Source organism: Cnephaeus nilssonii (genome assembly GCF_951640355.1).
Source record: "Cnephaeus nilssonii genome assembly, chromosome: 7".
NCBI classification, from domain to species: Eukaryota; Metazoa; Chordata; class Mammalia; order Chiroptera; family Vespertilionidae; genus Cnephaeus; species Cnephaeus nilssonii.
The window spans coordinates 70,761,259-70,905,437 of NC_137078.1; the positions used below are offsets into that span (position 1 = coordinate 70,761,259).

Consider the following 144,179-nt stretch of genomic DNA (forward strand, 5'->3'; position numbering starts at 1 on the left):
CAAGGTTGCAGGTTTGATCCCTGATCAGGGCACATACAAGAAGCAACCAACAAATGCATAAATAAGTGGAACAACAAAATGATATTTCTCTCTCTCTCTCTCTCCCTTCTTCTCTCTCTCTAAAACCAATCAATAAATTAAAAAAATGAAGATAGAGCCAACAAGATTTCCTAAAAGATAGGATATGGGATATAAGAATAATAGAGGAGTTAAAAATTATTTCCAAGTTTTTGTTATAAGCAACTGAAATGAAGGAGTTGCCATATACTGAATTGGGAAAGACTGGTAGGAAAAGCAGTTTGAGGGGAGACTATTAGGAGCCTACTTTTGGATTCATTAAGACCATTTAGATAACCAGGTGGGCATGTTGAGTCTACAGCTGTATATATGAGTCTGACGTTTAAAAGTGAGTTACCAGCTACACATATAAAATAGGGATACACGAGCACATAGACTGCTTTTAAAGTTATGCAACTAGATTCAAGCACCACAAGTAGAAGAGAATGGATAGAGAAGAGATACACAAGTACTGAGTCCTGGTTACTCAGATTTAGAAGTCCAGGTGATGAGGCATCAAGAGAATGAGAAGGAGCAGTTGATGAGGTAGGAGGAGAAGAGAAAGAACAAAGAGGAAGGGGTAGGGAGTAGGAGGTGAAGATGTGTCCTGGATGCTAAATGAAGAAAGAATTTTAAGGAAGAAATGATTGTTTGGGTCAAATGCTGCTGAGCAGTCAAATAAGATGAAGAATGAGAACTGACCAGTGAATTTAGCAACTTGGGAGCTGTTGACAAGAATGGTTTAGTGGGCCGAAACCGGTTTGGCTCAGTGGATAGAGCATCGGCCTGCGGACTGAAAGGTCCCAGGTTCGATTCCGGTCAAGGGCATGTACCTTGGTTGCGGGCACATCCCCAGTAGGGGGTGTGCAGGAGGCAGCTGGTCGATGTTTCTCTATCATCAATGTTTCTAACTCTCTATCCCTCTCTCTTCCTCTCTGTAAAAAATTAATAAAATATATTAAAAAAAAAAAAGAATGGTTTAGTGGAATGGCAGGGGTGAAAGAAATTGGTAGGAGGAAAATTGGAGACAGCAAGTAGAGACCATATTTTTGAGATTTGCTGTAATAGGTGGAAGAGATATGGGGGCAAGACCTGAATAGAGAAATTAGATAAAAAGAAATCTTTTGTTCTTTAATTATGGAAAAAAATCAGCTTGTTTATATGCTGGTAGCAATAATCCAAAAAGAGGGAAAAGATGATAATGCAGGGGGAAAAGGATATTGCTGGATGATATCTTTGAATAAACAGGAGGAGGTGTGATTTAGTGCACAAGTCCAGGGGTTGGTTTTAGAAAAGAGTATAAATTCTTCATAGTAACAGGAGAGAATGCAAGACAAAGAGCCTCTACTGGAGGGTAGATGTGATAGTGGGAGGTGGGGGTGTTCTTTTTTTTTTTTATTATTGGCTTTCTTCCTCTCTCTTTTTCATACTTCAAAAATTTGCGTGTTTTCTCCCAATTTTTATATACGTGCCGCCAAAGCAAGCACAATAGCTTTTCTTTTTTTCCAGTGGAAGAAGCTGAGCGTTTGGTGGCAGAGAGGGGATATTGGAAGTTTGAAGACAGAGGAGAAGTTATTAAATAGTCGATTTAAAAAAAGAATATTGCCTGGCTGGTGTGGGTCAGTAGTTGAGCGTGGAACTATGAACCAGGAGATCAGGGTTCCATTTAGGTCAGGGCACATGCCCGGGTTTCGGGCTCCATCCTCCTAAGGGGCTTGCACGAGGCAGCCAATCAATGATTCTCTCTCATCATTGACGTTTCTGTATTTTCCTCTCCCTTCCTCTCTGAAATGAATTAAACAAATTTTTTTAAAAGAATATTGATTTGGACTGGAATTAGAAAACTCGATTTTGACTTCCAGATTTTTCACTCATCAGGTGGGGTAACATTTGTCTGAACCTCTCAGGTGTTCAGTTTCTCTATGGGTAAAATGGCGATACCTACTGCTCAGAATTTCTTTGTTTTGTTTGAAGATTAAATAAAAGAATAAATGTGAAGAAAGGCATTTGGCAAAGTTATTAGTACTTGAAAGATAATTTTAACATTTGAATCCATTCCTCAAGGACTTGCTTTGTAAGCATTGTCAAGTACTTTACACACATTGTCTTATTTAATCCTCACATTGACCCCGGGAGGCGTTCTCACCCTGTTTTACTGTTGGGAAGTTGAGCTTCTGAGGTATCAAGAATCTTGCCCCAGGTTCAGAGTTGGTGGAAGGTGGAGCGGCATTCCAATCAAGAATTTAACTCCAAGGCGCAGACTCTTTAAGAACCACCCCTTCCAAAACATGTTTTCTCTCTGATTACCTAAAGTGTAACTTACTGCTCTCTTGGAACAGAGTATAAGGGTCTTCTTGGTACCTTTTAGGGAACAAGAAAGCTGAGTAATTTAAAAATATTTTTATTGATTTCAGAGAGGAAGAGAGATATAAACATCAATGATGAGAGAGAATCATGGATCAGCTGCCTCCTGCACTCGGGCACTGGGGATGGAGCCCACAACCCAGGCACCTGCCCTGACCACAACAGAACCGTGACTTTCTCCTTCATTTGTCCACGCTCAGCCACTGAGCCACGCTGGCCGGGCCTGGGTAGTTCATTTTGTAATTCATCCAATGTCTGCAGTTCAAACAGAGAGGACTGATCCGACGAGAGGTGCTGTTGCCAGATTTTTATTTTTATTTATTTATTTATTTATAATATATTTTATTGATTTTTTACAGAGAGGAAGAGAGAGGGATAGAGAGTCAGAAACATCGATGAGAGAGAAACATCGATCAGCTGCCTCCTGCACACCCCCTACTGGGGATGTGCCCACAACCAAGGTACATGCCCTTGACCGGAATCGAACCTGGGACCCTTCAGTCCGCAGGCCGAAGCTCTATCCACTGAGCCAAACCGGTTTCGGTTGTTGCCAGATTTTTAGGAGAAAGGTCTTCAAAAAATATGTTTTCAAGAGTTAAATAAAATGACATATTCCATTTCCCAACTCTATCAGCTGGCCCGCACGCCTCTGCGGGAGGACAGCAGCGGTGTCAGTCCTGAGGGTGGGACGAGGGACGTTGGTCTCCCAGGGCCGAGTAGGTTGCGGGAGCTCGGGGGCAGCCGTAGGTCTCCCGGGCGAAGGGGTGGAGGAGGGGGGACGGTTGGGCCCCGATAGGGTGGAGCAGTGGTCGGCGGGGCGGGGTGGGGAGGACCCCGCTGGGGGCGGGCCTGCGGCGGGCGCGGGGGAGGCTCAGTGGCCGCGTGCGCGTGCGCGCCGCCGCGCCGGGCGTTTCAAAAGCTCTGCTGCCCGGACCTGCAGCCTCCGGGGCAGTCGGCTCCACTTCTTGCGGGATTCTGGCCCCAGCTCGACGCCCGCTCTCTCTTCACGCCCCGCCGGCGGGGGTTGCCATGGTTCACTTCTTGCACCCGGACCTCTCGCCCCGGACCATCGTCCCTCCGGACGCGCGGAAGGATGCCCTGGGCTACTGCGTGGTGCAGGTGAGCGCGGCCAGGAACCTCGGCGGGGCGCGGTGCGGGTGCGGCTCCGGAGAGCGCGGCGAGTCGTCGGGGGCCGTGCGGAGGCATCTGGTGGTTCGTTTGGCGCACGCAGGGGTCAGGGCTCAAGGGGCGGCGCTCCTGCCCGACGCCCGCCGTCGCTGGGGAAGCGCAGGGGGAAGGGAGTGGTCGATCCGCAGGTCGGTCCGCCGCTCCCAGCCCGGGCGGAGCGCGGCGACCTTGCGCAGCTGAGCCGAGTTGCCGGGAGAGCCAGCCCCACCCCCGCGTGACCTTGGGCGGGTCCCCCCTCGGGCCTCTGACTCACCTTGCGGTTGCAGCTGTTGGACCGGGTTGTGTAAGCCTAGACGTGAGTGCTGGGCGCAGCACTGGGCCTGGCCCGGTGTGCACGGCGGTGCTTATTGTCTCATGAACCCAGACGCCCCAAACCTCGACGGTTTCCCCGCGTGCGTCGTGGAAGCCGTGCTCCCCGGAGGCTGTGACCCCGCGGTCCCTGCTACCCGAGCCTTGACCTTCCTGAGCCCGGCTTCCACGTGTTTTATAAACCTGGAGGGCCTTTTACACGAACTCTGAGCAAACTGCAAACCCAGATTATTTGGCGCCTGCTGGTGTGTCAGTTGTATCGCATTTCTAAAGTAAATCCGATTATGCTTTCTTTGGGAGGGTGTGGGGGGCGGTAAGCATTATAGTCTCCGTGTTACTGGTGTGTAGGGGAGTTGAGAATCCTGAAAGTTGATTCGCCTTTGAACTTGATATCAGGTGTTCTATCAGACCCCGGATTCCACAACAGACACCCCAGGGACCACCCTCTGAGAACTCCGAGCGTAGGCGCAACCCAAAATTAGTACAGAAAGAAGGAAATATATTTAAAAAAATAGTTTTATTGATTTAAGAGAGGAAGGGAAAGGGAGAGAATTATAAACATCAGTGATGAGAGAGAATCATTGATTGGCTGATGCCTGCATGCCCCACAAAGGGGATGGAGCCCGCAACTTGGGCATGTGCCCTGACTGGGAATCCAACCGTGAACCAGTTGAACTGTGCGATCCCTTGGTTCATAGGTCAATGCTCAACCCCGGCTGGGCTGAAGGAAATTATATATATATATATATATATATATATATATATTTAAATATATTTTATTGATTTTTTACAGAGAGGAAGAGAGAGAGGGATAGTTAGAAACATCGATGAGAGAGAAACATCGATCAGCTGCCTCTTGCACACCCCCTACTTGGGATGTGCCTGCAACCAAGGTACATGCCCTTGACCGGAATCGAACCTGGGACCCTTCAGTCCGCAGGCCGATGCTCTATCCACTGAGCCAAACCGGTTTCGGCTAAAATATATATTTTTATTGACTTCAGAGAGGAAGGGAGAGGAAGAGTTAGAAACATCAATGTGAAAGAGAATCATTGATCAGCTGACTCCTGCACGCCCCCTACTGGGGATCGGGCAACCCAGACATGTGCCCTTGACCGGAATAGAACCCTGGACCCTTCAGTCTGCAGGCTGATGCTCTACCCACTGAGCCAAACCAGCTAGGACCTGAAGAAAATGTTTTGATTGATGTACTTTACCTACTTAGTGCCTTGTGGGAGGGCTTTGTGCCCTGCAAAGGAAGTCCTGGCACCGTGTCACAAGCACATTTCCTGTTGTTGCCGGTTGGAATAGAAACACAAGGATTTCTTTAGAAAAGAGAGCAATCCATTTTCTCCATCAGGTTCCATGTATGCTCGTTTTCTTTGTAAGATTTTATATTTAATTTTAAAATTTACACAATGCATGCATACATTTTCACCTGATATATATATTTCTCCATGTATTTATGTCACCTTTAAATTTATTTAACAGTGTTTTCTAGTTTTGGTGTAAAGGTCTTTTCATTACATATTTTATTAATTCTACCTCTGGTTTTGATACTACTGTAAATATATATATTTTTAAGTTTATAAAACTTTAGCCCTGGCCGGTATGGCTCAGTTGGTTGAGCATCATTCATCCCTTGCACTACAGGTTCAATTTCCTGTCAGGGCACATGCCCAGGTTATGGGCTGGATCCTCAGCAGGGGACCTGCAGGAGGCAGCTGATGTTTCTCTCTCATCAGTGTTTCTATCTCTCCCCCTTCCTTTCTTTCTAATATCAATAAAAAAACCTTAAAAAGTTTTATAAACTTTTTATATTGATCTTATATACTACAACCTTACTAAAGTCACTTTCTCTCGTTGTGTTTTTGTAAGATTTCTTAGGATTTTCTTAAAATTGTGTCATCCATAAATAAAGATAGCTTTACTTATTCCCTTTCAGTCTGTGCTTTTTATATCCATTTTCTAGGTCCTTTTGTAGAGTGTTAGAGAAGTGGTGAGGGTAGACATCTTTGTATTGTTCTAGATCTTTTCACCTTTAAGCATGATACTTGCTGTAGGTTTTTCCATAGATGCTCTTTGTCAAAGAAGTTTTCTTCTATTCTTAGTTAGCTGAGTTTTTTAAAAAATTGACTTTAGAGAGAGAGGAAAGGTGTGTGTGTGAGAGAGAGAAAGAAACATCAATTTATTATTTGACTTATTTATGCATTCATTGGTTAATTCTTGTACTAGTATGTGCCCTGATCGGGGATTAAACCCACAACCTTGGGATACTGGGACAATGCTCTAACCAATTAAGCAACTGGCCAGAGTGAGGTAGCTTATTTTTCAAGATATAACAGAAGCTACACAGATGAAATCTTCTATTCAGGTAACAATTGGAATAAGATAGTTTCATTACTTATAAATTATTATTAGAGTAAGGAGAGTGCACTTTTAGATATACTCATCAAGTAGTTTGATGTAGGGCAGACTACTTTTATGTTGAGTTTTTGTATATGTATTCTAACAAAATTTGTTTGGGGGTTTGTTTGCTAGGAGGAGGCATCTCCCTACTCTTTGGTCAACATCTGCCTGAATGTCCTGGTTACTAACCTGGAGAAACTGTGTTCTGAAAGATCTGATGGAACACTGTGCCTTCCTGAGCATTGGCGATTCCCTCAGGAATTAGCTGACCGATTCCTGGGGGTGATGACTTGGCAAGGTAATGATAAGGTCCCTTTGTCATGTATTACAGCACTCTTTACAAGCTGGGAAGCCCTTTCACATGCAATTCCTATTTTGTTCCACAATAATCTGGTAGGAAATAGATTATTCCCATTTTATTTGTGTGGAGGCCGAGTCTGAGTATCTCTGGGATCCCTTGGTGGAAATTGTCTTGTTTTTCTAGGTTTGCTCCCTACTATTGGCTTAGCTGAGTGAAGATAGTGGAGAACTCAGTCAAGTTACCGCTCTGCTATCCGCTCTGTAGCTGCTGAAATGCAGTTGCTATAGTCTTGTCTCATTCTGTTGATTGTGAGTATGAGCCTTTAAATAATTTCCCTTTACCTCCCATTATAGTGGGGTGTTCAAAGGGCTATGTTTAATTTGCCATGTTACAATTTTTCCTTAATGAAAAAAAATTTTAGTGAATTATTTAGATGTAATTCATGTTTACAGTTCAGTGATTTTTTTAGTGTATTCACAGATTTGTGCAGCCATCATTACAATTTTAGAACCTTGTCATTACTTCAAAAACCTTTTATTTTATTTATTTATTTTTATTGTTTAAAGTATTACATGTAGTAGTACATATATCTCCTTTTCTTCCCCCATTGACCTTCCCCCAGCCTCCCCTAACCCTTGTATTTTATTTTTAAAAAAATATATTTTATTGATTTTTTTTTTTTTTTTTTTTTTTTTTACAGAGAGGAAGGGAGAGGGAGAGAGAGTTAGAAACATCCATCAGCTACCTCCTGCACGCCCCCCATTGGGGTTGTGCCCACAACCAAGGTATATGCCCTTAACCGGAATCGAACCTGGGACCCTTGAGTCCGCAGGCCGACACTATCCACTGAGCCAAACCGGTTAGGGCTGAAAAACCTTTTAAACCCATTCCTCCAACCATAAACCGCCACTAATCTTTCTACCTCCATGGATTTGCCTATTCTGTGCATTTAATATAAATGGAATCATGGAATAGGTGGCCTTTTGCATCTGGCTTCTTTCACGCGGCTTAATATTGTCAAGGTTTATCAATGTTGTAGCATCGGTCATTACTTCATTCATTTTTATGGCTGTGTAATACATGCATACCTTGGAGATATTGCAGGTTCTGTTCCAGACCATCATCATGAAGTGGATATCTCAGTAAAGCCAGTCACACCAATATTTTGGTTTCCCAGTGCATACTAAAGTTATGTTTACACTATAATGTAGTATATTAAGTGTGCAATAGTATTATATCTAAAGAAAAACAATTGTACACCTTAATTAAAAATACTTTATTGCTAAAAAATGCCATCATCTTTGCTTGTGGAGGGTCTTGCCTCCATGTTGATGGTTGCTGACTGATCTGGTTGGTGTTTGCTAAGGGTTGGGTCGCTGTTGCAGTTTCTTAAAGTAAAACAATAGTGAAATTTGTTGCATTGATTGACTCTTCCTTTCAAGAACAATTTCTGTATAGCCTGTGATTTTGTTTGGTAGTATTTTACCCAAAATAGAACTTATTTCAAAATTGGAGTCAATCCTGCCACTGCTTATCAACTAAGTTTATATACTAAGTCCTTTGTTTTCATTTCGCTATTCTTCATAGCATCTTCACCAGAAGTAGATTCCATCTCGAGAAAAGCACTTTCTTTGCTCATCCATAAGAAGCAACTCCTCACCCATTAAAGTTATATCATGAGATTGCAGCAGTTCAGTCACACCTTCAGGTGCCACTTCTAATGCTAGGCGTCTTGCTATTTTCACCACATCAGTGGTTACTTCCTCCTGGAGCCAAGTCTGTCCTGTTCACCGTTCTTGCATCTGGCATAGGGCTTTGCATACAGTGAGCACGCTGTTTGTTGAATAACCGTGTGAGTAAAAGGACTGAGTTGCTCCTCAAAGCCTCAAGTATAGGAACTTCCTTCCTCCTATCTTGGTAGCACAGCCCACCTCACACAGGAACCTGGGAACCCGCTCACCTGCCTTTTCCTCAGTCCTTTCTCCCAGTCCATTCACTCACCATGTTCTGCCTAGTTTAATTTTTCCTCTCTCATGATCAAAGTTATTAATAATCTCTTGTTCATCTCATTCTCATCAAACACCATCCTAATTCCGTTACACTGTCACATAATTGGTCTTTCTAAAAATAGAATTATGACCATTTTTCTGCTTAAAATTTTTGAGTTGTTCCTAAAGTCTGAATATTCTAGCTTTGTGTATAGGCCCCATCTACCTTTTACCTTCTCTCGACTCTCATTTCCAGCAATGACATCCCTTGGACACGGTGTTCCAGTAGTGTTGATTTACTTTCGGGTCATTCCGGATAATCTGCTCGTCTATGCCTCCATGTCTACTTTGACATGTTCTTCCAGCTTTCACCTTACCCCTGGCAACGTGATATTTAGTCTTCAAACTTTACCCCAAAATAAGCCCTGACCAGGTAGCTCAGTTGTTTAGAGCATCGTCCTGATATGCAAGGTAATGGGTTCAATCCCTGGCCAGGGCACATACGAGCATCAGCCAATGAATGTATAAATCGATGTTTCTCTTTCTCCCTTCCTCTAAAACCTTTAGGTTATTTAAAAAATTTACCCAAAGTGAATATCATCTTGGTTATAAATATTTGGTATGAATCACTATGGCATATATACACTATTACAATAATTTATGTATTTTTTGTGCATTCCTTGACTGAATTCCTTAAAATAGATTTCTAATTACCTTGTGTGTCCATTATTTAACATGGGATCTCACACAAAGAAGATGCTTAGTAAATCTTTTCTAAATGAAATGTAGTACAACCCACTTATTTTATAGATGAGGAAAATGAGGCCCCGAGATGTAAGTGACTTGCTAAAGGCTATCCACTAATTTGGTTTAAAATAATTATTAATAATGTTATTTGCATAGCATATATTTTATACTTGCTATTTTGTTTTGTTCTTTTTTTCTGTGGACAAGGTTGTTATGGATAAAACTGGGCTCTGGAGTCCAACTGGCTTTGATTCTTGATTCTTCCACCTATTTGGGCCTTGAGCAAGTTATTTAAATTCTTTAAGCTTTAGTTTGCTTAGTTATAAGATGGTAATACTAATAGTTTTTATAGTATTGTTGCAAAGAGTAAATTATATAATCTGAGTAAAGGGTTTAGAACAATGTTTGGCCCAGAATACGTGGTCATTTTTTGTTGTGATTAGCATCTGTCATAGTTCATTGGCCATAATGCCTCCTGGAAAAGGCCTGAGATTTAGTTATTATTACAAAATGGTTCTGGTTCTTTTGCAGGCAAGCTGACTGATAGAACAGCGAGCATTTTCCGAGGCAACCAAATGAAACTGAAGCTGGTCAATATTAAAAAAGCTAATATCTCTACAGCTGCATTCATAAAAGCTTTCTGCCATCACAAACTCATCCAACTGGATGCTACTGCAGTGGACCCTGACCTCCCAATATCAGACATCATTCATGGACTCTGCAGAAACAGCTGGCTCCAGCAAAACCTCCAATGTCTGCTATTGGACTCAACAACAAGCATCCGTCAAGATTCAAGACTGCTATTATTTGGTCAGCTCACTGGTCTTCGAGTTTTAAGTGTTTACAATGTTTGTTTTCATAGTGAAGACCTAGCTCATGTTTCTCAGTTACCAAAACTGGAAAGCTTGGATATCTCCAATACTCTGGTCACTGACATCTCTGCACTCCTTACCTGTAAGGATCGACTCAAATCTCTCAAAATGCACTATCTGAAATGTCTAACCATGACCAAACCACAGATTCTCGCAGTCATTAAAGAACTTAAATGCCTGTTTCACCTTGATATTTCCAATCACAGGCAACTCCAATCAGATCTAGCATTTCATTTGCTGCAGCAGAAGGATATTCTGCCTAATGTTGTGTCACTGGATATTTCGGGGGGCAGTTGCATCACCGATGGAGCCGTGGAACTGTTTATACGGCAGCGGCCTGCGATGCAGTTTGTGGGACTCTTGGCTACAGATGCTGGTTATTCCGACTTCTTTACACAGCAAGGCTTGAGGGTTTGTTCTTATCTGAAATAAGTTTGTTTCCTTTGTTCAGAACATTGTTAAACTTTTGTTGTATATGTGAATCGAGGTGTTAGGGTTATAGAGACAGATAAAAAAAAATCCATAAGGAAAAAAAAAAAATCCATAAGGAGCTTAACAATTATTTAGCTACTATGTGGTAGGCTGTAGAAATGTAATCTTAAACAATATATAGTCCTGGCCTCCATGTATGGTAGTCTAGCTTCTTGGTGATGAGTGCAGTCATTTATGCATCACCTCCTATTTGCCAGATGTCACGTGGTGCACCTTGTTTTCTACTTTAGTGACCCGGTGCACGAAATTCGTGCACATTAAAAGGGGATTAATTAGAGAAAATAATTTAATATTGCTATTTTCCCTTTCTCTATAATAGAAGTGTCAGAGATGAAAGAAAATTAGTAAAATGTATATGAAAACCTTCCTCCTGTCAGAGCCTGGGGCTCACCATGGGACCCAGAGTCAAGTCCCCGCCCACCCACATGCACCTCAAAATCGCGTGAGACCCAGACCCAGCTGGCACCCCCCATTGGGCTAGATCCAGACCCTTGTCAAGCCCTGCCAGGCAGGGGGGCGTAGCCTCAGGACCCCTGGCCCAGTGCCAGGATGGGGGGGCGTGGCCTGAGGTCCTCTGTCAAGCCCTGCTGGGGCTGGGTGGGGTCGTGGCCTGAGGTCCCCTGGCCTGGTACTCCAGGCGGGAGGGCACGGCTTGAGGTCCCCTGTCAAGCCCTGCTGGGTCATGAGCGTGGCCTGAGGTCCCCTGTCAAGCCCCACGGGGCGGGGGAGTGCGTAGCCTCAGGTTCCTGCTGATTGCTCATTAAGGCTCCTTATGGGAACTTGGCCTCAGCTGTGGGGCCAATTAGCATATTCCTCTTTATTAGCTAGGATTCTCCCATTTTACATGAATGGAAGCATAGCATAGGGAGGTAAAGCTACTTAGCCACAATCATAGAACTAACTATTAAATAGTATAGCTAGAGCCCTAGCTGGTTTGGCTCAGTGGATAGAGCATTGGCCTGAGGACTCAAGGGTCCCGGGTTCGATTCCGGTCAAGGGCATGTACCTTGGTTGCAGGCTCGATCCCTGGCCTTGGTCTGGGCTTGTTTGATGTGTCTTTCTCCCATTGATGTTTCTGGTATATCTAGGACTTGTATGCAAGTCTTTGTGACTCTAAAATTTGTGTTCTTCACCTCTATTAATAGCTAAATATAATTAACAGGTGATCAACATGGTTAACACCATTTTTGGTTCAGTTTTGACACAAAGCAATTTTAAAATAGTCTTAAAAATTTTGAATGTTGCTGGAATAAGTTTATAGCCTCTCATGGTGCTATTTAAAAAATATTTTTTATTGCTTTAAGAGAGAGAAAAACATTGATTTGTACCACTTATTTATGCAATCATTGGTGAATTCTTTTTTATAAAGGTAATTTTTAAAAATCCTCACCCGAGGACATGTTTTAGTTTTAGTTATATTGATTTGAGAGAGAGAGAGAAACATCAATGTGAGAGAAACATCAATCAGTTGCCTCCCCTAAGCACCCACACTAGGACCCAACCTGAAACCTGAAACCTTGGCATACCTGGACGATTCTCTAACTGAGCTACCTGGTCAGGGACTCATGGTGCTATTTTTATTTATTTTATTTTAAAAAAATATATTTTTATTGATTTTTAGAGGAAGGGAAAGGGATAGAGAGCTAGAAACATCGATGAGAGAGAAGCATTCGATCAGCTGCCTCCTTCACTACCCCCACTGGGGATTGAGCCCACAACCCAGGCATGTGCCCTTGGCCAGAACTGAACCCAGGACCTTTCAGTTAGCAGGCCGACACTCTATCCACTGAGCCTAACCAGCTAGGACTAAAAGGTGTGTTTCAGAAAATCTTTTACTTAATAGAAATGCATATCTTCTTTTAAGTTAGATGCAAAATAAGTATTCTTGTTTGGGTTGATAAAACACTTGCTTACATTAAAATGGATAAGAAATTAAATGTTAGTGAAAACCTTCAAACAGAACAAGTATGTTAATTCATGTACCCAGAATTAGAATGTACTTAATTCCTTTAAAATGGATGAATAAGAGACAAATTTCCAGTTATAAAATAAATAAGTCACGGGGATGTAATGTACAGCATAGAGAATCCTATATAATAATCCTATATAAAAAAAGGGTAATATGCAAATCGACCGAACGGTGGAACAACTAGTCACTATGATGCACACTGACCACCAGGGGGCAGATGTTCAATGCAGGAGCTGCTCCCTGGTGGTCAGTGTGCTCCCACAGGGTGAGCACCACTCAGCCACAAGCCTGGCTGACCAGGCTGATGGCTGGTGAGCACAGCAGTGGTGGCGGGAGTGGGCCTAAGCCACAGTTGGACATCCCCTGAGTGCTTCCAGACTGCTAAAGGGCCCAGGGCAGGCTGAGGGACCCCATGCCCCCGCCCTCCAATGCATGAATGTTGTGCACCAGGCCTCTAGAATAGTCAATAATAGGGTAATAGCTTTGTACCTGTCAAGTGGTTTATCATGATCACTTCATTAGGTATATAAATATTGAATAACTATTATACACCTGAAACAATATAATATTGTATGTTAACTATATTTTGATATATATATTTTTTTAATGGGCAGAAGCCCAGTGGGTGTGGCTTGGTGGTTGAGCATTGGCCCATGAACCAGGAGGTCATGGTTTGATTCCTGGTCAGGTCACATGCCCGGGTTGTGGACTCAATCCCCAGTAGGAGGCATGCAGGAAGCAGCCAATTGATTTTTCTCTCTCATCTATGTTTCTATCTTTCTTGTTCTCTCCCTTCCTCTTTCTAAAATAAAAAAAAATACATATTTTAAAAAAAGGGGTCAGAAAGGGCACCCACCATTACTATTAAAAGCCATGCAACATTTTCACTTCCTAGAAAATTCTCATTGGCCCACTATAGTGTGTAGCACAAATCCATTAGGAGGATTGTTTTGTAATGGCATTTTCAGGAACCCAAGGAGAGAGGATGATACAACAGCTGTCTTCTGTTTGGTCTTGCTGTGCCTTATCTTTTGTTTCACCTCATATCTGGATGATTTCAAAACTTTTTTTAAAACTTTAGAATATATCCCTTGTTTAGATTCTTAATAATGTGTAGGTCCTTGGACAGTGGTTGTATGTATAATTTTTAACTTGCAGATTACTAGTTTAAACATTTTGCCACCTTTGTTTTATCATGTAGGTTATACATCATGCTCCTCTACCCCTTAATACTTAAGTTTGTATTTCATTTCCTAAGAGCAAGGATATTCTCCTTAATGACTATAATGTAGTTACCAAATTTTAAGGACTTTAACATTGATGCAATACTTTATATAATACTAGAGGCCTGATGCATGACATTTGTGCAAGAGATGGCCTTCGCGCCTCGGCCCTCACAGCCCTGGCTTCGTCTGGAAGGTCATCTGTTTGGTCGATTTGCATATTATGCTTTTATTATTATAGATAATCTACTGTATATATTTCCAGTGTTGATTATCCCAATAATGCCTTCTATAAAATACTTGTCCATTTAGCATAGGATCATTTTTCCACTCAATTGTCATCCTATATACTAAAAGGTTAATATGCAAATAGACTGTTCAGTGGAACGACCAGTCACTGACGCACACTGACCACCAGAGGGAAGACACTCAATGCAGGAGCTGCCCCCTGGTGGTCAGTGCACCAGAAGCTGGGTTTACGGCTGGTGAGTGCAGAGGTGATGGCGGGAGCCACTCCTGCCTCTGCAGCAGCGCTAAGGATGTCTGTGGGGAGCGGGCCTAAGCTGTCAGTCGGACATCCCCCAAGGGCTCCTGTATTACAAGAGGGCACATGCACCGGGCCTCTAGTATCTCTATAATCTGGAAGAGTTTTTTGTTTTTTTTAAATATATTTTTATTGATTTCAGAGAGGAAGGAAGAGGGAGAGGGAGATAGAAACATCCATGATGAGAGAGAATCATGGATTGGCTGCCTCCTGCAAGTCCCCCACTGGGGATCAAGCCCACAACCCAGGCATGTGGCCTTGACCAGAATCGAACTTGGGACCTTTCAGTTTGCAGGCCGACACTGTCCACTTAGCCAAAGCAGCTAGGGCTGGAAGAGTTTCTTAGTCCTTCCTGTCCTTTGTGACATTGATGTTTTTGAAGAATACAGACAAGCTTTGTTTTGTTAGCATTTTTTTTCTTCTTTTAGATATATATTTTTATTGATTGGTTAAGTTTAGAGAGAAAGGGAGAGAAAGAGTGAAACATTGATTGGTTCCACTTTTGTATGCATTCACTGGTTGTTTCTTTTATGTGCCCTGACTGGGGATCGAACCCACACCGTGGCATATGAGGATGACACTGTAACCAACTGAGCTACCTGGCTGGGCCAATTGTTGGCATTTTTGAAGAACGTTCCTCATTTTGGCTTTAATGTTTCAAACACTTGAGGCCCCTAAAAGCCGATACTCGAACAGTGAAACCTATTGGTAACATCTTTGTGTTTTAGGTTGCTGGAGGAGCCAATGTGATTCAGATTTCAGAAGCGTTGAGCCAGTACAGGAACAGGTCATGTTTTATGAAGGAAGCCCTCTACAGACTTTTTACAGAGACCTTTTCAACGCAGGTAACCATGCCTGCTATTTTAAAAGTAAGTATATCTCAGAAAGGTAGTTTTTGTTGGTTTGAAAAATAGAGCCATTATTTGTCTGTCTGTCTCTCTATCTATATCTATCTACATTTTTAGAGAGGAAGGGGGAGAGAGAGAAACATCAATCTGTTGCCTCATGTACACACCTCGACCGGGGATTGGATCCCACCACCTTTTGATATACGGATGACACTCTAACCAACTGAACTACACTGGCCAGGGCATGTAGTTTTTATTATTACTTCTTACTTGATTCAGTTAAAGTTGTTCAGCCCTAACTGGTTTGGCTCAGTGGCTGGAGCATCGACCTGCGGACTCAAGGGTCCCAGGTTTGATTTCAGTCAAGGGCATATACCTTGGTTGCAGGCACATAACCAGTAGGGAGTGTGCAGAAGGCAGCTGATCAATGTTTCTCTCTCATCGATGTTTCTAACTCTCTATCCCTCTCCCTTCCTCTCTGTAAAAAATCAATAAAATGTATTTAAAAAATAAAAATAAAAAATAAAGTTGTTCACTACACACACTGAATACAGTAACTTATAAGCCTCATTCTATAGTGAATCAAAATGCCCTCATAGAGAAAGGAAAATAGTGTTAGGTTTAACTGCCAGATTATCTCTCATTTTGAGTATTTAATCATTGAATCATCCAGTTTTTTGAACTTAGTCTGAGAAAGGCATATAGGACTATTGCACTATTTTGCCTAAAACAGGACTTACTTATCTATAAACATGAATTCACTTTTCCCTAAACGTTGTGTTTTATTTTTCATTCATTTACTCTTTAAAATCTAACATCTGATTTTCTGAAAACAATAACAGTATCTCCAGTAAGAACAGAACAAAGTAACAATAATTGAAGGTGACCAAACCTCCCATTTAAAGTATTTTTTGAATGAAGTAAAATTACCAATATTGATAGGGCCAGACCTTGCTTTGGTTTATGGAAGGGTAAATTTATTTTAAATGTAATTGGGATTATTAAGTGGTTTGGGAAAGAAAACTACAATTATTTAGAATTAAGTGAAATATGAAAATAAAGAGTCTTAAAGTCACTTTGTCTTTATTATTTGCAATTCTTTGCAGTTCCTTAAAAATATGCCTATTTTGTATCGTGGGAGATTAGATTTAAGTCATACCTTAAAAGCAATACTATATAAAGGAAAAACTCTGGACTGTTATTTCCCATCTGTAATGAGATTGAATTAGATGTTCTGAAAGTCCTTTTCTAAGACTGTGATTTTTGAAAACCCTGTTTCTTTTGGTTTCTACATACTTAAATTGCAGATGATGATAATCCAATGAAATCCTAAGAGCAGTTTAGCAATATAGAAAAGTCATTTTCCATAGTAAAAGTAAGTATATCCCAGGTCTATCCCTAGGCTCCATGAGTTCATGCAGCTGTCAAAGTGAGGGGCTCTGGTCTCTTAAAATCATGGTTCATGTGAGTATTAGCAGACCTATTGCTGAGGCGATGATTCTCCCTATTTAAAAAAAATATTTTAGAGGAAAGGAGAGAGAGAAAGAAAAAAAGAACAAGAGAAACATCAATGTGAGAGAAACATGGATTGCTTGCCTCCCACACGTGCCCTGACCGGGGATTGAACCAGCAAACTGGGTATATGCCCAACCGGGATTGTACCCACCATCCTTTGGTGTGCAGGATATCGGCCAGGCCAGGGCTGATTATCCATATTTGATAGACAAAACAGATCACATTGTCCCTGAATGTTAGAGTAGGTATGGTCTAAGTGTGGTACCACACTTTCATTTTACATTTGTTTTCCTAGGTCTTCCACAGTCTGTCTTCTAGTTAGCATTTTAAATGTTAGGTTTTACCACTTTTCAAATTCTTTCAAATTCAAATTTCTTCCTCCTTTGTGGGTAGATTCCATCTCTTAGTCCACCTTGTGTTTTTCCCTATCACATTTCCCTTCCCCAGGAATTTCTTCTCCATTCCACCCCTACCTTCATTTGCTTCTGTCCATATCCTATCTGAGACTTTTGCCTGAAGATGCTTTTGCAATTAAGCCCTTTGACTCCATACCACAAATAATTGCTCCTTCCATAACTACCCAAGGCAGCACTATACTTTATTTATACCTCTTTTATATTGCTTTTCTTTGGTGGGGGGAGGGTAATGTTTTGACATCTTTCACAGTGTTATTTGTTTACATATCTTAACTTCTCTCACAAGGCTTTATGCTAAGGATTAGGGTATAGTGATTCATGTTTATGTCTCCTGTAGTGCTTGTCACAATGCCTACAATGGAGTGAGGCTATTTAAATGATTATGAAATCACAGATGAGGAAATGGTGGTCCAGAGAAGGGAATGACTTGCCTAAAGCCACACAGCTAGTTAATAACTGCATTTGGACTAGAAGGTATTGCTAATGTTCTAAAATAAATGTCGAGGATAGAGAAAACCTGTTACTTTCCCAATGAGCAAATATTTTTCTAACTAACATAAAAACAAGATAGTATACAGAATGCTGATGTTGCCATAAGCCACTAAAAATAGGTTCATCTTTAGCTTGTGGCTGTAGGAATGAGGAACCATCCATTGGATTTGCCAGTGCAGTTCACAGCCAGTGCTTGCGCCCTCAACTTAACACGCCAGGGCCTGGCCAGGGGAATGCCTGTTCGTCTGTTGTCAGAGGTCACCTGTCTACTTTTCAAGGCTTTGAAAAATTTCCCTCATTACCAGCAGGTAATTTAAACTGAATACTTGACTCTGCTTCTTACTTCAGGACAAATATGTGAAAAATATGTATTCTGAGTTTTCATTCTATATGAGAGAGAGAGAATGAGCGAATAGATAAGGAATTCATGTTTGTTGTAGAAAAAAATAGGAAATATGGATAAGCAATATGGTTTAAATTTTAAAAATTTCTTGGAAGCCAGTTATTCAGAAACATCTATTAATTACTTTTGGTGCATCCTTGTAGGCTTAACATTATTTGTGAAAATTGAATTGAATCAGAGATCTAAATATAAGCATTAACCTTTTGCACTCGGATGTCGAGTGTGACTCGACACGGTTAGCATCGGTAGCAGGAATCGAGAAAAAAGCAAGAGAGTGCAAAGGGTTAAAACCATAAAATTTCTAGAAGAAAACATAGGAGAAAATATTTGTGACTTTGGAGTGCTCAAAGTTTTCTTAGGATATGAAAAGCACACATCATAAAAGTAAAATAAATTAGAATCCAAAAAAGTTAAACATACACACACTGAAAAACATTAAAAAATGAAAAAGTAAGCCATGGACTGGGAAAAATGTTCATTATACAGGGTGGGGCAAAAGTAGGTTTATAGTTGTGAGTACATGAAACACAGAATTTAGTCTTTTTTTTTTAAGTATATTTTTTATTGTTGATAGTATTACAGGTATTTCCCATTCTCCCCTTTGCTCACCTCCTCCCAGCCCTTACCCACTCCTCCAGGTCCTCACTGCCCTATTGCCTGTGTTCATGGACTATGCATATAAGCATGTAAGTGGTTTGGTTTATCTCTTGCACAGAGTTTATTCTTGTATTGTTATTTATTAATTTTCCATATGCACAACTAAACCTACTTTTGCCCCACCCTATATATATTTCAAAGGTCTTTTATCCAGAGTGTAAAGAACTCTTTTTAAAAAAATATATATTTTTATTGATTTCAGAGAGGAAGGAGAGGGAGAGACAAACGTCAGTGATGAGAGAGAATCATTGATCGGCTGCCTCCTGCATGCCCCCCACTGGGGATCGAGTCTGCAACCCAGGCATGTGCCCTTGACCGGAATCAAACCTGGGATCCTTCAGTCTGCAGGCCGACGTTCTACCCACTGAGCCAAACTGGCTAGAGCTGGATATAAAAGACTCTTAATTCAGTAACACAAAACAAACCAATTTTTAGAAAAGGCAAAAGATTTGAAAAGACATTTCACCAAAGATAGACAAATGAGCACATGAAAAGGTGCTTAGTATCTTTAGTCAGTAGAAATGCAGATGAAAACCACAATGAGTTGTTATTGCACAACCCCTAGATTGGTTGAAATTAAAAGACTGACAATACAAAGTGTTGACAAGGATGTGGAACATATGAATTCTCATATATTGATGTTAAGAATGTAAAATGATACAACTACCAGTTCCACAGTCTTTAAAGGTTAAGACATACACTTTCTGTACAACCCAGTCATCCTACTCTTAGTAGAGAAATGAAAGTATATATCCATATAAACACTTATACACAACTGTTCATAATATCTTTATTTTTAATCCAAAACTGAAAACTTCCCAAATGTCCAACAGCAGGTGAATAAACAAATTATGATATATATTCATATAAGGAAATACACATATTGGCAGTACAAAGGAATGAATACTGGTTGAAGTACATGGATGAATCTCAAAAACATGCTGAGCAAAATAAGCCAGACACAAAAGAGTAGATATTATATTATTTCATTTATGTGGAAACTTAGAACAGACTAAAGTGTGATGTCAATGTAATTTTCCAGGGCTGAGGTTTGCAAGGCCAGGATTGATTAGAAGGGGCAAAGGGCAACTCTTTGTGGGGATATAGTTTTTTTCCTTGATGATGGTGGTGGTGTGGGGTAGTGGTTACACAGCTGTATAAATTTGTCAAACTGATGAAATGTGTTCTTAAAATGGAAATTGGTTTTTAAAAATACAAAAAAGGTGGTCTTTCTTCATTAAAATTTTTTCCCCATTTCTACTTACTCTTAAAAAATTGGAAGATCCTTCTCAATTCAGTCTTAATTTCTGCATGGCAGTCGTCATTTGGAGCTGAGTAACAACTGCCCTTAGAAGAGGGCATGAATCGCCCAGTTTGCCATAATTCCTACTACTCCCCTGTTGTTTCACACTCAACCTCCTTCACTTGTTTATGTTACTGCCTCGTTCCTGTTGGTATTTCAGGTTTCTGACCCTGCCTCGTATGCCGGGGTTCTTGTCCCAGCATTAAAAAGGGTTCAGCAATCTGGAGAAAGGCTGCGCGTAGATTAAATAAGAGTCCAGAGAGGAAAGATAATTTTGAAAGGCATTGGGGGTCAGAGGAGCTTCAGCTAAAGGAGGTAAAGGTTCTTCTTGACTCAGGACCCACCCTTGCTTTTTATTAACACAATTTGTCCTAAGGCAAGGTGGAGATAATACACTTCAAAGGGTAGGGTACAGAAGCATTGTCAGATTGGGGAATAGCCTACAGCTGTTCAGGTGTTTGGCCAACAGCAGTCAATAACATGTAGATTAAGATGCCCTGAGCTGTCTGGCAGCAAACAATCATCCTGTTGGGGTTTGGGGGAGAAGCTTTTTAGCGGCTCCAACAAGTAATTACATATGTGACTCAGCCCTTGTTGAGCCCCCAAGTTTCATCAACTTTTTGATGAAACTTGTCATTATGACATGCTAGAATTGGCTTCCGGTACTCATACACTATATTTTTGTCATATTGGCCTTCTCGTGGCTTTCCAAAGAGATGTTATATTTCTTTATTTCTATAGCTTTCCCAGGAGGCCTTATTTCTTTTCTATCTGTAAAGGCCTAGTTCAACCCCTGCCAGTCTTATGTAGAAAGTAGAAGTTCTAGCATAGTTAGTTATGAGATATGGTGTAGACATTTTTCAATTAGTAGATGCACTGGGCTTCAGGTAATTGATTGGGACTGACATACATGCAACTACCCTCTTTACTCCTCCCCCCCAAGAAAAGGGGGGGCGTTGTTCTTTATGCAAAGGTGCATGTGATAGAGTTTATTGGTAAGATTAAATGAAGAACTTGGAGAGGGCCAGGTACACAGAAAGGCTCATTGGTAGCACCTTCCAAGTGCATAGAACCCTTACTTAGAATTGAGTACACATTTACTCAAAATTAATTTTCTTTATTCCCTTAAAGTTGCAAAAGAATTGTCTTCTCTCCTTAACCAATTCCAGGATTCTTGTGGATGTTCCATTTGACAGGCAAGTATAAATTTTGTTCATTTGATTTTTGGGTGTTGACCAGTGTTATTCTGAGCATTGTTGGCTTTTGGGTTATTAGCTTAGCAAGGAGGGTCTGATTAAGGCTGGGATTTGGTGTTTGGAGAGAATACTCTGTTGAGCCTCTTCCACAGAGGTGATTGGAAGTACATCTGCAAATGTTGCCCTAAATGTGATTTCAGTTCAGGGCTTCAGAGTAGTAAAACCTGGGGCTCCAGAGAGTCAAACATACTTTAATTCAAGTTCTAGTCCTTTCACGATCTGTGCATAAGTTTTCTCATTTGTGAAATATGACTTATGAGTATTAGATATGGTTAATGCTCGTAAAGTACTTAAAACAGTGCATAGCTTAAGAAGTACAGGTTGTCCTAAACATTAATCTTCTTTTCGTTATTATTTTATTGATAGTAATTTTTAAACATCCTCCTAGACTCCAGAGGGATTACTGTTGAGGCCTTTGTAATCTCTCAGATTCATGAGTTCTAAACATTTATAATAGTTGCTGCCAGCAGCATAGTTTCTCATGAACAAAGACTGTGACTTATGGGTGCTGGTATAGGATAAGCCATTCACAAATCTAATTGAAAATGTGTACTTGAAATGGGAGTTGACTTTTAAAAATACAATAGGGAAAGTAGTCCTCCTCATTAAAAATAAAAAAATCTCTGTTTCTACCTTCTTGAAAACTTGGAGGATCTTTCTCAACTCAGTCTACATTCCTAAATGATCAGAACTGAAGAACAACTGCCCTATAAAAGGGTGTGAATTCTCTCTAGCTAACTGATTTGTTTGCTGTGTCTACAGTTCAGATTACAAATTACTACCTCTCTTGGGACTTCTTTTCTTTTTCAGACTCATCATAGTAGAAACTGAATGCTAAAAAAGAAATCTTTCTCTTTTTTTAATATATGTTTTTTATTTCAGAGGGGAATGGAGAGGGAGAGAGAGATAGAAACATCAATGATGAGAGAGAATCATTAATTGGCTGCCTCCTGCATACTCCCTAACTGGGGATCGAGCCCTCGACCTGGGCATGTGCCCTTGACCGGAATCAAACATGGGACCCTTTAGTCTGCAGGCTAATGCTCTATCCACTGAGCCAAACTGGCTAGGATACAATAAATCTTTCTTAAATCTGCCCATATTTCTTTGAATCCTGTGCATTTTGCTCACATTCTTATTTGCATGCTGTCTTCTTCTGATCTCTTTTTGCCAAATGCTTTTGGTTTTCATAGCTGAGGCTGTAGAAGTTGAGACTGTTTTTAATTACAGGACTAGAGGCCTGGTGCATGAAAATTTACACACTTGGAGGGAGTCCCTTAGACTGGCCTGCGCCCTCTTGCAGTCCGGGACCCCTCGGGGGGATGTCCACCTGCCAGCTTAGGCCCACTCCCGCAGCTGCGGTCAGACATCCTTAGTGCTGCGGAGCAGGCGGGAGAGGCTCCCACCACCGCCACTGTGATGGCAGCTAGCAGCCCGGCTTGTGGCTGAGCAGGCTCCCCTGTGGGAGCGCACTGACCACCAGGGGGCAGCTCCTGCGTTGAGCGTCTGTGCCCTGGTGGTCAGTGCGCATCATAGCGACTGGTCTTTCTGCTGTTAGGGTCAATTTGCATATTACTGTTTTATTATATAGGACTAGAGGCCCAATGCACGAAATTTGTGCAAGAGTAGGCCTTCCTTTCCCTGGCTGCCGGCACCGCCTTCTCTCTGGCACCCGGGACCCGGGCTTTCCTTGCAGCCCCAGCTTCATCCAGAAGGATGTCCGGTCTAATTAGCATATTACCCTTTTATTATTATAGACTAGTGACCTGGTGCATGAAATTCGTGCACCCTGGGGGGGGTGTCCCTCAGCCCTGCCTGTACCCTCTCCAATCTGGGACCCCTCGGGGGATGTCTGAGTGCTGGTTTGGGCCCGATCCCTGGGGTCAGACCTAAACAAGCACTCGGACATCTCTCTTGCAATCTGGGACTGCTGGCTCCTAACCGCTCACCTGCCTGCCTGCCTGATTGCCCCCAGCTGCCCCCTCCCTTGCTGGCCTGCTCACCCCCAACTACCCCCCACCCCCCCGCCTGCCTGCCCACCCTGCCAGGGCGCTGGGATCAATGGCAGAGCAGAGGCAGGCGTTTCCCACCCAGCCTGGGCTCTGCCATTCATCCCCGCCCACAGGGAGGCCCTACCTGCCCTGCCCACCCGGCCAGGATTCTGATCAATGCTGCCCAGAGGGAGGCCCTCCCAGCCATGGCTTTGTCCGGTGGTCCGTAGGACTCCGGGTCTAATTAGCATATTACCCTTTTATTAGTATAGATTATAGGGGTAGGTTAAGTGATTTCTTTCCTCATATACAGTTTTATAAGCTTTATTGTGAGAAAATTACTGCTTTTCAGAGTTGATGCTGCCAAATTTGTTATGAGATGGCTCTGTAAGCATGAAAACCCCAAGATGCAAACAATGGCAGTGAGCATCACCTCTATTCTAGCCTTGCAGGTATGCGATTGCTAAAGGCAAGATCTCTTTCCCCTTAGTCCTGATGGAGCTTTGATGGAGATCTGACATTTCACTTTCAGCTTTTTGTTTGCTTACAGCTCTCAAGTGAGCAAACTGCACAACTTAAAGAAGAGCTCCTCAGGGCGGTTAAGGTAGGTTTTGTCACTTTTACAACTTTATAAAATCACATCATCTCTAAGGCCTAAAAAAGGAAAAATCTGTAAGACCTGCTCCTCAGAAGAAATTACTCTCTACTATTATAGCTATTTCTTATGGTATTTACCTTCACATCTCTGGATAAAATGCTTATTTAGTAACTGCAATTTAAAAATTTTTTTTGTAAATTCTTAACTTATCAGTTTTAGATACTATCTAGTGATTCTACTGCTATGGTAAATAAGAACTTAGCTTTCTTGTATATATTTCTACAAATTACCTCCTCCCTCAACCCTACAAACTTATATCACAATTTTAATAAATCAGTAATTAAGAGTTTACATTATGATTATGCTAGCATTATTCACACAAAAATATACATTGTTTTATTTTGCACTTATTTTAAGATGAGGCTTGAGCCTTTTTTTTTTTTTAATTTAAGAATTTTGTATCCTGAGAACTGTCTATTCATGGCCTTATGTTCTGGGTTATTTTTTTTTTTTTTTCAAATATATAGATTTTTTAAAAAAAATTTCTCTTTATTGTTAAAAATATTTTTCCCCCCATTGGCCCTCTCCTCCCTCCACCCCGTCCCCTCCCCAGGCCTTCACCTTATTATTGTCTGTGTCTATGGGTAATGCATATATACATACACGTTCTTTGATTAATCTTTCGCCGTCCCCCCTCTCCCCCCGCCCCCACTTTTTTCTGAGAATCGTCCGCCTGTTGCATGCTTCCATGTCTCTGGATCTATTTTGTTTGTCAGTTTATTTTGTTCATTAGATTACACATATAAATGAGATCATGTGATATTTGTCTTTCTCTGACTGACTTATTTCGCTTAGCATAATATTCTCCAGGTTCCTCCATGTTGTCTCAAAGGCCAGTATCTTTTTTCTTCAAGATGTGTTACATTAAGATGTATTTTATGATCATGAGACTATTTTTGAAAAGAGGGAAAAATTGATAGCATAGGCAAGACAAAGGAAATAATTTTGGTGTCAAATCTTTGTGTGTGTATGGTATAGGAATTGTATATAGAGCAGAAGTAAACATCTTGGCTTTAGATCGGAGCAGAAAGGATGGCAGATTACATTGATGCAGGTACAAGTAGGTTGGTAGGTGTTTTTAGGAAGAATAGCTATAGTTCTCAGTGAAAAATTAGATGAAGTGATCAAGTGAGAAAAGTAAAAAGATAGTGAATAAAGTTTGAGGAGAGAGAATTATGAAATAGTAGTCTTTAGAGCAAACTCATTGAGAAATTAGTAGGATCACCAGGGACAATTAAATACCCTATTGAAATTTTTTGTGAGGTAATGAAAATGAAGCTCAAGCACATCTTTTCCAATATTCAGATGTTTGGGGATGGGGCATGAAGTAGGATTTAACTAAGGTAGGAGTTTTGCCAAGATGATGTGATGGAGGAACATTAAAGTTGCTGGGAATTATAACAGGAATAGAGGTAGAGTTGGAGAAATAAAGCTATTGGTATTGATAGGGAGCAAGTACGGAAAGTGACACCGAGGGAAGAATGGCACTGTAGTTCTTGGAGAGATAGTTTCAGGTTGTTCAGGCTTTGGATGAGAACAAACCAGATTTTCAGCCACGAGCCAGAAGAGCTTAAATAAGTCATTTATCTTTGTGCTTCAGATTCTTCATCTGAAAGCTGGCTTCATCTGAAAAACAGGCATCTGTCATAGGACTAATACTGTGTTTCAGTTAGTTTGAGTATCATCAAGGGAAAATACGTAAAACATCTAACCTTGGGCTTGGCCACAGTTGTTACTTTCAGGGTCAGCCTCACGTCCCCTGCTCCCTCCCTTGTCTTGCTGCCCTTCACCCTATTGTCTGTCTAGGTGATTGCTTCCAGTGTTGTGTGTCATGCTTATATTATCTTGGCTCTCACAGCTTTATTTTTGCAATGAACTCTCTTGATACTGTATATTCTATCCTAGTTGGGTAAAATATTTGAGATCACCTCTTCCTTCTGAAAACAGATATTTTGATTTGTTTAGTGCTGTTATGTTTTATGTATCTTTTCATTTACTGGTTGTTACTTGAAAATGGCTGTCTTTTTCCTCTCACGTGATATTCTTCTTTTTTTTTTTTTAATTTACTGATTTTTCACAGGGAGGAAGAGAGAGGGACAGAGAGTTAGAAACATCGATGAGAGAGAAACATCGATCAGCTGCCTCTTGCACACCCCCTACTGGGGATGTGCCCACAACCAAGGTACATGCCCTTGACCGGAATCGAACCTGGGACCCTTGAGTCCACAGGCCGAAGCTCTATCCACTGAATTCACTGAGCCAAACCGGTTTCGGCATCACATGATATTCTAATATGCTTGGAAGAAAGCATAAATACCAGCTTAACTATGTCCAGAAACATTCTGAACCGAAATGGTATGTTGGAATATCTGTTAGTGAGAGCCAGTGGTTTCTTTCAAACTACTAGGGACAATAATGGTTATGTTAGTGTTACCCTCTAGCCATATTGACTGTTCAGTGACCTAGAACAGCACCCTTTTTCTTTGCTGGCATATTCTCTCACCCCACCTCTTCTCTGTGTCCCCATTCCTTTCCTGGTTGGCATCCTCTTTTTCTTTTGTCTCAGTTGACATATTACCTTGGTATTGAAACGTGGGGTTCAGGGTGCAGATTCTTTTGTGGGTCCTTGTCCTCATGAAGTTTGAAGAATAAACTCGGACTAAGATTTTTTAATAAAAATGCAGATGTTAATTGGAAGCATATACAAACTCTATGTGGACAGGGGGAATCCACAAAGGGGAAAAGCCAGATTTCTCTCTCTCTCTCTCTCTCTCTAATGGGGAAAAATCCAAAATCTAAAATCTGCCGAATCTCTTTGTCTCTGGGTTTACAAAGGCAGCAGTTCTTTGTCTGGCCCTGGCCCTTTCTAATTGGATCTTTCCTCAACTTAGGACCCCCTTGCTTTCCTCATTGGTCATTCTGCTACGTAGTATTCGTTTCAAAGCTCAAAGCCCCACATGGTGCCCTTCACATATATCTCTTATCCGTTCAGGTTGGAGTTGATTTTGATCTCCCTTATGGCTCTCAGTTGTCTTGGCTGGAGATGCTTTATTACCCCTTGTGGCTCTCCCAGTGGCTCAGGTCAGGGCTGCTTTTTAAAATTTATTTTGTGTTTGACATTTATGTTTATTAATTGTAAAGAGAAAAGGATTCAAATCATAGTTGTTCTTAGTCTGAATTAGTCCTCTAATTCCTTAGGCTTTTTTTTTGTTGTTGTTGTTTTTAATTTATTGTCTAAAGTTTTACATATGTCTCCTTTTTAGGTCAGGGCTGCTTTTGATCTACCATAAGGTTGCTTTAATTGCTCAGGCCAAAGATACCTCTCTCCTTCCTGGAACCCCCCACCCCGCCCCCCACTGCCTTCCTGTCTGCCTACTTAAGCTAGCTAGCTAACCCTTCTCAGTATGGAGGCTCCTCTGTCCCACATTTTCAAAGTAAATTCTTTTTTTAAAAAAAAATTATTATTTTGTTGATTTCAGAGAGGAAGGGAGAGGGAGAGAGACAGAAACATCAATGATGAGAGAGAATCATTGATCAGCTGCCTCGTGCATGTTCCCTACTGGGGATCGAGCCCGAAACTTGGGCATGTGCCCTTGACCAGAACTGAACATGGGACACTTCGGTCCGCAGGCTGATGCTCTATCCAGTGAGCCAAACCGGCTAGGGCTCTAAGTAAATTCTTTAATGTATTTCCTTCAGTGCATTTACCAAAATTTAAATTTACGTACTTGAGAACAACCGTTTTTTGATTTGTCTCTTATCTGAATAAATGTCTCACTTCCAGAAGGTGGTGACTGAACATTCTCAATAAATGAATAATGGAAAGCTGATATATATACTTGACTATAGGTTTATTAACAAGCACCAAGAACTAGATTAAAGTGCTCATTAAACTTCAATTTTTTTTTCATTTAATCCTCATAAAAACCCTAGGAGATAAGGTATAATTCATTTTATAGGAAAAAATGGATCACAAAGCTTTTAAGTAGTAGAACTTTTGTTAGAACCCAGGTTTGATTCTACAGCTTTTCTTAACTGTTGCTTTTCTTCTAATGGAATTGAGTTAGTCATTAGGGCTTCTAACTCCCTGTCTCTTTGTAGGAACTTCTAGCAATAGTAAAACAAAAGACTACTGAGAAGTTGGATGATGTCACCCTCTTGTTTGCTTTGAAAGCACTTTGGAATCTTACAGATGAGTCTCCAGTTGCCTGCAAGCACTTTATGGAAAATCAAGGATTGGCAATCTTCATTCAAGTTTTGGAGGTGGTAATTCAAGATTGAATTTATATGTCAAGTTCTTTTTTTCATGGTAAAGTAACCTATATATTCTTTTGACAGGCTTTTTCAGGATCAGCAATACAAAGCAAAGTACTTGGACTTCTGGTAAGGTTTTGTTTTGAGTTAATTCTAATTACTTAAGAAATCAGAAAACTGCTCTAGCTGCTTTGGTTCAGTGGATAGAGAGTCGGCCTGTGGACTGAAGGGTTCCAGGTTCGATTCCAGTCAAGGGCATGTACCTTGGTTGTGGGCACATCCCCAGTAGGGGATGTGCAGGAGGCAGCTGATCGATGTTTCTCTCTCATCGTTGTTTCTAACTTTTTATCCTTCTCCCTTCCTGTCTGTAAAAATCAATAAAATATATTAAAAAAAAAAAAAAAAAGAAATCAGCCGAGGCCGGTTTGGCTCAGTGGATAGAGCGTCGGCTTGCGGACTGAGGGGTCCCAGGTTCGATTCCGGTCTGGGCGTGTGCCTTGGTTGCGGGCACATCCCCAGTGGGGGGTGTGCAGGGGGCAGCTGATCGATGTTTATAACTCTCTATCCCTCTCCCTTCCTCTCTGTAAAAAAATTAATAAAATATATTTAAAAAAAAAAAGAAATCAGAAAACTAACATTTATGTCGTACCTACTATATGCTAGGCACTTTTGTAAGCATTGACATGCATTAACTTGTTTAATCTTCAATTATTCCTGTAAATTAAATACCATTATATATCAGTCATCTATTGCTTTGAACAGACTACAGCTTAAAACAACAGCCATTTTATTTACTTATGAATCTGTGGGTCAACAGTTTGAACTCAGTTCAGCTGTATTGTTGTGCGGTCTCGTGGGGTTGGTTACTCATGTAGCTGCAGTCATCTGGTGGCGCGGAGAGGGCTAGATGTGAATGCTGCCCAACTGGCACTTGGGTGGCAGCCTTGTAATACCTCAGAGTAGAGGACCCTGCCAAGCCATGGCTGGGCTCATGACCCACAGAAAACTGTGAGAGGAAAATGTGTGTTGTTTTAAGCCACTGAGTTTGTGGTAATATGTTACACAGCATAGAAAATGAATGCAATATATAAAATAAAGAACTACCTGCCTTTTATTATTACTGATGAACTTCAAGCTAATACAACATACAGTAGACCCCTAAGAATGTTCAGTATTTGAGTCAGGCCTGGATTTATATTCTAGTTCAACCAGGTATTAGTGTTAACCTGCCAAGTTAGTCTTATTGAATGTCAGATTTCTTCATTATGGTAAGGTAGATAAAAAGACATTTTTGTTTATGTAGTACAGTGCCTGGCACATAGTAAGTGCTTACTCACTTGTTATTGCTGATCATCCTCATCAGGGGGTGGGATTGTGGGTATTAGGCTAAGTTGAGAGGGAGCAGGATGGGACTAAGTGTTATCAATGTATTGGAGCTGAGCACTAGGAGAGGGAGAGTAGCCAGCTCCTGATTCTCCCCTCCTTTCCCGTCTCTGATATTGTCTGCTCCATGTGACCTGTAGAACAATGTAGCTGAAGTCAGAGAGCTCTCTTCCAAGCTGGTGACCAAAGATGTGGTGAAGCATGTCAGCGTCTTGCTCCATAGCACATCAATGGAAGTCAGCTATTTTGCTGCAGGCGTCATAGCCCACCTGACCTCTGACAAACAGCCCTGGATGTCCTGTGACCTGCAGAGGAGTCCTCTTCTCCAGGATCTGGTACGAGAGCCATTCCTCTACAAAACCCTGCACAAGCTCTTCTTGCAGAAAAACCTGTTTTTCTAGAATCAAGAGTTTCAGAAACATGTATTCATTGTAGAAAGTGGGAAACACAGAAAAGTATAAAGAAAATATAAATCACGCATACCCTACCCTACAAAGCTAATCTCTATTAACATTTTGTTGCATTTTTTCTCTTATAAAAAAGTTACACATGCAAGCATTGTATATAGCTTATTCCACTTCTCTTTCCCACATTCAGCTCTTTTTAAAGCTATTTCTTTTGATATTTACCTCCATATCTCTAAATGATATATTGCTCCTTCTTGACTTTGCAAATTTAGGCATTCTCTATCAGTTCATTTTCCCACTCTATAAAATGAAGATTTCTCACTGTCCCTATGCACATCCTTCCTTATACTCCCAAGTACAAATCTCCTTTTGTACATTCAAACATATTCCATCCACTTCATCTTCTCAGACACTTCTTTCCCAGAGCCTCGGTGTCTGTCGTCTGCTGTTGGTTTTTTTTTTAATCTGCTATACTATTATCAACCAGGATATTCCTTTACTATCCTTCTAGAAATTCTTTTGTTTCTCTAGTATTGGATTTCCTGTTTCCTGGATTGCATGCCTGCCTGTATTTTGGTGTACTCCCTCATTCTGTTGGACCATATCCTCCAGTAGCTTCTTAAGAGATGCATGAAATAGAAAATTTGAGACCTTACTCTGAGTATAGAATTTTAGTTTTGAAATAGTTTCTCTTTGGAATTTTTAAGTCATTGACCGTTTGTCTTTAACTTTGAAAGCTTTAAGATTTTTGTTCTCAGTGTTTGGAAATCACAGAGATGTTCCCTTGGTGTGGGTATATTTTCACCTGTTAATGTTTGGCTAGTTAGGGGTCCTGAAGCTCATTTCCTTCAGTTCTGGGAAATTTCCTTTCTCCCCTCATCCTTCTCTCCTTCAGTTCTAGGTAATTTCTTCCTCCCTTCTTTCCTTCCTACAATTCCTCTCTCCCACTCCCCACTCCCCACCCCCCACCCCCTCTTTCTGTTCCTTGATGGTACAGATTTTCTTAGTGTCTGGTGAGCCTCAGCTGTCCGTTCATGCCTAAGAGTGGAGCTGTTCAGGAGGCTGTGTGCTGATGGATGGAGCTTTTCAGCTGTGGGCTCTATAGAGTGATCTGGATTAATTGTGCCTCAATGTCGGTGTCATTAGATCTTTTGTCCTGAACTGGTTGGGATTTATCTGAAGAAGAATCTTCTGTTCTCCTGATTGAAAACTATAAGCTTGAGTGCCAATCGTCTGAAAGCCCACTAGAGGAAGAGAGTTGAGGGCAGGGAGCTTCAGTATTTTATATTTAGACTAGGGAACCAGTGCACGAATTCGTGCACTTTGAAAGGAACTGTGGGCTGCGAGGCTGCCGTGGGCACAGGGGTGGGTCTCAGCCCATCCTCTGCACCCCCACCTGGCCCCTCCCACTGCAGCACCCAGTCCCCTGTCTGCTGGGGCAGTCCTACTCCCACTACCGCTGCTCCCACATGCTGATGGAGTGATTGGGGCTGGTGCCAGCAGCGGGTGCAAGTGGGGCCGGCGCCATCAGTGGATGCAAGCGGCGGCTGCCGGCCTTGATCGCCCTTTAGTAGCAGGGGGAGGTAAAGAAGCCCTGAGGGGTGATCGGGGCCGGCAGCCGCTGCTCGCACCAGCTGACGGCGCCAAGCGATTGGGGCCGGCACTGGGCGCTGGCAGCAGGTGCAAGCGGTGGCTCTGGCACCAGCGCTGGGTGCAAGAAGGGCCGGCGCCAGCAGCAGGTGTGGGTGCCAGGTGGAACTGCGGCACATGGGAGCAAAGAATTTTCAGTAACCACGAGAGGCTCGCCCCGATGATAGCGACTGGCGCCCCACCTTGGTCTGGCGCGCCCCCGCTCACCTGATCCATCCTGCTTCGGCTGTTGCTCGCTATGTTCCGTGCGCACCCCTTGGTGGCCAGAGTACATCATAGCGACCGGTTCGGTTGTTCCACCTTTTGGTCTATTTGCATATTAACCTTTTATTATATAGGATTATCACTTTAGCATGGTAATGCCACTCCTAAATGTTCATGGGTTGCCCAGTACAGGAGGATGAAGGAGGAGATCTGTAAGTCTTGATTCTTTGGTACTTTTCAACCAATCCTCTTATTTTTAACTCTGCCTCTAATCTTACTTTCTGAAATTCTTAGTATGCCAAATTTTTAAATCTCTTGAGGGATTCTGTTCAAGTTGCTTTGTTTTTAACCTCCCCCAGTGCTAGATCTGTTGAACCAGTTACCCTTCTTCTGCTTTGTTTTTGTGTGTTTACCTTTTATTTTAACCTTTTGCACTCGGATGTCGAGTGTGACCCGACACGGTTAGCATTAGAATAAAGGAATCGAGAAAAAGCAAGCAAGTGCAAAGGGTTAATATTCTACATATATAATGGTTTACTTAATTGGTATTTTGGCAAGAACGTATACCTAAATTTGGATAAGTTATGCCTGTAGTTTGAAAATTGTGATTGTTTTAAATCTACACTAATAAAAGAGGAAGGTGCAAATTGACCATACCTCCACGACGCTCACCAGCCAATCAGGAGTGAGCATGCAAATTAACCCAACAAAGATGGCGGGTTAATTTGCATACGCAGGCATGGAGCGATGACTGAAGGCTCCACCGCGGCCGGAGCCAAGTCTGAAGGCTGAAGACTTGGCTCTGCTGAAGCGTGAAGGTTTGGTTCCATTGAAAACTGAAGGCTGAAGGCTTGGCTCCGCTGAAGCCTGATGCTTGATTCCGTTGAAGCCTGAAGGCTGAAGGCTTGGTTCCGCTGCAGCCTGGGTCCCGGGTGCTGGAGGAAAACTGGTGCCGGCAGCCAGGGGAAGGAAGGCCTATTGCACGAATCTTCGTGCAACAGTCCTCTAGTATATATATAATTACAAATGAAACAGCCTATTATGACCTTTTAAAAATGATGGAATACTAGAATCTTTGTTTCTCTTTTTGTCTAGTATGTAACCATCCAGAATTGGCCAAGTTCAAGTTGTAAGATGACAGCATTGGTGACCTACAGGTAATTTTATGATGATGTAATGCTTTTCTTAAAGCTTGTCCTCAAGTTGACTCACTATGTAGAGGCCATGGCACAGTGATAAAATAGAGTTAAATAGCCAATTTCTTTGTGATATTGGGAAATCACTTATAGAAAATTTCTTAGACTCATTTTTCCTCATCTGTAAAATGAGGCTGACAGTGCAAGGGTAAAGAATGAAATGAGATATTGAATTCATAGTGTTTAACAGAATACAATTTATTTTTTTTAAGTTTTAATTCTATTGAATTTGGAAGGGAGAGACAGACAGACAGACACAGACATACGTTGATTTGTTGTTCCATTTATTTATGCATTCATTGGTTGGTTTTTGTATGTGCCCTGACCAGGGATCGAACCCACAACCTTGGTGTATCGGGATGCCATTCTAACCAATTGAGCTACCCAGCCAGGGCCAAAAATGCAATTTCTTTTTCTTTTTTTTTTTTAATCTTTATTGTTGAAAGTATTACATAGGTCCTCCTTAAAAATGCAATTTCTTAAATGCTAGCTCCCATTATATTTAAGTAATACATCTGTCTCAGTGAGGAATTATCTCTATGGGAAAAAGGTTGAAAAGTGTTCTTATCCCTGACGTTAGCCTCAGTTCTGAATGAACATCTGCTTTGTGCCTTTTTAGATCCTTCAAGGCATTTTTTCCTCTCCTTGGCAACTTCTGTCAACCAGAGAGTCAGCTCTGGGCACTATGGGCTATGCATCATGTCTGCAGTAAAAACCGTATGTATTCAATACAATAGTTTTGCAGCTATTTTTCAGTGTAATGATTAAGTTCAATATGGAATTTGGAAAAACTGTTCACCTGTGTCCTTAATTTAACTCCTTCTAAAAAGAAAATGAAAAAAAGTGTTTATTAGTTTTAAAAAATGGAACAAAATTATAATGTATTTGGGGGTGAATATCAAGCAATATAGAACATGCCTATTTCCCACAGGCAAGCACAAGGAATAATTGATAGCTATAGGGAGCATTTAAGATCTTGCTCCTTGGTATATGTATGTTGTCAGTTTGATTCAAATAAACTCATATAAAAATTTTAAAAATTGATAGCTCTAACTATTCTTCTAGAATATGCATACTATGTTAGTATGTACTATATACAAATGTGATATTTTTAGATAAAATGGGCCAATTCTGTGCATTCTATTGTATAGTTTGCTCTTTTTACTCAACAGTTTATCATGAAGACTCTCTAGTGATACATAGATCTGCTGATTTGTGGGAGGCTGGGTGGGTCAGTTGTTGTTTCCCAGCTAGATTAATGTTTTGCTGTTTAAATTCCTTTTTGAGGATTTTTAGCTTATGTCTTTTGCTAAAGATAATTGTAAAATTTTTGGCTTTTATTTTAAAAGAAAAATAGGCTTTAATTTAATACTAAAAAAACACACCACAAGAGGTAACTTAAAAAGCCTGAAATAATTATGAGACATACTTTATTCCTAGATGGAAAGACTTAAGTTAAGGTACAGATGTTAATTTTCTTCAATTTATGGATATAATACAATTGAAGTGAATGAGTAAGAGATGAGGCATCTGAAAATCTAAAGTTAATATGACAGAATAAAAAGGAAAGAACTGAATAAGAAAAATGGTTTAAGAGCTTGACCTAACACTTCTCTTTAAATTGTAAAAAATACTATGAATGGTGCTGGCATATGAGTAAATATAGGCAGATCATTTGGTCAGAATGGCCCTGAAACAGACCACTATATTCAGTTATAACAGCAGTAACTATCACAACAACTAGAACTTAGTTGAATACTTACCATGTACAGGCAGTGTTGTAACCTCTTTATGAGTAACTCATTTAATTTGCACAACTATTAGAAGAGGGTAGCATTATCATTATTATTTTTTGTTTGTTTGTTAATCCTCACCCAAGTCTATTTTTCCATTGATTTTTATGGAGAGTGGAAGAGATGGGGAAAGAGAGAGAAACATCCATGTGAGAGAAACACATCTATTGGTTGCCTCCTGCATGAGCCCTGACCATGGCCCGGGCATGGCCCCGTACATGGTCAAGGGCCCAAGTACGTGCCCTTGACTGGAATCAAACCTGGGACCCTTTGATCCACAGGCCGATGCTCTATCCACTGAGCCAAACTGGGTAGGGCATTATTATTATTATCATTATCATCATTATCCATCTATTCCAGATGAGAAAACAAGGCACAAAGAAGTTAAGTAATAGGGGACGGGAGCGGGGGGCAGGGTAAGAGATCAACCAAAGGACTTGTATGCATGCATATTAGCATAACCAATGGACAGGGACACTGGGGTGGTGGGGGCTTGTCTTGGGGGGCAGGAGTGGCGGGGGCAGGGAGTCAATCAGGAAAAAGGAGACATGTAATATTTTAAACAATAATAATAAAAAAAAAGAAGTAACTTGCCCAAAGTTAAAACAATAAGCAACAGGCAGAGCCAGGGTTGCAACCTAATGATCTGACTCAGGATCACCACTATTAATTAGGTTGCTTTGTATTTTCTTCATTTTGTGGATATAATCATTAATTGAACCGGTTTCCTTTAGATGGACATTGTTTCCAATCTTTTCTATTGCAAACACTGGTTCAATGAACATATGTATGTGTGTATATATGAATAATAACATATGTATGTATGTGTATATACACTGAGTGGCCAGATTATTATGATCTCTGAACACATAATAATCTGGTCACTCAGTGTGTGTGTGTGTGTGTGTGTGTGTGTGTGTGTTAGAGGCTCGGTGCATGAATTTGTGCATGGGTAGGGTCCGGCCAGCCTGCCTGCTGGTCGAGGGGACAATTTGTATATTAACCTTTTATTATAGAGGATATACACTGAGTGGTCAGATTATTATGAATTCAGAGATCATAATAATCTGGCCACTCAGTATACATACATATAGTCAAACTAGGGAAAAATGCATGTGTGGTAAAAATATTTAAAAAATTGCTTGGCTCATAGCCACCTAGAGCCCAATGTAAAGTTATTTCATTGTCTTATTCCTTGTCTTGTCTAGCCCTTTGAGGGACCAGCTTTATGAACTGGTTTTGTTTCTAACTTCCTAAATTAGAATCTAAGTTTCTATATTACTGAAACTGACAGTCCCTTCCTGCTCCCGAATAGCTGCAGGTTAGGTTATGTACTTTAGGTGTTTTCTTCTCTCTATACCTGGCTTCTGGACATTATCTTTACTTTGCATTTAAATATTTCTCAGGTATATTTTATCCAGCATCTGGTGTTTTCCGCTTATCTAATTCACCAAATTGCCCGAACCTGAAATGTGTATTAATCTTGTAGTAAAATATGTTCTTGTTCTTATCCCTTTTTGCTAAGGTTAGAGATATATGAAGCATGGAGTTGTCTAGAAGTAAACATATTAAAATAATCATCTGTTAGGTCACTATACAAGCCAAGCATTATTTGAATTTGAATTGACTATTTCTTTTGAATTGACTTATTTTAGATTACTTCCTCTGTCAGAAGGCTTAAAACTTTGTACCCTTGCTTCAAAAAGTTGAATGTGGTGACTTGGGAATATTTAAAATACCAAATTGTCCATCAAGTTTTTTGCTTAATTTTCTTCCAGCCAGCAAATACTGCAAAATGTTAGTTGAAGAAGAAGGATTGCAGCTTTTGTGTGACATCCAGGAGCACAATGAGGCAGACCCCCAAGCACAGCAGATTGCAGCCTCCATTCTTGATGACTTCAGAATGCACTTCATGAATCAGCAGAGACTCCCTTCGTGTTAAATGCCCCTTTTAACCTAAGGGCCCTCAGGTGCTCTGTTCCTCAAGGGCAGGCAGATCTTCCACCCATCAGCCATGGAATGTTGAAACCTATTGTTGGAGTTTATGAGTTGGCCATCTTTCATTTATTTATTTTTATTTTTTGTGTGTATATTTTGATTATATGTCTTTTTTTAATTTTATGTTGTTAATCTTCACTTGATATTTTTTCCATTGATTTTTTAGAGGGAGTGTAAGGGAAGGAAATAGAGAGAAAAACATCGATGTGAGAGAGACATCGATTAGCTGTCTCCCACACATGCCCCAACCAGGGCCAGGAATCAAACCTGCAACCCAGGTATGTGCCCTTGACTGGAAATTGAACCCACGGCCCTTTGGTGCGAGGGCCAACACTCTAACCACGGAGCACACCAGCCAGGGCGGCCATCTTTTATTAATGGTGTCTGTAGGTTACCAAAGATTGCATTTTATGATGGCCATAGCCCTAAACCAAGTTGAAATAATTCTGAGAACATTCCCTCAGCAATTTTGAAAAATCAAGCCCTGGACTCTGGGAAGACCTGTGAGCTTGTGCTGGAACTGTGCAGTTACTTTTCTCTGTAAGTAAATACCAAAGTACATTCCACTGTGGGATGGAAGAAAAAGAAAAATAATTTTTGCAGTTGTTGATATTCTTCTTTTGGCCTTTTCCCCTCAACTTTACATGTTAGACTGAGTGGTATAACATTCTCGGTATGTGGGTGTGCTGCAGGGGCATGGTGAGACTAAAGATTGAGAATAGTGTGTAGGTGGAAGATTGTATGGGAATTGTAAATCTCAGTCCCTCAGAGTTTTAATTGGAGTAGAACTGTGACCAGAACTGAGAGGAAGAGAAGGAGCCACAAAAAGTCTATGCCAAAGATTTCAAGAGGTGCTCTTACCTAGCTGGGTGACAAGAAGAATACGGGCTTTTTTGAAAACCAGCCTCTATCACAATATAAATTGTCTGTGTCCTTGCAAACCCCCTCTGTAGAATAGAGTATGGACTCCTTTCTTGCCTTATTATTGACAACTAACAAACCATATTTTGTCATTCATGTGTTTTAAGTTTTTCAAAGAACAAAAATAAATTCCTTTTTTATTAGCAGCATATGTTAGGACTAGAATTTTATTCTCTTTTTTGACCATTCTTAACTGGAAGGATACATGCCATCTTTTGGAATGAAATGAGATTTATTCTAAACCATATTCCAAACTATTGCTCACCAGTGTCCCACTGGGTAAGGGAAATTTGTAGCCTCCTACAGTCCTGAAACCACTGTATTTTCTCTCATTCACTCTTGTGCATGATTTCAAAACCTGTCCTAGTTTCCTGACCTGGGTTCTAGTACTTTGGAACATTCTTTTACCAGATACTAGTAGCTTTTGCTAATGTGAGGATGTGGTGGGACATTGTGCCTGTTGAGGTCCAGTTCTACACCAGGCACCTCTCCAACTTTAGTCTCCCCATGATTCACACATCATCTGGGGTTTTAATCTCCCCATTTAACAGATGAGAAAAAGGAAGTTCGGTAAGGTTGTTACTTTTCTGACTAGTTAGCAGCTTGATAGGTTGGGGCTGATTCTAAGGCCTGGGCTGTTCTGTGTTACTCTCCCTTTCAGGAAACGAGCACAGCCGTGGAGAACGTTCGTATTTAGCAGCAAATTAACAACATTATTGGTATGTGTCCGTGCCCATGACTTAGAGACTCTAGGCCTAGACTCAGGAAGTTCAGGTAAAGCTTAGCTCTGTTCAAGAATGACCGTAAGGCCCCGGTGTGGGCGGCAGCCTTCATTCCCCTGCCTTAGTGCAGCAAGAGGGCGCCTGAGACCAGTGCGCATATGTGCATATCAGTCCCCTTTGTTTCCCCGTGTGTCCTCTTGTTCACCTTTGCTCATGCTGTTCCCCTCAACCTTCCTCTTCTTTGCATTAAATGTCTACTAATTCTTCCGGCTTCAACTCTAGCGTTACCTACCTATTTCCTGACCCTCCGTTCTCTCCATCAGTTAATCACTTCCTTCTCCATGCTCCTGAAGTCTGTTTAGTTCAAATACAGAGTGGCCTGCCACCCTGTAGTTTAAGAAAGGTTTTCACAACAATGATTTTCATTGGTTCTCGCAACACTGTACATTAATAACTCACATTTATTGAACATGAGGCATTTTATTTAAATCCTCACAACAATTCCCTTTTGCAGACGAGGAAGCTAAGGCACACAGTAACTAACTAGTAGAGAGCTGGAATCTGCAATCTGATCCCTGGCACCTACTCCTCTACCAGGGTTTCCTTATGATTTCTATTGTACAGTTAGCAACTGGGGTTCTTACTACTTCAACTGGGGTTCTTACTACTTCTTGCCATCTCCGGTGAGCACCTGCTCCCTGAGAGGCAGAGGTCAGGCCTGAGAGCCAACAATTACAAAGGCCAGAGGGGATCTGTTTTAATCCTTAGTTTATCATTCGAGTAGGGAAAGACAGGCATTCTCCAAAGCAAACGGGGCCCTGGTGATTATATACACAGGGTGGGGAAGAATGATGGTAGCGGTAGGTGGCAAGGCCAGCACCTTAGTACCAGGCACCATATCAGTCATTTTACATCCATTATTGTCCTTGTGAGAAAACCAAAGCCCGGAGATGTGAACTGAGGGCAGTCACGCTGCAAATGTCCCTTCAGGATCCTGCACTTTAAGGTGTGCATCTCCCTTGCTTGCGGTTACCTGGGAGTTACTCGCCCACAAATCTAGGGGGTCGTTTCTCCCTGAAGGCTGCCATGCCCTCTAGCCGGTCCTGGGTGGGGATGTTCTGAAACAACACAGAATATTAGTTTGTTGGGGTACAGGGCTAGAGGCCAATAAGGACTCGCTAAAGTTTGTCCAGCCCGTGACAAGGCAGGGTCCAAGTCTTCCTATTGTCTGTGGACTCTGGTATTGGGCCATGCAAAGCCATGGGCCTCATGGCTCCTTAGTTTCCTGAAGAAGGTAGTCCGCGCCTTTAGAATCCGGCCTCTCATTGGCCTCTACTTGACACGGCTTACGTGCCTCCAAACAACTGACAGTCTCCTGCAGCAGTCTGATACGAGGCTTCACCGTGAGAAACTGGCTCTGAATCCTGGTGTGTAGCTCATTCACACCAGGCCCTGCAAGTGCCAGGACCCCCTGTGTAGGAGTTTCTGATATCTGTTGACCTTGAGGTTAGTACTTTTTGACTCACCCAGGAGTCGGGTCTAACTAAATAGGTCAGCCCCAGAGTTATCACCCCGCTGTCCAACACACACAGCCTGCAGGCTGGAAGAAGCAAGGCCTTGACATCCCAACTCTAGCCAGACTCTCCCTTGGCCACTGGTACAGACAGTGGGAGCCATTCTTCCTCTCGGGTACCTCTGTTCTGTGCTGCTCTGGGTGGGGGCAGGATGTACCACCACCAGGAAGCTGAGGAAATGGTCCCAGAGAGAAGCAGTGTGGTTCCTCTGGGATCAGCCCAGGCTGACTGAGGAGCAACTGGCATTGAGAGAGACCCTTTGGGTTGGGAGGAACCTATTCAATTGGTCATGTATTGCACATGAGCCCCCCCCCACTGTGGCCCAGCATCTGCTTACAAGCATGCATGGACTTTGGCAGCAACCACGTACCTGGGCATAGCACATCCCTTCAATGGCCATCCCTGATGCAATGTCCACCTGCGAGAGAGAAACCTGAATAAGCCTGACCTTGCCCACCTCCATCTACACTGAGAGCTAGCCCACCCTACTGCCTGAACTATTCTGTTGGTTCATGGCTTACTCCAGCAAAGAATTACTGCGTCTTCCTGTATGCCAGTCACACACAGAGATGATTATGATAAGGAGCTCCCGGAGAGAACACCTTAACTGACAAAACAGTGCTGGGACCAATCGGGGCTGTGAGCACAGTGGGGAGGGTTGCACACAGCCGGTAGCGCTGAGGAGGTTGTGCATGAACTGCGCCTTCACAGACGGTGTTCTCTCACGGGCTGCCTCACCATGCCTCCTGTCACCCCCGTTGGTGAACTTGCAGGCTTTCATTGCCCTTGGGAATAAGGTTCTAGGCCTTTATGGTCTGGCCCCTGGCACCTTCCCAGCCTCTATACTGCCGCTTAACAAGCACGGTTCTAGGAGAAGTGCTGCATGTATGTAATCTTAACAACAAAGGTTATCATCCCTACTGTGCAGTTGACAAATCTGATGTATAGAAACGTGAAGGAATTTCTCTAAAGTCACAGCAGGATGTGGAAAAGCAGGTCTTTGAACCCAGACAGCCCAGCACCAGACCCATGCCCCTCACTTCCATGATTTGTTCTCACTCACCCCTTACTCCCATTCAGTCGAGTTGCTTGTTTACACATCCCTGTGCTTTTGCTTATAGTTTTTTGCCTTTCCTGGAATTCTCGTCCTTTCCAAGGCCCAGCTCTAGAAAATATCCTCTAACTCGGCACTACCCAATGGGACAGCGCTGCTTTAATCTCTACAGGCTATCTCTCTGCTTGGTACCCTTAACCTTTTATTAGTGATCTGAGTCTTTACCCCCCTCCCCACCTTGGGGGCAGTGACCATATTTGACTTACCTGTGCGCCAGTTTTTGGCTCAGCTCAGATTCAGTGTGTGACGTACAATCAAGTAAGTTGTGTAGGGATGGATTAGCTGCACCCAAGACTCCACCCTGGGCCCTCTCCTTGAGGCCACACAGACCTGGTTCTTATTACTTGCTCTGTGACCTGGATGAGTCATTTACCCTCTCTGAACCTCAGTTTCCTTCTCTCCAAGGGAAAAGGATGAGGATAAAATGAATCTGGAATGTCACCTGGTCAAACTTTACATGTTGGAGATGGGTAAAGTGAGGCACAAAAGGAACTTGGGGACTGGATGTTACAAGAATCCAGCTCCCGCGTTCTTTCCAGCTGTGCCGTCCGAGTGCCGTGAGAGCACTGCCTCCCAGCCACCCCACTGACTGCAGTCCTGACCAGAGCCCTCTCACCTCCATTCCTCGATCAATGGCTACTTTGCCCAGCCGCACAGCAATGGGGGCCTAGAGGAAAGAAAAAGCTTGGTTGAGGAGGGGATCAATGCTGACAGGGGAGTTGAAATAAAGGCACAAAGCTCCATGGTGGGGGAAGAGTTGTGGGCAGGGAGGCGGAGTTGTAGCTTTCTGCTAAGTGTTATGTTCCGCTTGCTCGTGTGAGCACCTGCTGGTTCTCAGTCTACGCTCCTTTTCTATTATAAAGGAAACCTGACTGATCCCTGCCCTGCCCAATCCTGACCCTATGGGCTTCTTGTCATTTAATTCATTCCTGTGAATACAACAATTTACAAAGTGCTTTCCTGCCCACAGACTTGTCTAATGGTGCTCCCCACCCTTGCAGGATGGTGCCATCTGTAATTGAGGCTCAGGGAGGTGAGTTGTCCAGTGAGTCAGAGGTGGAGCTTGGGTATGGTTCCCAGTCACCGTTCCCACTACGGCTCCCTCCCTCTACCCCTCTCCGCTCAGCAAATGCAAGCCTCCGCTGCAAGCGAGTTTCACCTTGGCGGAGTTAAAGCCTGGTCAGGATTAGGAACTTGGGCTTTGAGGTCTGACCAGCCTGGGTTGAAATCTCAAGGGGGCATTTTGCACAGCCATTGAGAAGCAAGAGCATCAAAGCTGCCATCTTCGCTTCTCTGGTCTTGCTTCCAATTAACTTGTGCCACAACAGGCCCGGCACTGCACTCCCAGCCCCACTTCCAGGCAAAGGATGCACTTTCTGCCTGTAGCAGTCGTATTATTTGAAGTTGTTATAAGTAAGACTTTATCAGAAAAAGAATGACTGTTTTAAAGTCTGATAGCATAGAAGCCATAATTAAAAAAGCTAGTTACATAAAAATGAAGTTGAGAAAAACACCACAAATAAAAGGCAACAGTAAAAAACTGGGAAAATGTATTTGTGATACTTATGACAGATGAATTTTCTTGATTTATAAAAAGCTAGTATTTTTCCAACAAATATTCATAAGGATATGAAAAGGTAGTTCACAGAAAAATATAAACACAAGGGGTTCCCAGATTTACTCCTAGTTAAGAAAATGAGAATCAAAACAGGGAGGTGCCCCTTTAACCTCAGGTTAGGTAAGTAGTAAAAATGTTGGTATTGCCCACTATTGCTAGGGTTAGGAAGCAAGTATTTGCATACATTATTGATAGAGTAAATTGGTACAGTGCTTTGGGGAAGGCAATTTGGCAAGAACTGGCAAATGTTAGATGCACATGCTCTTTAAAAAAAAAAAAACGTAAGGGAGAGAAACATCAATGATGAGAGAGAATCATTGATCAGCTGCCTCCTGCATACCTCCTGCTGGGGATTGAGCCCACAACGCAGGCATGTGCCCTGATTGGGAATCGGACCATGACCTCCTGGTTCATAGGTCGATGCTAAACCACTGAGACACACCAGACGGGTGATGCACATACTCCTTGATGTTGCAACTCCATGTAGGAATCTATCCTGCAGATGCACAACTACAAGTACACTAAGATGTACAGTTATTCACTCCAGCTGTTTTGCAGTAGCAAAAAGATGTAAGCCACATAAATGTTCATCATTAGAGTACTGGTTAAATAATAGCACATCCAGACCATGAATGAAAAAGTGCAGTTGCTTAAAAGAAGGTGGTCAATAAATATACAGAGGTGGGCAAAAGTAGGTTAGTAATAATAATAAATAATACAACAATTAAAAAATACAGTGCCTGGCTGGCATGGCTCAGTGGTTGAGGATTGACTTATGAACCAGGAAGTCATGGTTTGATTTCGGGTCAGGGCATATGCTGGGTTGCAGGCTTGATCCCCAGTGTGGGGTGTGCAGGAGGCAGCCAATCAATGATTCTAATCATTGATGTTTCTATCTCTCCCTCTCCCTTCTCTGAAGTCAATAAAAATACATTTAAAAATAATACAAGAATAAACTTTTGCATACTTACAACTGTAACCTACTTTTGGCCACCCCTGTGTATACTCATATCCTATATAATAAAAGCCTAATATGTTGTGTCCGGTTGTCCAGTCGGCCACTCAACCAATAGCAAAGCGTAATATGCTATTGATATGCTAAGGCCGCTCAACCACTCGCTCTGATGTGCACTGACCACCAGGGGACAGACAGTTCACTGGTTGACCAGTTGCTATGACATGCACTGACCACCAGGGGGCTGATGCTCTGACCAGTAGGTTAGCTTGCTGCTGGGGTCTGGCCGATTGGGACTGAGCAAGATGGGCTGGACATGCCCTGGAGCCCTCCCTGGCCCCAATTGTGCACCGGTGGGGTCCCTCAGCCTGGCCTGCGCCCTCTCACAATCCAGGCTGAGGGACCCTCCTGAGTGCATGAATTTCGTGCACCAGGCCTCTAGTATATAAATAACTCTAAATTATTTTTAGAATGGTTTAAGGGATAAGGAACATACCTTTAGAGGTTAATCTAATTCTAAGAGACATTTTAAAAACATGAAATTAACCTTTTGCACTCGGATGTCGAGTGTGACTCGACACGGTTAGCATTAGAATAAAGGAATCGAGAAAAAAGCAAGCGAATGCAAAGGGTTAAAATAAATAGTAAAGAATTCAAACAATATGGAAAAGTATAAAACAAAGAGTAAAGTTCCTCCTTTCTACTGACCCTTCCCCGTAAGGCATATAGTGCCAACATCTTTTACACAAATGGAATAATAATAAACATACTAGTACACACCTTGTGTTTTTTTTTAACCTGATTTCCTGGAGGTTCCCATTTCAGCATATGTCTGTATGTGTTAGCAGACACATTTATGTTTCTAAGTATATAGACATATACTTAAATGTGAGGATTATTAGAAATCTAATAATTTGAATGTTATTTGGAGATGAGAACAGTGAGTCACACTTGTGCAGTATGTTTAAGTAGAAAACATAGCCAAATCCATATTTAAAGCAAAATGTGTATTTACAATTTAGGGGGGAAATCTGAGTATTAAGTTGTAGGCCTTGCATTCATGAAAAGTCTTTTTTGGACCCTACTCTCTGGAACCATTTGACTCCCTAGTCTTAGTGGTTTGTCCACTAGAGGGTAGCCATGTACCACACCTGGCAGTCACCCATCCAGGAATTGGCTGGAAGCTGAAGGTTTTCTTTTTTAGGTTGCATCAGATATTCCAGCATTGGGATTAGTGATTATAATACTAGTTTTTGGTATGCTGGTGTTTTACAATGCAAAGCTACTTTCAAGTACTGAAATACTAGTACTTACATTAGTATAATACCATTATTTTAGAATACTAAAAGAACTGAAATCAGAATCATCTTGAGATCAAGCTCAAAGACCCAGTTACACAGTTTATAGTTTATGCAAAAAGACAACCCTTCAGTCTACCAGTCTTGCTAGGTAGGCCCCCTCTGTGAAGGTGCAGCCAGCCGAGACCTTGAGTCACGTAGAGTTTTGTTTAGATCAGATACTTCCTGATCAAGTATAATAGAAATCTGATAGCATTAAAATTGGCCGAGTAGTACCATCAGATGCTCCATTTATATATGATGAAACTAAAAAAAGAAATGAAGACAAAACATGCTTTCTTTTAAATCAGTTTTTAAAGTTATGATCCCTGCCCTCAAGGAAGGCCTCAAAGTTATAAAAAGGAGGTAGGATTATTTAAATAGGAGATAGAGAAAGATTTTTCCAAAATAAATACTAGCCCAGCCAGCATGGCTCAGTGGTTGAGCATCGACCTATGAACCAGAAGGTCATGGGTTCAATTCCCGGTCAGGGCACATGCTCAGGTTGCAGGCTCGATCCCCATTGTGGAACTTGCAGGAGGCAGCCAATCAGTTATTCTCTCTCATCACTGATGTTTCTATCTCTCTCTTCCTCTCCGAAATCAATAATTTCTCTGAAATCAGTAAAAAAATATAAAAAAACCAAAATAAATACTTCATTTTAAAAAAATATATATTTTATTGATTTTTTTACAGAAAGGAAGGGAGAGGGACAGAGAGTTAGAAACATCGATGAGAGAGAAACATCGATTAGCTGCCTCCTGCACACCCCCCACTGGGGATGTGCCTGCAACCAAGGTACATGCCCTTGACCGGAATCGAACCCAGGACCCTTCAGTCCGCAGGCCGACGCTCTATCCACTGAGCCAAACCGGTTTCGGCAAATACTTCATTTTCATAATTATTCAAATAGTTTCATCTGTTAATACGAAAATGACAAATGGAAAATATTTTTATAGACTTACATTTTTTGTTTTGTAACATGTTTGCAAATTTTTATATTTGAAATGCATTAGTTTTATAGTTTTAGAAATTTTTGTACATATTGTATACTCTTTAGAATAAAATGCTAGTTTTTACATTGTATGTAGTTTTTATATTATGCAAAATAAATACCAAAATACCTGTGTTGTCTCTCTGGTATGGTATTGCAGTCACTTTTTGTGACCTTGATGAGCAAGTCACTTAACTTTTCTGGGTCTGTTACATTACAGATACAATGAGGATAATCAACCCAGCTGGATTGCTCTAATGAAAGTATCTAAGATAGTGTCTGATGGATAGGAGATGCTCCATGTGGGCTTAGTCAATATTTATTATAAACGAGAGGCCTGATGCATGAATTCGTGCATGGGTAGGGTCCCTCAGCCTGGCTGGCGATCAGGACTGATCGGGTGGCCTGTGTGTGTGTGTGTGGGGTGGGGACAGGGACCATGGGAGGTTGGCTGTGGGAGTGCACTGACCACCAGGGGGTAGCTCCTGCATTGAGTGACCAGTTGATGGGTCATTCAGTCACTTAGGCTTTTATATATATATATAGACTAGTGGCCCAATGCATGAAATTTGTGCATGAGGGGGGAGGGTGGGGATTCCCTCAGCCCAGCCTGTACCCTCTCCAATCGGGGACATGTCTCTCACAATCTGGGAATGCTGGCTCCTATCCGCTCACCTGCCTGCCTGCCTGCCTGATCGCCCCTAACTGCCTCTGCCTGCCTGCCTGCCTGATTACTCCTAACTGCCTCTGCCTGCCTGCCTGATTGCCCCTAACCCCTCTGCCTGCCTGCCTGATCACCCCTAACCTCTCTGCCTGCCTGCCTGATTGCCCCTAACTGCCCTCCCCTGCTGGCCTGATCTCACCCCCAATGGCCCTCCCCTGCTGGCCAATTTGGTTCTGATTGGTCAGTTTCTATGACAGCGTCAAAAGCTATGTCTCCTAGGCAGTCATTGGCTCCTCACATTTCACCCAGATTTGGTTCTGATTGGTTGGTTTCTATGCCAGTCAGTGTCTCCAGGCCTGATCAGAGAGGTGGGGCTGATCAGCAGCCCCCCCGAGGAGGCCCGAGGCCCGGAGATAAAACAGAGGAGTGGCTGCTGGCGAAGCCCGGAGAGAAAGGGAGATGCAATGGCTGATCAACAGCTGCCCCAGAGGCTGCGGATCAGACCCTTCCTCTCTCTCTGGGCCTCTCTTGGGATCTGATCCACAGCCCCCTCGGCAGTCAGTGCTGGGTCGCTGCGCCCACACCAGCGGCAGTCAGTGCTGGGTCACCACGGCAACCCAGCACTGACTGCAGGACTGACTTCCAGTTGGTCGAGCCTTCCTTCGTTTCGGACCCTGGGTTTTTATATATTAGGATTAGTAAAACAGCTCCATTTCAGCTGTGTTCATATCTTTATGGAAATGTGGGGCCTACCTGTGGGTCCTGTCGGAGTCATGAGAAGCTAGTAGAGGCTCTCAGATTCTTGGAGACCCCATCAGTCAGATCCAGGGTGTCCTGCTGAAGGCTTTGGGCCTGACAGAACTACCTGTGGCTAGAGGCTGCCTTAGTGGACAGTACAAGTATAGAACATTCCCATCATCTCAGAAAGTTCTCTTGGACAGTGCCGTTCTGAAGATTTTCAAGCCCATTTGAGTCCCTCAGAATTCAATTTTCATTTTAACATTTGACTTAATTTTGTTTACTGGATGGCTAAATGGATGCAAGATTCAAAGAGGGTTAATTTTATGAGTCAGGCTAAATGGATCTTATGTGGCCCTGTGGGACACCCTGGCCTCCCCACACGAGTGTCCCCCACGGCACAGATCCTCCCTCCTGTGCTGGGCTGCCAACACACCTGGGGCAGGATCTCCTGGGCCAGCTCTCGTGCCCGGTGGTAGGCAGCATTGCCCTCCTCATTCTGGGCCACCGCGTGATTCACCAGCCCGAGGGCCTGGGCCTGTGTCCCACTCAGTCGTCGGCCTGTGAAGATGAGCTCCTTCGCCAGGGCCACCCCCAGGCACCGAGGCAGCCTCTGGGTCCCTCCTGCCAGGATGGAATGGGGATGGTAAGTCAGCATGGGAACAGGGAGCCCAGAGAAGGCCCAGGCTGGGCATCAGCCAAGACTTCTCGTCTCAGAAGCAGATTCTGAGTTAGGCTAGAAAGGCAGAGCCTAGGAAACAGGGGAAAAGATAAAAGCGGGGAAGTACTCTGGATAAAGGAACTGGGCAGGTAGAGGAGGACGGGTGCTGTGGGTGATGTTACCTGCTCCTGGGAGGAGCCCTCGGGTGGTCTCGATCAGCCCCATGACAGCTGAGGAAGCTGCATAAACAAGAGTGAAGCCCCCACCCTCTCAAGTGCCAATCTTTGGGGAGAAGTGATACCTACCTCTGGGCTCTCTGCTCACCCCTTCAGCCAACCACTTCCATCATGTTCTGGCCTGGAGGTCAGGAGGCCCAGGTCCTCATCCTACCATCCCCACTGGGGTCGAGGGTGGGGGCTGTGCGTCCCCAGGCAAGTCTCTCTCCCTTTCTGAGCCTCATAGGTGGAAAAAGATGATTACCACTCTTCTGCCTGCTTCAAAGAGCTGCTAAGGATCAAATGAGGTAACGGTGCTTGGAACAAGGAAGGGGTTCCTGGCAGGTGCCCACTGCCTATTGGTGGGTTAATGGATTCTCTGTCTCATACACCCTTAGCTACGGTCTGGCCTACAGTGTGAAGGACTCCTGCTCCCACCAGTTATTCCTCCCGGTGTTTCATTAGCCTGACATTTTCCTGTGTTCAGTCCACATCCTTCTTCTGAGTTCTGCTTCCTCTGAGAAGCCCTCTGAATGTTCCACCCACAGGCTTCTCCTAAATTCCCTCTGGCCATCTGAGCCAGGCAGGAGGGAACAGCCATCTCTTCTGCCTATGAGGGGCTTTACACTCACTCTCCTATTGCCCAAACCCTACAGGTTAGTTGGCCTTAAACATGGACAAGGTGAGAAGCAGAGTTGGGGCTATGACCTGACCAGGTATTTTGATGCCTTTTCGTTGGCATGCATTGTGTAGATATGAGCTACTTCTATGGCTCGAGTTGCACATTTAAAAAAAAATATTTTATTGATTTTCTTACAGAGAGGAAGGAAGAGGAAGAGTTAGAAACATCGATTAGAGAAACATCCATCAGCTGCCTCTTGCACACCCCCTACTGGGGATGTGCCCGCAACCAAGGTACATGCCCTTGACCGGAATCGAACCTGGGACCCTTGAGTCTGCAGGCTGACGCTCTATCCACTGAGCCAAACCGGTCAGGGCTTGAGTTGCATATTTTTAAATGTTCCGGGGTGGCAGGAGAAAGCATTAAGGAAGACAGAGCGCCATGATGGCACAGACTTTTCTGTCTCCAAGAAGGGTGCACCTAACCACCAAGTCAGTAAGGTTAAAATGTAACCAGGAATCCTCTTCTCCTCCCTCCACTCTTCAAGGCCCAGTTGCTCTGAACAATGAACCAGAGGGCAATGTTCCTGCCCAGGCATGTTTGTTTTCAGCTGGGCTGGTGACAGACTGCCCCTGCCTCACCTTTGTTCAAAACATGCTAAGTAGCCCTGACTGGTTTGGCTCAGTGGATAGAGCGTTGGCCTGTGGACTGATGGGTCCCAGGTTCGATTCCCATCAAGGGCATGTACCTTGGTTGCGGGCACATCCCCAGTAGGGGGTGTGCAGGAGGCAGCTGATCGATGTTTCTAACTCTCTATCCCTCTCTCTAAAAAATTAATAAAATACATTAAAAAAAACAACATGCTAAGTAAAGCTTCTTGGACAGACCTAGAGGGTTAAACACCTAGTCTTGTCCTGCTCTGCCTTCCCTCTCTGTGCTCTCGTCCCTGTCCTGTCAGCAGTTGCTCTCGGTTGGCAGGAGCACTCTGGTGCTGAGGGAGGCTGGTGCTGAGGGTGACTGTTCTACAGTCAGGGGCTGGGCCAGGAGGGGAACCAGCTTCCCCCATGTCCTCCACCTTGCCTTTAGATCTGCTGTTGGTGGGAAAGCCAAGAGCAGTGGCTGACTTCACAGAATCCCCAGACTTACCCTGTTTCACTCACCCTTTCCTCCCCACCCTATCCCACCTCTCCCCCTGCCCAGTACCTGCCACTCGAAGGTCACAGGCCAGGGCAAGTTCCAGGCCTCCACCCAAGGCATACCCATCCATAGCTGCAATGGTGGGTGCAGGGAAGGCTGCTGTGGAGACGAAGAAGGGCCCCGGTTGAGAGGCGTTGGCAGGACCAGGACAGGGACTCAAGCTTAGAGAGGGCCTCAGTGGTGTCACATTTGGGGGCCTCAGCCAGGTTATTTTAGAGGTTGGATTTTCCAACAGGGAAATTTGTGGGACCAGCTTAGGAACCAGAGTGGGGAGATGGGCTGGATGATCCCTGCTCAGGCCCCCTCCCCTGCTGGCCACTCTGGGACTGGCCATTCTGCTTTCCCTTCTTGTTCTGTGTGGCAAGCCCTGTGCTGGGTGCTGGGAACACAGAATTGAATGAGACATGGGAAGACAGACCCAGGCGATCTGTACTCTGTTAAAGGAAGCTTGGAGGATGGGTCAGGGAAGCCTTCCTGGAGGACAAGGTATTGGTGGTATTAAAGGATGAGTAAGAGGTTCAGGTGGCCAAGGAGGGATATTCCAGCCAAAGGAACAACAATGTCCAAGCCTGAAAGCATGTTTGGTGAAACTTGGCTCCTCTGGAATAGCTAGGCTTGAAGCCTGATGTCACGGGGTGGGTGGTGGGGGTCAAAAGCAGCAGGGCACAAAGGCTGAGCCCCGTCTGAAGGAAACGCCCTCTAAACCCTCTTGTCACCTCCTCCTTGTACAATTCCTTGTGCCCATCCTCCCTGGGAGAGTCATTTGTCTTTCCACAGAGCTTATGATAGAAACTGTCCTCTCTTTAGAATAGAGGGTGGGTGGTGGGTGGGAGGGTGGGTATGGCAGGGATCAGCAGGGCCCTCCTCCACCCCATTTCTGGACCCTCACCAATCTCATTCATTAGGCCTCGGAGCCGCTGGACAAAGACCCCCACTTCTGCCTCACTCATCTGCTCCCGCTCCTTCAGGTCTGCACCTGCAAATAAGGGGTTGGTGACAGTCCTTGGGAAATAACCCGTTACTGAGTCCTCGGCTGTTAAAGATCCAGCAAAGGAGACTTGAGGAGAAGCAGCCAGAGGGGAAGGAGAAACACCAGGAAGCGTTGGTCAGGGGATCCAGGGAGGAAAAGGGAGTGGGAGTGCCACAACAGAAAGAAAAGTTGGACTTCAAAATTAAAAACGTTTTTGTCAAGAGACACGATGAAGGAGTGAAAAGACAGCCCACAGAATGGGAGAAAATATTGGCAATTCACATATCTGATAAGAGATTAATGTCTAGGACATACAAAAACCTCCTATTACTCAACAACAAAAACCCCCACAAAAGACAAAGATTTCAATAGACTTTTCTCCAAAGAAGATACACAGGTGGCCAATAAACACGTGAAAAGATGCTTAACGCCCTAACCGGTTTGGCTCAGTGGATAGAGCATTGGCCACATCCCCAGAAGGGGGTGTTGCAGGAGGCAGCTGATCGATGTTTCTAACTCTATCCCTCTCCCTTCCTCTCTGTAAAAAAATCAATAAAATATATTTTAAAAATATGCTTAACATCATTAGTTATTAGGGAAATGCAAACCCAAACCACAATGAGTTCACATCCCATACCCATTAGGATGGCTATTATAAACAACAATGTGGAGAACCCTGATGCATTGCTGGTGGGATTATAACATGTTGCAGCTGCGGTGGAAAACATTTTGGTGGTCTCTCAAAAAAGTTAAACGTAAAATTACTGTGATCCAGTAATTCCACTTCTAAGGATATATTCCAAATAATGGAAAGCAAGGACTCACACAGACACTTGCATACCAGTGTTCAAAACAGCATTATTTACAATAGCCAAAAGGTGTACACAATCCAGTGTCCACCAAAGGATGGATTAATAAAATGTGTGAAGATGCAATGGAATATTGGACCACAAAAAGGAATGATGTTCTGATTCATGCTGCAACATGGATGAACCGTGAGTACATTATTCTAAGTAAAATAAGCCAGACACAGGAGGACAAATATGTGATTCCAGCTGTATGAGGTAACTAGAAGTCAGCAGATTCTTTTGTCACAGAAACTTATCACCTAAACTCAGAGGCTTGACAACACTCATGTTCTGTCCCTTTTGGCAAATTCATAGTAGACCAGAGGTTACCAGGTCTGTGGGAAAGTGAGAATGGGGAGGGATTGCTTAATGGGAACACTATGTAACTGATTATCTTTAAAAGGAGGGAGGGGTCAGTGGGGTCCACGGAGGCTGAGGGGTCAGGTAAGATGAGAGAACTGAGAAGCGAATGCAGGATACAGTGGCATGGAGATGGGCAAGGACGTCGATGAGAACAGTGATGCTGGTAAGGTCATCAAAGGCCAGAGGGTAGGAGGCTGAGGTGGGAGTAGAGGGTGAAGGTAATCTCTTCAAGTTCTAGACTGTACCAAGTGAGAGCTGGGAGAGCCGTCGGGAATCTTTGATTAGTTCCAGCCTCTCTATGACAGATGGGGGACCTGAGGCCCAGGGAGTGGTAGGGACTAGCCAAGGATTCCAGAGCAAGTTGGGGTCAGACCCAGACGTCTGGTAGCCATTTCCCTGTGCTAATCTGGGCTAGTGAGGAGTGGTGCTAACAGGGACATGAAGTGACTTTAATAGAGGTCAGGCAGAGATGGCGATAAAGGAAGAGGACAGGGTAGGATGCGGATCTCTGCCAGGGCTGCCAGGTCAGGGAGACCTTTTTCTATATACTTTCCTGCCAGGGCAGGCTCCACGCTGGGCACCAAGATCCCAACAGCTCAGATGGAGGGACTAAGCTATCTCCCCTTGAAAACCTGAAAACCATATTCCTCCCATCCTCTCTCTCCACAACCACTTCCCGCCTCCCCAGTACCTCTGTTACCCTCTCTCCAGCCATCCCAGCACTGGTTCTCAGCTCAGCTCAGCTCTCATGGACTTGCTGCTTATGGGCCTGGGATGTGGTATTTCTTTGAAACAGAAGTGCATGGTGCTTGCCTTGTTGTGAGGACCAAATGGTGCAGGGATAGTGGAAAGCTTTGGTGGCAGGGACCGGGCAAAGGGGCACAGAGTCCCATCTTGGCCACTGACCTTGTGAATGTCTTTGACTCAGTTTCCTCTTTTCCTCAGTGAAGGGTCGGAACACAGCATGGTGTAGCCAAAAGAATAAGGACTTGGGGGTCAGAAAGGCCAAGTTCAAACTGAATTCTCTTCTACCTCTTAGTAGCTATGTAACCCTAGGCAAGGAATTTTACCTCTGAGTCTTGAGTTCACATCTGTAAAACGGGAATAATGAGTCCTATGCTAGAGATGACTTAAGCCCCCCACCAACCGCGCTGAGCCCCGGGGTGGGGGAGGGGAGGACACCCACCTGCACAGAACACGCCCTTCACTCCACTCCTGAAGAGCAGGACACGCACTTGTCGGTCGTCCCGCAGCCGGGCCAGGGCTTCCAGCAGCTGCAGAGCAGACCCCGTCAGACACCTCCCAGCCCAGCCCCAGCCCGCCCTGGTGCCTGCCATGTCTCACCTCGCTAACAAAGACGTTTCCCAGGGCATTTCGGGCATGCGGTCTGTTCATCAGAATCTCAGTGACTCCTGCAGGGACCGGGCAACGTCGGGTGAGGCCTCGGGCCTGCTCACTCCCGGCTGGGCCTGGGCAGCCTCTACCCTTGAGCAGCAGCGTGACGGGGAAGTCACACATGCCCAGGCTTTGGTTTTCCTGACCATAAAACAGAACACTTGTCCGTCCTGCTTCACCAAAGAAGTGTTGCCCTGGTTGATGTGGGTCAGTGGTTAGAGCGCCATCCAGCGCACCGCACCGAGAGGGTCTCCAGTTTGATTCCCAGTCAGGGCTGCAGGTTAGTCCCCAGCCCCAGGTGGGGTGTGTGCAGGAGGCAACCTATAGATGTGTCTCTCTCACATTGTTTTTCTCTCTCTCTCTCTCTTCCCCTCCCTCCCTCCCTCCCTTCCACTTTCTCTAAAAAAACAATGGGGAAAATATCCTTGGATGAGGATTAACAAAACAAACAAACAAAAAAAACCACCAAGTGTTGGCGTGAAAAAAGAAACTGTACTCTCTATTGAACAACTGTAATAGATAAGAAATTGTGTAAGTTATAAATTATATAATAGTCCCTGCCCACAAGGTGCTGATAACCTAGTACAAGTAAATAAAAATACGAGGTCTTGAGTAAGGTAAGGGCATAACATACTTAGAGGATCACAGGTGGCAGTTCACAGGTGGAAGCGTTTGAGCAAGGTGAGAATAAGTAAAAATGTTCGTTTGAGGAACGAGGTATGGTGGGGAAAATACTATAGGTAAGGGACTATCCAATTTTTTAAAGTCAAAGTTCCTGAAAGCTCAATCCAGGACCTCTTTATTCAATCATTTGTACAATTAAATAATGCACCTAACATGTGTTGGCTTCTGTACTAGACACGGATTCCAGAGATCAGGCAGGCCCAGTCCCTGTCTTCTCAGAACCTGCAGTCTGACAGAGAAGACAGACATTCAATGATGTCATTACTGTTTGTGATGAGAACACAGAATGAAAAGGACAAGGAGGTAGGAGGAATAGAGTGGGTCGAGGGGAACCCTAGTGTAGAAGGTCAACAATGACCTGGTGGAGGAACTGACCTTTTAGCTGAGAGCTGAGGGATGACTAGGAGAGCAAGGCAGGCAAAAGTGTGTGTGTGTGTGTTGGTGGGGAGAAAAGCCCATTCCAGGCAGAGGGAGCTGCACAGACGAGGGCCCTGAGTGTGGGAGAGGTTCTACAAAATCTGTAGAGCTGGGCCGCTTAGGTTCTTTTTGGCTGGGCCCGACAATTAAACTGACATAATACAGATTAACAGGAGAAAAGCATACACTAGTATATTTATACAAGTTTTACATGACATGGGAGCCCCATAAGGAAATGAAGCCCCCCCAGAAATGGTGGAACCTACATGCTTTTATAGTAGGTTGAACAAAGAGACAGTTGTGGAAAGGTAACTAAACTACGTGAGGAGGCTGAAGGAAAATAAGAATTTTGTTTCTTAATAAAATGTGTTTGTACAGAGTTCTCTTGGCTTTGATTCTCTGTTGAAGGATGCTTCTTTTCTCCTGGTCCAGGGAGGGCAGCTTTCACGGGGGAGTATTTATCTCTTGTCTTCAGGAAGAAAAGGGGAAATCCAAATGCTTTTCGTGCATCTGCTGTTTTTTGTTTGTTTTTTCAAGTGCCTTTAGCACAAAGTAATCCTTATGACAAAGAAGCATATTTTGGGGTAACATATTCTGCCACCTTTTGGTGTCTTCGGGAACTGGAGGAGTTCAGCGTAAGGTGAGGGAGGAGAGTCTGGAGGATCTGGGCTTGCTCATCTGTCCCTTCTTCTGCACCTCCCACGTGCTCGCCTCTTATATCCCCAGGGCTGCCCTGCACACCTGGCCAGCCCAGAGCTCTCCTCTGAGTTCCCAGCCTAAATATCCAACTGCCCACTTGACCTCTCGACCAAAATTATCAATCTTTCTCCGGTTGTCTTGGTGAGTAAATGATTGCACTATGAACCCAGGAGTCCACCCTGTTGCCTCCCTCTCCCTCACCCATGAAAACTCAGTTTCCAAGGCCTGTGAATCCAACCTCTTAAATAGATCTTAGATCTTTCAGCTCATAGCCCTCATCGCAGCCACTAACCTGCTATGGGCTTTGAACCCTATTACGTGGATCACCCAACTGGCCCTCTTGCCCTCAGTCTTGCTCATTTGGTTCACAGTCATCTTTCTAATCCAAATCTGACCATGTCCTTCCCCTCCCTTTTCATCAAAATAAAGTCCAATCTTTAATACAACCCCCAGAGCCCCCCAATCGGGCCCTTGCACCCCACTCTGGCCTCAATTCAACCCCCCAATCTGGGGCAGTTGTAGGGAAGACACATCAGTTGTGGGCAGGGGCCATTTCCCCTCTGCTAAAATGTCCGGGATAGACTAGAGGAGTGTTTACCAATCCTTTGGAATTCAAAGGCCCTTTATTTTATTTTTTTTTTGTTCCAGGGTCCTCAGCTTCGTCTGTAGAACAAGCAGTGTTTATTAAGATGGCATTCTCAGTGTGAGTTGATTTGAGACATAGAGAAGGGCCCAAGAAAGTTTCAGAGCTCTCAAGGGACAGGGTGTCCAGCCTGAAGTTAGAAAGCTGTGGTCTAGGGCAGAGAACTGTGACACTCAGGCTAGGTGAACTTCCTTAGCCTCCTCAGAAATTTTCAAAGAGCTCACTGAGCCCAGCAAGATCTGGAGGTCCCCCAGAGGAAATCAGATGTCCCTACAGTTCTCTCCAGCTCTGGTGCTTCAGAAGAGAAACTTGTGGAAACAGAGAAATCCTCTCAGAGGGGTTGAGGAAAACAGTCTAGGTCCAAGGTCATTGTGGCCGACAGACCCTAGAGTGCCCCTCTGTGCCCAGCCCCTTCACTTGAGTATGGGCAGGACCTGTGAATTGCTTCTAACCAACAGAATACAGCTAAGGCTACCAAATGTTACTTTCAAGAGTACAGTCAGTTATATGGCAAAGGTGATGAGATGTTACTTTCATGGTTAGGCTACGCTATATATAAGACTGTTTTGAGAGGAACCAAGATGGCAGTATAAGTAAACACCTGAACTTGCTGCCTCGCACAACCACTTCAAAACTACAACTAAAAGACAAAACGGACATCATCCAGAACCTCGGGAAGGCTGGCTGAGTGGAATTTATACAACTAGAAGGAAAGAGAAAAGCACACTGAGACTGGGAGAGGGTGCGGAGGTGCGGAAGTGAAGTTCAGAGGTACGGAGGTGCGTGCAGAAAAGGGCTGCCAACTGGGTATGCTGTTGTCTTTTTCAATAAGGAGGGAGATACAAGCTCCTGACTGCTCTGAACTCCAGTTCTGGATGAGACTCTGGGGACCCAGACTCATACAGGGAGAAACTGGGCTATCTGGCATTTTCTCAGAGGTGCTTGCAGCAATCATTGTTCCTGCACAGTGCCGCGGGACACAGAGACCCGGGGACCTCTTCGGGGCAGGGCTGATGGTCAGCCATTGCTGTTTGCTCTGCCCTGGTGATTCCCTGAGACCCCACCCAACCCAATTTACAACCCCACCCAAGCTGTGCGCAGAGGCTTTTGCATATGAATGCCCTGGCCTTTTGCAACCTAAAACCTAACAAACTGCAGCTGGGTCAGAGAGCCCCAGAGCCTCCAAAAAAAGGCCCAAGGCTGGACAGCAGAAGTTCTACCGTTGTAGACACAACTGATCCTCACAGCCAACTGGCCTGGAGGTCAATTCCTCCCAGTGATACCAACAGCAATCAAAGCTTAACTACAACAGACTGTGCACACAGCACACAAAGGGGTGCACCAAGAGTGTCCACCTCAGGTAACTGGGGAGGCTGAGCCACTGGGCCCTATAAGACACCTAGCACACAAAGCCACTCTATCAACTCAGGGAAGTAGCCAAAATGTGGAGACAAAGAAACAGGTCACAAATGAAAGAAATAGAGGAAAGCAAACTACTGGATATAGAGTTCAAAACCATGGTTATAAGGTTACTCAAGAATCTTCTAGAAACCTCTGAGAAACTTAGTGAGACCCTCAAGGATATGAAAAAGGACCAACTAGAAATTAAGCTTACACTATCTGAAATAAAGAATAATATACAGAGATCCAACAGCAGACTAGAGGATCCCAAGAATCAAGTCAAAGATTTGAAATATGAAGAAGCAAAAAACACCCAACCAGAAAAGCAAAAAGAAAGAAGAATCAAAAAGTGTGAAGATAGCGTAAAGAGCCTCTGGGACGGCTTCAAGTGTACCAACATCCGAATTTTTGGGGTGCCAGAAGAAGAGAGAGAGCAAGATACTGAAAACCTATTTGAAGAAATAATGACAGAGCCAAAACTGGTTTGGCTCAGTGGGTAGAGCGTCGGCCTGCGGACTCAAGGGTCCCAGGTTCAATTCCGGTCAAGGGCATGTACCTTGGTTGCAGGCACATCCCCAGTAGGAGGTGTGCAAGAGGCAGCTGATCGATGTTTCTCTCTCATCGATGTTTCTAACTCTCTATCCCTCTCTCTTCCTCTCTGTAAAAAATCAATAAAAATATATTTTAAAAAAAAAGAAATAATGACAGAAAACTTCCCCCACCTGGTGAAAGAAATAGACTTACAAGTCCAGGAAGTGCAGAGAACCCCAAACAAGAGGAATTCAAAGAGGACCACACCAAGACACATCATAATTAAAATGCCAAGGGCAAAAGACAAATAGAGAATCTTAAAAGCAGCAAGAGAAAAACAGTTAGTTACCTACAAGGGAGTACCCATACGATTGTCAGCTGATTTCTCAACAGAAACTATGCAGGCCAGAAGGGAGTGGCAAGAAATATTCAAAGTGATGAATAGCAAGAACCTACAACCAAGATTACTCTACCCAGCAAAGCTATCATTTAGAATTGAAGGTCAGATAAAGAGCTTCACAGATAAGAAAAAGCTAAAGGAGTTCATAACCACCAAACCAGTATTATATGAAATGCTAAAGGGTATTCTTTAAGAAGAGGAAGAAGAAGAAAAAGGTAAAGATAAAAATTATGAACAACATAGTGACAATAAATACATATCTATCAACAAGTGAATCAAGTGAATAAAAAATCTGATGAACAGAATAAACTGGTGAATATAATAGAATCAGGGGCATAGAAAGGGAGTGGACTGACAATTCTCGGGGGGAAGAGGGTGTGGGGGTGTGTGGGAAGAGACTGGACAAAAATTGTACATCTATGGATGATGACAGTGGGAGGGGGGGTAAGGGCAGAGGGTGGGGAAGGGGGTGTGGGGGTGTGTGGGAAGAGACTGGACAAAAATCGTACATCTATGGATGAGGACAGTGGGAGGGGGGTAAGGGCAGAGGGTGGGGTGGGAACCGAGTGGAGGGGAGCTGTGGGGGGAAAAAAGAGGAACAACTGTAATAATCTGAACAATAAAGATTTATTTAAAAAAAAAAAGACTGTTTTGCTAGTGAATTCTAGAGAAATAGTGGAACTATGGAGAGGGTCATATATCAAGGAAGTGTGGGAAGCCTCTAAGAGCTGAGATGGGCCCCCTGGCCAACAGTCAGCAAGAAAACAGGACTTCCGTCCTATAAACATAGCAAGTGAGTTCTGTTAACAAGGTGAGGAGCTTGAAAGCAGATCTCTCCCCAGTCAAGCCTATGATGAGAACATAACCCTGTCCAAGAAGACCCAAGGCAAGAGAACCCAGCTAATTTGTGCCTGGACTTCTGACCTACAGAAATTATGAGATAATAAATGTGTTATTATAAGCAACAATGTTTGGTGGCAATAGAAAACTAATATAGTAATGATGTCCTGGGATTGACAGAAATTTTCTCTCGCTTTCCTGTTCTGTCATTCCTTTCTCTCTGGCTGACTCTCTCCCATCTTTCATCTTTTCTCCTCTTTTCATCTTTATATTCCTCTCTCAAAACACTAGCTGCCAAATCTTATTGTGCTTCACTCAAGCCATAGCTCAGTCATACACCAGTTCCATGGCCTTGGGCATATTACGTTATCCACCTGGCCTTCAATTTCCTTATCTGTAAATAGAAATAATAAAAAAGGTTGTTACGAGGATTAAAAGAAATAATGCACATATGCACAGAAATGGTTAGCCAGAGTTTGTGGGTACAGGAAGCAGGAAAAGGACACAGATGCTGGGGAAAGTCTAGGGCCCAAAACAAGGTATGAACTCCAAGCTGGTAGCCCTGAAGAGCCAGGTAGGGTGTCTTTGGCTTTCATCCGACAACATTCAATTTGCATACCACATGGAGAAACCAAGAGGACTCTGCCTTCTAGTTGAGCCCTGGTTCTCGGAACATGGTTCTCAGAATATTGCTGTTTCTGGGCACCAGCAGTAGAGATGGGTCTGCACTACACTCTCCTTACTCACCAAACCCACCATGCCACTGGCTGATGATTTCCTTGGCAGTTGATGTAGGATCACTTTTGTCTGGAGGGTTTGGATCACAGGCTTGGTGATATGGGTAGGAGTCAACAGAAACTACTGGAGGTAGTATACAGACTAACTGGTTTACCAACTCCTTATTACATAGAAGGGGAAACTGAAGCCCAGGAAAGAAGAGAATTTGCCTAAGTTAACAGCTGGACCCAGCTAGCAGTCCTACGTTCAACGAGCTAACAACCTATGAGGAAGACAAGTCCAGATACGTGGAAAATAAAGGGGTATTGAAGGGTGGTAATTCCAGAAGTATTTACATAGGCAGAGAGGAAAGGAGAGGACCCAAGTCAGGGGCATAGCTAGAATAAAACAGAGAGGTAGGACAGCTTAAAATGAACCCTTGGGGTAGAAGAGATAAAATGGGAAGGTCAGGTGTAGTGGAGAACCATGAACACCCTGCTAAGTAAGGAGTTGGAATAGAGCCATAAAGAAGAGTGAAGAGTGGCTAACAAGCCAATCCTGTTTTCAAGGACAACAGGTGTGACAATACTCTTATGCCATTGGTCCAAGATGAAGGCAGAGCCTGTGGCTTCTAACATAACCATCGAATGGCCCCAAATCATTTTGGGGGTTGGGGAGAGGTGGTGTTTCTCCTGTGTGGGAGTCTTTTCCTCATGCTTCCTCCACTGTCCCTCAATGACCTTCTAAATGGTAGGGGCAGCCAGCCAGCATGGCTCAGTGGTTGAGCATTGACCTATGAACCAGAAGGTCGAGGCTCGATTCCCGGTCAGGGTACAAGCCTGGGCTGTGGGCTCGTTCCCCCAGTATGGGGCATGCAGGAGGCAGACGATCAATGATTCTTTCTCATTATTGATGTTTCTATTTCTCTCTCCCACTCCCTTTGTCTCTGAAATCAATAAAAAATATCTATACTAATAGAAGGGTAATATGCAAATTGGTCACGATGCCCTCACAGTAACAACTGACCAGCAGGCTGTGTGGGGCGACCAGGCCGGCAGGGGGGTTAGCGAGGGAAGACCAAACAATTGACCAGCAGGCTGTGTGGGGTGACCAGGCCGGCAGGGGGTTTAGCGAGGGACAACCAAACGACTGACTAGCAGGCTGCGTGGGGTGACCAGGTCGGCGGGGGTGGGGGGGTGGGGGGGGAGGGGCGGTGGGCAGTTGGGGGCATCCAGGGGGACAGGGGGGGCAGTTAGGGGCAATCAGGCTGGCAGGCAAAGGCGGTTAGGGGTGATCAGGCTGGCAGGGGGGGAAGTTAGGGGTGATCAGGCAGGCAGGTGAGCAGTTAGGAGCCAGTGGTCCCGGATTGTGAGAGGGATGTCCAACTGCTGGCAGTCAGACATCCCCCAAGGGGTCCTGGATTGGAGAGGGTACAGGCTGGGCTGAGGGGACCCCCTCCCCCCTTGCATGAATTTCATGCACTGGGCCTCTAGTATTTAAATGAAAAATAAATGGTGGGCAGAGGCTTACTATGCTGATCCTTGTTATCCATGGATAACAATTCTGCTATCTGCAAGGTCTATGACCCCTGATAATACTTTTTACTGATGTACTAGTCTGTGTTTTGTACAGAAGAGGCAGTGATGACCTAATAGTTGAGAACACAAGTTTTGAAATCACACCTGATTCAAATTGCTTAATTTCCCTGTGCAGCTGTTTTTTGTTTATTTTTAATTTAAAAATTTATTTATTTTTAAATATATTTTTATTGATTTCAGAGAGGAAGGGAGAGGGAGAGAGGCATAGAAACATCAATGATGAGAGAGTCATTGATTGGCTGCCTCCTGCACGCCCCCTACTGGGAATCTAGCCCGGAACCCCCGCATGTGCCCTTGACCGGAATTGAACCTAGGACCTCTCAGGCCGCAGGCCAATGCTCTATCCACTGAGCCACGTTGGCCAAGCAGTTTATTGATTTTGAGAGAGAGAGAGACATTTATTTCCACTTATGCATTCATTGGTTGTTTCTTGTATGTACCCTGATTGGGGGGTGGGGGGGTGGAACTGCAACCTTGAGGTATAGGGATGACACTTTAACCAACTGAGCTACCGGGCCAGGGTGTGCCTCTGTTTCTTAATGGCAAAGAAAAGTATCAAGGCAAGCACTGTTGCCAGTTGGGCATGAATAAAGCATGAGAGTAAGGGGTATTCTCTAAGACTCAGCAACCCCTACATGCCCATCAAAAGGGGGGGGGGATGCACATGAGGGAATAGCGTGCCACAGCAGGGAGCAAGGAACTAGATTACTATAGCAAAGCAGCTCTTCAAAAGTTAGTAAGGGGTGGGGGAGGAAATAAGAGATGGAGTCTCCAATGCTATTTGTGTAAATTAAAATTCTGACACAAACAGGATTGGAGAGAAAGCTAAGCGAACGGCCTAGACCTGAGGGTAAGACCGAGGGGTATGGGTAACAACCACCACAAAACAAAATGCGCAATCGAAGGTGTTTTCTGCCAGTGACCAGCCAACTTTCCTGGCCCTTCTGCAGGGAGGAGACGCGCCCTCCGCTGCCCTCACCCTCCGCCCTCCATCGCGGCCTCGCACGATTGGCTCTGCGGCCTCGGCCCCCTTGGGACCTTGCCAGAGTCCTTGGCCCAGGGGCGCAGTCACGCCTTTTAAAGCTGCGGGGGTGGGTGCGGGTGCCTAGTCCTACCCCTGAGTATTCCTCTTCCCCTCCTCGCAGCCCAGGCTAACCGGGCTCGGAGCGGGCCGACACTGACCCAGAGTCCCATTCCAAGTAGTGTCGGGGAGGCCAGTAAGGTGGTCACCCATTCTCGGGCAACCTAGACTAGGATGCAGGGGATTGGGGTACAAATCCTGAAATATATTAGGCGGCCCTACTGTCTCAGTCGTTCCGTGTGCGGTGGACGCGCCGGCATCGCCTGGGCCGGGCAGCAGCGCCAGGCGCCCCCCTCCTCAGCTCTGCCCCGGCTCGCCCCAGCCGCCTCCGGGGTGCTCTCGGGGAGAGCGCACGCACCTTGGTCGGGACCCTCCAGGGCGCGCACTTGGATCTCCGGGTCCCGGGCCGCTGCCGCCGCCGAGGCACAGCTGCGGGCCGCAGGGGGCCTCCAGGGGCGCGTTAGGCGCAGGGCGCGGGTCAGGACGCGCTGCATGTGGGCGCAGGCTGGGCAGGCGCGGCTCGGCTTCTCCCCGACCTGCGCTCCCGCCGCCGGCTCGCAGGGCGGCCGCGAGGCTGCGCCGATCGCTCCACCTAGGGGCCGCGGGGCCGCGGGCCTCACCTCCCGGGCGGGGGGAGCCCGGCTCCGCCGCGGGGTTTGGGGCAAGGCTACCTACGTGTCTTAATGTAAGCGTCAGGGTTTTAATCTGAAAAGCGGAGACAATAATGGTGACTACTGGAAAAGAGCAAGGCAGACGCCAGTGAAAGCACTGACCACAGATTTAAAACCTGTTGCAAAAGGGAAATGTCCGGCCTGAACGGAACGTACTCGGGCCCGGGGGCGGGAATTCACCTCAGCCATTGAAGAGCCAGCTTTTCAACCTGATTCCAGCCATTGGGGCTGAGGTTCAAGGGTAAGAAGGCGTGTGGTCTGGAGCCGGGTCTGAGACTGAGAGCACAAAAGCCTGAGGAAGACGTTCGGATCGTTGGAACTGTTCTGCATCCTGTCAATGGTAGTGATTTGGAAGAGTCCATGCGTGTGTTGCAACTCATGGGACCTTACACCAATGAAGGGTATGGGTGGGTGGGTGGGGGGAACTTCACGACATATATGTCCAAAACAAAGGAAAAACCAAAGTTCAGTGACTAACGTTGTGACCTTTTTAATCTCTCTGAAGCTCATTCTCAGGAGTTGTTTTGTTAGGATTAAAGGAGGTGACAGAAACAAAGGCTTTACTCCTAAATATATTTTATTTATTTTATCCTTTTTATTTGCGGATTCTGAATTGCAAATTTGTCTACTCACGAAAATTGTAACCCCAAAGTCAATACTCAAAGAGTTCTTAAGGTGGCAAAAATTTTGAGTGGTGCTTTGTGCATAAAAATTCCTAATTAAAAGCACGTCAGCTGAGGTCGAACAAGACCATGCAGTACTTGTTTTAGCTTTCACGCTGTGAACAAGTGTCCCTATCATGATCTATTTTATGTCACTTTTTTTTTTTTTTTTTTTTTTTTTGCATTTTGGTCCTTTTTGTTGGTGATTTCACTGTTTAAAAATGGTCCCCAAGCCTGAAGTGCTGTCTGGTATACATACTAGTAAGTGCAAGAAGGGTGTGATGTGCCTTATGAAGAAAATAATCTTAGATAAACTTATTTCAGACATGAGTTACAGTGCTATTGGCCTTGAGTCCAATGTTAATGAGTCAACTATATATGTATATGAGTATATATATACACACATATTGTTTCATATTGTTTAAACAATCAACAAGAAGAAAGGGCAACTGAATGGAAGAAGATATTTGCAAATTATATATATATATATATATATATATATATATATATATATATACACACACACACACACACACACACATACATACACACACACACACACACACAATCAAGGGTTAATATCCAAAATACAGGGTGGGGTTTATAGTTGTTTGTATGGAAAGTAATATAATAATTAACAAATAATAATACAAGAATAAACAGTTTCACATACTCATAACTGAAAACCTACTTTTGCCACATCCTATATTTAAAGAACTTATACAATTCAACATCCAAAAAACTCACAACCCAATTAAAAAATAGACAGAGGACCTGAATAGACATTTCTTCAAAGAGGATATACAGATGGCCAACACACACGAAAAGATGCTTGACATCACCAATCATGGGGAAATGCAAATCAAAAGCACAATGAAATATCACCTCACACTTGTCAGATTGGCTATTGATTATAAAAAAGACAACAAATGGCAAGTGTTGGCGAGGATGTGGAGAAAGGGAGCCCTCCTGCATGGCTAGTGGGATTGTAAATTGGTGTACCACTATGGAAAACATCATGGGGTTTCCTCAAAAAATTAAAAATGGCGCAGCGATTCCACTTCTGGGTATTTATCCAAAACAACCTAAAACAATAATTCCAAAAGCTATATACACCCCTATGTTCATTGCAGCATTGCTTACAATAGCCAAGAAATAGCAAGCTAGGTGTCCATCCATAGATGAGGGGATAAAGAAGATGTGGTAAACACATACAATGAAATATTACTCAGCTATAAAAAAATCGTGCCATTTGTGATAACGTGGATGGGTTTAGAGGGTATTGTGCTAAGTGAAATAGGTTGGACAGAAAGACAAATGTCATATGATTTCACTTACATGTGGAATCTAAACAAACAAACAAACAAACAAACAAACAAAATAAAACAGAAACTCATAGATACAGAAAACAAACTGATGGTTATCAGAGGGGAGGTAGGTAGGGGATTGGGTGGAAAAAGGCCTGTATCTTCCTTGACAAAAGTTTGGCTCCTTAATTGAGCCAGCCTGTCTATTGACTCGCTTTTAGTTAGGAATTTTTGTGTTCAGACCATCCGATGTGGTTACTTTAGGTCTCTTGAGTTTGTAAGGCCCACCATGCAGGCCTCCCCTGAGCTTGTCAGTTTTAGTATGTGGCCTCCACTAGGGATTTCATCCACACTAGGGATTCACATTCACAAATATATTTTTTTAATTTTTAAAATTCATTTTAGAGAGAGAGAGGAAGGGAGCAAGCAAGAAACATTAATCTGTTGTTCCACTTATTTATGCATTCATTCATTGTTTCTTGTATGTGCCCTGACCAGGAATCTAACCTACAACCTTGGCATGTCAGGCTGATGCTTTACCCCGCCAGGACACAAAATATTTTTGCAATACAATCACTGGGCATAAAATTGAGACGAGTTGAGGTGTATATGGGAGGTGAGGCAGTGAAGTCCATGAATGTAGACAATGCCAGAATGAAATGAAATGCCATTTTAAAAATGAGATAACATTGAGCATTATCTGTCTACAAAGAGCTACATAGCAGCTCCCTCTATCCCAGGGCATGCTCAAGCCTTTCTTCCCTCCCTCTCAGGCTGCATCTCCTAAACTCTAAGGGTTCCCATGAAACTGGCAACCAGGGGAACAATTGCCAGCGGCAGCTGGACCTGGGCTAACCCCCTGAACCTGTCTCTAAGGCCCCCTTTTCTCTGACTCCAGTGAGCCAGAGCAGTCCCACCGAGGTTCTCTCCTGTTACTTATTCTAAGCCCTTCCTTGTTTCATTGTCCCTACCTTTATTTTTTAAATTTATCTTTATTGTTGAAATTATTACAGATGCCCCCCCTTTTTTTCCCCATTGACGCCCCCCCCCCCCAACCTGGCTTTCACCACACTATCATCTGTGTCCATGGGTTATGCATATATGCATATAAGTTCTTTGGTTAATCTACCCCCCCCTCCCAGCTCCTCTCCCCCACCCCAAGACCTTCCCTCTGAAATGCATCAGTCTGTTCCATGCCTCTATGTCTCTAGATCTATTTTGTTCATCAGTTCATTTTGTTCAGTAGATTCCACATATGTGTGAGATCCTGTGATACTTGTCTTCCTCTGATTTGGCTTATTTCGCTTAGCATAATACTCTCCGGGTTCATCCATGCAGTTCACTGTCCCCCACCTGGCTTTAATAAACCTACAATAAAAAAAAAGGAAGGGGTGGGGTTTGCTAGTAACACTCCCGCCCCCAAAGCTGCGCGCGCAGCCGAGCCTCCGCGCAGGCGCAGGTGCCCAGTGTCACCCCTCCCCTCTTCCTCCATCTCAGCCTCCCGCCCCCCTGAAACTTAAACCCTGAGTAGCTGGGGTTCCCCTGCCGCTTCCGTCTGACAGCACCCCGCTGCGCTGCACCGTGTCTGTCCGCCGACAGGACCGCCTAATTGGAGCCATGACTATCGCCTCCTTGCGGCCTCGGCCCCTGCGCCGGGTGTTCGTGGTGGGAGTTGGGATGACCAAGGTAACGGAGCGGCCGTCCGGGAGGCGGGCTCCCGGCTCCGCTCTGTCCGGGTGAGGGCAGGGGAGCCCGGAGGAGACCCGACCCGGGGGACGGGGAGGCGCGGGGCGCGGGTCAGGGCCTGACACGGTCCGTGGGTCCGTCCTCCAACCCACCGCCTGGGGACATCGGCCCTCGGGGCATCCGAGTGGCAGTTGGCGTGGGTGATGATGGAGAGCCTGAGGGATTGCAGGGTCTCCCGGTGTTTCATGCACCCATTTCCTCTCCCTCATTCTGTTTCATCCCCGCGACGGAGTTTGTGAGGGACACAGCAAGACAATCTCCAGTCCGCGTCTCCTTGGACTCCGAGTGGACCTTCCGAGGAGGCAAGGTCCACGGCTCACTCCCCAAAGGGAAGCGGATGGTGAATGCCGCCTGCTCTGCACTCCTAGGAATACAGTAGTCCCCCCTTATCCGCGGTTTCCGTTAGCTGCAGTCAGCCACTGGAAAAACCCCCAAATAAACAATTCCTAAGTTCTAAATTGCACTACCCACCTAGTCACTTAGCAGCCATGCACTTAGCCATCTTGGTTATGTGAGAGAGAGAGAGAGAGAGAGAGAGAGAGAGAGAGAGAGAGAGAGAGAGCGCGCGCACGGGAGTGCACATCCACATAACTTTTATTACAGTATATTGTTATAATTTTTATTTTATTATTAGCTATTGTGCCTAATTTATAAATTAAACTTTATCATGGATATGTATATATAGGGAAATAAACAGTATTTTTAGGGCTAGGTACTATTTGTGGTCTCAGAGACCCACAGAGGGTCTCAGAGCAGATCCTCCAAGGATAAGAGGGGACTGATGTACTTACTCCCTGTTGGATTCCTTCTCAGGGACATTTTAAAAAATTAAATCTTTATTGTTGAAGGTATTAAATATGTCCCTCCCCCCCCCCATTGACCCCTTCTAGCCCACCCCCCGACCCCCACCCCCTACCCCAGGCTTTACCACCCTATTGTCTGTGTCCATGGGTTATGCATATATGCATACAAGGTCTTTGGTTGATCACTTCCCACTCACCCACCCTCCCCAGCCTTCCCTCTGAGATTCCACAGTCTGTTCAATGCTTCTGTCTCTGCATCTATTTTGTTCATTAGCTTCCACATATGAAGGAGATCATGTGATATTCAACTTTCTCTGACTGGCTTATTTTGCTTAGCATAATATTCTTCAAGTCCTGCCATGGTATGTCATAGGGAAAGAGATCCTTCTTTTTTTTTTTTTTTACTGCTGCATAGTATTCCATGGTATAAAAAAGGTGTGCACAGCTGAAACCGGTTTGGCTCAGTGGATAGGGCGTCGGCCTGCGGACTCAAGGGTCCCAGGTTTGATTCCAGTCAAGGGCATGTACCTTGGTTGCAGCCACATCCCCAGTAGGAAGTGTGCAGGAGGCAGCTGATCGATGTTTCTCTCTTATCGATGTTTCTAACTCTCTATCCCTCTCCCTTCCTCTCTGTAAAAAATCAATAAAATATATAAAAAAATATTCTCCCAAAAATGTTGTAGTTGATGTGCACTATGTAGTTAGGCCTATGATGGTTGCAGAGCATGTATCTGTACTGGGCATGTACAGACTTTTTTCTTGCCATTTTTCCCTAAACAAAACAACAAACAACTGTTTAAATAGCATTATATTGTACTAGAGGCCTGGTGCACGAATTCGTGCACAGGTGGGGTCCCTCAGCCTGGCTGGTGATCGGGCCAATCAGGGCTGTCTTGCCCAGTCCTAATCGGGGCCAGCCAGGCCGGGGGGTGGGGTGGGGTGAGGAACCATGGGAGGTTGGCCAGCTGGGGGGGGAGGGACCGCGGGAGGTTGGCTGTGGGAGGTCATTCTACATGCAATATGAAAAATAATAATGGGAGCAAGGTTGGAGGCAAGGTGGTTAGTGCGTGTCAGAGTGACCAGTAGTTTGGTCGTTTGGTTGCTTAGGCTTTTATATATATAGATTAGGTATTATAAATAATCTAGAGATGATTTAAAGTACACAGGAGGATATGTGTAGGTTATATGCAAATACAATACTATTTAATGTATGTGACTTGAGCATCTGTGGATTTTGGTATCTGTGTGTGTGTGTGTGTGTGTGTGTGTGTGTGTGTGTGTGTATGTATGTGATGTTCCAGAACCAATCCCTATGGGTACCAAGGACAAACTGTATGTGTATGCTGGGTTGTGTTATAATATGTATTTTATTGTGGTTTTCAGTCAGAAAATTTTAAAAGTCATCTTTCTTTATCACAAACAATGACTAGCAAACCACTTTATCTAATCAGTCACAAGTTTGGTAGATTTTACTTTCTTGTGTTTCTTAAGGCTATCTACTTCTTTTCCTCCTCTGTGCTGCTATGTTAGTCAACTCTTACTTGGACTATTTCAGAATCATGCCATTTGGTCTCATTGCCTCCAGCCTTGCTCCCTTTATTATTTTCCACATTGCATGTAGAATGATCTAAAATTCAAGTTTTCTCATCCCAGTCTCCCTTCTTTTTTTAAAAAATAGGGCTTTATTTTTCAAAGCAGTTTTAGGTTCACAGCAAAATTGAACCAAAAGTACCCAGAGTTCCCATATACTCTCTGTTCCACACATGCACAGCCTCATCCACTATCAGTAATCTGCACCAGAGTGGTACCTTTGTTACAACTGATAAACCTCTATTGACACATCATTATCACTCAAAGTCTCTCAGTTTACATCAGTGTCACTCTTAGTGTTGTACATTCTATGAATGTGGACAAATATGTGTCCATTATAGTATCATACAGAATAGTTTCACTGCCCTAAAAATCCTCTGTGCTCTGCCTGGTCTTCCCTCCCTCCCTTTAACCCCTGACAACCACTGTCTCCCTAGTTTTGCCTTTTCCAGAATATCATATAGTTGGAATCACACAGTATGTAGCCTTTTCAGATTAGCTTCTTTACTTAGTAATATTCATTTACATCATGTCTTTTTGTGGGTTGGCAGCTCATATCATTTTAGCATGGAATAATATGCCATTGCCTGAATGTTCCAGTTTACTTATCCATTCACCCACTAAGTTGTTTGCTTCTAGGTTTTGGCAATTATAAAGCTACTATAAACATCCATGTGCAGGTTTTTGATTGGACATAAGGTTTCAACTCATTTGGGTAAATAACAAGGAGTGCAATTGCTGGATTATGTAGTAAGAGAACGTTTACTTTTGTAAGAAACTGCCAAAATATTTTCCAAAGTGGCTGTGCCATTTTGCATTCCCACCAGTAATGAGTGAGAGTTCTTATTGCTCCACATTCATGTCAGCATTTTATGTTGTCACTGTTTGGATTTTGGCCATTGTAACAGGTGTGTAGTAGTATCTCATTATTTTATTCCAGTCTCTTTTAAAAAATCTACTGTAGCCTGGCTGGTATGGCTCAAAGGTTGAGTGTCGACCAATACACCAGGAGGTCACAGTTCAGTTCCTGGTGAGGGCATATGCCGGGTTGCAGGCTCCATCCCTAGTGTTGGGCATGCAGGCAGGAGCCAATCAATAAATCTCTGTCATCATCGATATTTCTATTTTTTTCTCCTTCTCTCTTGCTCTCTGAAATCAATGAAAAAATATTTAAAAAAAAATAAAGTAAAATAAAAAACCTGTTGTCTTCAGGATAAAACCCAAACACCTATAAGGTCCCTTGTTGGTTGACTCTACAGCCAGACTATTGAAGTTTCAGCTCCACTACATATTAGTTGTGTGTCCTTAATGTTGCTTAATGTCTCTGTGCTCTAGTTTTTTTTAATGGTAAAATGGTGATGATAATAATAGTATCTACTGTGACTATTTCTCTCTTTTCTGTGTCCAGCATGGCTAGAGAGCTGCTGGGGATTGAGAAAATGAAATAAAGAGATAGACACAGAGATGGAAGGAAAAAGCTGGGGCCAGGTGGGACCACTGTCCTCTGATGGAGAGACAGGGACCCAGAGCCAATACAGTGTTTATTTTATACAGCAAAACCCAGGAATTTTTACTAAAAGTCAAGACAAAGGAGATTATGCGCATTCTTGGGTGGGCCTGAGTCGTATTAGTTCCTGGTGCTTGGCTCGATTTAAATAACAAAACCCACCCCCTGGCACCTGGGCTGAAGATCAAGCTGACAACACTCCTGCCTCTGGCAAAGCATGTTTCCAGGAATTGGCTTTGCCAATGCCACTGGATTCAGCTGACAATAATTAAAGAAATGTGCCTTCCCTGTGCTATCTACATCTCACCCTCTTTTTGTTTTTAAGGTACTATAATAAAAGTAAAACTTAAACATAAAGAACAAAGCTCTGATATTAAAACAATTGCAAACAATGCCAATGCAAAAACCAAATTACATAAATGTTATCATTTTAAAACTTGAACGTCAAGAGCAAAACTCTGGCCGAAACCGGTTTGGCTCAGTGGATAGAGCGTCGGCCTGCGGACTCAAAGGTCCCAGGTTCGATTCCGGTCAAGGGCATGTACCTTGGTTGCGGGCACATCCCCAGTAGGGGGTGTGCAAGAGGCAGCTGATCGATGTTTCTCTCTCATCGATGTTTCTAACTCTCTATCCCTCTCTCTTCCTCTCTGTAAAAAATCAATAAAATATATTTTAAAAAAAAAGAGCAAAACTCTGGCTATTAAAATAATAACAAAACAATGCCAATGCAACACATCAATAAGAGAGAAATAAAACTACAGATATGTTAACATTTTTAGCTACTAAATGAAACTTTCTTTTGCTGCTGGTGTATATTTATTCAGAGTCCTCGGACTTGGCTGCGCAAGACTTTACAGAAGACTGGCAGCTAACCAATGCTAGCATAGCCAGAAACATGGTTGAGGAAGTAGCTTCCACTTCTTGCTTTTCTACTATCTGCTGGACTCCAGTCGTCAACTTCTTCAGATGAACCCATGTTAGCACCTCAGTCCCTTGTGTAGCCTTCATCATCTTCCTTTTCTGCTTTGCTGTCATCGGGGCGACTCTCAGTCTTTTGAACAAAGGGATAAGGAGCTTCTCTGGGTCCATTGTGGTTACGCATGTAATGCTCTGGCACCCAAATTGGCTGAACTGCTCCTTCTGGAAAGATACAAAACACAACCTCTTCCCCACATTATTACTGAATCTGGTAAAACCCTTGTCTGGTTTGTGCATCCTTCCACCGGGCCAACTCGGCAGAGGCTATTATACAGGAGGCCTGATGCCTTTCGGCTGCTGTACGACCCTCTGCATCGCAATTCAAAAAATTTGAAGTATAAAGAGCACGACTGAGTTTGTTTTGAGGTGACACATAACATCCGTCTCCCCCTTTTGTTTTAGTAATTGCATTTTAAGAGTATGATTGGCTCTTTCCACTATTGAGTGACATCCATTTGCCAGATTTGATTAGGTTTAAGGCCTTGAGGATTTACCCCTAATGCTGGCACAGGGAGGTGGATAACACACTGAGGGCATTGCTTGACACTTGGCAAGCCTGCTCTTGGTAAATATGAAATATGGAGTTCCTTGCGCAAGGCAGAGGCATTTTGATGATGCAGGGCATGTGAGGCCTGTGCCATGGAAAATGGAGTGACCTCCTCTATTGAGGCAACGAGGCAATCTACTTCCTCATTACCTGCAGCCAAGGGACCTGGAAGGCCAGAATGGGATCTAATATGGTCAATAAAACATGGAAATTGTCCTTCTCAAACAACCTTTTGAAGGCTGAAAAATAAATGAAAGAGTTCCTTTAAATTAGTGTGCCCTATAGTAGCTGTTTCAATAATTTTGGCCATACTTACCACATAAACACTATCACTATAGGTTGATGGGCTCCGTAGCAAAATCTGTCAAGGCATAAATAAGAGCTTGTATTTCTCCCCATTGTGCCGAAATATAAGGGGTTTGAAGGACCTTTACTCCCCTGCTGCAGTAGATACAGCCTTTCCAGAACTGGAAAAAATGGTTAATGCCTGAAGTATAACATCTCTTTTAATGTGGCAGCTAATACCATTCCCTGAACGTAGGCTGGTGTTTTTATGAATATTCATTTAATTTAATTAGCCAATTTAAATCAATCTGAAATAAGGTTTATTTTTTTAACTTTACTTGTCCTAGGTCAGTGGTCGGCAAACCATGGCTCGCGAGCCACATGCGGCTCTTTGGCCCCTTGAGTGTGGCTCTTCCACAAAATACCATGGCCTGGGCGAGTCTATTTTGAAGAAGTGGTGTTAGAAGAAGTTTAAGTTTAAAAAATTTGGCTCACAAAAGAAATGTCAATCGTTGTACTGTTGATATTTGGCTCTGTTGACTAATGAGTTTGCCAACCACTGTCCTAGGTTATGGACAGTAAATGACATTAATTAAATTTCTGCTATTAGTCTTTGAGTAACTTTACATAAGCTTTGTCAGGGAGGCAAAAACTCAAATTACTTACTTTTCTTCTCAAGGCCTAACATATAGATTTTAAATTACAGTTAGACCTTTGAAGGAAACCTCTTTTTTTAAATTTCCTTCCAGAGTAATTTTTAGGCCACATGGTTGCTTTTTGAGATTTTAACAAATACTGCCGCAAAGCCATATATTTCAAGTGATTTTTTATTTATGGTGACTGTAATTATTGTCAGATTTAGTATTTTAACAACAATTTTTAGTTTACCTTGTAAATATTAGCAGAAGAGATTTCAAAGTTTTTAAATTTCTCCTTTTTATTAAGCTTAGAATTATACTTTTAAAGATTATCCCTTTAGGCTTATTTGCATATATAGCGGGATCATGGGTAGTCCCAGTAACTTTCAGAGGGCTTTATTAGAATTTAATTGTTTATAAAAATACTGGCTTTTTATTTAGCTGAAATTAAATGAAACCTTGATTATAATTTAAAAAGCTAATTTATAAAGTAATTAAAGTAGGTATCTTTATTAAAAAGGCAAAGCAAGTAAATTTAGTAAACTTATATGTCTGATTCACAAGGCGCAAATGCTGCCTCACCTCCAGCCTATTTAAAATGCAGGTGACTAGGTGCTTTTGGTCTTTTAGATTTCCGTTGCTGAAAAATTTGGCTGTATTTAAGAAATATATTGTTACTTTATTTTGCCCTTCTTAGAGGCCAAAACCTTCATAACATTTAAAATATATGTATATAAGTAAAATACAGTTATTAATTTTTTTTTTCATCATCAATTTTACTTACATGGATACCTTGTATATTACCTTTCTCTAGCGTCCAGCCCGCTAGAGAGCATTCTGGTTCCTGAGTAGGGGCTTCTGGGGATTGAGAAAATGAAAGAAAGAGACAGACACAGAGATGGAAGGAAAAAGCTGGGGCCAGGTGGGATCACTGTCCTCTGATGGAGAGACAGGGATCCAGAGCCAATACATTGTGTTTATTTTATGCAGCAAAACCCAGGAAGTTTTACTAAGAGTCAAGACAAAGGAGATTATGCGCATTCTTGGGTGGGCCTGAGTCATATTAGTTCCTGGTGCTTGGCTGGATTTATTTATTTATTTATTTATTTTTTTTTTTCATTTTTTTTCCCAATTTTTTTTATTAAGGTATTATATGTGTACATATCTTACCATTGCCCTCCCCACACCCCACTCCCATATATGCCCCCACCCCCCAGAGTTTTGCATCCATTGGTTATGCTTATATGCATGCATACAAGTCCTTTGATTGATCTCTTATCTCCCCCACCTCTCCCTAACCTTCCCCTTGTAATTTGACAGTCTGTTTGATGCTTTACTGTCTCTGTATCTATCTTTTTGTTCAAGTTTATAATGTTCTTTATTATCCATAAATGAGTGAGATCATGTGGTATTTTTCTTTCATTGACTGACTTATTTCACTTAACATAATGTTCTCCAATTCCTCCCAGGTTGCTGCAAATGATGAGAATTCCTTCTTTTTTATGGCAGCATAGTATTCCTTTGTGTAGATGTACCACAGTTTTCTGATCCAGTCATCTGCTGACGGGCACCTAGGCTGTTTCCAAATCTTAGCTATGGTGAATTGCGCTGCTATGAACATAGGGGTGCATATATCCTTTCTAATTGGTGTTTCTAGTTTCTTCGGATATATTCCCAGGAGTGGGATTACTGGGTCAAATGGGAGTTCCATTTTCAGTTTTTTGAGGAAACTCCATACTGTTCTCCACAGTGGCTGCACCAGTCTGCAATCCCACCAGCAGTGCACGAGGGTTCCTTTTTCTCCGCATCCTCGCCAACACTTGTCGTTTGTTGATTTGTTGATGATAGCCATTCTGACAGGTGTGAGATGGTACCGCATTGTTGTTTTGATTTGCATCTCTCGGATAATTAGTGACGTTGAGCATGTTTTCATGTGTCTCTTGGCCTTCCTTCTGTCTTCTTTTGAAAAGATTCTATTTAGGTCTGTTGCCCATTTTTTTATTGGATCATTTATCTTCCTTTTATTAAGTTGTATAAGCTGCCTGTAGATGTTGGAGATTAAACCTTTATCAGTGATGCCATTTGCAAATATGTTCTCCCATGCAGTGGGCCTTCTTGTTGTTTTGTTGATGGTTTCTTTTGCTGTGAAAAAGCTTTTTATTTTGATGTAGTCCCATTTGTTAATTTTCTCTTTAGCTTCCATTGCCCTAGGGGCAGTGTCAGTGAAGAATTTCTTTTGGCATATGTCTGACATTTTGCTGCCTGTGGATTGCTCTAGTATTTTTATGGTTTCCCGTCTTATGTTTAAGTCCTGTATCCATTTTGAGTTTATTTTTGTGTATGGCGTAAGTTGGTGATCAAGCTTCATTTTTTTGCATGTATCTGTCCAATTTTCCCAACACCATTTATTGAAGAGACTGTCTTTATTCCATTGTATGTTCATGCCTCCTTTGTCAAATATTAATTGAGCATAGTGGTTTGGGTCAATATCTGGATTCTCTATTCTGTTCCATTGATCTATATGTCTGTTCTTGTGCCAGTACCAGGCTGTTTTGAGAACAGTGGCTTTGTAATACAGCTTGAAATCTGGTATTGAGATCCCTCCTACTTTATTCTTCTTTCTCAGGATTGCTGTGGCTATTCGGGGTCTTTTTTTATTCCAGATGAATTTTTGGAGAGTTCTTTCAAGGTCTGTGAAATATGCCGTTGGTATTTTAATGGGGAGTGCATTGAATCTATAGATTGCTTTGGGTAGTATGGACATTTTAATGATGTTGATTCTACCAATCCATGAACATGGTATGTTCTTCCATCTGTTTACGTCTTCCTCTATCTCTTTTTTCAGTGTCCTGTAGTTTTCCGTGTATAGTTCTTTTACCTCCTTAGTTAAGTTTATTCCTAGGTATCTTAATTTTTTTGGCGCGATGGTAAATGGGATTGCCTTTTTAGTCTCTCTGTCTGTAAGTTCACTATTGGTGTATAGAAAGGCCATAGATTTCTTGGCGTTAATTTTGTATCCTGCTACATTGCCGAATTCATTTATTAAGTCTATTAGTTTTTTGACGGAGTCTTTCGGATTTTTTATGTACAATATCATGTCGTCTGCAAATAAAGACAGATTTACTTGTTCTTTTCCAATTTGGATGCCTTTTATTTCTTCTTCTTGTCTAATTGCAATGGCTAATACTTCCAGTACTATGTCAAACAGGAGTGGTGAGAGTGGGCATCCCTGTCTTGTTCCTGTTCTTAGGGGAAATGTTTTTAGTTTTTGTCCATTGAGTATGATGTTTGCTGTGGGTTTATCATATATAGCTTTTATTATGTTGAGGTATGAGCCATCTATTCCCACCTTGTTGAGAGTTTTTATCAAGAAAGGGTGTTGGATTTTGTCAAATGCTTTTTCTGCATCAATTGATATGACTATGTGATTTTTATCTTTCAATTTGTTTATGTGATGTATCACGTTTATTGATTTGCGGATATTGTACCATCCTTGCATTCCTGGGATAAATCCTACTTGGTCATGGTGTATGATCTTTCTGATGTACTGCTGGAGCCGATTTGCTAGAATTTTGTTGAGGATTTTTGCATCTATGTTCATGAGGGATATTGGTCTGTAATTCTCTTTCATTGTGTTGTCTTTATCTGGTTTTGGTATTAGGGTGATGCTGGCTTCATAGAAGGAGCTTGGAAGTGTTCCTTCCACTTGAATTTTTTGGAATAGTCTGAGGAGGATAGGTTTTAGTTCTTCCTTGAATGTTTGGTAAAACTCTCCTGTGAAGCCATCAGGCCCCGGGCTTTTGTTTGCCGGAAGCTTTTTGATGACTGCTTCAATTTCGTCCATAGTTATTGGCCTATTGAGCTGTTTAGATTCTTCTTGATTGATTTTTGGAAGGTTATATTTTTCTAGGAATATGTCCATTTCCTCCAGATTGTCCAGTTTGTTGGAATAGAGTTGTTCGTAGTATTTTGTAACAATCCTTTGTATCTCAGTGGGGTCTGTTGTTATTTCACCTCTTTCATTTCTGATTTTGTTTATTTGGGTCCTCTCTCTTTGCTTCTTGGTGAGCCTGGCTAGAGGTCCATCAATCTTGTTTATCCTTTCAAAGAACCAGCTCTTGGTTTTGTTGATCTTATGTATTGTTTCTTTGGTCTCTATGTCATTTATCTCCGCTCTGATCTTTGTTATTTCCTTCCTTCTGGTTACACTGGGCTTTTCTTGCTGCTCTTTTTCTAGCTCTTTGAGTTGTAGGGTTAAGTAATTTATTACCATTGTTTCTTGTTTTTTGCAATAGGCCTGTAGAGCTATGAACTTCCCTCTCAAGACTGCTTTCGCTGTGTCCCATAGATTTTGGATTGTTGTGTTTTCATTGTCATTTGTTGCCATGATGTTTTTTATTTCTTCCTTGATCTCTCTGGTGACCCAGTCCTTGTTTAATAGCATGCTGTTTAGTCTCCATGTGTTTGATTTCTTTGGATTGTATTTATTGTAGTTGATTTCCAGTTTTATGCCACTGTGATCTGAGAAGATACTTGATATAATTTCTATCTTCTTGAATTTGAAGAGACTTTGCCTGTGACCCAGCATATGGTCTATCTTTGAAAATGACCCATGTGCACTTGAGAAGAATGTATATTCTGTGGCTTTGGGGTGAAATGTTCTGAAGATGTCAATTAATTCCATCTGGTCTAGTGAGTCATTTAGGATTGCTGTTTCTTTGCTGATTTTTTGTTTAGAGGATTTGTCCAGTGGTGATAGTGGGGTATTAAAGTCTCCTACTATGATTGTGTTGCTATTAATCTCTCCCTTGATATCCTCCAGGAGTTTTTTTATGTATTTGGGTGCTCCTATATTGGGAGCGTATATGTTTACCAGAATTATTTCTTCTTGTTGGATTTCTCCCTTTAGTATTATGAAGTGGCCTTCCTTATCTCTTGTTATGGCATTTACTTTGAGGTCTATTTTGTCAGATATAAGTATTGCTACCCCAGCTTTTTTTTCATTTCCATTTGCCTGAAAGATATTTTTCCATCCCTTCACTTTCAATCTGTGTGAGTCTCTTGTTCTGAGGTGGGTCTCTTGTAGACAGCATATATATGGGTCGTGTTTTTTTATCCATTCAGCTACTCGATGTCTTTTGATTGGAGCATTTAGTCCGTTTACATTTAAAGTTATTACTGAAAGGTATTTGTTTGCAGTCATATCTATTTTTGTGTCTGTATTCCTTCTTACCTGTTTATTTCTTCTTTTTACAGTATTCCCTTTAGCAATTCTTGCATTGCTGGTTTGGTGGTGATAAACTCCCTGAGGCTTTTTTTGTCTGCAAAGCTCCTGATTTCCCCTTCAATTTTGATTGATAGTCTTGCTGGATATAGTATTCTTGGATTCAGTCCTTTGCTTTGCAACACTTTGTATACCTCCTTCCATTCACTTCTAGCTTGTTGTGTTTCTGATGAGTAATCATTTGACAATCTGATGGGTGTTCCTTTGTAGGTAACTCTCTGTCTCTCTCTTGCCGCCTTTAGGATTCTCTCTTTATCATTTATATTTGCCATTGAAATTATGACATGTCTTGGTGTGGGTCTTTTGGGGTTGATCCTGCTTGGGACTCTCTTTACTTGCATAACTTTTATCTTTCCCATATCCGGGAAGTTTTCTGTCATTATTTCTTCAAATAGATTTTCTAATCCCTGCTGCTCTTCTTGTCCTTCTGGCAGCCCTATTATACGCATGTTACTTCGTTTCATGTTGTCCCGAAGCTCCCTTAGGCTTTCCTCCTGCTTTTTAATTTTTTTCTCCAATTGCTGTTCAGCTTGAGCTTGTTTCTGTACCTGATCTTCTAACTCACTAATTCGGTCCTCTGCTTCTTGTAATCTACTGTTGAAACTTTCCATGGTGTTTTTGATTGTAGCTATATCACTTTTCATTTCTTCCTGATTCTTGCATAGGTTGTTGATTTTCTCATCCATCCGATGTATAAATTCCATGACCATTACTCTGAACTCCTTTTCGGTCATGTTGCAAGCTTCATTTTCACTAATTTCCTTTCTTGGCGACTCCACATTTTCTTTCCTCTGTGAGTTATTTCGTTTCCCCATTCTGGCTATTACCAGAAAGCTCAAGCTTCTGTTTGCGTGGACCTGGGCCGTGTGCTGTGGGGACTTCGCTCCACCCTAGTTTCACTGAAGTGCTCTGACACTAGGACGTGTGGCTGTCTTTGGTTGGTGGGAACCAGACTTGCCCAGGATCAGTGTCCCCAGTGTTCCGTGTGGTCTCGTGTGCACATTTAGAATCAGGGGCCCTGTCTGCACCACACTGTTGGTATGTGCCGAGAATGAGATCCTTAGCATGTGCCAGGAGTCAGAGTTTCCCTGTGTCTGCACCAAGACTCAAGTGTCAAAGTCTCTGTTGCCTTGTGCGGTTTCTCGTTGAGAATCAGGGTCCCTGTGTGTGCACGCACCAACAATTGGGGTCGCTGGCTCTTAGTGTGAATGCGCTGTGAGTCAGGGATCCCAGGCAGCTGTGTCCGGCGTGCCAAATTCCCTGAAGTGGAGCTGCGTCCTGTGTGTGCTCTCTCTACTGAGCCAAACCGGCTAGAGCGCACATTCTTAAAAACCTGAAGGTGAGCCGGCTCAGTGCACTCTCCCAAAGTCCCAGAAGGGGGGCGGAGTCCGTCCTGCGCGCCAAATTCCCCAAAGGGAAGCCCCTCTGTGCACGCTCTTAAGAATCTCCGAAGGGGGAGCTGTGACCCGCGAGCCAAATTCCCCCAAATTCCCCGAAGGGGAGCCCTCTGTGAGCACTGACAGATTTCCCCGACGGGGAGCTGCTTCTGTCCCGTGCGCGAGCGCGCGCCAAATTCCCTAAGAGGGAGCGTGTCCCTGCGCAGAGCTCGGCAGCTTGGGCCAGGGGCGGGTCTATCAGTTACTATGGCGCTGTCTGTGCGCGCGCCTGTGAGCAGCTTGGGCGCGTCTATCAGTTACTATGGCGCTTTCCGCGCGCCTGTGGGCGCTCAGCAGCTTGGGGGAGGGGCGGGTCTATCAGTTACTATGGCGCTATCAGCGCCTGCGAGGAGGGGGATAGGCTCTTTGACTCACGGAAATCTGCCGGGAAGTCTGGATTCTTGTTGTTTGTTTGTCTGAAGCTGTGATAGCAGTTCTCTGTCCCCAGTGGCTGCAGGGTCCTGGTTTGTGTCAGAAGCCAGGATCCGAGTCTCAGGCAGCTCTGTTTCTCAAGATGGTGTGGTCTCTGCGTCCGCACCAGCCGCCGAGAAGTGTCCGCTTTGTGCGTGGGGCTCCGCCGTCTAGGGCTGCCCTGTTCGGGAGCCCCTTGGAAGACCTGCAGAATCTAACTGACCCTATCTCATACACACACACACACCACACACATCTACACTCTCCTCTATGGGTTCCTCACTCACACTCTCTCTCTCCCTACCTTCCTGCCGGTCGCCATCTTTTTCCTAGCCCTTTTCTTGGCTGGATTTAAATAACAAAACCCAACCCCTGGCACCTGGGCTGACTGTCAAGCTGACAACACTCCTGCCTCTGGCAAAGTGTGTTTCCAGGACATGGCTTTGCCAATGCCACTGAATTCAGCTGACAATAATTAAAGAAATGCTCATGTGCCTTCCCAGGCGCTCTCTACAGTCTACCTCTTAGTGTTATTGTGAGGACCAAGTGAGTGAATAGATGTAAAGTGCTTAGCACAATTCATAACCCAATAAGTTCCCAGTAAATGTTAGTAGTTATCATTTGGTCCTAAGTTACTTTTCTATCCCTATCACTTCCCATCTTGCGCTTCAACCTCTGCAATATAAAAATTTTTTGCAGTACTTGGATTGAGCCACATTCTCTCACTTCTAGGCCTTTGCTCTAGGATTTCCTTTTCTCTCACTGGGCTGTTACCCTTAAAGACATTTAAATGTCAGTTCTTCTGGGAAGTCTTTCTAATCCTCCCTCTGATGCTGGGTAGTTGTCTCTCCCAAATCATTCTGTACTTATGACACTGTAGTGTAATTTCCTATTTTTCATTAGGCTGGAATCTCCTTGAGGGTAAGGACTGTATATTATTTATTCTCAGAATCAAGGAAATGCTAGGTGTTCATTCTGTTTTTATTTGAATGAATGCATTTCTGTGATGTTCTGTTGTGAAGAAATCTAAACTTGCTTCTGTTTGTTATCTCCCTCTATATTTCTAGTTTATGAAGCCTGGACTTGAGAATTCAAGAGACTATCCTGACTTGGCAAAAGAAGCAGGTAATATAGAACATTTAGACCTTTGAGCATTATAGTTTATTGTCTGATCTGTCTTGATTGTGGAGTAGCCTTGCCACCATAAAAGGAAGCCTGGTCAAGGGAGAAAAACCTATACAAGCAGTTGCCTAGTGGCTTTCTGGAGGAGGAAGGCAAAAAAGCTTGGACATTCTTAGCTGATAGCCAGATCAGACAGTGGCAGTGATGTATGTGCTGTTTGTTAGGACAGCAAAGGGCTCTGTGGAAGAGAAAGGTAGAGTCATTAAAAGGGATAACTTAATTCTAGGAGATATAACAAAATTAGTGTCTTCCTTTTCTAGAAAAGGGATAATCACATTCAAAATGTATTAAATACCTGTATGGTGGCTTTCCTCTCTTTGCTTGACTGAGCCAACGTAGAGAATTCTTTTTCTATCACTAGGCTATTGTGTGACTAAATGAGGTGATGCAATTTGTTATTGTTTATTCTAGTGAGTATTAAGCAAAGAACTTGGATGCATACTGGTGAGTGAGCTGGAACTCAGAGAGAGAAGGGTCCATAGTGTGTGGGTCTATGTTCTCTAAGCCAGCAGTCGCCAACCCGTGGTCCGTGAGGTCCGAAAGGATGGCAACTGATGGTTTAAGGAAACCTTTGGAGCAGCAGTTGCCAACCAGTGGTCCGTGGGCCACTGGTGTCCCGTGAGGTCCAAAAGGTTGGCGACCGCTGCTCTAAGCAGTCTTCAGAGGCACGTGCTTGGGCTAGGCTGCTGCTAGCTGGACTATCGATCTGAATTCGTTGTTCTCTCTTTAAAAAAGGAGGACAAGCACAGTAGCTTCTTTTCATGGTAGAAAGAAATGTTTAGAGTCAGAGCCATGCAGTCTAAGTTAGGTGTCAGTTGTTGGGACTGCTGCAAAACACCAGCTTCCCAGCAAGGGAAACTTTGGTAGCTCCTTGGCCCCATGAAGTTGTTAGGTAAGTCCTCCTCCTGGGAAGTCTCCAGACGCATCCTGATCCTGCTAGCTTGTTGCAATGCAACCCAAAAAGAATGACTGCGGCCCTAACCGGTTTGGCTCAGTGGGTAGAGCATCACCATGTGGACTGAAGGGTCCCAAGTTCGATTCTGGTCAAGGACAGGTACCTTGGTTGCGGGCACATTCCCAGTAGGGGTTGTGCAAGAGGCAGCTGATCGATATTTCTAACTCTCTCCCTTACTCTCTGTAAAAAAAATCAATAAAATATATTATATAAAAAAAAGAATTACTGAGGTTATTCATTAGATAATCCAATAGTGCCTACAGTCCATATATTGGGATTTTGTTTCAGCTCTATCATTTAACTCAGTATTTAGATATTACTACACATGAAATCAGAGCATCTCTGCTCCCAAAAGGAAGGTTCATGAGGATTAATTAATTGATGTTGATTCTCTGGGTGGACATTGTTCATTTAATATTTATCTTTTATGTTGCTAAACATTCTCTTTTTATTTTATTTTTTAATTGATTTTAGAGAGAGGAAGGAAGAGAGAGAAACATTGATTGGTTACCTCCTGCCTGGGGATCGAACCCACAACCTGGGTATGTGCCCTGACCAGGAATTGAACCCACCACCTCTTGGTGTACAAGACGATGCTCCAACCAACCAAACTACACTGGCCAGGGCAATGTTATTAAATATTTTCTTTCTCTCTCTCACTTTTTTTTTGGTTTGTTAATCCTCACCTGAGGATATTTTTCCCATTGCTTTTCAGAGAGAGTGGAAAGGAAGGAGGGAGGGGGAGAGAAACAAAGGGGAGAGAGAAATATCTATGTGAGAGAGATGTCAATTGGTTGCCTCCTGTACGTGCCCCTGACCAGGGCTAGGGATTGAACCTGAAACCCAAGTACGTGCCTTTGACCGGGAATCAAACCCACGACCTTTTGGTACACAGGCCAATGCTCTATCCACTGAGCAATACCAGCTAGGGCTATTTTCTTGACATATGTCTCCAAATAGCTTCTGCCTTTCTCTGAAGTGGAGATGCTTTAAACAGTTCTTCGTATATATTTTTGTTCCATTTCTTTTATTTAGTTAAAAATTTTGTGGTTACTTTAGTAATATGTGAATATAATATTTTGATTACAAAATGGTAATGTTGAGGTGAAGTTATGGAATTTGAAACTAACTGTAGGGATTAACTGACTCTGTTTACTGCTTAAAACTCTCTTCTTTTGTAAGCATAATCAGGAAAAGAAAACTTCATTTAATAAAGGAACTTTGCCCTGGCCAGTTTGGCTCAGTTCATTGGAGCATTTTCCTGTGCACTGTAAGGTTGTGGGTTCGATTCCTGGTCAGGACACATACCTAGATTGAGGGTTTGATCCCAGGAGGCAACCCATCGATGTATTTATCTCACTTCAATATTCCTCTCTCTCTCTTCTTTCCTCCCTCTCTAAAATCAATAAGAAAAAAAAAGGAACTTTTATGTAGAATAAACTTAAAAACACACACGTTTTTATTGATTTTAGAGAGCAAGGAATGGAGAGGGAGAAGGAGAGAGAAACTTCATTGGGTTGCCTCTTACACTGTATGCACCCTGACTGGGGATCAAACCCACAACCTTGGTATGTGCCCTGACCGGGAATTGAACCAGTGACCTTTTGATGCATGGGATGACACTCAACCAACTGAGCCACACCTACAAGGGCTAGAATAAACTTTAAAAACTAGCTTTGTTCATAGCTCTAGTCAGTTTGGCTCAGTGTATAGAGCGTGGATTCTGGTCAAGGGCATGTACTTGGGTTGCAGGTTTGATCCCCAGTCCCAGTTGGGACTAATTGATGTTTCTTTCACATTGATGTTTCTCTCTGTCTCTCCTCTTCCCTTCCACTCTTTTTTTTTTTTTTTTAAATATATTTTATTGATTTTTTACAGAGAGGAAGAGAGAGGGATAGAGAGTTAGAAACATCGATGAGAGAGAAACATCTATCAGCTGCCTCCTGCACACCCCCCACTGGGGATGTGCCCGCAACCAAGGCACATGCCCTTGACCGGAATCGAACCTGGGACCCTTCAGTCCACAGGCTGACGCTCCATCCACTGAGCCAAACCGGTTTCGGCTTCCCTTCCACTCTTAAAAAAACACACAAAATACCCCTTGGTTCTAAGTTTGTAGGGAAATGAGAAGTGTGAAGGATGACTCTACTCACATATCTGACATAGTCTTAGGTGAGATATATGTATCTTCAGACCACATCAATCACATTTAGTTTACCTTGGGGTAAAACCCCCTAACATTCTTTTTAAAAAATATATATTCTTACAGATTTCAGAGGGAAAGGGAGAGTAAGAGAGAGATAGAAACATCAATGATGAGAATCACTGATCGGCTGTCTCCTGCATGCTCCCTACTGGGATCATATGCTACATAGTTTTATATTCTGAATCTTTAAACTTATTTTATCATGAGCATTTCTCTTGTTACTTAAAATTGTTTGAAAAAATTAATTTTTTCATATATCATTATATATTTATGCTATGATTTTTATTGGACATTTAGGTTTGCAACTTTTTGATATTTTAGAATTATAGTGAACATCTTGCTAAATAAATATTTGGTCTCCCCTGGCCATGTTGGCTCAGTGGTTGAGCGTTGACCAGGAGGTCACGGTTCAATTCCAATTACTGGTCAGGGCACATGCCTGGGTTGTGGACTCGATCCCCAGGGCGTGTGTGTGCAAGAGGCAGCTGATCAATGATTCTCTTTCATCATTGATGTTTTTACCTCTCTCTCCTGCTCCCTTTCTTTCTGAAATCAATAAATTTATTTAAAAAAATTTGGTCTCATCTCCAGGTACTTTTGAGATCAGAGCTTGGAAGTAGACTAATTGGAACAGTGATTATGAACATTTTAAGACTCTTGCCAAATTATTTTTTCAGACTGTTTACATTATTAGTCTCACTAGCAGTATATGGGAATGCCTTTCCTAATATAATCTCACCAGCATTATTATAACTAAAAAATTAATTTTTTTGCTCATATGTTAAGCAGGAAAATATAACTGGTCTGCTAAGCCAATCCCATAATCAATTATGTATCTCTTAGTTTTTTTTAAATTTCTTTATTGATTACAGTGTTACATATGTGTCCTTATTCCCCCATTACCCCTCTTCCCTTCCCTCATGCCCTCATATATGTCTCTTAGTTTAAAAAAATTCAAAAGTAATACATTCATATGGTTAAACACACACACACACACACACACACACACACACACACACACACACAATGGCTTATGATTCCCAGTCCTGCTCCTCAGGAGACAATTTCTTTTAACTGTTTTGGCTCTAGTTGTCCTGGTGGTTATCTCTATATCTCTAAATGTCTATTCTACCACACTTATTTCAGTTTTTCGCTTATCAATATGTTTGCTTCTCACTGTGATAGATGAGGATTTAACTCATACCTCTTCAACCTCCACTCTCCTCCCCAGTTTACTTTTTTTTTATTGTTTAAAGTATTACAAATAATAGTACATATATCTCCTTTTTTTTCCTCCGTTGACCTTCCCCCAGCCTCCCTTACCCCTCATCCAACCCCCCCAGTGTCTTGTGTCCATTGGTTGTGCTTATATGCATGCATACAAGTCTTTTGGTTGATCTCTTTCCCCCCCTCTCCAACACTCCCCAGCCTTCCCGCTCTCCCCAGTTTACTTTTATGTATTTTTTCAGTTCCTCCACTGATCATTTCTGTAACTTTAAATAACATCCTTAATGCTCCATTTCTTGTTCCATAGACAAGATCATCTCTCGATCCTGACGTTGTAAGATGATCACCTGAGTGTTTCCATCCATCTTTATCCCCAATATTGACATTCTATCCAATTTTGCACACTAGATGTGCAGTGGAGCCACAGATATGAATAAGACAAGTACCTTGCCATTAAGGAGATTTAAGATGCTTGGGATTTAATATATTTATAGTTAGGTATATAGTTAAGACAGAAAATGTTAAATAACAAATAGTAGGTGTGAGCCCAGTCAATGTGGCTCGCTGGTTAAGTGCCGGCCTATGAACCAGAAGGTCACAGTTCAATTCCCGGTCTGATTCCCGGTTTAGTCCAGTGGGGGTTGTGCAGAAGGCAGCTGATCAATGACTCTCTCTCCCTCTCATTTCCTCTCTGAAATCAATAAAAATATTTTTTAAAAAGAAGATGTGAAAAAGTGATGCAGTAGCTTAGAGAAAGAAGAGATCTGAAATGATTTGGTGAAGGATTTGTCATTTGAATTTAAAATAGGCTATATGGAGATAAATTTACTACTCTGGGAAAAACCTAAACTTAATTTTTACTCACCTAAAGCAAATACTTAAAGCACTATTTGATGAAACCCTTCTGTTTTTATAGGTCAGAAGGCTTTGGCTGATGCACAGATTCCTTACTCAGCAGTGGAACAGGCATGCATTGGCTACGTTTATGGTACGTGGTAAACTATATATTATAAAAATTATTCACCTAAATCTAGCAGCAACCACATAAATAATGCAAGGACATTTATGAATTTTAACTTTCAAAACTCAGAATTCAGAGTTTTACCTATCATTCCTAGATTTCTCTTATGTGTCAGCTTAATTTAACATGTATTTTTTGCCATTATTATATTGTCAAAATAGATAAATGAAAAGAAATTTATCTTTAAAAATGAAAAAAATTATCTATAGTTCTACCATATAAAGATAATTACTGTTCAGAAGATATATTTTTGTTCCTTATTGTCTTGAAATTTGCATTTATTGTTTTTTATTTGATAAAAAATTTTCATTAAACCTTTTCTGATTAAAAAATGATATATACTGCCCTAGCTGGTTTGGCTCAGTGGATAGAGCATCGGCCCGCAAACTGAAAGGTCCCAGGTTCGATTCCAGTCAAGGGCATATGCCTGGGTTGCGGGTTCGATCCCCAGTAGGGGGCGTGCAGGAGACAGACGATCAGTGATTCTCTCTCATCATTGATGTTTCAATCTCTCCATTTCCCTTCCTCTCTCTGAAATCAATAAAAATATATTTAAAAAATAAAAAAATAAAAAATGACATATACTAATTGTAGAGAAAAAAAAAGTGAAACAAAAGCACAAGAAAAAAGTCAACTGTCGAAGTGAGGGCAGAAACATGGCAGCCTCAGAGTCCCTGTAGTCTCTTCCCTTGAACAACTATAATTCAACACACAAACACATCTGAGAAATCCGTGCCTTGAAACATCAGAATGTGGGCCACTCAGAGTGAGCAGGGAAGGAGAGAAGGGGGAAGAGCAGAGTTGGGGGTCTGGGAAAGAAGAATCAGGTTGCAGTGTGCACTCCCTGCAGCCCTGAAGAGCAGAGAGGAGAATCAACATTCCTGCCTGAGTGGTCAGCATGTGCTGTGGCTGAACCTAGTGATTGGAGCAGGGACAGAACACAGAGGTGTGGCAGCTGTGATTTAGCAGATGTCATTATCAGGCAGAAAACAAAGCCTCTGAACCTGGCTGCCTCCCCTTACACTCTCGGAGCTAGCAGTGGGCCACAGAAGAACCTGTGGAAGTGAGTGTTGAACTGGAGAGGCAGATACATTCCTCCCTGAGCAGCTGGTTCCAGTGATGGAGGGGTGGGGTGGGGGAATGGGGGGATGGTGGTGATGGAGATAGAGGTATGGCAGCTGAGATCTGGCAGTCGCCATTGCTGGCGGGGAGAACAAAACCACAGACGCACAAGCTGGCCTTTGCCACTCCACCCCTTTGCCCCTATTGCAGTTGAGCTCAGCCAGGGTACCTGGGAGAGCTGGGCAGTACTGGCAGCATCTGGTTTCAGGGGGGAGTGCTGGGATTTCATGGACTCGGAACCCCATTGTGCATTACAATTCCCCACAGGGGTGGTGTTCTGAGACTGAGGTAACCTGGTACAGAGAAGATGCCCACCTCTCCAGGGAATGAATATAGGGCATTTTCCACCAGGCCCACAGAGATCTGAGAAGCCAGAGAAGCCAGAGCAGTGCAAGAGAAAGTAAAAAAAAACCCCACAACAACCTGTGCACCAGCGCCACCTACTGGAAAACAAAAGAAAGGCATCTTAGCCTGCCTGGTAGAAAATTGTTACTATTTTTAAAAAAGCAGATTTCATTACCATAAATGCCTAGGCAGAGGCATAATCCATCAAATACCATGGATAACCAAGGTAACAAGGCAGCTCAGAAAGCAAGTGAAAAATCTCCAGAAAATAAACGTAAAGACATGGAAAACTCAATAGACAGTTTAATGAACTCAGAAATAAAATCAATGAATAAATGGAATACTTTACCAAAGAGATTAAAACTTTTAAAAATAACCAAATAGAAATTTTGGAACTGAAGAACTCAACCAAAGATATGAAAAATGAACTAGTGAGCTTAGGAAAGAGAGTTGACCACTTAAAGAAATAATTAATGGTATTGAAGATAGAAATCTAGAAATGATGCAGATGAAAGAAGATAGAAAATTGAGAGTAAAAATAAATGAAAGAACTCTCCGAGAACTATCTGACTTCATCAGGAAGAGCAATAATGTGTAGCCCAGTTGGTGTGGCTCTGTGGTCAAACATTGATCCATGCACCAAGAGGTTGCTGGTTCGATTCCCGGTTAGGGCACATGGCTGGGTTGCCTCTTGATCCCCAGTAGGGGGCATGCAGGGGGCAACTAATGGAAATTTCTCTCTCATCAATGTTTCTCTTTCTCCCTGTTCCCTTTCTCTCTCTCTAAAATATCAATAAAAACATTTTTTTTTTGAAACAAGAATAATTTGTATACTAGAAGAAGAGAGGGAAAAGGGAACAGAGAGTCTATTCAGATAGTTGAGAATTTTTCAAACTTATGGAAAAGTTGGATCCTCAAATTCAAAAACCAAAGAGAACACCTAATTATCTCAATCCAAAAAAGGCCTTCTCCAAGGCACATTATATTAAAACTAGAGGCCCAGTGCATGAATTCGTGCATGGGTGGGGTCCGGCTGGCCAGGCCCTGATTGGGGTGGATCAGGGCCAGGCCTGTTGGAAGGAGGAGACAGCGGGAGGTTGGCCGGCTGGCCTGCCCCCATCAGGGCCCAATCAGGGCCGGGCTGGCTGGGGGGGAGGGGACACGGGTGGTTGGCTGGTGGGCCCCACCCCCGATTGGGGTGGGGGGCTGTGGGGAGGGGCTGTGGGTGGTGGGCCGGCCAGCCCTGCCCCAAAATGGGGTGGGGGGCCAATCGGGGGTCAATGGCTGGGGGAGGGGCCATGGGAGGTTGGCCGGCCAGCCCCAACCCCGATTGGTGTGTGTGTGGGGGCGCGATCAGGGGCAGGGCTGGCTGGGGGGAGGGGCCGCAGGAGGTTGGCCAGCTGGCCCCACCCCCTGATCTGCCGGTTCGTTGGCTGCAGTGGGTGTCATAGTGACTGGTCATTCCGGTCATTATGGTGTTCTGGTCACTGGCTTTTTATATATATAAATTGTCAAAACTTAATGATAAAGAAAGAATTATCAAGGCTACCAGGGAAAAGCAGACAGTAATCATGAAAAGAAATCTTATTAGAATACCATCAGATTTTTCTGCAGAAATCCGATAGCTAGAAGAATGTTCAAACTATTGGAAGAGAGAAATGATCAGCAGAGTTATCCTTTGGATATGAATGAGAAATAAAGACTGTTCCAGACATACAAAAGCTGAGGGAATTTACAATAAGATCTGAATTACAGGAAATACTGAAAGAGGTTATCTATGTGAAACAGACAAAAGGATACAAAACTATGAGTGAGATAACAGATAAGAGCAGGAAATTGCAACCCTTATGCAAAATAGGGTGTTAAACATTTAATTATAACATAAAGGTTCAAGGAGGTAAAATCATTTTAAAAAGAGAAGAAGCCCTAGCTGGTTTGGCTCAGTGGATAAAGCATTGGCCTGCAGACTGAAGGGTCCCAAGTTTGATTCTGGTCAAGTGCACATGCCCAGGTTGCAGGCGTGATCCCCAGTAGGGGGCATGTAGGAGGCAGCTGATCAGTGATTCTCTCTCAATCATTGATGTTTCTATCTCTCTCTCCCTCTCCCTTCCTCTCTGAAATCAATAAAAATATGTTAAAAAACCAAAAAGGAGAAGACAGTACTATTGCAATTTGAAAATGAACTCACAGCATAAAAAGGGATAATTTGTGACAACAAGAACATAATTTGCAAAGGGGAATGAAAATAAGATGTATTCAGAAGAAAAAGGACTACTGTACATATGAAACTTTATTTTGTATAATCTTAATAGTAACTACACCAAAAAGCTAGAACTGAGACATATAATATATAAAAGGGGAAACAAAGGAAAAAAGTAATAGAATATCACCAATCTAAAATAGCCAGAAACATAAGGGAAAAGGAACAATTCAGGCAGAGAGCTATCAGAAAACAAAAAATAAAATGACTATAGGAAATTCTCACACATCAATATTCAACCTAAATGTAAATGGACTGAACTCACCAATAAAAAGGCACAGAGTAGCAGATAGGTTAAAAAAACAAAACCCAACCATATGCTAGAAAGACAAATATAGAATCAGAGTGAAAGGGTGGAAAATGATACTCCAAACAAATGGCATCAAGAGAAAAGCAGGTGTAGCCATACTTATATCTGACAAAATAGAATTCAAGATAAAAAGGTAACAAGAGACAAAGATGCACATTTTATAATAATAAGGGGACAATACATCAAGAAGACATAACACTTCTCAACATATGTGCACCCAAACAGAGAGCACCAAAATATATAAAGCAACTACTAAACAGAACTAAAGGTAGGAAATGACAAAAACAATTATAATGGGGGACCTAAATATATCCTATTGGCAACTGTGGATATATCATCCAAACAGAAAAATCAATAAGGAAATATTGGCCTTAAATGACACATTAGACCAAATGAACACATTCATCATTTACAAAGCCTTTCCCCCTAGAACACCAGATTATACATTATTCTCCAGTGCACATAGAACATTCTCAAGGATAAACCATATGTTGGAACAGAAAACTAGCCTCAAAAAATTTAAGAAGATTGAAATCATACCATATATACTCTGGCCACAAAGCTTTGAAATGGGAACTTAAGTGCAAAAAAGAAAGTAGGAAAAACCACAAATATGTGGACTTTAAACAACATGTTGCTGAAAGGACGACTGGGCCAAAGAAGAAATAAAAGGAGAGATTAAAAGATACATAGAGACAAACAAGAATAACAACATGACATATCAAAACTTGGGATACAGCAAAAGTGGTAATAAGAGGGAAGTTTATATCATTCCAGGTCTATCTCAAGAAACATGAAAAATCTTACATAATAAAAAGGTAATATTTAAATTACCATCACTCCGCTACGCCCACGATTGGGCCAGCGGGAGACACAGGGGGCGGGACTCGGGGTGGCTGGGGTGGTGATTGGGCCGGCAGGACGCTGAGCTCGCGTTGCCAGCTGCGAAGCGAGCTCAGTGTCTGCGCCATGGCTGTGCTGCGGCACAGACAGGCCTCTGGGGCAGCGAGCCGAGCCGGCGTTTTGGAGGTTTGGAGGCGGGGGGGTGGGGGGGTGGGGGTGGGGGTGGGGGGTGGGGGGTGGGGGGTTGGGCGGGGGGGGGGGGAGTGGGCGGGCGGCTTGGCTCCCCAGGGAGGAGTCTGGCAGCAGTTGGGCCGCAGGAGCACGTGGCGGCGGCCCCAGACTTCCTGGGCGGGAGGCAAAGGCAAGACCCCGGCCTGGGCTCCTGCCGCAGGAGGACCACGCCCCCGCCCCGCCTCGCCCTAGGGGCCCAGGGACTTCGGAGCTGCCGACCAGCGGACAGACAGCTTACACGTGCATGATTAAATCATGCACTGGGCTTCTAGTCTCAAATAATCAACCTAACATTATATCTTAAGAACTAGAAAAAGAAGAACAAATGAATCCCAAGTCAGCAGAAGGGAGGAAATAATAAAAAAACTAGAGCAGGATTAAATGAAATTGAGACTGAAAAGACAATAGAAAGAAATTAATGCAAGAAAGACCTGGTTCTTGAAAAGATTAACAGAATTGACAAACTGGCTAGATTCACTAAGGAAAAAAGAAAAAAGACTCAAACAAATGAAAGAGGAAAAGTTATGATGGATACCACAGAAATGCAAAGGATCATACAAGAATACTATGTAAGCCCTAACTGGTTTGGCTCAGTGGATGGAGCATCGGCCTGTGGACTGAAAGGTCCCAGGTTCGATTCCAGTCAAGGGCATGTACCTTGGTTGCGGGCACATCCCCAGTAGGGGGTGTGCAAGAGGCAGCTGATCGATGATTCTCTCTCATCGATGTTTCTAACTTTCTATCCCTCTCCCTTCCTCTCTGTAAAAAATCAATAAAATATAAAAAAAAAACCCACAAAAAACAAAACAAACACTCAAATAAAATAGGTGTAGAAAGAAAGTACCTCAATATAATAAAGGCCATATATGACAAACCCTCAGCTAATATATTCAGTGGTGAAAAGCTGAAAGCTTTTTCTGTAAGATCAGAAACAAGACAAGGATGCCCACCCTTCTACTGTCACTCAGCATAGGACTAGAAGTTCTAGCCAGAGCAATCAGGCAAGAGAAATAAATGAAAGGCATTCAAATTGGGAATGAAGAGGTAAAATTGTCACATTTTGCAGATGACATGATTCTTTATATAGAGAACCCTAAAGACTCCACTAAAAAAACTGTTAGAAACAACAAATACAGTAAAATTGCAGGATACAGAATCAACACACAATACAATATACAGATGATATATTATAGAATTGTATATTTGAAACCTATATAAATTTACTAACCAATGTCACCTCAGTAAATTTAATAAAATAAAAAGTCACTTGTCATCCCATTATCTGGAAATTACTACCATTAATTTTTGATATGTGACTATGAATGCATTCTCTCTTAAAGAAAATAAGGTCCTAGTATACATACTTTTTGGTAACCTGCTTTTCTCATTTTACTATATTCAGTATTTTCCATGTCATTAAGTCTTTTTTTTATACCATTATTAACATTTTGCACTTAAGGTTTTATTTCTGGAATAGATTAAATATTTACATGATACCAAAATACAAATGTTAGAGGGTTATATAGTGGAAAGTCTCACTCTTATTTCTGTTTCCTTGTCTCATGGTTCCCTTTTATTAGACAATCATTTCACTAAATTCTAGTGTATCTTTCCAGAGGTAATATATGCATATACAAACAAGTGTGTATGAGTGTGTAAGTTCCCTTTTTCCCCTTTCTTTTGTTACACACACAGTAGCATAATGCATACACAATTTTAATTTAATTTTTTAATATAATTTTTTAATTGATTTCAGAGAGGAAGGGAGAGGGAGAGACAGAAACATCAATGATAAGAGAGAATCATTGATATTGGCTGCCTCCTGCATGCCTCACACTGGGAATCAAGCCTGCAGCCCGGGCATGTGCCCCTGACTGGAATCGAACTGTGATCTCCTGATTCATAGGTTGATGCTCAACCACTGAGCCACGTCAGCCCGGGCCATACACTATTTTGTAGCTTGCCTGATTTTGTTTAGTAGTTCTTGGTAACTATCCCACGTTATATCATAAAGAGCTTCCTTGTCTTTTTTATGATGATGTAGTATTTCATAGAATGGATATATCAAAATTTATTTAATCTACTCCCTTTTAATGGACATTTAGGATGTTCCAGTCTCTTTTTAGCATTTTCAATGATTGCGTGATATTTCAGTCTTGCAGATTTACTACAGTTTATTTAGTAGTAGTAATGATATCCTGTCTTGGACCATTTAAAATGATTTCTACCCTGGCCTGGTAGCTCAGTTGGTTAGAGCATCCTCCCAATGTGCCAAGTTTGCGGGTTCGATCCTAGTCAGGGTGCATACAAGAAGCAACCAATGAATGCATAAATAAGTGGAACAACAAATCAAAGTTTCTTTCTCTCGCTCCCTCCCCCTCTAAAATAAAAAAAAAATTATTTCTAAATTCTAGTTATTATAAAAGGCTATATCATAAGCAAGATTATAGATGAATATTTGTGCATATATATGATCATTTCCTTGAGGTTTTAAGATATCAAGAGAATTCTTGAAGGGAAATTTACTAGGTCAAATAGATGCAGTGTATTTATTGAAAAAGAGGTCCTGAACCTTACTGTTTTCCTTGAAGACTCCTGGAGAGTCTGTACCTTCAGATGTTCCCATCATATTGGTGGCCATGTTACTTGGGAAAGGTAGTCAAATGTGTATTCAACTTGGGTCACTATTTTTCTGGATTTCCCAGGCACTCAGGATCTTTTATTTTTATTTTATTTTTCTACTAGAAGCCCGGTGCACGAAATTCGTGCATGGCGGAGGGTTGTCCCTCAGCCCAGCCTGTACCCTCTCCAATCTGGACTCCTGGAGGGATGTCCGACTGCCCGTTTAGGCCCGATGCTGGTGGGATCGGGCCTAAACGGGCAGTCGGACATCCCTCTCACAATCCAGGACTGCTGGCTCCCAACTGCTTGCCTGCCTGCCTTCCTGATTGCCCCTAACCGCTTCTGCCTGCCAGCCTGATCACCCCCTAACCACTCCGCTGCCAGCCTGGTTGATGCTTAACTGCTCCCCTGCCAGCCTGTTTGCCCCCAACTTCCCTCCTCTGCCAGCCTGGTCACCCCTAACTGCCCTCTCCTGCAGGGTTGATCACCTCCAACTGCCCTCCTCTGCCGGCCTGGTCACCCCTAACTGCCCTCTCCTGCAGGGTTGATCACCTCCAACTGCCCTCTCCTGCAGGGTTGATCACCTCCAACTGCCCTCCCTTGCAAGCCTGGTCCCTCTCAACTGCCCTCCCATGCAGGCCGGGTGCCTCCCAACTGCCCTCCCCTGCTGGCCATCTTGTAGTGGCCATCTTGTGTCCACATGGGGGCAGGATCTTTGACCACATGGGGGCAGCTATATTGTGTGTTGCAGTGATGATCAATCTGTATATTACTCTTTTATTAGATAAGATAGAGGCCTGGTGCACGGGTGGGGGCCAGCTGGTTTGCCCTGAAGGGTGTCCCGGATCAGGGTGGGGTTCCTTTGGGGCATGGGGCGGCCTGAGCGAGGGGCCTGTGGTGGTTTGCAGGCCAGCCACGCCCCCTGGCAATCCAAGCAGAGGCCCTGGTATCTAGGATTTATTTTCCTTCTACAATTGAAACTTTGTAGCCTGGAGCGGAGCCAAGCCTGCTGCTCCCTCCGGGGCGGCAGCCATTTCTGTGGCAGTTAATTCACCTTCTACAATTGAAACTTTGTAGCCTTAAGCGGGTGAGCCCTGCCAGGGTGTGCAGAAAGCTTTGCTTCCCCTGTTGCCGCCGGCAACCCTGGCCTGCTCTTTCAAGCTCCATTCTGCCACCTTTTCTGTTTGAATTTGTTTACCTTCTATAATTGAAACTTTGTAGCTTGAGTGGAGGCTTAGGCCTGCAACGGCTATGGAAAGCTTGGCTTGCTCTGTTACCTGGGAAACCTTGCTCTCTGTGGCTGTAGCCATCTTGGGTTGGGTTAATTTGCATACCCACCCTGATTAGCTGGTGGGCGTGGCTTATGTAGGGGATTGATGGTTAATTTGCATATTACCATTTTATTAGAGAGGATTTTTTTGTTGATTTCAGAGAGGAAGAGAGAGAGAGAGAGAGAGAGAGAGAAACTTCCAATGAGAGAATTATTGATCGGCTGCTTCCTGCATGCCCTACACTGGGGATTGAGCCTGCAACCTGGGCATGTGTTCTGACCAGAAATCGAACCATAACCTCCTGGTTCATAGGTCAACACTCAATCCCTGAGCCACACCAGCCAGACCATTCAATATGTTTTAAACTTTTTGAAGTTGTGGATCCTTTCTATGAAGAGGAAATCATGGCTTTTTCTTCATTTGGTACAGTTTTAAAGATTTGTATCTAACAGTATAAATGAAATATTGCTTCCTTAATTATGTAGCCCTAGCCATATTGAATTGCTTGGCTATTACTTGGTCATTTCTCTACTTTCCTATCACTGTATTATGTAAAGGAAGTGCACATACATTCTTTGTGTTGTGTTTTTTTTTTTCTACATTCTGTATTTTGATAATTTTTTATATTTGCAGAATAGAGGGTGCTTAATGTTAAAACTGTTTCCGAGTAAGATGTTAATAGTGTATTTATTGTTCTGTCCATGTAATATAGTGGGCAAAGGAATAATACTGAAAAATCATAATGTGGTATTATATTGTGTTGCAACTCCACAATTCCCATGCTGCATATATTACAATTTTAATTTCTTTTTCTATACAGGCGACTCTACCTCTGGGCAGAGGGCTATCTATCACAGTTTGGGGCTGACTGGAATTCCTATAATCAATGTTAACAATAACTGTTCTACTGGTTCTACTGCTTTGTTTATGGCCCGGCAGCTGATTCAAGGTGGTGAGTAGTGCTTATTAGTTTAGTGCACTGAAATAGATGTGGGTTTATTGATCCCCTTGCATCATGTTTTCATTCGATCATCTGAGGGATGGCTTTATAACACATTATAAAGGGATATGTGATTTCACCCTGTTAAAGTATACAATTCAGTGTTTTTTAATATATTCACAGATTTATGCAACTATCCCCACTATCTAATTTTAGAACATTTTCATTGCACCAAAAAGAAACCCTGTACCCATTAGCAGTCACTCCCCAGTTCCCTCTCCCCCCAGCTCCTTATAACCACTAATCTACTTTCTGTCTCTGTGGATTTACCTAGTCTGAACATTATATAAATGGATTCATATGATATATGACCTTTTGTGGCTTTCACTTAGCATTATGTTTTCATAGTTCATCCATGCTTTGGAATGTTACTTGTACTTCATTCCATTTTTTGTCCAAGTAAGATTCCATTGTATGGATGTTCCACAATTTGTTTATCCATTTTATCAGCTGTTTTCATTTTTTGGCTATTATGAATAATGCTATTATAAACATTTGTGTACACGTTTTTTTGTGTGACTTTCAGTTCTCTTGGTATATATCATATTTTATATTTCCAAATAATCTAGGGTCTTTTATTAGATCCTTTATTCTGTTCGGACTGATTGTTGACTATTGCTCCATACTCAGTATTTTAGTTGTTGGAGCTTTACAATGTCATACTGTTTGACAATGCTAGTATCCCCTGTCCCCTCTGCCTTGTTATTTTTCTTTCTTTTTTAAAGACAACTTTTGTCAATTCTGTCTTGTTTTGCTGTTCTGTTGAACTTTAACATCATTTTTTTAAAGGGCCCCACCCTCCAAAAATTATTCTGTTGATATTTTGATCAGGATTCCTTTTAAAATAAATGTATTTAATGTAATGGTTTAAAATTCAAAATTACTTATTCATATTTATTGTTCACTGAAACATATTTCACATTAATCAAGTCTTTTTTAAAAAATATATTTTATTTATTTTTTACAGAGAGGAAGGGAGAGGGATAGAGAGCTAGAAACATTGATGAGAGAGAAACATCGACCAGCTGCCTCCTGCACACCCCCTACTGGGGATGTGCCCGCAACCAATGTACATGCCCTTGACCGGAATTGAACCTGGGACCCTTCAGTCCACAGTCCGACGCTCTATCCACTGAGCCAAACCGGTTTAGGCACATTAATCAAGTCTTATTAACATTGAAGATCAAAGAAAGAATGAAACACTTTCTTAATTTTTTTCCCTCTTACCTAGTAGCATTTAAGAATTTTCCCTAATTTTTCACTTATTAAAAAATTTGTAGGATTATAGTATGTTTTTAAATTTTATATAAATTGACATATTTTTTTTAAATTAGAGTATTTAATGTATTTTGTTGAATGTCTGGAAATTAAAAATTTCAAAATAATTACATTTTCTTTCCAGGTGTGGCAGATTGTGTCTTGGCTCTTGGGTTTGAGAAGATGGAGAAGGGGTCTCTTTCAGTAACAGTGGGTCTCATTTACTATTATTTTGGATTTGTTATGACACTATAAGAAAAGCTTTGCCCATCTTACTACCATAAATAGCGCCTGTAAATAAGCAACATCCTATATAATAAAAGCCTTTATGCTAAGTGTCCAGTCATAAGGTTGTCCATTCAACCAATCAAAGTGTAATATGCTAATGACATACGAAGGCTGCTCAACCGCTCGCTGTGATGTGCACTGACCACCAGGGGGCAAACGCTCCAACCAGTAGGTTAGCTTGCTGCTGGGGTCTGGCAGATCAAAACTGAACGAGATGGGTCAGACACGCTCTGGTGCCCTCCCATGGTCCCTCCTTAGCTGGCCAACCTCCCACGTCCCTCCCCAGCCACAATTGTGTACTGGTGGGGTCTCTCGGCCTGGCCTGTGCCCTCTCGCAATCTGGGCTGAGGGGACCCACTCCTCCCACCCCGAGTGCATGAATTTTGTGCACCAGGCCTCTAGTAGAACATAATTTGGCACAGTTGTTAAATGAGTGGATATAACCCAAAAGCTAAAAGGTAGCATTGTATATGTACACATATATCCTGGTATTTTAAAACAGTAAAGTGTGATCAAGATAATTTAGTTCAACCTCTTTATTTTGTGAATGATGAAATTGATGTTCAGAGAGGTCAGATTATTGAATTTGAGATGGACTTATCTAATTAAATTGAAAGTCATTTATTCACTCAAAAATTAATTTTATTCAACTAATTGAAGATAATAATATGTGGGACTTCTCTGTTTCTGGTAAGCCAAGTTATTTGAATCAATTCTCCTACTGAATACTTGAATAAAATATAAACTAGAATATTTGAATAAAACATAAAAAAAATATTCTACAGCCTCAAAGAGCTAACAATAGAGAGGAACTGCAGGTCAATGCCAGAAAATAAAGATCAGCATTCTAAGGTGCTTTTGCTTTAAAGCAGTGGTTCTCAACCTTTTTAATGCTGTGACCCTTTAATACAGTTCCTCATGTTGTGGTGACCCCCAACCATAAAATTATTTTTGTTGCTACTTCATAACTGTAATTTTGCTACTGTTATGAATCGTAATGTAAATATCTGTGTTTTCTGATGGTTTTAGGCGACGCTGCTAGCGGTTCTCAACCTGTGGGTCGCGACCCACAGGTTGAGAACTGCTGCTGTGTAGAGAACTCTTCAAGTAAATTTTCAAGGACATGCAGTCAAAGAAAGCCAAGCATTAGAAAAACAAGGCACCATACTTGAGAACCAGGAGAACGAGGCACAATGAGAACCAGGAGAATGAGGCACAGTAAACAATGATGTTTGAAGACTTCATAAACTGGATTTTTTGGACTCAGATTTAGGCATGCTTACTATGCTTAAAGAAATAAAAGACAAGCTTGGAAATATCTTAAGGGTATAGGAAATTTCAAAAAGAGACTCTACTGGGCCGAAACCGGTTTGGCTCAGTGGATAGAGCGTTGGCCTGCGGACTGAAAGGTCCTGGGTTCGATTCCGGTCAAGGGCATGTACCTTGGTTGCGGGCACATCCCTGGTGGGGGGTGTGCAGGAGGCAGCTGGTCGATGTTTCTCTCTCATCAATGTTTCTAGCTCTCTATCCCTCTCCCTTCCTCTCTGTAAAAAATAAAAAAATAAAATAAAAAAAACTCTACTGGCCTGAAAAGAAAAATAATAGAATTTATTGGAAAGTGAAATAATTAAAAATTCAAATGATAAGTTTTTAAAGAAATTATTATTTTTTAAATAGATTTTTATTGATTTTAGAGAGGAAGGGAGAAGGGGAGAGGAAGACAGAAACATCAATGATGAGAGAGAACCTTTGATTGGCTGCCTCCTGCACATCCCACATTGGGGATCAATCCTGCAACCCAGGCATGTGTCCTGAGTGGGAATCAAACCGTGATGCTCAACCACTGAGTCATGCTGGCTTGCCATATAGTCTCTTATGATCTTTTGTATTTCTGTTGTATTAGTTGTAACTTCTTTTTCATTTTTTATTTTATTTGAGCCCTTACCTGTCTTAGTGAGTCTTAGATTTATTATTTATAGCATTATTATTTACATTACTAGGGGCCCAGTGCACGAAAGGAACTGTTGGCCGCGAGGCTGCAGTGGGCACAGGGTGGGTCTCAGCCCATCCTCCATGTCCCCGATTCCCTGTCTGCTGGCAGCCCCACTTCCACTGCCACTGCTTCTACATGCTGATGGTGCTGGCCCCACTCTCATCTGCTGATGGCGCAGAGCAATTGGGGCTGGTGCCAGCAGCAGGTGCAAGTGGGGCCAGCACCAACAGCGGGTGTGAGTGGTGGCTGATGCCCTGATCACCCCTCAGGAGCAGGGAGAGATGGAGAAGCCCTCAGGGGTGATTGGGACCAGTGTTGGGCGCTGGCAGCAGGTGCAAGCGGCGGCTTCAGCGCCGGCTGCGATTGTGAGCGGGGCCGGCACCGGCAGTGGGTGCAAGGAGGGCCGTCAGTGGCAGCGGGTGCGAGAAGCGGCTGTCGGCCCCGATTGCCCCCCAGGAGCAGGAGGAGGTGGAGAAGCCCTGAGGGGCAATTGGGGCTGGCAGCTGCTGGCTGATGGCAGCTGGTGTGAGAGGCGGCTCTGGCGCCGGCAGTGGATGCCAGGCAGACCACGGCACACAGGAGCAAAGAATTTTCAGTAACCACCAGAGGCTCGCCCCAATGACAGTGACCGGTGCCATGGCTTTGTCTGGCTCCCCTGCTCACCTTCTCCACCATCCCACTGCGGCCGATGCCCGCCATGTTCCGTGCTCTGCCGCCTGCTGCTGACTCCCGCCATGTTCTGTGCGTGCCCCCTGTTGGTCAGCACATGTCATAGTGACCGGTTGTTCAGTTATTCCGCTGTTCGGTCTATTTGCATGTTAGGGTTTTATATATATAGACCAGTAGTCCTGCGCACGAATCCATGTGCCAGTAGCTCACCAGTAGCTCACTGCAGCCCTCCAGTAGCTCTCTGCCCGCTGCCCCACCCTCCTGTAGCTCCCTCTGCCCCCCCCCCCCCCGCATCCTCCTCATAGCTTGCTGCCCTGCCCCCTCCTGTAGCTCGCTGCTGCCTGCTTGTAGCTCGCTGCCCCACCCTCCTGCTGATCCGTGATCTGGTCGTTATGCGGTCAGTTGTTAGGCTTCACGGAGTAACGACCATTTGCATGTTACATCTTTATTATATAGGATTATTTACTTTTGTCCTCATCACCTTTCAACCCCTCTCCCTCTCAAATGTAAATGCCAGATGAGCAGGGACTTGATCTGTTTTATTCACCTTGAGTGGCACATATGGGATTCTTTTTAAAAAAATATTTTTATTGATTTTAGAGAGGAAGGGGAGAGAGAGAGAGATAGAAACATCAATGATGAAAGAGAGTAATTGATTGGTTGCCTCCTGCACGTCCTATACTGCGGATTGAGCAGCAACCCAGGCATGTGCCCTGACCAGGAATCAAACCCGTGGCCTCCTGATTCATAGGTCAATGCTCAACCACTGAGCCATACCAACTAAGCTGAGATTCTTTATAAATGTTTCTTGAAAGAATTATACCTCTTTGGTCATTTGATTATTTTCCATGCCATGTTTTTGTTCAAAGTATTTCCTGACTGATATTATTCACATTGTCCATTTTTTGTTTACATTGCACTTAGAATAAACAAATGTCTTAGTAACACTGTAATAGTTGAAAGAGACATTATCATGTCAAGTGCTTATTAAATTTTGTTTTTTCCTCTCTTAGTCTACAAACAGGACTAATCCAATTGATAAACATATGGAGGTCCTGATAAATAAGTATGAATTGTCTTCTGCACCATTTGCTCCTCAGATGTTTGGGGGTGCTGGAAAAGAGCACATGGAAAAATACGGTATGTTAAAAAAACTTTACGGCTTATTGGTTAGTACATGTTGTATACATGTTATATAGATCTGATGAGAAACAGCAGGTGTTTACTAAGGAACTGTGGAGTGTGCCAGGATATACAACATATAAAATTGTTTTTGCATTAAGTTGAAAAAATAGTCTGTATAGAACTTAGTTGTAGAGAACATATTTATATATAGGACATCATAGTGGAAGTACCTAGAAATTGAAATCAGAAATTGAAATAGGAAAACTAATATAAATCTTATCTGCTTTAATTGTGGACTGTACATTAGTTTGAAAATAATAATGAGACTCAAAGCTTGCTCTTGGTAATAGGTTTATATAGTGAAATTTTGTTTCTAGTACAAATTTTATTTTTAGTAACAGGTTTTTATTGTCAATTTTTATTTATTTATTTAAAAATATATTTTATTGATTTTTTACAGAGAGGAAGGGAGAGGGATAGAGAGTTAGAAATATCGATGAGAGAGAAACAATGATCAGCTGCCTCCTGCACACCCCCTACTGGGGATGTGCCTGCAACCAAGGTACAGGCCCTTGACTGGAATCGAACCTGGGACCATTCAGTCCGCAGGCCAACGCTCTATCCACTGAGCCAAACCAGCCAGGGCTGTCAAATTAATACTTAGTACATTATCATCTGTCATTCCATAGTATTTTATGAGGTTTAACTTTCATGTTTGATTTTTCTTTTGTAGGTAAACATATTAATTTTTTGGCCGATGGTCAATAATTGGCCTGTCTTAGCCAGTTAAAGCATGGGATAATACAGATAGGATTTTTATTTTTCACTGTATGACTCTGAACCAGTGCCTTGTTGTGTATTGTGAGATAAGAAGGAAAATTTTCATGCTTGAAAGTCCAGCACGCCTATTCTTTTTTTATTTTACTTTTTAATTGATTTTAGAGGAGAGAGAGAGAGAAAGAGAGAGAGAGAGAGAGAGAGAGAGAGAGAGAGAGAGAGAGAGAGATCAGTGATGAGAGAGAATCATTGATCAGCTGCCTCCTGCATGCCCCACACTGGGGATTGAGCATGCAACCGGGCATATGTCCCAAGTGGGAATTGAACTATGACCTCCTGGTTCATAGGTAGATGCTCAACCACTGAGCTATGCCAACCAGTCCAGTATTCCTATTCTTTGTAGGAAAAATATGTCAAGTTTGATAGCCAAAATAAGGAATCAAAAAGGAAAAATATCTTCAAGGAGGAATGGTAGGATTGAATAAAGAAGCACTGCTAGTCTTTGGCTATAGAAATTTTCTTTTTTGTGCCGATTTCTTACCATTTGGAAAGTCTATTCCAATCTTGCTTCCCTCCTTTCTCAAGGCTACTATTGACCACCATGTTGCCACATCCAGTAAATACTTTTCAAACCTGATTGAATAGACCTCAGAGGCATTAAACCCTTTGATCACTTTAAAAAAATTCTCTTATCTTGGCTTCTGTGACACCTCATTCTCCTGGTTTTTCTTACCTCTTTGGCTATTCCCTGTCCATTTCTTTTTCAATTAAATAATTCACTTAAAACATTATTGAGCTCTCATATTTCAGGCACTGTTCTAGGCACTAGAATATAGCAGTATGTCAGTCAGATTTTGCTGTGTAATAAACCACCCTAAAACTCAGTGATTTTAAACAACAATTATTTATTATATAGTTTACAAGTGTGTAGATTAGCTGGGAGCCAGCTCTTCTTGTCTGGGTTAATCATATGACTGGAGGTTGGTTACAGGCTCTGTTATTTGACTGGGTCATATGTCTCACCTCCTCCACCTGGGACTAGAGGACCAGCCCTGGTATATTCTTTTCATGGTGAAGCAGAAGCACCAGAGCGTAATCTGCAACACGCAAGTCCTTTTGAGACTTTAGTTGTTAACTATGGCAAGTCACATGGCAAACTTGCAATCAAGGGACAGGGAAACATACTCTATTTCTTTTGTGGTAGGAAACTGCAAAATCAGACCGCCATAGGCACTGAGGAGGAAAAAAGAACTAGGTACATTAATGCATTCATCCTCAGGCAATAAACAAACAGATGAGATTTGAGGTTTTTGCTTAAATTTCTAGTAGGGGAGAGACAATAATACATGAGAAAAACTAAGATAGTTTCAGATAATGACTAGTCCTGTGAAGAAAATAAAACAAGGTAATATACTTGTGGATAGTGGGGAACAAACAGGATAGTCAGTGATGGCCTCAGTTTTGGGGGTCAAGAATAGAGTTGGTTGTTTAGTTATATTCTGATTTATCCCATTGATGAACTTTGTTGAAGACTATTTGGATCTAACATTATAGTGGTCCCTCCCATCTTCAGGTTTGGTGAGAGTGCCCTTTTAATTTTCTAATCCAGTTTTTGGTAGAAATATTAATTGGAGCAGCTCTTGGCTTTCCTGAGAATCAAAGCTTCCAAGTCTTTCTCTTATTTAACTTGGTGTCTCACCAGGCGCCCATTTATGCACTCATCACATCAGGTTAGTGGTTAGTTAGCACTAGATATTTTTCTCTAGGATTTTAGTCATTAATCAATGTCTGTCATTTCCCAGTGTGTTCCATGGGATATCTTACCTTATAATAGAGAAACATGCAAATTGACCGCACCTCCGCTATGCCCACGATTGGGCCGGCAGGAGGCTGGGGGCGGGACTCCGGGTGGCATATCCGCCGTTGAGAAGTTCAAGATGGTGGTGCCAAGTGGCCGGGCCCATGCTGCCGCTCCCGGGGGTGCCTGGGGTGATCGGCACCCCGGGGGGGCGTGGCCGGACCCATGCCGCTGCTCCCGGGGGTGCCTGGGGCCATCGGCACCCCGGGGGGGCGTGGCCGGGCCCATGCCGCCACTCCCCGGGATGCCTGGGGCGATTGGCACCCCGGGGGTCGTGGCCGGGCCCATCGGCACCCCGGGGGGGCGTGGCCGGGCCCATGCCAACGCTCCCGGGGGGTGCCTGGGGCTATCAGCCACCTAGGGGGGCGTGTCTGGGCCCCTCCCGCCCCTCCGGGGGGTCCCGGGGTTGATCGTCCACCTGGGAGGGCGTGGTCCTGCCCCTCCCGCCCCTCCCGGGGGTCCGGGGGTCGATCGGCCACCTGGGGGGGCGTGGCCCGGCCCCTCCCGCCCCTCCCGGGGGTCCCAGGGGCCGAGGCTTTCCGGGCCTTGGGCACCAGCGGGGAGCCTGCACCGATCGCAGGAAACCACTGGGGGTCGGCTCCTGTGATCGGTAGCAGGGACGCTGGGTGCCGCCGAGCCCAAGGCCACCGCCCGGGGCCAAGCCCCGACCCTGAAAAAGGCAGAAGGCGGTGGCCACAGCCAAGGCCTGGGTCCCTGGTGCCGGCAGAAAACTGGTGCAGGCAGCCAGGTGAATGAAGGTCTATTGCACGAATCTTCGTGCAAACGGGCTACTAGTTAAGCTCATAAAATGCTCCATAATGTGAGTCAGTTAGTCAGGGAACTGCTTCATATTTAACCCCCTGTTGAGCAGTCTTAATACATAATTTGGAGCAATAGTAAAGGCTCCTAATATCTTGCTGTAAAGAAATCCATTTAATTCTGTTTAAGCCAGTATTATCTAAACTTGACAGAAGAACCCCTATATTTTTAGCAACACCAAAAAGGAAAGCCCCCTCAAAAACAAAAGAAAAAACCCAAATCCACACTACACTATTTCCTTATCTTATCCCAAAAGATGTCCTAAAAATTAATTGTCTTGCTGATATCTAGATACCATGTTTCCTTTTATCTTCTCATCAGTTCAATAAAAAGATATTAATATGCTGTGGCTTGTTCTTTGTGGCTGCCTCCTGATCACCACTCTATTGGTATGAAGTCACCAGTGTGGAATGGAATCTACCTTATTCCCTTTTTAAAATTAGAATTGAGAGAAGATTGGCTCAATTATATTTATGTTATTTCTGCTCTGAAGATCATTCTCCTTGATAGAGAAGATAGAGATAAAACAGAATTGAGGACTTTCCATATTACTGTGACATTTAAAAAAATATGTTTGTTTGTTTTTTTTATTTCAGGGAGAGAAAGGGAGAGGGAAAGAGAGATGGAAACATCAATGATGAGAGAGAATCATCAATTGACTGCCTCCTGCACCCCCCGCACCAGGATTGAGCCCAAAACCTGGGCAGGTGCCCTGCCTGGGAATCGAACCGTGACTTCCAGGTTCATGGGTCGGTGCTCAACCACTGAGCCACACTGGCTTGGCTACTGTGACATTTTTAACATAATATTATTAGCTCCAGTCAGTTGACTTTTTCTCTTCCATGGTCTTTCTAGCTTCAGAGGAGAATTCAATTCATTTTACAAATTTTACCTCATTAATGTGCCTGCTTTTGCTTTCTTGACACTATTCTTTAAACTTTCTGTTAAGGAATTTGAAAAACATACACATTCCATGTTAGGACGTAACTCCTCAAAAGACCCTTCTGTCTCATCATAGCAAAGAAGAAGAGCAGGCTCTGAAGCATAGTGTGAGCTGTAAAAATCACTTCATCTGGGGGCATTGGGATGTTTTGGCAGACTTCCTGAAAAATTGCTAGCAGTGCTTTTGTGTCTTAAAACCAATGTGGTCCCAGGCTATATTTTCTAGTTTTTGAACTTGGACCCTAGTTATAGTAGATACAATAGGCCAGTTTGAATTATTTTCATATTATACAGGATGGGTTTACAGTTGTGAGTACATGAAACAGTTTATTCTTGTATTATTATTTATTATTGTATTATTTTCCATAAGAACAACTGTATACCTATTTTTGCCCCCCTGCATGCCTATTATTTGATTCAACTCATTAAATATACCCAAGTTTAATGATTAAGAAATATTTATTGAGGGAGTAATGTTGACATCTTCAATCCTGATATCTGTGGGAAAATATAGAAATATTTAGCAGGACACTGAGTATCCATTGTAACATGTGCTCACAAGTAGTAGAAAAACATTAAGTCACTAATAGATATTTGCTTTCTCTACAGGAACTAAAGTTGAACACTTTGCAAAAATTGGATGGAAAAATCATAAACACTCAGTTAATAACCCGTAAGTATTTCAGGTATATGAAATACAGTGAAAATCTGGGTTATCCTGCTATATAACATGCAACTTTAATAATGTATTTTAATTATGCTACTGTCATTAACTCTTACTCTGGCAAAATAATATGGTTATTCATATCCTAAAAAATAATTTGAAGTAAAATTACATCATGTGTATTACACAGGTCATTAATCTTTGAATCCTCTAGTGCCTAACACAATGCCTGACACATAGCATGTACTTAATGGTTGCTAAATAAAACTGGCTCACTGACAATTGAATTAGTGCCACATAACTAGAATCTATACAAAAGCAATATCACCAGGCAATAAAATAATAATGCCAACTCTGTGTCACTGTGTTAGATACTTTTATATACATATTCATTTAATCTTCTCAAGGACCCTATAAGGTAGACCTTTTTGTTCTCATTGTATAGATGAGGAAAATGAGGCTTACAGAAATTAGGTAACTTGCTCAGAATCATTCTAAGTAGTACAAAATAATGTTTATATTTTTCTTCTAGATTTTAAACTCTTTGAGGGGAAGAGTCATCTGTTATCTTTAGCACAGAGTTTGGAACATAATAACTGCTCAGTAAATTGTTTCTGAATTATTAAACAAATTTTGCCATATTTAATACACAGAAAACCACAATAAGGAACATTTTATGCCATAAATAGATTATTCTCACATATTCCTAGTACTTCATTGCTGCTGCTAGCTCTTCTCATTCAGCTACTTTAAAATTAATGCTTGAATTTAGATAATATCTAACGAATATTGAATTCAGTGCTCTAGATTGAAGGGTATTTTGTAAAATACCTAAGGGTATTGTGAAAGCTTTAGAGAATTCCCGTTCCTTACGATAAAATCCAAATTCCTTCATGTCATAATAAGCCTGTTATAATTTGGCCCCATTCTACTTTGCTAGTCTTGTTTCTTACTACTTTCCCAATCTCTAGCCTCACCAGATTACTTGGTTTTTCCTAAATGTACTATTTAGGACTTGCTTCTGTGTTTTTACTTATGCTGTTAGCTCTACCCAGTATATGCTTCTTCCATTCTTTTGTTTGGTGAAACAGACAATCTACTTACCCATCAAGTCACAACCCAAATAGCATTGCTTCTCTTAATACCTTATTAATTACTAGAGGCCCATTGCAGGAAGATTCCTGCAAGAATAGGGCTTCCTGCGGCCGTCTCCACCGCCCTGTCTGCTTCCCTCCCATCTCCGCTGCCCCACCTGCTTCCCTCCCTTCTCCGCCGCCATGCTTGCTTCTCCGCAGCTTCGCTCCCTTCTGCAGTACTTGTCTTCCTTCCACACTGTCTTCAGTCTTCCCTCTGTGCCTGGATATGCAAATTAACTGTCATCTTGGTTGGGTTAATTTGCATACTCGCTCCTGATTGGCTGGTGGGCATAGCGGAGGTATGGTCAATTTGTATATTTCTCTTTTATTAGATAGGATTTTTTTCTCATGAGCTTCATTGCCTCACAATGCTTCACATTGTATCATATTTAGTTATTTATGAGTCTTTCTCCTCCTCTGATGATGATTTTTGAGCAGGGTATTGGAGCATAATGTACACTCAATAAAACTTTGCCTTTACTGAATAGTAGAATTAGGATGAGCAGTCTTAAGTCAACAAAGATAGTCTAGAGCTAAACTCCTTAGAACTTGGAGAACCATTAAAAATCCTTGGGATAGCCGAAACCGGTTTGGCTCAGTGGATAGAGCGTCGGCCTGCGGACTCAAGGGTCCCAAGTTCGATTCCGGTCAAGGGCATGTACCTTGGTTGCGGGCACATCCCCAGTCCTAGGGGGTGTGCAAGAGGCAGCTGATCGATGTTTCTCTCTCATCGATGTTTCTAACCCTCTATCCCTCTCTCTTCCTCTCTGTAAAAAATCAATAAAATATATTAAAAAAAAATCCTTGGGATTTCCTGAAACTTGTAAAGAACTGTACCAACATACTGAGGAATTCACAGCAGTGCAGTTTCTTGGCTTTGAGGCTCCAAAGAGCCGCTCTTGATTTCCCCAGGGAATCAAAGCTTCCCAGTCTTTCTCTCATTTAACCCAGTGTCTAAGCAGGCTTTCATTTATCCACTCATTTCAGCATTCTTCTAAGGGAATTTTATTCACTCAATAGTATGTATCCAGTAGCCTACCATGTGCAAGCCATTGCTTTAGCGGCTAGTGATGTAGCAATGAATAAGACAGATAAGTACCTTGTTTGCATGGATCTTCCATTACATTTTATAAGTTCTCAATTTTGTTGAATAGGCAAATGTTATTTCTGGATCAGAGTCTTACTATATAAAACTCTTTGAAACAGCCAAGAATTTCTAGGTTTGGCTCAGAAATTTCAGGTGCTAACTTCTTGCTTTGTTTGGCTAGTGAAGAAAGAGAATTCTATGTTTGCTGACCAGTCATTAGAGATACCCTGTTATATATTTCTAAGAAGGTTGAACTAAGAAACTGTTCTCAAGGGCTTCCTCACAAGTTATAAGAATAATGAAAGGCAGAGAGAATATATGATAAATAGTATAATATTAGAGATAACCCATGCCATTTGAGCCTTCAGACCTGTGTCTGTAACTTTCTCCTGCTTGTCCCACAGATACTTCAAAGTCAACATGTTCATAGAGAATTTATCATTTCCTCTCAACCCTGTTTCCTTTCAGTACTTTTCATCTATGCGAGTGACATAACATGTACCTAATTATTCAAGATAGTAAAGTTGTCCTTGACTTTGCCATCTCCCTCAGTGTCCCGTGTGAGTTGCAGATGATTTGGGGATGAACAGAATCCCGCCTCCATACTATCTTTTGAATTTATCCCTTCTCCCATCTTTTACTTCCAATTTTGTACATTAGCTCCTTATTTTTTCTTGCTGTACTTAATGCCCCAATTTCTTAGTTGGTTAACTTGCCTTTTTTACTATCCCTTTTAAAAAATACAAGTCTGATTATGTAATTTCCCAGCTCAATATCCTTTAGTAGTTTCTCATTGTTTTCAGGATAAAATGTAAACACCATATATTGTCCTCTCATAATCTGATCCTCAGTCATTTCTTCTTTCCCATATATATTTTTTTAATTTTGTAAGAGTGTATTTGAGCCAAACTAATGACATGTGCAGGGGAGCAAGATCTCAATGCTCATTTTCCCCATCTCTTCACCTTGCCTCCACATTGCCTCCCAAACATCATGCCCTAGATTCAGTGAACTATTTCACCTCAAGAGGTTTTGCATGTGCTGATCCTTTTGCCAGGAATTCTCTTACTTCCTCTATTTACTTAATTTTATAGAGGAAGCTCCTTCTTATATCTGGGTTTGATGCACATATTGTGTACTCCCATGACACCCTGTATAACATTTCTATTGTGGCTTTTATTGCATTGTATTAAAATGGCATATTTGTTTTCATGGATTCAGACTGAGTTCCTTAGTAGTGACTATGTCTATGTCCCCAGTGCTTAGCACAGGATCTGGCACACATAAGGTATTTTTTGAAAGTTGGTGATAGTCAAAGTTAACTTTAGAAGCAAAGGTGCAGACACTTAATGTAGATGTTGGTTACATGAGCTCTATTTCTAAACATTTGAATTGCTTATTCTACACAAATTGAAGTTTACTTTTAGAAACTACCTTATAGTGTTTATTGCTGCTGCTATTTTCACCAGAGCAATATCTGAAACCATCTGATTATATTGTTGGAGGAGCCAGAGGGGATAAAAGTAAATTTTTTCTTTGTAGTGATCAGAAAGGAAATGTGTGTCTTTAAAAATATATATTTTTATTGATTTCAGAGGGGAAGGGAGAAGGAGAGAGATAGAAGAACCATGATGAGAGAAGAATCATTGATTAGCTGGCTCCTGCATGCCTCACACTGGGGATGGAGCCCGAAACCCAGGCAGAGAATTGAACTGTGACCTCTTGGTTCATAGGTCAATGCTTAACCACTGAGACACGGGCAGAAAGAAAATGTGTTTTGAAGAATGCATATAGTTTATTATAGGTTTTGTCTATTTACTTAAGAATATCATTAAACAGAATTGCATAATATCATCACCACAAAAGTTAGCTGAATGCAAATCATTTAATTTTGCTTTTAAGGAACTAGTGTTTTATAATTCTCCAGGAAAAAGAAATGGTATTCTATTTTAACCTCCAATTTGTCTGACACCATCTGGGTGTACTGTAGTTCAGTTGTGGCACTAACCACCTGGAGTTAATGCAGATACCATGAATTAAGGACTCAGTCCTCCACAAGACTGCCCTCTCAGGTCAGATACCAGCTGCAAGTAGGATTCCAAGCCATCTGTACTTTTTACCAACTAGCTATAAATTAGGGGTTCCCATGACTCTATCAGGTTCAATAATTCACTAGAATGACTAATAGAACTCAGGAAAATGCTGTGTTTATTATTACAGTACAGATAGTTCCCAACTCCGACTTAGGATTTTTTAACTTTACCGTGGTATGAAAGTAATACACATTAAGTAGAAACTGCTAGGCTAAACTATTATGTTCAGTGGATTAAATGCATGTTTGATGTATGATATTTTCAACTTACAATGGCTTTATTGGGATGTGATGCCATTATAAGTTTAGGAGCATCTCTATTATTATAAAGGATACAACTCATGCTCAGCCGGCATGGCCCAGTGGTTAAATGTCGACCTATGAACCAGGAGGTCATGGTTCCATTCCTGGTCAGGGGACATACCCAGGTTACGGGCTCCATTCCCAGTGTGGGGCGTGTCAGGAGGCAGCTGATCAGCGATTCTCTCTCATCATTGATGTTTCTCTCTTTTTCTCTCTCTCCCACTATCTCTCTGAAATCAATAAAAATATATTTAAAGTAAAAAATAAAGGATACAACTCAGGAACAGCCAGATAAAGAGGCACATAGGGTGAGGTCTAGGAGGGTTCTTAATGCAGACCTTCCATGCCCTCTCTCCCATGGAGGGCATATCACCATCCTAGTATATCTTGGTGCTCACCAACCAGGAAACTCCACCAAGTTCAGTGGCCATGGTTTTTATTGGGGCTTCATAATGCAGGCATACTCAATTGAATCATTGGCCACATGATTGAACTCAAACTCCTGCCCCCCTCTTCTCCCTAGGGTCAAACTGGCTGAAAAGTCCCAACCCTGTATTCACAAGGTTAGTCTTTCTCTTTCTGGTGAGCAGACTCCTGTGCCCGCCCCACCCCCCAAGAAGCCCACAAGAATCACCTTATTAGCATAACGAAGACACTTTTATCTCTCAGGAAATTCCGAAGGTTTTAGAAGCTCCATGAGGGTAACCCAGGACAAAAATTAGTCAAATTTTTTGTTGTACAGCATATGGTATTTTGAAGTTAGGATTTTTAAAAAATGCAATTCAAACGACTTGTTTATTAAAGGTGAAAAATGTTTATAAAAGCCCAGCTTTTGGTTGTGAAAAGAATACTTACATATTATTTTCTCTTTAACTTCTAGACCAGAACATCTTCAATAAAAAAATTATAATTGCTCCCTAACATTCTATAACTACTTGTTTTGCATTTAGGTATTCCCAGTTCCAAAAGGAATACAGTTTAGATGAAGTGATGAATTCTCGAAAAGTTTTTGATTTTCTGACTGTCTTACAATGTTGGTAAGAAAAACATTTTAATATTTAATTGAAGTTATTGCTTCTCCCTTCCCCACTCGGGTAAACCTTAGGCTCTGTATCTGGTTATATCTTTACTCTATCTTTTTCTATAGAACTACCAATGCATTATCAGTGGGGTGTTCTCTGTGTCCCCACCTGTTGCTGGGGAAGTGGGCTTCTTGCAATGTCACAAGAAAAGGAATTTTCTGAGACTCACGTGGGAGAATGAGGGATATTTATTTGTGTGGGATTAGACCCCTGAGTTTCCAAGGTCCCATCTCCCTGCATCCTGCCAAGGAAAACGTCCAGCTGTGTCTTCAGCAGGGCTAGTATTAAAGTCACTGCCCGGAGCCTCTGTTCCATATTTGCACAGTCCAGTCTAGCATCAGGCCAGCTTAGCTTGTGTTCCCAGCTGCGGTTCATTGAGTGTGGGGTTCGCGTGGGGCCACATGGTGATGGAGGGAACATGGAGAAGTGCAAGGAAGCAGGAGCAAAGCAAAGGGAGCAAGATATAGAATTCCTTTGCGGATTTTAACCTTCTCAGATTTCCCATGCTTGCAGTGGCTCCACTCCCTCTAGTTGTTTTCTTTGTTCCAGGCAAGATTGACAGGCAAGCACCTTCCCTAACTGTTAGGACTATAGGGCAATGCAAGAAGCAGTACACCCTCTGAGATGTCTACCTGAGCACCACCGTGTTAATCTTTCTCCTATGTCACCCCACCCCCACTTTACTGTGCATTCCCCCTTTGCCCAGTCCCTTCCCCCAATGATCTGCAGGGAATGGACTGGTGGTTCCCTGGGAATGTGAAATTGCAGCTTCCTGGTGAGGCTGCCCCAATGGACATGCTTATAATGTCTGGCCTTATTTTCACTCCTCTCTATTATCAATAACTAGCTAATTACAAGGGTAACAAATGTAGTCCTCACTCTGGAGTGAGTACCCTTACTTCCTTCTCCTGCTTGGAGAAGACTGTCTCTTCTCTTGGAAAATTATATATTTTACTTTCTTCTCTCATGACTTCTACCTACTTTATTTTTTTTTTTATTTTTTTTTTTAAATTTCTTTATTGATTAAGGTGTCACATATTTGTCCTCATCCCCCCTACCTACTTTATTTTAAGTGTATTTATTCATTTAAATAAGACTTAGGAGGCCACTGAAGTCCCAAGATTTTCCCTTGCTCTATGCTTCAACTGTAGGAAATTTTATTCTACCATAGTAGCTAAGAGTAAGCATAAACCAAGAAAAAAAAATCATAGCTCTAATAATGGTAACAGTTACATCTTAAAAATTGCTTGACAATATTTATTTCCTAGAATACTGAGTTAGTACTGCATAGGCCCTGCCTGTGCCAAGGTATCACCTGGTTGCGCCCTGGAGATACTGGCTGGGATGCAAGTGAACAAGTAGGGCCAGCTTTTATCTGTTACAATATGAGGGTCTGCCCATGTATAAAGTCCAGCTGAACTCACAGAAGGCTCAATCATTTGTCACTTTCCTTCATAGCTTACTCTAAAGGAAAGATCTATTTTGAGGAGATCTCAAGAGTCTTAACCAAAGCATGGACTTTCTGGTATCCTCTATTCCATCCTTTTCCAGTTTTTGAAAGGATTCTAAGACTGAGTTGTTTGGGAGATAGCAGAGTTGGAGCTAGTTAGTCCTACGGCAGAATCTGTGCTATACTGGGATAGGAATGACCTTGCATACTTCTCAGAAGTCACCAGAAGATGCTTCATGTACCTACAAAAGCAAGTCCAGGCTTCTTTGCACTAAAAACTTTTTGAGAGAGATTCTCAGAGACTAAGCAGTGACTGACAGCATTTAAGTTCTTGATAGAGGTTCAGCCCTCAGGAGGGAAGCATATATAAGATTTAACTGTAGATATCACAAAGAAGACCATCCAGTGACCATCAAGCACACGCAGTCACCTCTTGTCCCAGAAAGAACCCCTAGTCTGAAATCTTAGGGTTGAGGTGGACCAGGTGTAAATAATTACTTTTACCTCCTCTTAGTCCCACTTCCGATGGTGCTGCAGCAGCAATTTTGGCGAGTGAAGAATTTGTACAGAAGTACGGCCTTCAGTCCAAAGCTGTGGAGATTCTGGCACAGGAGATGATGACTGATTTGCCAAGCTCATTTGAAGAAAATAGTGTTATTAAAATGGTACATCTAAAGTTCTGTTTTATTAATTAATCAAAGATTTTTGTTTAAGGATTTCAAGGTTGCTATAGGCTCTGGATATAATTTGCTTGAAAAACAGTCTAGGATATCTAATATTATAACCCATCCTTAAGAATCTGTTAGGGTTGTGGTCAGCAAACTGCGACTCGCGAGCCACATGCGTCTCTTTGGCCCGCTAGGTCGAACTCCCAAGGTGGAACTTTGCATATTAGGCTTTTACATATATAGATATATACTAGAGGCCTGGTGCATGAAATTTGTGCACGGGTAGGGTCCCTAGGCCTGGCCAGTGATCAGGGCCGATCGGGGCCTTCTGGCTGCCAGCTGGGGACTTCCTTCAGGCTGCCAGCCAGGCCCTTCCTTCCGGCTGCCAGCTGGGGCCTTCCTTCATTCTGTGCTGCCCCCTGGTGGTCAGCACACATCATAGCAAGCGATCAAACACCCGGTCTCCCGGTCGAACTCCTAAGGGGACACTTTGCATATTAGCCTTTTATATATATAAATATAATAAGGCACATAGACATACATATATAAACAATCATAAATGCTAAACTACAATTTAAAAATTTTACAACAATGCTCAGAATTTGAAAATGTTCCTATAACTTGCCCAAGTTCACAAAGCTAAGGTGCTGGGTGTGATAGAGGTGAAACTTATATTTAGGTTTTCTTATTATAGTACATTTGCCACTATGCCATAGTTTTTTTATATATAATATATTTTTATTGATTTCAGAGAGGAAGGAAGAGGGAGAGAGAGATAGAAACATCCACGATGAGAGAGAATCATGAATTGGCTGCCTCCTGCAAGTCCCCCACTGGGGACAGAGCCCACAACCCCGGGCATGTGCCCTTGACCAGAATCGAACCCGGGACCTTTCAGTTCTCAGGCCGATGCTCTATCCACTGAGCCAAAATGGCTAGGGCGATGCCATAGTTTTATTCTATGGAGAAAAGTTCAGTTTGCATGTTATTATCTGAGATCAAAGGGTGTTAAGAGCATGGGTTTTGAAAAAATGTTTTTGAATCCCTAAAAGAATATTATTTATTTTCTTTCTTTTTTTAAAGCATATATTTTTATTGATTTCAGAGAGGAAGGGAGAGGGAGAGAGAGAGAGAAAAACATCAATGATTAGAGAGAATCATTAATTGGCTACCTCCTGCATGCCTCACACTGGGGATTGAGCCCACAACCTGGGCATCTTCCCTGACTGGGAATCAAACTGTGAATTCCTGGTTCATAGGTCAACGCTCAACCACAGAGACATGTCAGCTGGGTGAAGATTGTTTATTTTCATACTAGAGGCCCAGCTTGTGAAATAGCGTGGTTCCGCCCGCTTGCTGCGCTGCGCTCGTAGCCCCACCCACTCGCCCTCCACATTCGCATTGGCTGCCCCGCCTGCCCCGCCTGCCCCGCTGCTCGCCTTGCTACGATTGATCGGAGCCTGTGGCCACGGGGGGAGGGACCGAGAGGTGCTTCATGCACCTCCTGGTGACTGGTCATTTGGTTGTTCCAGCGTTATGGCGTTGTGGCCACTGGCCTTTTATAATATAGATAAAAATTCTCTCATTATTTTTAAGTGTATCTGAATCATAATGATCTGTTGATAAATCTCTTCAGCCTGTTTACCACAACTATACATTGTGAATTAATAGTTTTACAACTTAACATAAGATAAGTCCTATAGAATTATAAGTCCTTTTATATATTTGATTTTATCTATTTGATTTGAAATTTTGTCTTTTTTTTTTTTTAAATATATTTTATTGATTTTTTTACAGAGAGGAAGGGAGAGGGATAGAAAGTTAGAAACATCGATCAGATCAGCTGCTTCCTGCACACCCCCTACTGGGGATGTGCCTGCAACCAAGGTACATGCCACTGACTGGAATCGAACCTGGAACCTTTCAGTCCGCAGGCCGACGCTCTATCCACTGAGCCAAACTGGTTAGGGCTGAAATTTTGTCTTTTATAGCACCAGACTTAATATGTATATTTTCCCTCCTGAATATACTTTCATTTGAACTCTATAAAAAAATAGAATCAGCCCTAACTGGTTTGGCTCAGTGGATAGAGCATTGGCCTGCGGACTGAGGGGTCCCAGGTTCGATTCTGGTCAAGGGCATGTACCTTGGTTGCAGGCACATCCCCAGTAGGGGGTGTGCAGGAGGCAGCTGATCAATGTTTCTCTCTCATCGATGTTTCTAACTCTCTATCCCTCTCCCTTCCTCTCTGTAAAAAATCAATAAAATATATTAAAAAAAAATAGAATCAATAGTTATTTCAATATGTGTGGCTAATTATCAGCTGTTAAGTTTATGCCTATTAATCTCATATAATCTATATTTATAAAAGATTAAGCGACTGGCCGACCAGCTGACCGTTCCACCAGCTGACCATTCCATAACAGCTGACATAACTGGTAGCCATCATATGCACTGACCACCAGGGGGCAGATGCTCAATGCAGGAGCTGCCGAGCTGTGGTGACTTGGCAGCTGTGGTGACTTGGCAGCTGTGGTTCTTGAGTGATGCACCTGGAACCAAAGAGGAGGGAGCCTGATTCTGGGGTGCATCACCCAAGAATCGCCCTCTTGCAATCTGGGACCCCTCAGGGGATGTCAGAGATCTAGTTTTGGCCCGATCCCCGCAGGCCAAGCCAAGGGACCCCACCGGTGCACGAATCTGTGCACCAGGCCTTTAGTCCTTATATAAAAGTCCCAGTTTTTATGCCTTTTCTTTATTTATATGTGATTTTGGTTTTAGGTTGGCTTTGATATGAGTAAAGAAGCTGCCAGAAAGTGCTATGAGAAATCTGGCCTGAGACCAAGTGATATTGATGTAATAGAACTTCATGATTGCTTTTCTGCTAACGAACTCATTACTTATGAAGCATTGGGACTCTGTCCAGAAGGTACTATCTTTCATGAGATGCATATTAACTTAGTTTCTCTGATAAATTTTCATTTTCACAATTAAAGAAAGGAATTCATAGTTGCTTTCCCTTCCATGTTGCCTCTGCCACACTGCAAAGTGAATGTAAGCTACCTCGATACTGGACTTTTAGAACCTGTAGTCTTGGACAATACCAACACTGAAATAACAGGGTATACAAATAATTTGTATTATGTAAGTCAGGGATATTTTTAATGTTCTGTTAAGTGGGGGGAAGGATATAAAATTACACTTGTACTTCTATATTTCAAATTGTGTTTGAAGATTTGCAGAAAGAAAAATGGAAAAACTAGTTTGTGGGATCTGGAGGATTTTTTCTTTTCATGTTTAAGGTGGTTGTACCATTTTCCATTACTACCAGCAGTGTATGAGAGTTTTAGTTGCTTTACATCCTTACCAATACTTGATGGGATCAGTTTTTAAAAGTTTAGCCATTCTAAAGAGTATGTAGTATGTTTTATTTTCATATCACTGATGACTAATGATGTTAGCATTTTTTCATGTGCATATTGGTCATACATGTATTTTTTGTGTGAAGTGTCTGTTCAGAACTTTTGCCCTTTAATTATTGGGTTGTTTGCCTTCTTTAAGAGTTATAAGAATGTATATATAAATTCTGGATAAAGTCATTGATCTGATATGTGTATGTTGTAAACATTTTCTCCCAGGCTGTGGCTTGTCTTTTTGTTTTATTAATAGTGTTGCTTGAAAAACAGCTTTTTAAAATTTTGATGAAATGCAAATTATCAATATTTTTAATGGTTTAGGTTTTTTTATACTCTAAGAAGCTTCTGCCTATCTCAAGGTCATAAAGATTTTCTTCTGTTTTTATTTCTAATTCTATAGATTTAGATGTTATATTTAAGCATATAATCCACTTTGAGTAAATTTATGTATATGGTGTAAAATAAAAGTCAATATAAATCTTTTTTATTTTATACACATATCCAGCACTACTTGCTGAAAAGACTTTTCTCTCCACATTGAATTGCATTGGAACCTTTGTTCAAAGTCAATTGCCCATATATATGTGAGGATCCATTTTTGGACTCTTTCTTCTGTTCCATTGATCTACATTCTTTTTAAAAAAATATGTTTTTATTGATTTTTTAGAGAGAGAGGAAGGGAGAGAGACAGAGAGATGCGAGAGAGAAACATCAATCAGTTGCCTCCCATATGTACCCCGACTGGGGACCGAACCTACAACCTGGGCATGTGCCCGACTGGGAATTGAACTGGTGGCGATGCTCAACCAACTCACCCACACTGGCCTGGGCGGATCTACATTTTTATCTTTTTACCAATACCAAATTATTTTGGCTACTGTAATTAATTATATAGTACTATAGTGTATAGCAAGTCTTGAAATCAAATAGGGTAAGTTCTCCAACTTTAGTCTTTTTTAAAAAAACTTCTTTCTTTCTTTATTTCCTCATCTGAAGATATGCTTTTTATTGATTTTAGAGAGAGAGGAAGAGACAGAGAGAGATATAGACACACACACACACACACACAGAGAGAGAGAGAGAGAGAGAGAGAGAGAGAGAGAGAGAGAGAGAGACATTGATGCGAGAGAGAAACACTGATTAGTCGCCTTCCGCATGTGCCCCAAGCAGGGATCAAACCTGCAACCCGAGTATGTTCCCTGACTGGAAATCGAACCTGCCACCTTTTGGTGTATGGCAGTGGTTGGCAAACTCATTAGTCAACAGAGCCAAATATCAACAGTACAACGATTGAAATTTCTTTTGAGAGCCAAATTTTTTAAACTTAAACTTCTTCTAATGCCACTTCTTCAAAATAGACTCGCCCAGGCTGTGGTATTTTGTGGAAGAGCCACACTCAAGGGGCCAAAGAGCCGCATGTGGCTCGCGAGCCGCGGTTTGCCGACCACTGGTGTATGGGATGATACTCTAACCAACTGAGCCACACTGGCCAGGGCCAACTTTGTTCTTTTCAAAAATAATTTTAGTTATCTTAGGTCCTATGCATCTCTAAGCACATGTTAGAATTAGTTTGTAAATTTCTATAAAAATGCAGCAACAAAAAAACTTGCTGGAATTTTCATTGGGACTTCTTTAAATCTCTAGATCCATTTAGAGCCAATTGTCAGCTTAACAATGTTGAATCTTCCAGTCCATTAGATGGTATGCATTTCCATTTATTTAGCTTTTCTTTGGAAAATTTCCTAATGGAATATTATTTAACTATAAAAAAAATGAAAATCTTGCCATTTGCAACAACCCGGATGAACCTTGAGGGCATCATGCTAAGTGAAATAAGTCAGAGAAAGACAAATACCATATGATCTCATTTACATGAGATCTCAGTTTATGGAACCTGAAAACAAAACAAAACAAAACAAAAATCCAAGCTCATATATACACAGAACATATTGGTGGTTGCCAGAGGCGAGGGTTGGGGTGTTGGGCAGTTGTGCAAAATGGATGAAGGTAAATAAAAATGTACAAGCTTCCAGTTATAAAATAAATAAGTCATGGGGTATGTAATGTACAACTACATTACATGGTGACTATCCTATATAATAAAAGGCTAATATGCAAATTGAATGAAAGGCGAAATGACGGGTCACTTGACGCGCACTGACTACCAGGAGGCAGATGCTCAATGCAGGAGCTGCCCCCTGTGCTCCCACAGGGGGAGCGTTGCTCAGCCAGAAGCTAGGCTGACAGCTGGCAAGCGAAGCGGCAGTGGCGGGAGCCTCCCCTGCCTCCATGGCAGCACTAAGGATGATTGACTGCCGGCTTCTGGACATCCCCTGAGGGCTCCTGGACTGCAAGAGGGCACAGTCCAGGCTGAGGGGCCCCCCCACCCTGAGTGCACAAATTTCATGCACTGGGCCTCTAGTAGTTAATAATACTGTATTGTATATTTGAAAGTTGCTAAGAATATAGATTTTCAAAATTAGCATCATAAGAAAAGTAAATTTTGTAACTACATTTGGGGATGGATGTTAACTAGACTTATCGTGGTCATTTCACAATATAGACAAATATGGACTCATTATGATGTATACTTGAAACTAATATAATGTTATATGTTAACTAGAGGCCCAGTGCACAAGATTCGTGCACTGGGGGACGGAGGGTGGGGGGGTGGGGGTGAACCCTCAGCCCGGCCTGCACCCCAAGCTGGCAGTTGGACATCCTTAGCGCCCTCTGAGGCAGGAGAGGCTCCCACCACCTCCGCTGCGCTTGCCATGATCCCGGCTTCTGGCTGAGCAGCGCTCCTCCTGTGGGAGCACACTGACCACTAGGGGCAGCTTCTGCATTGAGCGGCTGCCCCCTGGTGGTCAGTGCGCGTCATAGTGACCGGTCATTCAGCCGTTGGGTCGATTTGCATATTAGCCTTTTATTATATAGGATTGTATCTTGTAGATTTGATTATTAAATTATGCAAATACATGTGAAATAATTAGAATTAAGGCCTGACAGAATGAGTGCTTAAAAGCTATTAGCTGCCTTTGACAACCACCATTATCCTCATTACCTCAAGATTTCACCTCTCATTATCAGAAATATCATCTGGAGGAATAATTGATACAATGCATGCTTTTTATTTACCTTTTACCATTTGGAAGGATGTCATGGGAATTTATAGTCATGTTGAAGTTGCTAAGCATGTAATGTAATTTTTTTCTTTTAAGTTTACATTTATGGCTCAACAGTATTTTCAGCCATTTCCCCTTATTTCATAAAGTGCTCTTTTTTCTGTCCCTCTCCCTCCCTCTTTCCTGTTTATTAAGAATATTTGTATAGTATATGAGAGTACAGTTAAAAACGTAGGGAAATGGCTATAGTTTGGCAAAGTTATAAATTTTTAAAGTGGATATAATTTAGTTATAGTATTGTATTAATTTCAGTTCTTTTCTTTTGGTTCTCTGAATTTCTATTATACTTGTAGCAATTTTGGAAGCCAAGAACTCTTAGGAATTAATAGGTGCTTTTTTCATATAGGAAATGTTCTGAAAATATATGCCTTTATTACTCAATATTTATTACCTAAATTTTAAATGTGCTTATATCAATTTGATGTTAGTTTGAGCTGTTAAGAAATGTTTGCTGTAAGAAATTCTTGGCTCTATGGAAGTTTAAAAAACATATCATTTGTTCCAATGTTATTTTTAACATTTGTGAATATATTTTCCCTTCTATAGGACAAGGTGGAAAACTGGTTGATAGAGGAGATAATACTTATGGAGGAAAGTGGGTCATAAATCCTAGTGGTGGATTGATTTCAAAGGGACACCCACTAGGAGCTACAGGTAATGCTGCACAGAGAGTTCACCTACTTTTTATTATCATTTGGCGTAGGTGTGAATGATTAGTCATTGATTTGAAAGATTGTATTCTCTAAACTTGGTAGCCAGTGCTTTAAATGATTGTTTAGCCACAGTATTTTTTATTTTTCTTTAAGTACAGGATACTTCAGTGATCTTGATTAATTGATGAGAATTTGAATTAGTTGATATTCTAAATTTAACAATTTGTATTTTTAAAAGTTTGAGTATTTTCAAATAGGTGTACAACTTAATTAACAAGATGTTTCCAAATAGAGATCTGGATAGACCTGCTAGATATGAATCATTTGAAATGAACACCTTAATTATATATAGTTATATATGTGGTTGGTGTTGCAAGGAAATTTTTTTCTTTTGAGAGAACTGAATTAGAACTTATGAAATATGAATTTTATTATGGCTGTACTGCTGACTGGTCATGTGACTCTTTTAATTAATTACTAGTTACTCAATCACTTTGATTCTTAGTTTCCTTAATTATAAAATGAAGGAATTATACAAAGAAATTCCTAAAATAACTTAGTACTCAAATTCTGGGACTTATTTTTATATAGATAGGTGAGTTTTACATTTTTCCATATTGTCTTACATATGAATTAGTTAATTTAGCAAAATTTTATAAATTCCAAGATTACAAAATACATATGTTAGAATTAATAGTGTACTAGTATTCATTACAGCAGTTAATTTTGGTTTATTGCTGTTTATCACTCACATTTAGTGAGCTTATAATTTAGTAGATGTACATAGATAGATGGAGAGTAAGAGAGAGAGATAGTAAGATATCTACACACAGGTAGTTGCGATATAATGTGCCACCTTGCTTTTTGTTTTCTGTCTTGCCTGTTCTTTGGTGCCTTTGTCTTTTTCATGCTATCTTTCTATTAATTGTGTAATTTTCAGTATTTCATTTTCTCTCTTTTATTGGATTATTTCTTTTTCTTATTCCTTAGTGTTTGCTCTAGAATTTACAACATGATCTTTAAATTTATCACAGTCTATCTTCAAATAATGTTATAATACTTCACATAAAATGTAAGGGATTTTTACAGCAGAATATTTGCATTTACTCCCATCTTATCCTTTGTGCTATTATTGTACTTCTAAATATATTATAAACTCCACAACATATTATTATTTTTATTGCTTTAAGTAGTTTAATATCTTTCAGAGAAATCTAAAAGTGAGCATGAGAGTGGTGTCATTGGGGGTGGGAAAATAGCATCTGAAAATACTGTCCTTTATAAAGTACCAAGAACACTGGCAAAATTTGTCAAAATTAACTTTTTTCAGAATGTTGGAAATTAACCAGTGGCTTACAACAATATAGGAGAATATTTATTAAAAACAAATAGCTGAAGAAAAAAATCAAAACAACAACAAAAGAAATAATTTAATTTCTGTAAGAACAGCAAGCTTTGTGGCATTTTGACTTGTACCCTCCTTCCCCCAGCTCCATGGTAGCCTTGAAAACCAACAGCCTGCGGTCATGGTGAAAATAGGTTAGTTGGCACTGGAGGAGTCAGAATGGAGTTAGAAATCTTTCAAAACCCCATTCTCAGAAAATTGTCATTATATGCCTTGTCATTCCCTGGTAAACCCTATTCAAAAGTCTTGTTTTTATGTAACCTAACTGAGAACTTGTCATGTGCAAACAGTATTTTCCCAGGGCATTTGTTAAGAACAATCAGCAACAAGGTGCCAATAATAATTGGGGGGAAAAAGCAAACCAACAAAAAAACGTAAAAAGAAAAATCTGAGCTATGAGGTGTTTTAGGAGGCTTTGTAAATGTGTGACATATTCCTGGGACTCTAGGACAGCAATTTTCAACCGGTATGCCAAGGCACACTGGTGTGCTGCAAGAATTTTTATAACATGCAATACCTGATTATTTAGTCCAGCACACTGACCTCTTTTCCCTTAGATCAAGCCTGTCAAACGCAAAGGCTAACATGGGCCAAATAAACAAGGTTTAAGTTTTTGTGGGCCGCAAAAAAACAAAAGCTTCAATTTTCATAGAAACGTAGGTTTATTTCGATAGAGACATGCTGAATACAAAGGGCTGGAATAAATGAGTAATCTTTAACATAAAATAATAGAACATTTTAATAAGATTAATATTTTTTCTTGAACATTAACTTACCAGATACTGAATAACTGCACAAATTAATAAGCGTAACGCAAATAAACCTATTTTTCTTGTTCTCCGAAAGCGAAATATTTCTTGTTGTGCACATCAAGCAAGTCAGTCCAAGACTAATGATGTGACAATCGGCTGCTAAAATATTCGCTGGTAGTATTAGTGGAGAGAAATGGTGCACCTGTGCGCAAGGCGCGTAAGGGAAATGAATGCAACAAGATTATAGTAATCAGTCATTAGCGAACGTTGTAGTTATTAATAATTATGTATAACAGGATTTGTAAAAATTAAGTTACCAAATTTTTATTAAAACGTTTCTTACAACTGTTATATTAGCTGGGCTGCAAAAATATTTGTTGTGGGCTGCATGCGGCCCGCAGGCCGCGAGTTTGACATGCTTGCCTTAGATTGTCAAATTAAAAAATGACAACCTCAACACAACATAGCCACCCAGTATAAATGAATCAAAATTATACCTATTTTTTCTGGTGTGCAGCAAAATTTTAGTAATCAGTTGATGTGTGCCATGAGATGAAAACAGTTGAAAATCCCTGATCTAGGACACCAAGTACATAATATAAGGCTGCATGTATGCCCAAGACTCTGTGTATGCTCAGAAGGACAATAGAAGGTCCTAAGCGCTTACCTCTGGCTAAACTTGGGGCTCTGCATAAGGAGGAAGTAAATGCTAAAGTGGAGTTGTAAACTGCCTGGGTGAGTGCTTTGACACAATACACAGAGCCTCTGCAAAGACTGGGATACTTATTAGTTCCAGGCATGTACAGAAGTCTCTGTCCAGCCATTAGCTGGCCACTAAGCTAACCAAGAAGAAAATCCAGTGGCCAATTGTGACAAGGAATACAGACTTTATAGAATTAGTTTGGAAAAGTTACTAGATACAAAATAACAACAAACTCTGGAAAGAGGGGAGAATCTGACTTCTAAAATTGCCACATTATATTATTTAAATTATACAATTTCCAACAAAAAACGATAGGATATACAAAGAAACAAGAAAGTGTAGCCCATACACAGGGGGGAAAAAAGCAGTCAATAGAAACGGAAGTAACTCAAACATTGGATTTACTAGATAAAGACTTTAAATACAGAAGATGTATACCTGAAACCTATATAATTTTATTAACCAATGTCACCCTAATAAATTCAATAATTTTTTAAAAAAAGACTTTAAATTAGTTATTTTACTATGTGCAAATAACTAAAGGAAACTATATATAAAGATCTAAAGGAAAGTACAACAATATTTCACCAAATAGAAAATAACTTTAAAAAAATATTTTTTTATTGATTTCAGAGAGGAAGGGAGAGATAGAAACATCAATGATGAGAGAGAATCATTGATCAGCTGCCCTGTACTGGGGGTCAAGCCCACAACCTGCGCCCACAACCTGGGCATGTGCCCTAACTGGGAATCGAACCATGACCTCCTGGTTCATAGGTTGATGTTCAACCACTGAGCTACGCCAGCCAGGCACTCCTATTTGAGGCTATCATAATAAGGTTGCTGTGAACATTTTTGTACAAGTCTATTTGTGGACATACCTTTTGTATTTCTCTTGGGTTAATCACTCAGTGGAATTGCTGGGTCATAGGGTAGATGTATGTTTAACTTTACAAGGATCTGCCAAATCATTCTCCAAAGTGTTATCATATGTTTTTTAATATTATTGCTCAATGACAAATTTTAACATTTAATAAGTTTTTCTCTTCCTCCTTACCCTTAGTTCTAATCCTCAAAGTCAACCTCTTTAAATATTTCTTTTGTATTTTTCCAAAATTGTTATGCTTATTACAAATACATATGTATATGTGTGCTTATACAATCTTTCTGTATTTATTTGTGTATATGAGTATATTTATCACATTGTAGGTTACTTTCATAACTTACATCTTAAAAACCTTATTAATTATCACTTATAAATATTCTTTATTCTCTTTAATGCCTGTGTAGTATTCTCATTGTAAGAAATTTATCTAGTTATTCACTTATAGGTAGACATATAGATTCTGTGAAATTTGTCATTACAAAGAAAGCTGCAGTGAGCATCCTTGTGTCATTGCATACTTTTGCAAGTATTACCCATAGGGTAAATTCCAAATAGTCAAAGGTTAGTTTGTATTTAAAAATAGGTGGAGCCCCACCATGTGGCTCAGTGGTTGAGCGTCAACCTATGACCCAGAGATCATGGTTTGATCCCCAAAATGTGGCGTGCAGGAGGCAGCCAATTAGTGATTTTCTTTCATCATTGCTGTTTCTTTATCTCTCTCCCTCTCCCTTCCTCTCTGACATAAACAAACATATTTTTTAAATTATTATTATTTTTAAAAATATATATATTTTATTGATTTTTTACAGAGAGGAAGGAAGAGGGATAGAGAGTTAGAAACAATGATGAGAGAAACATCAATCAGCTGCCTCCTGCACACTCCCCACTGGGGATGTGCCCGCAACCAAGGTACATGCCCTTGACTGGAACTGAACCTGGGACCCTTCAGTCGCAGGCCAACACTCTCTCCACTGAGCCAAACCGGTTAGGGCATATTTTTTAAATTATTTAAAAAAATAGGTGGATATTGCAAAATTTTCTTCAAAAGAGATTAAACCAGTGTATATTCTCAGCAACAGAGTTTAAGAATGCTTCTTCTTCTATAATCTTGTCAACATTGGATTTTATTTTTATCAAATGTAAATAACTTGCCAATCTTGGCAGGTTATCCAGTTCCCGCCCCCGCAGGGTACTAACAAGATAACTTAAAACACCCCAGGAAGATAACATTTACCCATTTCTTAAATACTTAAAGAGAGACACACCTTTTTCAGTTATCTTTTGGAAACACTATCCAATATTTATTTGAGTCTGCACTGTTGGTCAAATTTTTCTCTTATTATCCATTTTTGAGGGATAGTGTTTAGTGGTAGTATTTTAGGGGAAAAACTTATAAATCTTGATGACATGATTGATAGTCTAAATAAGGATGAGCAATTATTGAAGAGTAAATGTTTACTTGCTACATATTGTGACTTGGTTATATTTCAAATGAATCTGACACATGGTTATTAGCTACAGCCCAAGAAAGAATTCAGACTCCTGGAAAAAAATATTTCAGAATGACAGCTCTGAGTAGTTTAAATATTTTCCCCTGGTTACTTGGACAACCAACAGCAATAGGATTTTAAGAAAATCAAGTGAGTGTTCCAAAACATGATGAGTTAAGATGGGATGGTGAGAGTGTCAAGTTCTCTTCTATAAACGGCATCAGTTTACTAGTAACTGTAATATATTGCTACTTTGGGAGAACTTGGTTTTGAAGAATTAGCTTTCAAATTAAAGCTCTAGTATATTAGTTTCTGATTTTAACTTGTTCAGATCTGCATGAAAAAAAAAAAAAAAGCTTCTTAGCTGCTATAGCAATACCCATAATAGAAGACAGATTTAAGCATTTGAATGGAATATTCTTTTGTTCACTGTCAGTTTGAAAATATGAAGTCCTTTTAGATTTTGCAATGAGAAAGATAACCTCAGGAAGCATACAAGAGGCAGATAATGTAATAACACAAATAATCATAATGCAAGGCAGAATATGACTGCCTCAGGCAAAGTACAAACCAGAACTATGAAGGAAAGGAAAAGGGAAAGGGGGATGGCAGTTGAAGATTTATTAAATACCCATCGCATGCCGAGTTCAGTGCTAACATTTGTACCTACTTGGGTTTGGGGGAGGAGAAGCACAAAGAAGAAGCATGTTTAAACTGGACTGGACTGTTTGCTTTTACCAAGACAGGTTTAATGCCTTCTCACCTTTACAGAGTCTGTCTTTGCTATTTTCTCAATAATAATAACAACAGCAAACACTTATAAAATGCCAAGTGCTGGATACTGTTCTCAGTATTTTTCATGTATAAATCTCATATCTATTTTTAGATTTTATAAAAAAGGAAAATAGAGGCAGAGTAACTTGCACAAAGTCACCAAACTAGAGTGGTAAAGCTAGGATTCAAATCGGGCAGTGTATTTCTGGAGTCCAAACACTTACCCACTGGACTCTATTTCAATGCCCTTTCCTCAGTGGAAAAGCCCATTTTCAAGGTCCATCTCAGGTGTCAGATAACAGTTATGAAGCTTTTCCTGACTTCTGGATCCCTTCCATAGATGGAATTAATCTTTCCCTTTTCTGAACTCGTGCTATACTTTCTCTGTATTTCTCTTTTGACATTTATGTTTGTAGTACATATATTATTTATGGCTTAAAAAAATCTCTCCTATTTGACTAAGAGCCTGTGAAGGCAGGATCCAAGTTTCATTTGTCTCTGTACCCTGAACAATGAATGCCCAATACAAGATTTTATACATGTAAAGGGGATGGTTGAATAAATTAATGATCCTTTAACATCTGAAAGGTTGTATGGGGCAGAAGGAATAAACTTGTGTAGTGTGGGAAGAATTAGGATCATTGGGAAGAAATAATGGGAAGGAATATTTTTGGTTGATACTGGAAAAAACTAACATGGTTTCTCAAAAGTGGAATAGGTTGCTTCCTGAGAGCATGTCTTTCACAGAGGCTGTGCATGGGAAGTACAAGTAACAACTTGATGGGAATATTGTAAGGGGATTTGCCCATCTGTTAGCGCCTGAGATTTGAAGAACACTTAGATCCTTTCTAATTCTAAGATGCTTTGATCCCTCAGTGGGATGTGATTATTTCTCCTCCTGAATTCACATACCTTTTAATGGTACATACATTATTCTATCATGTGATTTTTGTTTGCATATTTTAATGCTCTTAAGGATCTTAACTTAGGTTTTAAGAATTTGAATGAAAATGAAATGTGAGTAAATGCAATTTTAGCCAGGGGACCTCACATACTCAAACCATGGCTTGGCTCGTCTTCTACTCTACAAGAGGTTACCAAAAAAACTAAAACAAAACTAACAACAACTTCTTGGGAAAATGGATGATGAGACCTAAATCCAATACTGACCCCAAAAGTCAGTAACCCTAATAGCTTTTACCAAAGCATCTATGTCACCTATCATTGTATCCTATAGGCCACATTCCTATTACTTAGAATTTTGCATTTTTACCACTGTGATGTGAGGGGAGGTAAATTTTATCATTAGGCTCTAATGAACATCCTCCAGTGCCAGGAGAGATGGAGCACAAGAGAGAGTTGTTGTCAGGTAGAGCTAGCTAGGAGCAGGTCCTGGCTTTTATTGCTCTTGTCAAGAAAAAGAAAGAGAGAGAAGGATGATTGTGCCTGTATATCCCATATTTCATTTAGTTTCTTATTTTAATATCTTACTGTTTGTGTTTTTTTGTCCCAGCTGTTTATTTCCTTTTCCAGACACCTTTTGTATTTATCTTATGATTCCATTTTTCTATGTTTTATTATAGTCTGTCTTCAAATGATATTATACCACTTCACTAATAGTATACTTCCATCTCTTTTCTAGGCCTTATAACACAGTTGTGAATATTTCTTTTGCATACCGGCCAGGTGAAAAGTAGGTTTATAGTTGTGAGTATGTGAAACAGTTTATTCTTCTATTATTACTTATTATTTTCCATACAAACAGCTGTAAGCCTACTTTTTTTTTTTTTTTTTAATGCTCACCTGAGGATATTTTTCCATTGATTTTTAGAGAGAGTGGAAGGTAGAGGGAGAGACAGAGAGAAACACTGATGTGGGAGAGACATATCGATTGGTTGCCTCCTGCATGCCCCCTACCAAGGCTGTGAGCCTGCAACCAGGTATGTGCCCCTGATCGGAATCGAATCCTGGACCCTTCTATCCACTCCTCTATCCATGAGTCAAACCGGCTTGGGCTGTGAGCCTACTTTTGCCACACCCTATATGTTGTAAACCCTACAAGGAATTATTATTTTTATTTTAAAAAATAATCTTTTAAAAACATTTAAACAATAAGAAAAAAAGTATGTATTTACCCATGTAGTTACTACCTCTCCCAGGGCTCTTCATTCCTTTGTGTAATTCATATTTCCATCTGCTATCATTTTTCTTCTGCCTAAAGAACTACCTTTAACATTTCTTAGTGTGGATGTTGCAGTATGGTGGCAAATTCTTTCAGCTTTTTATGTATGAAAATGTCATTATATTACCTTTTTTTAACATGGTATTTTACATTTGGTAGCATTCTAGGTTGATAATTTTATAATGTTTGGAAGAAAAATCTGCTGTTACATAAATACTCATCTTTCATTGTATGCTGAGTCCATTAAAGCGTTTTACCCCTTGAAACTCAGCAAATCTTTTCTTTTTCAAAAAGCCAGGCTCTGCCCAGCCAGCATGGCTCAGTTCAATTGAACCAGGAGGTCACAGTTCGATTCTTGGTCAGGGCACATGGACTCGATTCCCAGTGTGAGGTGTGTAGGAGGCAGCTGATCAATGGTTCTCTCTGATCATTAATGTTTCTGTCTTTCTCTCCTTCTCTCTTCCTCTCTGAAATCAATAAAAGTATATTTAATAATAAAAAAATCCAGGCCCCAATAATAGAACATAATGCTAAGGCCTTTATTTTTTGAATTATCTTTATTGTTGAAAGAATTACAGATGTCCTCTTTTTTTCCCCATTGACCCCCTCCACCCATTAGCTGTTCCCAGTCCCCCCAGGCCTTCACCACACTATCATCTGTGTCCATGGGTTATGCATATATGCATATAAATTCTTCGGTTAATCTCTCCCCACCGACCCCCCCTACCCCTGGCTTCCCTCTGAGATTCATCAGTCTATTCCATGCTTCTATGTTTCTAGATCAGTCTTGTTCATCAGTTTATTTGTACATTAGATTCCACATATGAGTGAGATCATGTGATACTTGTGTTTCTCTGGCTGGCTTATTTTGTTTAGCATAATGCTCTCCAGGTCCTGCCATGCTGTCTCAAAGATACCCATCAGTAGATGAGTGGGTAAAAAGCTGTGATATACTATGCAGCTGTAAAAAAGAAGAATCTCATGCTAAGGCCTTTCGATGTCTAATTTGAAACTAAAGCTGAATTGACTTCTTTGTATTTGGCTGTCTTAAAAGTATAGGAAAAGTTATGGGTTCAGGGTAGCAAGAGGAAGAAAATATTTCAGGTAACAGACCTTATAGTATTTCCATTCTGTGATTTTCCATAGCATTTATTACTTATCTGTATTAGCACTTTATATTACACTGTGAATCTTTATATCTTTAGTACTTAGTGGAGTGCTTGATGGACGTTTGAAAGGTTTATTTTCAATAACAACTAAACTGTGTATCGATGTAGCTGAGTCCTAAGCTAATCATCCTAATATATATAAAGAGCTAGGTGGAGCCACGACCGGACGGGCGACCGGTCATCATGAAGTGCATGGAGCACCTCTCGGTCCCCCCTCTCCCTCAGCCCCCGTGGCGCTCACCATGACGGGGGGAGGAGGGGCTGGCGGTGGGGCGGGACTGGGGACTGTTGAGCGGCGGTGGTGGGCTGCTTCGCGGGTTGGCCATGAGCTTGGCGGAGCAGTCGCCCAGGTGGCCCGAGTTTCGCGAAGCAGTAGCGGGGCGGGGGAGTTTCGTGGAGCAGTCGCAGGGTCAGGGAGCCTCGTGGGGCAGTGGTGGGGCAGGGGCAGTTTCACAGAGTGTCCAGCAGTGAGCTTCACGGGGCGGCAGCAAGCTTCACAGAGCAGTTGAGGGGCAGGGAGAGCCTTGTGGAGCAGTTGAGGGGCCACGAGCATCACGGAGTGTCCCGGGGCAGGGAGCTTCACATAGCATTGCAGGGCAGCAGAGGCCATGTGACGGAGGCCAGGCTAGGCCTAGGGACCCTAACCGTGCACAATTTCATGTGCACAGGGCCTCTAGTCTATCTATATAATAGAGGAATATGCAAATTAGCCAGGACTCCGTAACTATCATGACCAAACAGCAGGGACCTGAAGCTGCATTGTGCTTGGCCTGGCCATGGCAAGGGACCTCAGGCTGTGCCCCGCGGGGCTTGATAGGGGACCTCAGACTGCGAACCCGCCCAGCAGGGCTTGATGGGGGACTTCAGGCCATGCCCCCCGCCCTGCTGGGCTTGATGGGGGACCTCAGGCCGCGCCCCCCGCCCCAGCGCTGGGCTGGGAGACCTCAGGCCACGCCCTGCAGGGCTTGACAGGGGACATCAGGCCATGCCCCCCACCCGGCAGGGCTTGATGGGGGACCTCTGGCCATGCTCCTCGTCCTGCTGGGCTTGACAGAGGACCTGAGGCTGCAACCCCCACCCATAGGGGCTTGATAGGGGTGGGGCTGGCTGGGTCTGGGTCTCACCCAATGGGGGTGGGGCTTGCTAGGTCTGAGTCTCTTGAGTTTTTGAAGCGCATGCGGGTGGTGAGCAGGGACTTGACTCTAGGTCCCGTGGCATGCCCCAGACTCTGACAGGAGGGAGATTTTCATATACATTTTACTAATTTTCTTTCATCTCTGACACTTTTATTATAGAGAAAGGGCAAATAGCTATATTAAAATATTTCCTCTAATTAATTCCCTTTTAACGTGCATGAATTTCGTGCACCGGGCCACTATATAATAAAAGCCTAATATGCAAATTGTCCCCTAGACCGGGAGTTCGACCGCTCGCTATGACATGTGCTGGCCACCAGGGGGCAGTGCGGAACATGGCGGGCATTGGCGACATGGTGCTGGCAGCGGGCAGCAATGGAGGCGCTGCTGGCCCCGATGGGCCCCAATGAGAGCAGGACCGAGGCAGGACCAAGGCGGGATGGCAGCACCAGGCTATGATGGGTGTGAGCGGGGGCCCAATTGCCCCGCTGATCACCCTGCAGACGGCGACCAGCAGTGGTGGCAGCGGGCAGGGCTGCCGCCTGGCTCCCAGGCACTGAGGGATCCGGTTGGGGGGGCGGGGGGACTTGGCCCCGACCTATCACCCCACAGACGGTGACCAGTGGCTGGCAGGCCCTGATCGCCCGATCAAGGCTGGGCCCCAGGCTGGGACGGGGAACTGGGGGTGGGTGGTGGTGACCAACCTCCTGCGAGCGGGGGGGGGGGGGGGCTGCGATCTCTTGCTGGCTACCTGGGGGCAGTGGTGACAGGGACCGAGGTGCAGTGAGAATGCAGAGTGTCTGCCAAGCTCGTTTCACTCCCCCTGCTACCTTCCCCTGAGACACCAGGGCTCGCGTGCCGGGGGGAACCCCCCTCTACCCCCTCCCCGGGCTTAGGTGCCGGGTGACCGCCCCCCCAGAAGGCCACCCTGCACCCGCTTGGCCTCTTCTGGGTGAGCCGGGCCACAGCTGCCGGTACGGGTCACAGCCACGGGTACCGCAGGGGCCGGTTGGGCTCCCCGTGGGTTCACACCGGAGCCAGTCTGCGAGGCCAGCTGGGAGAGAGCATGCTGACCGCTCGGCTTCCGTGCGGCACTGCTGGGCGGCCCAGAGGGCCATGCTGCACCCTGGCCTGCAGCGTCTGGCTGCGCTCACCGCATCTCTGCATGGGGACTCGGGTGCTGTGACTCAGGCAGAGGGGGGTGCGCGGGGGCCTGGGGGCCCAGGTGCTGCCCAGGGCTCAGAGGTCAGCTAGGACCTGCCCTTCCACACAAGATGCTCACACTTCGATCGCTGGCCAGGCCCAGGGACCACACCCATGCATGTATTTTGTGCACCGGGCCTCTAGTTTTTATGTAAAAAGATTGGCCATCTTGTTAGGAAACTTATGCAGCAAGATGGTAGTAAAATGAAGTAATCAGGTTAAAAAGTATTTTTTCCCTTTATAAAAGACTGTGAGAAGGGCATTGCTGTTTAAATATACTACTTTGACAGGATGCCTATTCTTATGCCCATCCACAATGTATAAATATATTCATGTTTGATAGTTTATTTTTCTCCAAGCAGAGGAAAATTATGGTTTTCAGTTTAGTGCCAGAAGTTATCCAAGGAAGGAAAAAAGTGTAAAAATATGCTCAAATAGTTTATGCTCTTATAACTGTCTGCCATGCCTTCTTAGCAAGTGGAGTTTTGAGGCCAACTTTGGTCCCCCACCCTTCATAGATCCACGTTTTAGAGATACAAGAAACACTAGTTTATTCTGAAGGTAGACAACCAGAAAGCTCAAATAATCAGTATGTTTTCCCACAGACAGTCATCTTTTGTCAAAAGCAAATAAATTCCCTCCCTTAAAAAAAAAATTTCCTCCTCTCTTTTTTGCCACTTAGTTAGGCCAGTGGTCGGCAAACCGCGGCTCGCGAACTACATGCGGCTCTTTCGTCCCTTGAGTGTGGCTCTTCCACAAAATACCACGTGCGGGCGCGCACATACAGTGCGTTTGAAACTTCGTGGCCCATGCGCAGAAGTCGGTTTTCGGCCTGGGCGAGTCTATTTTGAAGAAGTGGCGTTAGAACACTCCAGGGGCCAAAGAGCCACATGTGGCTCGCGAGCCACGGTTTACCGACCACTGAGTTAGGCAAATCATGAGTAGAGATTTATCACAGTGTATCACAGCTACAATATTGGTTGTATGGAACAATGGAAATTATTGCAAAATCTGTAAATGCTTCTAATAGTTATTCATATTCTCTTCCTTTTTCCCTCCTTCCCTTTCTCCCTCTTCCCTTCTCTGCCCCTTCTTCCCTCCATTATTCTCCCTCTTTCCCTCCCTGACCTCTACCTCTCAATCTCATATTGGCTTTCTTGAACACTCTCTAGTCTCACTTACTTAACTTTCTATTCCTTCAGCAGGCCATGTTCCTTCTTTGCACATGCTCAAATCTCTTCATGAAGCATTCTTTCTTTTTTGCCTAGCTCAGTGATGGGCAACCTTTTGAGCTTGGTGTGTCAAACTTCGCCAAAAAACTGAGCATAACTCTGGTAGTGTGTCACTTTGAGGAAAAAACATTATTTCGCGATATTTATAGTTTAAATAACATAGATGTATAATTGTTATATATAATTGTATTTAATAAACCTCAGCGGCCGTGTGTCATCAGAAATGGCTATGCGTGTCAGTGCTGACACGTGTGTCATAGGTTCGCCATCACTGGCCTAGCTAGCTCTTCTTTATTCATAGGACCTCAGTTTAGATGTCCATCCATCCGGTCCTTATTCCCTGACCTGCCAAGCTATGAGAGATATTCTTCCTCTGTGTGCTTGTAGCACCTGCGCTAATGCCGATCACAGCGCTATCAGACCGTATTATAAATGCTGCCTTTTTACATCTCAAGACTATCATCTTCATGAGGGAAATGACCATGCCAATCCTGTTTTTTGCTGGATCTTCCGAGCCTTGTGCAGTGTCGGGCACAAAATAGACATTCAATAAATTTGTTGGATGGATGGGTAGGTGAATATCTAATTGGTTCATTGCATTCCTAAGATGATATCATAAACATTTTCTTAAATTGTTAAAAAAATTTTATAAACACCATTTTAAATAGGAACATAGTACTTTGTCATAATAGCTCATAATTTATACAACCATTTCCCAGTTATTTCATTTCCAGATTATCTAGTTTTTTACTCCTGTAACAATGTGATGAACAGGTAGTTTTGTTAAACTTTGCCTATATTTATGTGAGTGAGGAAAAACTTCCTTTTACCCTCAAGGTTCTTTCGGCAGGCCGAATAATTACTAGATAAGTCTACATGAGACAGATTAACATGAGAAAATGACCACATTTAATTACATTCGTATGCATGGGGACCCCACATACATGAGAGACTGATAGACACCCACACATATGAAAAGTTCAAAGACAAAAAGGGGGAAATAAGGTATATATGACATCAGGAGCTAAAGAATGAGGTAAGGTGCCTTGGGGCTTCCGAGGGGAGGAAGGTCATTGCAGGGCAATAAAAAGAACAGATGTTCGGTAAGTAGTAGTTTGCCCTGCCATATACAAAGGTCAAAAAAGTTACTTCTCCTGCCCTGGCCAGTGTGGCTCAGTTGATTGAGCATCCTTCCACATACCAAGAGGTCACAGGGCACATGCCTGGGTTGCCAGCTCGATCCCCAGTAGGGGGTGTGCAGAAGGCAGCCGATGGATCTCTCTCAAATCAGTAAAAACATACTCTTAAAAAGAAAAGTTGTTTCTCATGGTAACTCTTATTATGGGAAAGGCCTCTAATTTAAATTCTTTAAGGGAGAGGTAAATGTTTCTCATGAGCCTATAGGGTTTTGATTGCCTTCAGCTCAAAATAATTCACATGCCTACGTGGCACACTTTGGGTGGCCTGTTCTGAATCCCTGCACTTGATTATATCCATAGAATGGTTTTCAAGGCATTTTAAAGGCTCTTAATAATTTTGTACATTGCTTTCCAAAAAGGCTGTACTGATTTGAATGTTCATCAGTACTTTCCCCACAGGTTCCCCAAAATATTAGTCTCATTTCTAAACATCCTTACCAGTTTGATTGGTTTAAAATAGTATCGTTCTGTTTGATTTGATCAAGATGAGATTGAATATTTTCTCAAATATTTGTGAACTATGTATATTCTTTTGTGAAGAAAACTGGCAGCATTTTGTATAAGACCAGTTTGAATGTTTTTTTCATTTTACATATTTATTAACTGTTTAAGCTTTTTGTATGGCAGATTTCTAGTAAAACTGATTGCCTCAAAGTTTGGATATATTAGTAAAATCATTCATTTGAATTTCCTGATTAATATTCAAAATGTTCACAATTGAAAAAGTATTACAGGGTATGGCATTCCCTGTTTTAAAACAGTGTTTAAGATACATGTCCTGTAGATATACAGACACTGCTTGGAAATGAGAAGTGGCATTTAAATTTCCTGAGGAGGTTGGGGTTTATATAGGACACTGTCTCAGGGACTCAGCAATCAGAAGTTGTGACTGGGGGTGTGGGTGGAAGAAGAGACATTGTAAGTAGACTGTGAAGCTCTGCCTCTAGGAGGAGAAAACCAGTCTATCCTGATAGAAAATTCCTAACTCAGGATCTTCTAATGGCTGGTCTGGTAGAAACATAAACAATAAATCAGGAGACTTGGGTTCGAATCTCATCTCTGGAATTAGCCTGCTTTGTGACCATTCACAAATTACTTAATCTTATCTTTTCTCAGTGTTTACATGATTAAGTTCTTTTCAGCTCTAAAAATCTTTGACTTTATTATCCAGGGGACAAAACTATTTTTGTGGATCCAGAGCTATTCTTGCGATACTTATATATAGGTTTGGAAAACAATTTATTCTTGTTGTGAACTAATTGGGGAAAATAATAGGAAAATTATCCATACCAGCTAAATTTTTTAGGGAAAATGAACCCCCAAATCCTAGATTATTTTCTTCTGATACATAAAAATGGTAAAATTAGTAAAATTATTTTTATGCCGTTTTGCGTGGGCCAGAGAACTTTATATTCATTGTTTTCTCTTTCAGCCTGGCCAGAAAAACAAGTTGGATAAATGTAAAGAGTGCAGAGAATTTCTTAAGCCTGCATATTGTGCAAATAGAGAGATTACTTAAGAAAAGAAAAATAGGTGCAAAACCATTAGTGCTTTTAAGAGAAGTTATTGAAATAAACGCTGCCTCGGCTTAATTAAACGCTTCAATTAAAAGTCACAACTAAACGTTAGTTAGCCATTGTCTGGCTTAAGGAAGGCTGGCCGTTGGGGCAGCTTTTCTAAAGCAACCGAATCTGACTGCTCTGTGTTCGACTCGCTAGGTCTGGCTCAGTGCGCGGAGCTCTGCTGGCAGCTGCGAGGGGAAGCCGGGAAAAGACAAGTTCCTGGTGCAAAGGTTGCTCTGCAGCACAATTTAGGCTTAGGAGGAGCCGCAGTTGTCACGATCTACAGGATGGGTTTTCCTGAAGCTGCCAGGTAAGTGTCATTCTGGGTTTTGTCTGGCAATGAATCCTTCCGACCTTTCACAGCTAATTTCGGTTCACATGTATAAAGTCCTAATTTTATTGTCTTAGTCCTTAAAGAATAAGTACCTCATTACATTGCTTTCAAGCACAGCTTTAAAACTTTAAAACTGGCCATTAGCTTTAAACTTAATCAGCCTAGGAAAAGGGTGTTAAAAAAGGAGGCAGCATAGTCCAACGAGGGTGCTGAGCTAGAAGCCGGCGCTGGCTGGGCGCTGGTCTCAGCCCTGCCAACCGGAGTAATTGATTTAGGCAAGGCACTTTTTGGTTTCCTTCCCCACAGTGTGCTTTCTCCCCACAGCCTCCCAGGCTTCTAGGTTGTTTGGAGAAAGTCATCAAACATGCTGCGTGGACCTCTGCAAATTTACTTCTTAACCCAGCTAAGCCCTCACTGCGGCTAGAATCCTTTTTTATTTACCCTTTGCTGATTTTCTTCCTGTCCTTGTCAGATGCCTGTGCTCCTCAAGTCTCTATAAGCACTTCCCCCCCAAGCCTTTCATGATCCCTCAACTAACTTGCTCTGTTCTCTGAGAAGTGCTCTTTCCTGGAGGAAAAAGGTCCCTTTTCCGTTCCAAGGCCCAGCTTTCCTCTTTCATGCTTTTCTTTCCAACACCTTTCTCTAACTTTGTTGCAAAAACTAAGTATACCCTCTCCCTCCCTTTTGAATCCTCCATCTTTGCCTTTCCACTGACTCCTTTCCCTCTTTGAGCAAGCAGGTTCAGGTCTGAATTCTAAAACAGTCTGTTTTTCTCCTTCCCTTAATTCTTTTTCATGATGAGCCTTTTATATTGAGCCACCTTTGTTTTTCCGTGCTGAAATACTAGCATCTTACAGCCCAGTTTCTGACCTCATCACTGAGGTCAGGTAAGGCCACCCGTGATGTGATTATGAAATTGTGACATGTCCTTGTCTTTAGTTTTCATACTTATTCTTGTTAGTCCTGCTGTGGCTTTCAACACTAATCTTGGTAATTATTTATTCACACTTTGGTTCTACAAGATATGTAACACCATGAACAGAATTCCTTATGTCCTGATGTTTTGCAAGCTCTTGAGTATATCCTCTCTGTCCTTTCACTCTTCTTTCTCTGCCTGGAATACCATTTCTGTTGTGAACTTTTTTCAAGGCCCATCTTAGGAGTACCATCTCCCTTTAAATATCCACAGCACTTTGTACCTCTTGGGCCCCTATCCAATTTTGGTTTAGTTGCAGTATATCTAGTTTGTTTTTATCCCCTTTATTATATGAAGTCCTTGAGGCCTAACTGTGACTGACTTCTCCCCACCTTCTCTGAGGATTTCTCTCATGGTGGTTAAATGTTTATTGAATCAAATCAAATAAAAAGATGTTAAGTTGAATTTTAAGTTTCCTCCCAAATCTGATTCATTGGCTCTGCACTGTCCTCGGGAATTCCATCTAGTTCACATTTGGAGTTGAAAACCCTCAGTGAAAGCCAAACTATAAAGAACTACCAGAGTCAGAATATTAATGTAGCTATCGAATTTGCTCAAAATATAAGGTTATGATTTGGAGGCAATAAATTATATTTTAAACATGGAATTTTCTTGAGATATAGAATTGTTCACAGTAACCACGGTTAATATTTCTGGGAAGGCAGAAGCACAAAAAACAAATTTAGATAATATATTAATGACAAGAAAAAAAGAAAAAATATATATTAATGACAAAAATTTGGTTTGAAATACTTAAAGATATTGATAGTTTTAGTGATAAAAACATAACTCACTCCAGAGGCCAAAGATGGAAAAACAATTCTAATTCTGATGGTGCAAATATAGTGTTTTTTTAAAATATATTTTTATTGTTTTCAGAGAGGAAGGAAGAGGGAGAGAGAGATAGAAACATAAATGATGAGAGAGAATCATTGATCAGCTGCCTCTTCCATGCCCCCTACTGTAGATGGAACCTGAAACCCAGGCATATGCCCTTGACCAGAATCTAACCCTGGACCCTTCAGTACACAGGCCGACACTCTATCCACTTAGCCAGTACCAGCTAAGGACCAAATATAGTTTTAAAATGAGGTTGTAGTTTGGTTTTAAACAAGGTCATTTTAAGGTGCCCATTACACATGATCTAATTTGCTTAGTTTCTCATTTAGCTAACGTTGATAGCGCAACTGCTACATGCTTAGGCTCCTCAGAGAGGTGAGGAGAGAAGGCACACATACTTTTTTTCAAAATGTTGTAGAAGCCCAGAGGAAGGAATTTTTTGTTTTATTTTTTTGTTAATCCTTGCCCGAATTTTCCTTATCCAGGGCTATTTTTCCATTGATTTTTTTTTTCCAGAGAGAGAGAGAGAGAGAGAGAGAGAGAGAGTGGAAGGGAGCCAGAGAGAAACATCAATTAGCTACCTCCTGCACATGCCCAGCCTGGCTGGGGATTGAACCTGCATCCCAAGCACATGCTCTTGACTGGGAATTGATCCCAAGACCCTTCAGTGTGTGGGCCCAGAGCCAATGCTCTGGCCAACACTCTATAACTACTGAACACACCAGCCAGGGCATTGTGTTGAAAACCTAAGTTTGAATTGGAATTACTAGGATTGCCCAGAAAAAGGATAAAGGAAGGGCATTCCAGGCCTGTACAGAGATTTGAAAATACAAGGAGGTTTAGTGAGTGGCTGTGCTGTGTGGGTGGAGAGTAGATTCTTTTGTTTGTATTTGGGTAGAGGGCAGAGATCAGTGTGTATAGGTAACAGTAGATTGGATCATGATTTTGAAACAATTCAAATGCTATGCTCAGGAGTTTGGAACTTATCCTACAGAATATAAGTTTTAGCAAAAGTTTATGTGATTATATTATGCTTTAGATAAATCAGTCTGGCATTATTTTGAGTTGAATGGTAGAGACCAAAAGCCAGGGATCCTTAGGAGGCAATTATAGTAGTATGGATAATAAATGTTTAATGCTGTTCTGGCCAGTGTGTCTAAGTGTTTATAGTGTTAGCCCACGCACCAAGGGGTTGAGGGCTTGATTCCCCGTCAAGGGCACATACCTGGGTTGCAGGTTGGATTCCCAGCCCAGTCTGGGCATGTGCAGGAGGCAACCAATCGGTGTGTCTCTTTCACATCAATGTGTTTTGTTTTTTTTTCTCTCTCCCCACCCCCCTTTTCGGTCTCTCTAAAAATCAATGGAAAAAATAGCTTTGGGTGAGGTTTAACAAAAGAAAAAAAAAGAGAAATGTTTAGTGCTGCAACAGGGTCTGTGAAAATGAAGAGGAGAGGTCATATTTAAGAACTATGATCAGTTGCATTTAACTTACAATTAACTTTTCTTCCCTTTAATTTAGACCAATTTTGAATATGCATATTGACTTTGTATTATAATATTCTATTTGTTTTATGTAAATGGGGAGCTTTCATGATACAGAGGATAGACTTGCATTCTATAATCTGTTAAATGGAACTTACTTTAAAAATCCAACTTTGTTTTGTTTTTTCCATTTTTAAATTAAGGTATAATTTACATACAGTATAAGTCACCCTTTTTTAGTGCACAGTTCTGCAAATTTTGACCAACATATACAGTCATGTAACTTCCACCATAATCAAGATATAGAACAGTTTCATCACCCCCCAAAATTCCTTTTTCACCTTAATAGCTGATCTTTCTCCCTACACTCCAGCCCCTGGTAACAACTGATCTGTTTTCTGCCCAGATAGTTTTCTCTTTCCAGAATATCATGGGAATAGGATCAAAAGGCCTTTCTTTCACTTAACATATTACACTTGAGATTCATCCATGTTACTGTGTGTATAAGTAAATTGTTTCTTTTATTGCTGAGTGGTATTCCATTTGTATGGATGTACCACGTTTGTTCATTCCTGGGTTGAGGCATATTTGGACTGCTCTGTGTGTTTTTTTGTGTGGAAAATTATCTAATTAGCTTGGAAGTTTAACTCAACAGGTAAAAAGCCTAAGTGATACAAGAAGTTAAAAGTTAGAAGTAAAAATTGTATCCACAAACCTACAACTGTATGTGTGTGCTCATAAACAAGGACTTGAAGAGCAATGTAAAAAAATGAATATAGGAAACTTGTTGGAATGGTGTGAATATAGGTGATTGGCTTTTTCATTTTCTAACTTTCTATTTTAACTAGAACCCCTTTTTTTTTTTACATAACTTCATACAGGAAGAATGACACAAGGAACTCCCACATACCTTGTATTCAGATTCACCAGTTGTTTATATTTTGCCCCATTTGCTTTATCATTTTGTCTCTACATATATTTATAGATATATGCATATTTTTCTGAAATATTTAAGAAGGTTGGAGACATTATGCTCCTTTATAAACATTTCAGTGGGCATTTCTAAAAACTGTATAAGGACATTCTCTTATTTAACCACAGTATAGTTAATAAAATCAGGAAATTTAACATTTATACGTAATCCAAAGAACATATTCACAGTTTGACAACTGCCCTAATAATATCGTTATAAAAGATACTATAAGCTTTCTTTTTATCCTCCTTGGCCAGAATCCATTCCAGGATCCTGAATGCATTTATCTGTCATGTCTCTCTAGTTTCCTTTAATCTGATGTAATCTTTCAGCCTTTCTTTCTTTGTATTTCTTGACTTTGATTTTTTTAAAATAAAATTTTATTGTTGAAAGTATAACATTAACATTGATTTTTTTGAAGACTATAAATAAATTCTTTTTAAAAAATATTTTAAAAATTGATTTCAGAGAGTAAGGGAGAGAGAGAGAGAAACATCAGTGATGAGAGGGAATCATAGATCGGCTGCCTCCTGCATGTGCCCTACTGGGGATTGAGCCCACAACCCGGGCATGTGCCCTTGACTGGAGTTGAACCATGACCTACTGGTTCATACGTTGACGCTCAACCACTGAGCCATGCTGGCCAGGCTGTAAGTACATTCTTTAAGAATAGAATGTCCCTCAATTTGCATTTATCTGATATCTCTTCATAATTAGATTCAGGTTATACATTTTTTTTTTGCAGGAATACCACTAAGGTTGTGTCCTTCTTAGCATATCATGTCTGGAGGCACATGATGTTGGTTGTCCTATATCAGTGATTTTTAACTTTGTTCACATGGTTAAGGTGCTATCTACAATGTTTTCCTCTGAAAAGTGACTGTTTTTCTTTTGTAGTTTTTAAGTAATTTGTGTTGAGATGTTTGAGATTATATAAATATCCTATTCCTCCTCAAACTTTTACCTATTACCCATTCATTATAGCATCCTTTGATGATTTTTTTTCTAATGTCATCATTCTTTATATTTATTAAGTGGCATTCTGCTGTAAAGAAGAGTTTCTCTTCTCCTCCATTTTAAAATTTATTCCTGTCTATTTCTATCTGTTTATCTGTTGATAAACATATCAGTGTGAACTCATGAATTCTTAT

General features: G+C 42.2%; 3 protein-coding genes across 6 annotated transcripts in view; 2 read left to right on the top strand and 1 right to left on the bottom strand.

Annotated features, from left to right (window-relative positions):
* The first annotated feature begins 3,239 nt into the window (after positions 1-3,239).
* Positions 3,240-37,127, top strand: ZYG11A (zyg-11 family member A, cell cycle regulator). Its single transcript, XM_079776481.1, has 14 exons — positions 3,240-3,540; positions 6,460-6,625; positions 9,895-10,646; positions 15,192-15,332; positions 17,866-18,042; positions 21,229-21,293; positions 23,697-23,796; positions 23,895-23,948; positions 28,104-28,265; positions 28,341-28,385; positions 29,780-29,974; positions 32,996-33,057; positions 33,716-33,813; positions 36,668-37,127. The coding sequence occupies exons 1-14, from the start codon at positions 3,451-3,453 to the stop codon at positions 36,829-36,831; spliced, it is 2,271 nt and encodes a 756-aa protein (XP_079632607.1). The 5' UTR covers positions 3,240-3,450; the 3' UTR covers positions 36,832-37,127.
* Positions 37,128-38,950: 1,823 nt separating this feature from the next.
* On the bottom strand, positions 38,951-63,601 carry ECHDC2 (enoyl-CoA hydratase domain containing 2). 3 transcript variants are annotated; one of them, XM_079776188.1, is made up of 10 exons: positions 63,165-63,281; positions 53,745-53,936; positions 53,587-53,674; positions 51,109-51,195; positions 50,226-50,318; positions 48,368-48,424; positions 47,961-48,148; positions 41,835-41,885; positions 40,475-40,522; positions 38,951-39,648 (listed from the first exon to the last, which is right to left on the bottom strand). In XM_079776188.1, exons 2-10 carry the CDS (start codon positions 53,916-53,918, stop codon positions 39,571-39,573), a joined length of 864 nt encoding a protein of 287 aa, XP_079632314.1. In that variant the 5' UTR covers positions 53,919-53,936; positions 63,165-63,281; the 3' UTR covers positions 38,951-39,570. The 3 variants fall into 3 exon arrangements, with proteins under 3 accessions (XP_079632314.1, XP_079632313.1, XP_079632315.1); XM_079776187.1 differs by having other exon boundaries at positions 38,952-39,648; positions 53,745-53,812; positions 63,165-63,601; XM_079776189.1 differs by lacking the exons at positions 53,587-53,674; positions 53,745-53,936; positions 63,165-63,281 and adding an exon at positions 53,307-53,426 and having other exon boundaries at positions 38,953-39,648.
* A 3,301-nt stretch (positions 63,602-66,902) lies between these two features.
* The window catches only part of SCP2 (sterol carrier protein 2), a 112,915-nt gene continuing 35,638 nt past the window's right edge, over positions 66,903-144,179 (top strand). Inside the window, exons 1-12 of one of the 2 annotated variants that reach the window (XM_079778303.1) lie at positions 66,903-67,132; positions 81,739-81,796; positions 87,158-87,229; positions 97,087-97,218; positions 98,669-98,733; positions 102,487-102,613; positions 107,604-107,667; positions 113,227-113,313; positions 115,323-115,473; positions 118,258-118,405; positions 122,624-122,731; positions 138,580-138,733. In XM_079778303.1, coding sequence (XP_079634429.1) covers positions 67,064-67,132; positions 81,739-81,796; positions 87,158-87,229; positions 97,087-97,218; positions 98,669-98,733; positions 102,487-102,613; positions 107,604-107,667; positions 113,227-113,313; positions 115,323-115,473; positions 118,258-118,405; positions 122,624-122,731; positions 138,580-138,733 — 1,235 coding nt within the window. In that variant the 5' untranslated portion in view covers positions 66,903-67,063. The remainder of the gene's footprint in view (positions 67,133-81,738; positions 81,797-87,157; positions 87,230-97,086; positions 97,219-98,668; positions 98,734-102,486; positions 102,614-107,603; positions 107,668-113,226; positions 113,314-115,322; positions 115,474-118,257; positions 118,406-122,623; positions 122,732-138,579; positions 138,734-144,179) is intronic. The other variant, XM_079778304.1, reaches the window with a different exon arrangement.

Excerpts from the sequence above, each read along its gene's own strand:
- ECHDC2 (XM_079776187.1), bottom strand. The coding sequence starts at position 63,300 with ATGCAGCGCGTCCTGACCCGCGCCCTGCGCCTAACGCGCCCCTGGAGG. Across the intron at positions 50,319-51,108 it reads AGGCCTAATGAATGAGATTG|CAGCCTTCCCTGCACCCACC; the intron begins GTGAGGGTCCAG and ends TCGTCTCCACAG. Across the intron at positions 48,425-50,225 it reads CTGTGACCTTCGAGTGGCAG|CTTCCTCAGCTGTCATGGGG; the intron begins GTACTGGGCAGG and ends TTGTTTATGCAG.
- ZYG11A (XM_079776481.1), top strand. The coding sequence starts at position 3,451 with ATGGTTCACTTCTTGCACCCGGACCTCTCGCCCCGGACCATCGTCCCT. Across the intron at positions 28,266-28,340 it reads TCTTCATTCAAGTTTTGGAG|GCTTTTTCAGGATCAGCAAT; the intron begins GTGGTAATTCAA and ends TTCTTTTGACAG. Across the intron at positions 33,058-33,715 it reads ACAGCATTGGTGACCTACAG|ATCCTTCAAGGCATTTTTTC; the intron begins GTAATTTTATGA and ends GTGCCTTTTTAG.